The sequence below is a fragment of the Eriocheir sinensis genome, unplaced genomic scaffold, assembly GCF_024679095.1.
Source record: "Eriocheir sinensis breed Jianghai 21 unplaced genomic scaffold, ASM2467909v1 Scaffold81, whole genome shotgun sequence".
In the NCBI taxonomy this organism is placed as follows: domain Eukaryota; kingdom Metazoa; phylum Arthropoda; class Malacostraca; order Decapoda; family Varunidae; genus Eriocheir; species Eriocheir sinensis.
The window spans coordinates 429,147-570,000 of NW_026112176.1; the positions used below are offsets into that span (position 1 = coordinate 429,147).

The window sequence follows — 140,854 nt, forward strand, 5'->3', positions numbered from 1 at the left end:
TGCTGAGTCGCTGCTGACTACCTGCTGACTCCGTGTTGTATGATGCTTGACATGGCTCAGCAGCATTACTTTTTTTTTTTAATAGTAGTGCTAGTAATAATAGTAGTAGTAGTAGTAATGATACACACATAATAATAATAATAATAATAATAATAATACACACACACACACACTCTCTCTCTCTCTCTCTCTCTCGCTCTCTCTCTCTCCTCCCCCCCCCTTTTCTCCCTCCTTCCCCTGATCCCAGCCTGGCAAATTGAAGGATTATTCTGGACGAAGGAGAATAAGAATCGAGGCTTTGGACCCTTATTCTTTTTCGTCTCCAATCGAGGTAGACTCTTCTTGGTGCTCGATCCTTTGTGTTTGGGGCTCAGTCCTCTCCTCTTGGTGTTGAATCCTTTACTTCCGGTGTCCAGTTCTTTTAAGAGTGTTGTTACGTGTGTTTCTTTTTGTTCTTCGTTCATTTTGTAATCTCTTAATCCTCCTCGTTCTGGTGATTAGGATTAGTTAATTTTTGGCTTCGAAGATTAGCGGTGCTCTTTGATGTAATGTTTTGTTCGTGCATGTGTGTGTGTGTGTGTGTGTGTGTGTGTGTGTGTGTGTGTGTGTGTGTGTGTGTGTGTGTGTGTGTCGCCGTTACATTAATCAACATTTCTTTCTCGTTTCATTAAATATTAACCTTAAAATCTCTTTCGACAGTGCTGCAGTCTTCTCATAAAATAATTAACGAGTATCTGCAGTGTGTATTTCTTTTTGCTTCTGTTACTTAATACGTCGTTAATCTATATATATTTTTCTCTCTTGTTGAATATTGAACAAAGAATTTCATCAATGCAGTCGTGTCTTATAAATGATTAACGTTGATTTGTCGTGTAATATTTTCATCAACATTTTTTTTTATCTTTTTATCTTCCCTTCCCTTCCTTCCTTGCTTCCTTCCCTGCATCCATCCCTTCCCTTCCTTCCCTGCATTCATCTGTTCCCTTCCCTTCCCTTCCCTTCCTTCCCTGCATTCATCTGTTCCCTTCCCTTCCCTTCCCTTCCTTCCCTGCATTCATCTGTTCCCTTCCCTTCCCTTCCCTTCCTTCCCTGCATTCATCTGTTCCCTTCCCTTCCCTTCCTTCCCTGCATTCATCTGTTCCCTTCCCTTCCCTTCCCTTCCCTTCCTTCCCTGCATTCATCTGTTCCCTTCCCTTCCCTTCCCTTCCCTTCCCTTCCTTCCCTGCATTCATCTGTTCCCTTCCCTTCCCTTCCCTTCCATCCCTGCATTCATCTGTTTGTTTTTATCTTTTTATCTTCCCTTCCCTACCTTTCCTGCATTCATCTGCTCCCTTCCCTTCCCTTCCCGTCCTTCCCTTCCATTCACTTCCTAGCCTGCATTCATTTGTTTGTTTTTTTCATATTATCTTCCCTTCCCTTCCTTCCCTGCATTCATCTGTTTGTTTTTATCTTTTTATCTTCCCTTCCTTCCCTGCATTCATCTGTTCCCTTACCTTCCCTTCCCTTCCTTCCCTGCATTCATCTGTAACCTTCCATTCCCTTCCCTTCCTTCCCTGCATTGATCTGTTCCCTTCCCTTCCCTTCCCTTCCTTCCCTGCATTCATCTGTTCCCTTCCCTTCCCTTCCTTCCCTGCATTCATCTGTTCCCTTCCCTTCCCTTCCTTCCCTTCCTTCCCTGCATTCATCTGTTCCCTTCCCTTCCCTTCCCTTCCTTCCCTGCATTCATCTGTTCCCTTCCCTTCCCTTCCCTTCCCTGCATTCATCTGGTCCCTTCCTCTCTTCCTTCCTTCCGTGCATTCATCTGTTCCCTTCCCTTCCCTTCCCTTCCCTTCCCTGCATTCATCTGTTCCCTTCCCTTCCCTTCCCTTCCTTCCCTTCCTTCCCTTCATTCATCTGTTCCCTTCCCTTCCCTTCCCTTCCCTTCCCTATCTTCCCTGCATTCATCTGTTTGTTTTTATATTTTTATCTTCCCTTCCATTCCATCCCTGCATTCATCTGTTCCTTCCCTTCCTTCCTTCCTTCCTGCATTCATCTGTTCCCTTCCCTTCCCTTCCCTTCCTTCCCTGCATTAATCTGTTCCCTTCCCTTCCCTTCCCTTCCTTCCCTGCATTCATCTGTTCCCTTCCCTTCCTCGCTGCGATCGAGGACCCGACAGAGAGAGAGAGAGAGAGAGAGAGAGAGAGAGAGAGAGAGAGAGAGAGAGAGAGAGAGAGAGAGAGAGAGAGAGAGAGAGAGAGAGAGAGAGAGAGAGAGAGAGAGAGAGAGATAACAGAAGAAAGGAGGGAGAAAGAGAAAGAAAAGGAAGAATGAGACAGGAACGGACATGAGAGGAAGAAGGAAAGAATACAGAGAGAGAGAGAGAGAGAGAGAGAGAGAGAGAGAGAGAGAGAGAGAGAGAGAGAGAGAGAGAGAGAGAGAGAGAGAGAGAGAGAGAGAGAGAGAGAGAGAGAGAGAGAGAGAGAGAGAGAGAGAGAGAGACTGTCACTGTGCCTCGCCTCGTGTACTCTCTCCCATTAAACTTTCGTCGTAAGAGAGAATTCTGAGAAACTCCTCCACCTTTGAGTCCCTCCCTGCGCCGCATTTTGCTGCTCTTGAGGCGCCTGACGTTGACTAAAGACGCCCGTGTAAATAGACACCATACACCGCAACAAACTCGTAACATTGAACCCGCCAGTACCACCACCTCTATTACCAAGCCTCAAGATAACCTAAGAGTCCTTAGTTCCAATGCACGTAGCCTAAGAAACAAGTTTGATGAACTGCGATGTCTTGCTTTTACAGAAAACTTTGACGTAATTGCTATAACCGAAACATTTATCGACACCACAAATATTGATTTAAGTTCCGAATACAACATAGATGGATACAGATTCTTCAACAAGGATCGTGTAAACCGTAGAGGTGGTGGTGTCGCCCTTTATGGCAAAAGCTATTTGCAACCCACTGACAAAACACCAAGAAACAGTAACGTTGAACATTTGTGCGTGCGAGTAAACATTGCAAAAGTCAATTTAAATATATCTGTCACTTACAGGCCTCCGGGGCAATCACTCGATGCCGATCTTGAAATGTACAGCGTCATAAGGCAGTCACTTAATAACAGCGACTCACTGATATTAGGAGACTTTAACCTCCCCCATATCGACTGGGCGACACTGTCGGGTACAGAAGGTGAGTCACATAGAATGATCGAATTTTTAGAGGAAAATTATCTAAGCCAAATGGTTTCTGAACCAACTCGTCAAAATAACTTACTTGACCTTGTTATAGCGACCCAAGATAACCTAGTCAGTAATGTCACGGTAGGAGAACACCTCGGTTCCTGCGATCATAAACTAGTGCGCGTTGACATTAGAGCTCAAACATCAGTGACTGAAAATAAAGTAAAGGTGCCCAATTTCAAAAGAGCCAACTTCGTAGAAATCCGACGAAAACTAATAGATATGCAACTATCATATGACGGCAATGTAGCGGACGCCTGGCTAAGCTTTAAAAATCACTTACTCACTCAGCAGGACACATTTGTCCCATTGTGCGAGAATCGAATTAACACTAATAAAAGCCCACCTTGGTTTAATAGCGAAATTAAACACTCAGTCAAGGAGAGAAAATTGTTTTACAGGTTAAAGAAAGAACAAAGCACGCCCGGAAACATTAGACTCTACAATGATACCAGGCGACGAATAAACAGATTAGTGCGTCAGACAAAGTGTAGATATGAAGAAAATATTGCAGCCAACTGTAAAAATAATCCGAAATCCTTCTTCAGTTACATAAACAACAGAAAGGCAATCAGAAGTGGAATTGGACCCTTAACAAACAGCGACGGTGCACTAGTGACTGACAGCCAACACGTTGCAAACCTATTAAACAATTACTTTTCCTCGGTGTTTAATACTAACAGTCCTCCCACCACTACCACCAACACCAGTACTAATGTAAATCCCGAGCATGCATTGCCTAACTTTGAAATAAAACCCGATGAAGTCCTTAAAGCCCTCAAATCACTTAAAACAAATAAAAGTCCTGGACCTGACAAAGTATATCCAACTCTGCTGAAAGAAACAAAGACCGAAATACTCTCCTCCCTCACAACCGTATTCAATATGTTCTTGCGACAAGGCATCGTCCCCTCAGATTGGAAAAAGGCTAACGTGACACCGATTTTTAAGAAAGGAGACAAAAAAAGTACCAGGTAATTACAGGCCCATCAGTCTAACTTCGATTGTAGGTAAGCTACTTGAGGGCATAATTAGAGACAAAATTGTGAGTTACCTTGAAAGCCACTCATTAATTGGGGACTCACAACATGGCTTCCGAAACAAAAGATCCTGCCTATCAAACCTATTAACCTTTTATAACGACCTCTTCACTGTTTATGACGTAACCAAATCACTGGACGTAGTCTATCTTGATTTCCAGAAAGCGTTTGATAATGTCCCGCATCATAAATTACTTTACAAATTAAAGCAAATAGGTATTGATGGTCAAGTAAGCCAATGGATCGCGAATTGGTTGAGCAACAGACAACAAAGAGTAGTGATTGACGGATTTAACTCAGAGTGGGCGCCTGTCACTAGTGGCGTCCCTCATGGCTCGGTTCTTGGCCCAGTGCTCTTCATTATTTACATCAACGACGTGGATGTTGGACTCAATAACCGCATTAGTAAATTTGCAGACGACACAAAGATTGGCAACTCGGTTCTCACTGACGAAGACAGGCAAAGCCTCCAAGAGGATTTCCACAAAATTTCAGCTTGGTCGGATAGATGGGAGATGCCCTTTAACGTAGATAAGTGCCAGGACCTTCAAGTTGGAACGAGGAATAAGAAGTTCGATTACGAAATGCGCGGCGTTAAACTCAAAAGTGTTCAATGCGTCAAGGACTTGGGGATCAAAATCGCGTCAAACCTCAAATTCTCACAGCAATGCATCGATGCAGCAAATAAAGCGAACAGAATGTTGGGCTTCATTAAAAGAAACTTTTTATTCAAGAATAAAGATGTAATACTCCCGCTCTACAATAGTTAGTCAGACCCCACTTAGAATATGCGGTACAGTTTTGGTCTCCCCACCATGCAAAGTATATTGCTAAATTAGAAGGTGTTCAGCGTCGGGCAACGAAAATGATCCCTTCCTTGCGCAACAAATCCTACGAAGAAAGGCTTTCTACCCTTAACATGTTCTATCTTGAGAAACGTCGCCTCCGAGGAAAACTGATCGAATGTTTTAAAATACTTAATGGTTTCACGAATGTAGACAGATCAACATTGTTTATGATCGATGACACTTTGCGCACGAGGAACAATGGCGTAAAACTCAGATGTAGACAAGTAAATTCAGACTGCACCAAATTTTTCTTCACCAACGTTGTAGTGCGAGAATGGAATAAGCTTCCACCATCAGTGGTCCAGTGTAACACGATTGACTCCTTCAAAAATAAGCTCGACCGTCACTTCCTTCAACTTAATATCAACTAGAGTAGAAATGCAACGTTTTGGAACCTTCTGATTAATGTAAAATCACTTAGGTTTAAGGACAGACCACCAAATCTGGACCATGGGGTCTGTGTGGTCTGATTTTCTGTGTAATTCTATGTAATTTCACGGAGGCTGGCGAGGTGGGGGCAGGATGGACGGCGCAGGGATGGGAAGGGAAGGCAGGGATGGGCTCAACGCAAGTCTAAACATTTTATCATCCTGCGCCTATTGTCCCAGGGCCCAGATTCACTAACGCCTCGCAGATACGACAATCTTAAGTGGATCCAATATGGCGGGAATAAGAATGTCGTGATGTCATTTCAGTATTTTCATAGAGGTGAGGCCATTTACTGAGCAGCAGAGCTTAGCAAACTTATCAGTCATTAAGATTTGCCACTTCTGCCACCAGGGCACTGCCCAGTAATGTGGCTAGGATTGGGAGTGGAGCTCAGACATTGTCAGCTGCTCAGATATGGGGAAGTAGATAAAACGGCATACTTTCCAAAGAGCAGCTTGCTGTATTATGGCTTAAAACACTGTCGCTCTACTATAAGTGCAATAACAATAAGTAAAAAGCTCTTTCATAGTGCTTGAGATAAACTAACTTCCTAATAAAACATAGATACTTTAAATTCACTATTATAACTTAGTCGTTGTATTTCTTTGTTTTCTTCATTTCCACAGATTAAGTTTATTAATTATGTAAACTTTCTACTTCATTGCTTCTTAACCTTTAACTACTAGCCAGTCACTTTTACCTCTCTCTCTCTCTCTCTCTCTCTCATGACCCTGGGTCACACCATCAGAATGCCTCAACATCGACTACCAAGGCAAATGCTACATGGCCAACTTAGTGAAGGAGGTAGAACTGCAGGAGGTCCATATAGAAGCGTTATAAAGATCAATGCAAAACCCTTCTAAAGAGGTGCAACATCCAACCCAAAGACCTAGAGACACTGGCGACGGACAGGCAAGCCTGCCAGGGACCATATTCTCAAACGCTTCGCTGCTTATACACTCGCATTTGGCAGGGTTTTTGAAGGGGTATTGGGCATTTCCAGAGGTACATTTATAACCCTGGTGGTAGTTTTGTAATGCGGGAAAACCAGAACAATCGATCATCTTAAATAATTAAGGTATTAACTGTGAATTATGTGATGGCGTCTAGTGCGGCGACTATGCCTGATGAACGAGCCTCCCATAACTCACTATACCCGTCACGCTGCTCGCGGGTTCAATCCCAGGCAGCGGGCGAATACCCTCTTCTGGTCTTGATTAATTTCTCGTGTGTTTCAATAGGCGCAGAGGTCGTGTAGGAAAATAGAGGAAAAAAAGTAAAGTAAGCTCTCGGGGCATGACAGTTTGACCCCTCCTCTAAACGTGAAAAAACACCCAAGAAAACCCGATTAAACTCCATTTTAGCCGTTGGAAATAATGAGAGGTGGAAGCGTCTGAGAATACCGATCGGAGGGCTGCACGTGTAAAAGGATCCACGCACCAGAAACCAACAAAAGTACTCAAGAAAAAGAGCAGCAGGGGCCATATTCTGAAAACAGTTCGGCGCCAACCACACATATTTGACACGGAAGGAGTTTGGGGCATTTTCAGGGGTAGTTTAATGACCCTGGCAGTAGTTCGACTCTTCCTCTGTACCATGAACCTAAAAAATTCTCATGAGAACCAGAATGATCTCCTTTTTGGCCTTTGAAAATAGTTGGTGTAGGAGGCGGAAATACCAACCCAGAGCAACGTATCCAACGACACCACCGCAGCCTAGGAGCCGCACCTATGGCACAACATCCCTGCCACAGGTGACGTGGTAAAGGTGTGGCTCCCGCATAGGACTCAACAGCCATCTCCTTGATCATCGTCTTCATCATCATCATCATCATCATCATCATCATCATCATCTGCAAGCAAGCACGTGTGTGTGTGTGTGTGTGTGTGTGTGTGTGTGTGTGTGTGTGTGTGTGTGTGTGTGTGTGTGTGTGTGTGTGTGTGTGTGTGACCTGAGTTATCGAATGACTTTATTATTATTATTATTATTTTTATTATTTTTATTATTTTTAAACTTTCCTATATAGTGCATTTCTAGCGCATTTCATCCTTCAATCTAGCGCCCGACTCATTGGCACCGCCACCGTTGCCAGATTATCGTACTCAGAGCCTCATATTTACCGGTTTCTGAGCCATAGTTATTGCCAGAAAACACCAATAATAAACCATTTTAACGCTAACTATATATGAAGGCAGTTATTGGGGTCGAGGAGGCAGTTTTGGGGTCGGAAATCGGTAAATATAAGAGGCTGAGTACGACAATCTGGGTCCCATTGGCAACACCACTATCAGTCAGCTGATCGAGGCAGGAGGCACGTGACTTTACCAACGGGGAGCTGCCTGCCCTGCTGCTTCATACCACTAACTGCTCCCACCACACAGCACCGAGGGACCAGAGAGTGCCACGAGAGCCACACAGAGCCACCAGAGGACCAGTGAGTGCCACGAGAGCCACACAGAGCCACCAGAGGACCAGTGAGTGCCACGAGAGCCACACAGAGCCACCAGAGGACCAGTGAGTGCCACGAGAGCCACACAGAGCCACCAGAGGACCAGTGAGTGCCACGAGAGCCACACAGAGCCACTAGAGGACCGTCGGAGGCTACACGCACCAAATAATTGCGGAGTGCCAGTAGAGCCCAGTGTGTAGGGGCGGTGTAGGGGCAAGGCTCGGCGAAGAGGAAGTAGAAGAAATTAAGAAAAAGAGGAAGAGGAAGAAGAAGAAAAAACAAGAAGAGCAAAAGAAGAAGAACAGGAAAAATAAAAAAAGGACCTGTCACAAACAAGTAAATTACAAGTCCAAGACACACTGCTGCTATTTTGCCCCCCCCCGTGAGTCCGTCTAGAGGGTCAGGTCAGAGGTCATCATGGTGCCGACGTTGTGCCCATAGCGGTGATGACTGGCTCGCGGTGGTGGGTGCGGTGATGCCCTTCATCGTGGCCAAGGGTCCGAATAAGGGGTGAGTGATGACTGGACTCACCACCATCATCACCATCACCACCACCACAGTCATCATTACCATTATCATCACCACCACCACCACCACAGTCATCATCACCATTATCATCATCACCACCATTATCATCACCATTATCATCATCACCACCATTATTATCACCATTATCATCACTTTCATCATCACCATCATCACTACCATTATCATCATTACCACCACCATCACCACCATCAGTATCACCACTATTATCATCACTTTCATCATTTCCATTGTCATTACCACAATCATTATTACCATTATCATCACCACCACTATGACTATCATCACATTATTATTATTGTTATATTACTATGTATGGGTGTTCGGCCTTTTTAGCAGTATTTATCTTGTCTTACACCCGCTGCCTCCCCAGACTCACCAATAAGTCTGCAGGATAGATGGGCTCATTTACGTTTCCTCAGTTTATCATTATACATTTGCTAGATGAGTTTAGGTGACGGTGGGGGCTTCGTGGTGCAGTGGTTAGCACACTCGGCTCACAACCGAGAGAGCTCGGGTTTGATTCCTGGGCGGAGTGGAAAAATTTGGGGATTGTGTCCCGTCTCCTGGGATCTGTTCCCTTATATAATTCCTTCCCCTTTTGTCTCTCTCCGGCATATGACCACAGATGTTGTGCCGACTAAACCAAACTTTCCAAACGTTTCCATATTGTACACTTGCAGAGATATATAGCACACGCGTGCTCATGCCTGTTTAAGTATGTGCTCAAGTATGTGATCTTTGTGTTTTCAGCACTACAGTAATCCCTCGTTTATCGCGGGGGCTAGGTTCCAGAACCCCCCGCGATAGGCGAAAATCCGCGAAGTAGCGACCTTATATTTATTTTATTATTTATATAATTTATATATTATATTTTATATATATTACTTATATAATCACGCATATCTCTGTGAATCTCACCTCAGCCCGTGTGAACAAGGTCACCCAACCACTAGTTTCTCGAGAGTCAAAGTCGGCTACATTTCACTAGAAACTCATCAAAATTCTAGTCAGAAACTCGTCACCAACATATCAGTTACTCGTGTGGTCGGTAAGTTGTGGTCACAAGAAGAAGAAGAGCGTATCAGTTGTTCGGTTCAGTAGCTCTCCATGTGTTTATTCCAGCACCGCAAAGAGTTCCACGAAACTAGATAAGCGTGGAATACTTATTTTGAGCAAGTTAGTCTTGTTCAAGTGCAGTCATTGCCTCATCATGTTTGGGTCCTCACTGCCAATTTCTCAAGCATTTAACGGTAGCAAGCTGTAACACACTCTCCATTTGTCTCCGAGCTAACCACTGACGAACCAACAAATGCTACGGTTGCTGAGCCAATCAGCACCCAGGATACAGAACTCAGTGCTCTGGTTGGTCGCCTCCCATCCATCAGCCATTAGTGTGCCGTGTACAATCACACGTGGGCAAACTAGCTCAAGCGGAAGCGGCCGTAGCTGCGTTTTACATACATGCGAATCTTTGTCTATGCATCTGCTGTGCGCTACGTATTTTATTTCAATTTAGTATTATTTTAACCCAGTAGCAGCGGGGATCATGATTCTTAATGGTCCCTCTAAGCAAGGAAAGTGAGAAAAAATCACCCCTCACACAAACCATTTCATAATATATATCAAAGTATTTGTGATCAGTTTATGCATCATCTATTTTGGGGGTTAAAATCATGGGACAAATTTGGCCCATCGCTGCTTGCTACATTAGCTGCTTTCACAGATTTGGCCCGTCGCTGCTACACAGCAAAGCCACAAATTTGGCCCGTCGCTGCTACACAGCAAAGCCACAAATTTGGCCCGTCGCTGCTACACAGCAAAGCCACAAATTTGGCCCGTCGCTGCTACACAGCAAAGCCACAAATTTGGCCCGTCGCTGCTACACAGCAAAGCCACAAACTTGGCCCGTCACTGCTACCGGGTTAATATGTTCTTATTAATACTTTCTATTTTTTTTTATATTGTTTACAATTTTTTTTAGGCTAGAAAATGCTTCTTTTACTGCAAAATAAGTTAAATAATAAATATATTAAAATACCTCTATACCGCAAAATCCCGCGATATAGCAAAAAATCCGCGAAACGATACTAAATATTTACAGTCTTAAAATCCACGATACAGCGAGACCGCGACAAGTGAACCGCGATATGGCGAGGGATTACTGTATATTATTACTATATTATTTATACAGTCATACCTCGGTTTACGAGTTCAATTCGTTCCGGAATTTTGCTTGCAAACCAAAATGTAGTGCTGACTTGCCTGATGGGTGAGCCTCCCATAACTCACTCTGCCAGGGGGGCACCTCTTTGGCCGACTGGTTAAGGAGTGGCTCTTCCGTCTCGCTGGTCGTGGGTTCGATCCCCGGTCCCGGCAAACCTTTCCTTGTCTGGATTAATTTCTCGTGTGTTTCGTTACACACGGTGGCCGTGTGGGAGTGTAGTAAAGAGAAAATTCTGGCATTTCAAAAACACTCATCAACCGAAACGAATTTCCCCATTGAAATTAACCCGGTGGTGGTAGCAGCAGGGATCATGATTCTTAATGGTCCCTCTAAGCGAGAAAAATGAGAAAAAATCACCCCTCACACAAACCATTTCATAATATATATATCAAAGCATTTCTGATCAATTTATGTATCATCTATTTTGGGGGGTTAAAATCATGGCACAAATTTGGCCCGTCGCTGCTACACGGTTAAAGTGAATCCAATTGATGCGTCCCATATCCCAAAAAATATTAACATAAAATCATATTACTTGTTATTCAATACATAATAAATGTAATTTTACTTACAAACAGCAATGATAAATAATATAAATGATATAGTATGATAATATGAATATAAATGATATAGTATAATATATAAATAATATAGTAATAATATACTGCTGAAAACACAAAGATCACACACTAGACTGCCGAGTAGCTTAAAACTACCCACATGCTGTCCAGAAGACCACCTATCAACCCGGACTCTAGATTCTAGGATTAAAATGAGCTCCGGGGGGCAGCATGAGCCAGTGCATGATGGCGCCACTATAAACACTTGCCTGCGTCACAGCAGGCTGGGCCATACCATCAGACCCCTCCAAACAAGCCTACCGGCGTGGGGTGCTACCTTTGCGAGTGTACAATGCAGACTGAAAGGAACGCCACTGAGGCTTGCCCCCCCATTCCTGTTGTGAGCATAGTATCCGCCGTTCCTGTTTTCTCCTTTGCAGCACCATCCCTTTTAACCATCTTTCTGGGGGACATTGTTAACCTGGTAGCAGCGGGGATCATGTTTCTTAATGGTCCCTCTAAGTGAGAAAAATGAGAAAAAATCATCACTCACACAAACCATTTCATAATATATATCAATGCATTTGTGATCAGTTTATGCATCATCTATTTTTGGGGGGTTTATATCATGGCACAAATTTGGCCCGTCGCTGCTACACGGTAAAGCCACAAATTTGGCCCGTCGCTGCTACTGGGTCAAAGCACAAAGACCGCACACTGTAGGGCTGAAAACATTAAGATCGCACGCCAAAGCACAAATGCAATCGGACACGAGTGCACGGATATTATCTTTACGAGTTTACAGCGCGGACTGAGACTAGGGTTGCCAACTTGCCACCCTTTCCTTAAAATACAGAATGCCATTTGTTCCATATTTGGCTGTCTGAATGGTTAAGCAGATAAAATTCACTATTTTAAAACTAGTGAGTGCATTTTGGGGGGAACCACAAAACCAGTCCATAAAATTATGTCATGTGTCATCGGGGGGCTTCATGGTGCAGTGGTTAGCACACTCGGCTCACAACCGAGAGAGCCCGGGTTCGATTCCCGGGCGGAGTGGAAAAATTTGGGCGGCTTTTCCGATACCCTATGCCCCTGTCCACCCAGCAGTGAATGGGTACCAGGTATTAATCCGGGGTTGTGTCCCGTCTCCTTGGATCTGTTTCCTTCTCCTATAATTCCTTCCCCTTCTGTCTCTGGCATGTGACCACGGATGTTGCGCCAAATAAACCAAACTTTCCAACTTTCAAGTGTCGTCCTGAAATACGTGTAAAATACACTTCATAACGTCCCTCCCCCTCTCCTCCTGCCTTCACCAGCAGCGGCTGTCAGTCATGGCAGGCTATAGAAATTTTAGGGTTGCCACGCGTGCCTTAAAACATGGATTCGTTCTGCATTTGAGACTTGGATGTTGTGTTCCTCATTTTTCTGAGCTCAAGGTGGCAGCCCTGACTGAGACTATTCCCATTGTTCTCCTCTTTGAGCACTCTCGTCTTGCAGCGAGCAAAGGGAACACAAGCTCACGTCTTCGACTTGTACAAAAAACCACGCCAGTCCTCGTTGAAAGACTGACTTAGTCGGTTAGGCTGACGTCACCAGATAGTCAGTCAATCGGCGTCCTCCCCTCCCCTTCATGAGCCGTCCACCGCCAAGGGTCTGTGGTACCCCCTCAGAGGGACGTAAGCTCTTGACCCCAGCGGCCTCCATATAGCCTGTGTCTTCCAACACTTTCTAGCTTATTCTGGTCCTAAAATTTGGAATTCTGTGCCAAATCACATTCAACTATTACCAACATTGCATACATTTAAGAAACAGTATAAACAGTATATTCTTGGTCAGTATTGATAATCTAATCTAATAGCTAATGTATATAAGTGGATTATTATGTTCTATGAGGGGTGAATATGTATTATGTAATGATTTTTTTTTACAAACATGCTGCCCAAAAAGCAAGATCTGCTTTAAATGGGCTGCTTACAAATTAATAAATTCATTTATCCTTATTAAAAACCATATTTTGTAGGCATAGTAAAGTGTTTCAAGTGTTTTGCCACCCTTGAGGTGGCGACAAATTAAAAAAAAAAAAAAAAAAAAAACGTACTAACAGGCTCCTCATATACCAAGTCACCGCCAAGTCAAGGCATGTTTTGTGATCTTTTTTACCCATAAATCAACACTCGTTAAACCAAGGACTATTATTATTATTATTATTATTATTATTATTATTATTATTATTATTATTATTATTATTATTATTATTGTTGTTCAATGTTTGTTGACCGTTCTGTTTTGTTCCAGGGTGATCCAGGTGGTCTTGGTGATAACGGCCATCTCCTGCTGGCTATTGTAAGTGTGTGTGTGTGTGTGTGTGTGTATTTACCTAGTTGTAGTTTTATAGGCCTGGGGTTTACGCTGGTGTGGTCCCGTCTCCGTATCTACATTTATCCACCTTTTCCTTAAAGCTTTGCACACTCCTCACCGATACTACATCCTCACTTAGTCTGTTCCAAACCTCAATATTTCTTTGCGGGAAGTGATATTTCTTTATGTCTCTCTAGCATCTTCCCTTCCTCAATTTTTTACTATGTCCTTTTGTGTTCCTGGTCGTAATTTCTTCTTTTAGTAGTAACTCCTCGTTGTCTACTTCTTCCATTTTGCTCAGTAATTTGTAGATTTGTATTAGGTCTCCCCTTTCTCTTCTTTGTTCTAGTGTTGGTAAGTCCATTTCCTTTAGTCTCTCCTCGTATGTTAATCCCACTAGCTCTGGAACCATTTTTGTTGCCATCCTTTGTATTCTTTCTAGCTTCTTTATGTGTTTCTTCTTATGGGGAGACCACACTGCCTCTGTATATTCCACCTTTGGTCTGATCATAGTGGTAATTAATTTTTTCATCATATCCTTATCCATCTAATGAAATGCTAGTCCTATATTTCTCACCATGTTATACGTATCACCAAATATCCGGTTTACATGACTCTCTGGCTGTTTGTTATCTTGCATAATTATGTGTGTGTGTGTATACTTACCTAGTGTTATTTACCTAGTTGTGACATACGGGAAAAGAGCTACGCTGGTGCTGTCCCGTCTCCATATCCTCTCTTATCCAACTTTTCCTTAAAATCATGAATGTTTCTTGCACAAACCACCTCCTCCTCCAGTCCATTCCACAGCTCAATGCTTCTGTTTGGGAAGCTAAACTTTTTCACATCTCACCTACACGTGGTCGCCCTCAACTTATTTCCATGTCCTCTCGTTTCTCTCTCGCTCCTCACACGCAGGTCCTCTCTGTCCAGATTCTCCACCCCGCTCGTCACCCTGTACACCGCTATCAGGTCTCCTCTTTCTCTTCTTCTCTCCAGGGTTGTGAGCCCCATGCTATTGAGTCTGTGTGTCTGTGTCTGAGTGTGTGTGTGTGTGGCTGTGTTTACCTGGCTGTACTTACCAAGTTGTATTGACCTAGTGTTAGTATGCATGGCCTGAGTCTCTCTAGACCTCCCTTCATTTCTCTTCACTGTGATAAGTGTTTGTTCACACAGCTATGTTATACCAGGGGGGCTTCGTGGTGCAGTGGTTAGCACACTCGGCTCACAACCGACAGAGCCCAAGTTCGATTCCCGGGCGGAGTAGAAAAATTTGGCCGGCTTTTCCGATACCCTACGCCCCTGTCCACCCAGCAGTGAATGGTACCAGGTATTAATTGGGGGTTGTGTCCTGTCTCTTCGGGTCTGTTCCCTTCTCCTATAATTCCTTCCCCTTCTGTCTCTCTCCGACATTTGACCACAGATGTTGCGCCCACTAAACAAAACTTTCTAACTTTCTGTGTTGTACCAGCCAGCAATGGACACAAAACTACGAACAAGTTGCTTCAAATTGGAAACTGCTCTGGTTTCAATAATTTATAAAACTCAGATTTCCTTCTCTACATTTGTCTTTGAATCTGTCAGCTGCCTGGAGGTTGTGCCGACTAAACCAAACTTTACAACTTTCCCCATTTCGCTCTTCTTCTTTTCCTTCTTGCGTACTCTCTCCTCCCTGATGTCGGTGATTGTAATGAAAAAATAACAAAACACCTTCACTTTCAATCACACCATTCATCGACAGCCCCAAAACCTGCCCTCCTTGCCCTTTTCACCTTTACTCTCTATCACACCATTATATCGACAGCCCCAAAACCTGCCCTCCTTGACCCCTTCCCTGCTTCCTGCTCACCCCTGTCTCTGCCCCTCAGTTGGATGCTGGCGTATATGCACCAAATGAACCCGCTCATCGGGCCCCAACTCCACAACACAACCATCCTCACCATACAGTACATTTCGGTAAGTGACTGGATACCTGCCTTAGTCTGGTAACACTGGATGATGTAATTCACCTCTTGGTTTGCTGCAGGAGTTTTGGGCATTTCCAGGAGTAGTTTAATGGCCCTGCTGGTAGTTTGACCCTTCCTCTGTACCATGAACCTAAGAAACACTCATTTGACAAGGCTTTCGTAGGAGTTCTGGGCATTTCCAGGAGTAGTTTTATGGCCCTGCTGGTAGTTTGACCCTTCCTCTGTACCATGAACCTAAGAAACACTCATTTGACAAGGCTTTCGTAGGAGTTCTGGGCATTTCCAGGAGTAGTTTAATGGCCCTGCTGGTAGTTTGACCCTTCCTCTGTACCATGAACCTAAGAAACACTCATTTGACAAGGCTTTCGTAGGAGTTCTGGGCATTTCCAGGAGTAGTTTTATGGCCCTGGTGGTAGTTTGACCCTTCCTCTGTACCATGAACCTAAGAAGCACTCTTTTGACAAGGCTTTCGTAGGAGTTCTGGGCATTTCCAGGAGTAGTTTTATGGCCCTGCTGGTAGTTTGACCCTTCCTCTGTACCATGAACCTAAGAAACACTCATTTGACAAGGCTTTCGTAGGAGTTCTGGGCATTTCCAGGAGTAGTTTCATGGCCCTGGTGGTAGTTTGACCCTTCCTCTGTACCATGAACCTAAGAAACACTCATTTGACAAGGTTTTCGTAGGAGTTCTGGGCATTTCCATGAGTAGTTTTATGGCCCTGCTGGTAGATTGACCCTTCCTCTGTACCATGAACCTAAGAAACACTCATTTGACAAGGCTTTCGTAGGAGTTCTGGGCATTTCCAGGAGTAGTTTCATGGCCCTGCTGGTAGTTTGACCCTTCCTCTGTACCATGAACCTAAGAAACGCTCATTTGACAAGGCTTTCGTAGGAGTTCTGGGCATTTCCAGGAGTAGTTTCATGGCCCTGCTGGTAGTTTGACCCTTCCTCTGTGCCATGAACCTAAGAAACACTCATTAGAACCCAATTGAGCCCCTCTTTAACCTTTAGAAATAGCTGGTGTGAGAACCAAAAGTGTCTTATAATACTGACCTTAGAGTGTAAAGTTAACTGTTGTGTGCTGTTATGTGTGTTAAGGCGGCTTTGCACCTGGCAATTCCTGGCCGGCAATACAGCTGCCACGATCTAGCAGCTAGACCGGCTGTGTGCTCTCGGGAACAAGTACGTTCACACGTGGGAGGAGCCGCCATCAAGACGTAAACTGCTAGTAAATGCAAGGGCATGAATTCATCCCAGACACCCCAAAAGGCTACTACCATATCTTAAAACCACAATGAGTTTGGTCCATTAGCCTAATATTGTAGAAATGCTTTAAGTAAATGAGTTTTATCATGAGTAGTATCGATTGATTGATTGAATGCTTATTGTTGCATTTAACAACAAAGGAGAAGGGAGGAACATGCCATCCCAGGCATTACATAGTGTGATTATATAATACACGGAAATAGTCGTTCCTTAATTACCTCCTTCGATATCTCGCAAAGAGACAAACATTTCTCGGATGTTGCTGCCACTCTCTCAAAAGTTGTTTTACGTAGACTCAGCTTCTCGTACAGCTTATCTTGTGGCTCCCACAAGTACCTATGCTGCCTCACTTCTTCTAGTAATGCCACCTCGGCCTCCCGGCTCCAAATCTTGTTGTCTGTATCTGTCATTTCTTGTTTTATTGGCGCCGACATGTTGTACTCAGCCGCCAGTCGGCAATACAAGACGGATGCGCTCAGCTGCAGAAACCTTGCCGCGAGAAGGGCTCCCAGACCCAGACCCAGACCCAGACCCAGACCAAAAATGCAGCCGCGCCCGTATTGCCGACTAGGAATTGGCAGGTGTAAAGCCGCCTTTAGAGGAGGAGGATGTTCTAGATGGCCGAGAAAAAAAAATAGATAAAAATAATGCTTCAGAATTCATGAGTACATTTGGATGATACAAAAAATAAAGTCCATATTAATTAACACCAATGTGAAAGAAAAAAAAATCATTAAAAAGAATAACTAACTAACTAAATAAATAAATAAACAACAACACTACTCTATTTAGGAGCAGTAAGTAGCGGGCTTTTTTTCATTATTTTCTTTTTCTTTTTATGCCCTTGCACTGTCTCCTCTGCTGTAAATATATATATATATATATATATATATATATATATATATATATATATGTATATATATATGTATATATATCTATATATATATGTCTGGAGTAGGTAGGAATACACCTACCGAACGGGCGCACGCCACTCCCGGTGAGGTATATAGTGGAGGTGAGAAGGAGCTGAAGCCTCCAAAGACCCTTCCCATGTCCTCACTAACCGTTTCCCTATTGTCTCACCAACACCGGAGAGTAGTTCAGCATGCTCTCTAAAGACAGATCCTCTCTTTATCCACACCACACTACATTCTCACAACATCTACACCTTTTCCCAAAATTAAAATTTCAAAATGGCGCACATACACCAAGCCTCGAGTCCCTGCCTGGGGACCACAAATTCCCCAGGAGGACTCCCTTCTGGCTGCCGACCTGAGAGGTGTCTTGATAACTCCTCGAACCTCTTTCTTCTCAATTTCTGCAACATTCGCGGTCTTCGCTCTAATTTTCATTCTGTGGAACATCATCTCCTCCTCTAAACCTCACCTTCTCTTCCTTACTGAAACACAGGTTTCTGAGGCTACTGACAGCAATCTCTACTCTGTTCCTCCTACTATCTCTTTCCTAAATTTCAATCCAAATCTGTATGTTTTGCATACGTGCGCAACGACATCACTTGCTCTCGTACCCACGACCTTGACTCTTCTGAATTTTCCACCATCTGGTTAAGACTTCACTGTCATTCTATTACTAAATACATCTGTGCTGTTTATCTCTCACCTAACTCTACCAACTATGTAAAATTCTTTGACTATCTGAATTCTAAAGTGGAGCACATCTTGACCCACTCTCCCTTCGCTGAAATCTCCATCCTAGGAGATTTCAATGTTCACCACCAGCTTTGGCTTTCATCCTCTTTCACTGACCATCCTGGTGAACAAGCCTACAACTTTGCTATCCTCAACGACCTAGAGCAGTTGGTCCAGCACCCTACACGTATTCCTGACTGTCTTGGAGATCGGCCCAACATTCTAGACCTCTTCCTTACCTCAAACCCTTCTGCTTATTCTGTCAAACTGTTCTCTCCGTTGGGCTCCTCCGATCACAATCTTATTTCTGCATCCTGTCCTATCGCTCCTGTACACCCTCTGGACCCACCGAAGAGGCGATGCTTCTGGCATTTTGCTTCAGCTCGGTGGGACGACCTGAGGATGTACTTTTCCGATTTCCCGTGGAATGATTATTGCTTCCAGGATAGAGACCCCTCTCTGTGTGCTAATCGCATCACAGAGGTGATTGTCTCTGGAATGGAGGCATACATTCCTCGTTCTTTCTCTACTCCTCACGCTAAAAAGCCTTGGTTTAATCACGCTTGTTCTCGTGCTGTCAATGATAGAGAGGTAGCTCACAAAAGATACCAGAGCCTTCAAACTAATGCTAATTATGAACTTTACATTTCTGCCCGAAATCGTGCCAAATCTATTCTCCGACTAACCAAAAATTCTTTCATTAATAGAAAATGTCAAAACCTTGCTTTCTCTAACTCTTCCCGTGACTTCTGGCATCTAGCCAAAAACATCTACTCCAACTTCACTTCTTCATCTTTCCCTCCACTCCTTAGTCCTGACGGCAACACTGCCGTCTCATCTATCTCTAAGGCTGAACTCTTCTCTCAAACTTTTTCTAAAAACTCCACTCTGGACGATTCTGGGCATATTCCTCCTACTCATCCCACCTCTGACTCCTTTATTCCTGTTATAAAGATTCTTCAAACTGATGTTTTCTATGCCCTCTCTGGCCTCTATCCTCAGTAGGCTTATGGACCTGATGGAGTGCCTCCTATTGTCCTTAAAAACTGTGCCTCCGTGCTGTCACCCTGCCTGGTCAAACTCTTTCGCCTCTGCCTGTCAACATCTACCTTTCCTTCTTGCTGGAAGTATGCCTTCATACAGCCTGTACCTAAGAAGGGTGACTGCTCCAATCCCTCAAACTACCGTCCTATTGCTTTACTTTCTTGTTCATCTAAAGCTTTTGAATCAATCCTTAACCGGAAGATTCAAAAGCACCTTTCCACTTCTGACCTTCTATCTGATCGCCAGTATGGGTTCCGCAAGGGCGTTCTACTGGTGATCTCCTAGCCTTCTTAACTGACTCGTGGTCATCCTCTCGGTGAAACTTTTGCTATTGCGCTGGACATATCAAAAGCTTTTGATAGGGTCTGGCACAAATCTTTGCTTTCTAAACTACCCTCCTACGGTTTCTATCCTTCTCTGTACCTTTATCTCCAGTTTCCTTTCTGACTGTTCTATTTCTGCCGTGGTAGACGGTCACTGTTCTTCCCTAAATCTATTAACAGTGGTGTCCCACAGGGTTCTGTCCTATCTCCCACTCTTTTTCTGTTGTTCATTGATGATCTTCTTTCCAAAACGAACTGTCCTATCCATTCCTACGCCGATGATTCCACTCTGCATTATTCAACTTCTTTTAATAGAAGACCCACCCTTCAGGAACTTAACGACTCAAGGCTGGAGGCTGCAGAACGCTTAGCCTCAGACCTTACTATTATTTCCGATTGGGGCAAGAAGAACCTGGTGTCCTTCAACGCCTCAAAAACACAGTTTCTCCACCTATCCACTCGACACAATCTTCCAAACAACTATCCCCTATTCTTTGACAACACCCAGCTATCACCTTCCTCAACACTAAACATCCTCTGTCTATCCTTAACTCAAAATCTCAAATGTAAACTTCATATCTCATCTATTAATAAATCAGATTCCTATAGGATGGGAGTTCTGTACCGTATCCTCCCGTTCTTCTCCCTGCACAGTTGCTGTCCATATACAGGGCCTTGTCCGCCCTCGTATGGAGTATGCATCTCATGTGGGGGCTCCACTCACACAGCTCTTCTGGACAGAGTGGAGGCAAAGGCTCTCGTCACATCAGCTCTCCTCCTCCTCCTGATAGTCGTCGACCTCTTACAGTCCGCCGTAATGTTGCCTCTCGTTCTAGCTTCTATCGCGATGTCCACGCTGACTGCTCTTCTGAACTTGCTAACTGCATGCCTTCCCCCATCCCGCGGCCCAGCTTCTATCGACTTTCTTCTCATGCTCATCCCTATACTGTCCAAACCCCTTATGCAAGAGTTAACCAGCATCTTCACTCTTTCATCCCTCACGCTGGTAAACTCTGGAACAATCTTCCTTCATCTGTATTTCCTCCTGCCTACGACTTGAACTCTTTCAAGAGGAGGGTATCAGGACACCTCTCCTCCCGAAACTGACCTATCTTTCGGCCACCTCTTTGGATTCTTTTTAGGAGCAGCGAGTAGCGCTTTTTTTATTAATGTTTACTTTTTGTGCCCTTGAGCTGTCTCCTTTGCTGTAAAAAAAAAAATAAAAAAAATATATATATATATTTATATATATATATATATTTATAAATATATTTATATATATATATATTTTTATATATATTTATATATATACCTCGTCAAAGTTCACAGGCCAAGATAGTTTGCTGTCAAGAAGCCATGACATCCTCCTCAGGGATGCCAGCTTCCCCGAGCCCTCTCTGGCGAGTCGCTCGATGTGGGATTTGAAGGTTAGCTTCCTGTCGTAAGTAACCCCCAAAATATCCACCTCTTCCTGGGACGCCAGTGCCTTTCCTTCGAAGGCCAGGGGCAGGGGCTCACTCGACCTGGAGACAGTGAGCAGCTGAGTTTTGTTGGAGGCGAATTTCACCTGCCCCAGGCCACGATGCGGCTCAGAGTGTAGTTGAGCTCAGCTGTGGTGCGAGCCTTCTCTGGATCGTAGCTGTGGGTCAGGGTGATGTCATCTGCATAGGCCTGTGTACTGGGTATTAAGTTTAATAGTTCATTTATATAAATGTTCCAGAGCAGAGGGCCTAGGCAGCTTCCCTGGGGAACACCTGCTCGGATTGGATGCACCTCCGACTCTGCCGTTGAGTACCACTCTCCCTCAGGTAGTCGGTGAAGAGTTGGAGGAGAGGCCCCTCAACACCTGCAGCGCGGAGTCTTTCGATGATGGCTTCATGCCACAAAGGCAGTGGCCCTTCCATGATCCAGGGCAGCACTCCACTTTGAGGTCAGCAGCAGGTGCAGGTCAGAGGTCGACTTACCCTTTCTAAACCCGTATTCTCTCTCTCATCCCATAGTTAGTAGGTTAGTCAAGACCCATTTCCTATCACTATTATTACTTTCCCTTGCCTTGCCTTAAAGTCTCTCCCTTTTTCTATCTCCCTCTTTTATCAGTAAATTTCTTCTGTCTTTATTTCTTTCCTCCATCTCTCTCCTCTCTCTTCTCCTCTCTCTCTCTTTCTCTCTCATAGGAATATAACTCACACATTACAAATTAACTTTTTATTAATAGAAAAACACACACATATACATACATACACATAGTAACATTGATAAGGCTATGTGGGCAGTATGTTAGCTAGGGGGGGCGGGGGGTCCTTCATGTGGCTGGGGGGGGTATGCGTCTGTGGGGGCTTGTCAACATACCATGGGGGGTACATCCGTGGGGTCCTGTGAGCTGTGGAGAGAGAGAGAGAGAGAGAGAGAGAGAGAGAGAGAGAGAGAGAGAGAGAGAGAGAGAGAGAGAGAGAGAGAGAGATGGGCTCTCTTTCTCAAGTCTCTCACTCTCTGTGATCAAATGTATAGAATTATGCATATGTTGTATAATATGATTGTATGTATATGTATATAATGTATGTTATATGGACTAATAAAAATGGATAATATAAAAAAAATAGGCGTTTGTCTTATGTGCCTGTGTGTGTGTTTGTTTCTTCTTCTCTTCTTCCTCCTCCTCCTCTTGTTCTTCTTCTTCCATTCTTCCTCCTCCTCCTCCTCTTCTTCTTTTCTTCATGTTGCCTCTATCATCATCATCTTCCTCCTCCTCCTCTTCTTCTTCTTGTCTTCATGTTGCCTCTATCATCATCATCTTCCTCCTCCTCCTCTTATTCTTCTTTTCTTCATGTTGCCTCTATCATCATCATCTTCCTCCTCCTCCTCTTCTTCTTCTTTTATTCATGTTGCCTCTATCATCATCATCTTCCTCCTCCTCCTCTTCTTCTTCTTTTCTTCATGTTGCCTCTATCATCATCATCTTCCTCCTCCTCCTCTTCTTCTTCTTGTCTTCATGTTGCCTCTATCATCATCATCTTCCTCCTCCTCCTCCTCTTCTTCGTCCCAGCATCAACACACACCTGAGGAAAATAACTTTATTAATGGGGAGAGAGAGACCAAATGAGGAACAAGATACAATAACAGGAGGAGGAGAAACTATGCTAAAGAAGAGAATTATGAAAGACAGAGGAAGAAGGAAGAGAAAGAAGAGGAGGATGTAGAGTGAGGAAGGAAGGAAGGGAGAGAACCAAATGGAGGGAGGAAGGAGGTAAGTGGAGGAAAAGGGAGAAGAAATTGGAAGGAGAGAGAGAGAGAGAGAATGCTGAAGTTATGGAAGGAAGAAAGAGACAGACAGACAGAGAAAGAGAGAGAGAAAAGTTATGGAAGAGAGAGAGAGAGAGAATAATATTACATAGAAAAACAACACACACACACACGGAACTGAGATTTGCCTGCCTGCCTATATATTGACAATGTATTATAGTGGTCTGGTGCTGGGCCAGTCCACAACACCACGGGCTGCCAGGCCTGGTAAGACTCACCGCTGTTATCATGCACTACACTACCAAGGTACAGCAGACCCTGGATATAATTGGCTAATTGGGGGGGGGGGGGGGGGACTTAGTGTGGTATAAGCGGAGGAAATTTAAAGATACAGGGCCGGTCTTACAGTCACCCGTTTTCGTTCGCTAGCCAGCGAACGAAAGCCTTCCGCGTGCGATCAGGTCTTACAGTCTCTCTCAACGGCTGCTTTTCAGTCATTCGCGAACGAAAAGTCAGCATTTTGGTAAGAAGATTTTGGGGTGCGGTTGAGGTGACAAAAACGCGATTTGTATCCAATAAATTCAAAGTAAATGAGTAAATCTGCAGTGATACATATCATTGCAGATTTACTCATTTACTTTGAATTTATTGGATACAAATCTCGTTTTCATACGCTGCCCAATAAAACGCTTGTGCAATAAAAATAAAGGTGTTTTGAATAATTATTTGCCTTATATATGCTTTCTGCATGCTAGGTATGTCATATGACATACCTAGCATGCAGAAAGCATATATGAGGCAAATAATTATTCAAAACACCTTCATTTTTATTGTACAAGCGTTTTATTGGGCAGCGTATCGTACACTGCCAGCACAACAGAGTCTGTCTTCTCAGCCAACGCAATGGATATTTTTGCTAAGTATATTTAGTGTTTTATTTATCTATTGACATTTCTATTTGAAAAAGTTGTGTAGTTGTCTTCGTGGCTCATATGGGTGTGCTAATTTGGTTTACAAACCATTGCATATACCTGTGGATTAGTGGCACTCAGTCAACATGAACTATATTATGAGATATTAAGAATACTTAAGCCAGCCACCCAAAAAGCATTCAAGGTATAATGGAACTATTCATAATAGCTGCTCCCAGGCAGAGGGGGAGAAACAACACAGAACTATAGAATTACACCCATCACGGGTGGTCACCAGTTTACTTCTGATATATTTTTATGTACTAATCAGTACGACTGTCTGTGTTATGAATAACTAGATAAGAGGTGATAGGCTACTGTCTTTCAGTGAAAGGTAACTATTTTAATTCTGATAGATTATTAGTTAAAGGGCATTAGGTTACTAATTATGTACCTATTGTCATTGAGTGTAACAAGGCAGGGAGATGCTGAGGAGGGTGTGGGCCCCAGGCAGGCAGCACCGGGCTCCTCCAGCGTCCCTGCGGTGGTCACACGGACCCAGCAGCTTGGCCAGGCACCTCATTTTTACTTCAAGGGAGTTCAGTCTGTAGAAAGGAATGTGCTTTTGAGTCGTATTTTAACCTGGTAGCAGTGGGGATCATGTTTATTAATGGTCCCTTCAAGCAAGAAAAAAAAAAGAGAAAAAATCATCATCCACTCAAACCATTTCATAATATATATCAGAGCATTTGTGATCAGTTTATGTATCATCTTTCATGGCACAAATTTGGCCCGTCGCTGTTACCGGGTTAAAACATTTCAGGTTCCCATTACGACTATTTCCCAAGGCTACAGAGAAGATTAACCAGGTTTTTGGGGTTGATTTTCCAGTCCAGTGTGCAGACCTGGGTGTGTAAAACCATCACCAGAATCACAAAACAGCCCAGGACAAGCCCAGGAACTTTTACTGTCATGCCCCGAGAGCTTATTTTCTCTTTTTTATTTCCTCCACATGACGTCTGTGTGTATCGAAACACACGAGAAATTAATCAAGCCAAGGAGAGGGTATTCGCCGGCTGCCTGGGATTGAACCCACGACCAGCATGACGGGAGAGCCACTCCCTACCGAGTCAGCCAAAGAGGTACACCCCGCTCGCCAAGTGGGTTATGGGAGGCTCCCTTATCAGGCCTTGTCACTGCACTACACTACGAGAGGCTTTTTAAACAGTGAATTGAGAACCTGAAAGAAATACCGGCTTTTGTTATGACTGAACCTTTTAATGGAAGAATATCACTTGGTATTTATCATTCTTGGCCTTGGTTGAAGACTAAAATATATACTGCCTTTTCTTATTTCTTTATAATTGGATTTAGTTCATGGTAACATCCACAAACTCCATGATTCAAACTTTCCTTGGGTTTCCATCTCACACAGAAGTCTGATCCGGCAGATGTGGACTTACAAATGCTGACATGAACAATATTTCCCGTGTCCGTCAATGAAGATAGAAAGCAGTACTCATCATCACCATCATCACCATTGTTTAACATCCATTTATTCCCTATAGTGAGGTTGGACGGGATATGAGCCTCCTCCACTGTTGCCGGTCCATAGCCATTTCTTCCGTGATGTTCAGCCTCTTCATATCTTCCTCCACCACCTTTCTCCATGTCTTCCTTGGCCTTCCTGGCGGTCTTCTGCCCTCTACCTCAAGTTCAGTGCACGTCTCAGTACCCACTCCTTTAATTTATCTGCTTTGATGGCGAAGAATTCCTCGGTGCAGTGACACGACCTCCACGACCTTCACCTTCACCTCGATCTTGGTCGAGTGTCAGCTTCTCTTGGCACAGTGCCGGGCCAGACTGAGAACTTTTGATACAGGTTTTCTTTTCACAGGAAGTTGTGTTAATCATCAGATTGTTTTCATTGTACATAAATTATACAAAAAAAATCTGTGTATATTTACGAAATGGAAAATAAAGTAAACTTCACTTCTAAGAAAACAGAATAATTAGGCTTTCAAAATGATAAACTCTTATTTAGCGACTGAAAAATTAAGTTACAAATAACATGGTCATATAGAAAGCTTCCCTCATTAAATTTTGTTTATGATCAATTAACTTTTTCTTTATCTGCAAATGATGTTTATATTTCACTTGATGAGATACTTGCTGCTGACTGCTAGCAATGATGTTATCAATGCGTGGGGGTAGGCGGTGGCTGAGTGGTAGCGTGCTGGCCCCACATTCACCGTGTGATAGACGACGCGGGTTCGGATCCCCACGCTATCATCTCGGATTTTTCAGCCACCGCCGAGTGGCTTAAAACTACCCACATGCTGTCCTGAAGACCACTCATCAACCTGGACTCATGAGGAAACCGTCAAAGTGAATCAAGAACAAGTTCCGGGGGGTAACATGAGCCAAGAGAAGACGGCGCCACTATAAACACTTGCCTGCGCCGTGACGGGCTGGGGCCGACTACCATCCAGGCCCCCCAAGAGAGCCTACCAGCGCAATAGGCGCACACGTAAAAAAAAAAAAAAAAAAAAAAAAAAAAAACGATAAACTGACACGCATGTCATCTTCAATTCTTAATCTTGACCTGTATTTAATTTTCAGTACTGTCATGGCTGAAAAGGTTGACTCACATAGGTAGGTGGTGGTGAAAGGTAACAACCCTTTCATAGCTGCTCCATGAGAAATCGTGAACTCATGAAGACAATGAGCCCAGAAGGTTTCAAGTGGCATTGCACTGAATCGAGTCTTCATGGTACCATCAGATGATAGGCCAATGAGCTCCTCTAATAATTTTGACTGTGAGGCTTCTGGGAGCTTCATCTCAATATCTTCAATGAAGGGCTTTTCGATCCACTGGTAAGAAGCAGCCTGCTCCTCAGTTAGCTCAGGGAAATAGCTGTTGAAATTCCCCAACAACTTTGACAGGTGCAATGTTACCTGTGCTCTGACTACATTGAAACTAATGCCTCTGTCTTGAATGAATGCCTGCATATTTTCAAACATATCAGTGATTCCTGACGAGGTACGAACACCCCACAGCTTGAGCTTTCTTTTGAAAGCCTCAAATTTTTGGTACTGAAAAATGTTGTTTGTGTTTGCACCTTGCATTGCTTTGTTCAGCTTATTTACTTTGCTGAGTATGTCTGCCAGGTAGCTCAGCTGAAGAAGCCACTTATCATCGTTAGAAGGAATCTGCAAGCTCAGGCTTCTTTTCTGAGAGGAATGTACACACCTCCTCCCTTAGGTTGAGTAAGTGTGTGAGCATCCGCCCGTGGGACAACCATCTCACCTCTGTATGCATAAGTAGCGATATATAGTCTGCACCTACTTCGTTCCAGAGTGCAGCAAACAGTCTGGAATTTGTGGCCCTTGCTTTAACAAAGTTTACAATTTCTACAGCAGTGTTCATAACTGCCCAGGCTCCAAGTCCTTTCCAGCCAGCATTTCTCTGTGCACAAAACAGTGAGTTGCAATGGCACAGGGAGCAACTTCTGATATTCTGGTCACGACTCCTTTATGCCTGCCATTCATGGCTGCAGCACCATCAGTACATATTCCGATGCCTGGACATCTCGATTAAGACACATTGTGTAATCATGAAATATAAAAAAAACTGAGTCATGACAGGATTAACCCTGTAGCAGCGACGGGCCAAATTTGTGCCATGATATAACCTCCCCAAAACAGATGATGCATAAACTGATCACAAATGCTTTGATATATATAATGAAATGGTTTGTGTGAGTGATGATTTTTTTCTCATTTTTCTCGCTTGGAGGGACCATTAAGAAACATGATCCCCGCTGCTACCGTGTTAACTGTAATGTGTTGAATTCACCGTTCTGCAGACCCCTTGATAGGTTTCTGCGGCCCCCTGGTTGAGAAACACTGCTATAGAGGACTTTGGTCAAACACTCTAAGCCAGTCTGCAAACTTCCAATGCTGTTTAGGTTATTCTCTCTCTCTCTCCTCCTGATGCTGTGGGCACAAGACTTCCCACCCTTGGCCAGTGTTATAGAGGAATCTAATTAAACACTCTAAACTAGTCTGCAAACTTCCAATGCTGTTTAGGTTACTCTCTTTCTCCTCCTGATGCTGTGGGCACAAGGCTGAGTGCATTGGTTTCAGACTCCACAGCTCTCCTTGTCAAGTGTTCCATCTCCTGGGCTTCTTTTTCTTCCCTTGAGGAGCCTCCACACCCAGCACAAGGATCTGTTACACTGGCTTGTCGTCCTTGCCTGCCCGCCCTCCAGCTTGGCAAGGGCTTCAGTTACTGCCGTCCTCCAGCCGCTGTCACGCACTGCTGCTGCCTCCAGGGACACCCCAGCCTGGGCACAAAGCTCTTCCAGATTTTTTATACGAATTGTATTATCCATTCCAAACTTTTCTTTCCCTCAGTGTTTTCTTCTGTACAAATTTCTTGTCTATTTTAATGAACTCTGCAGCTCATAGTGTACATCCCAAAGCAAGAACAATCTTACCAGTGAATCTGCTGTTCTTCTTTTGAGCAAAAATGGCCTGAACAAAGTGTGTGATATATAAAGATGGGCGTTATGTTATGAATTTTTAGTCAAGTGTTGCAGTGTCTCAAACTTGGAAACATTGGAAGCATTGACAGCACTAAATATTGCATAAAACAACAACAAAAATTAAATAGCACTGTGAACGATTTAAAAAGAAGAGTGTTGTGTTGTGAATGCCAAAATAAGAATTGCATCATTGTTGCTCGGAGCGTCCAGCTGTGGTCGCCATCCATGGGCTGAACACCACACAGCAGCAGCCAACTGTGGAACTGCTGCCAGACAGCGAGGAAGAACCTTGGCTGACTCCAGGCTCACAGTGACCTGCTTCCCTCCATCATTAGGGAAAACATTTATCATGGAGGAACTTGGTCTGTCATTCACTGAAATGATCCGTGCCCTCACCCTGGCATTGTTACCCTGGATGGCACACAGCACCCCGGGCACGGCACCCCCCAAAGACTCACAGCGGCCTGCAGCCATATAGTGGCTGTGCAGGGCAGGGTAGGTGTTGGCGAGGTTAGTGCACGGGGCCCCAGCCTTGTCTCTGTACTGGGTGAGATGCACTATGTACCTTGAGGCACTGAAGCTCCTTTTGACCTTGAAAGTCACTTCCCAAAATCTTGGAATACGTTGAGGTACATCAGAGGTTTTTACCACATTTCCGTCCACCTGGCACTCACTAACACAACCTGCAGCTCCAGGTCTCGGTGGCCACATTTCCTTCGTGCCTTCTCCAGCACTATGAGGATTTCCTTAACTTCAGAGGGAACTGCTGCAGTGTGACATCTATATCATCAAACATTAGACGGCAGCACCTCTTCAGGGTGGTAGCTGCCCCCTGCGGGCTGCCCGTCAACAAGCGCAGGAGGCAGGGTGCTGTGGTGACCAAGACGTCACAACCACTGCAGAGTTGCCTGCCTGTGCTGACCTCCTCCTCGTGTCCACAGCCTCCTCAAGCTGTCATGATCTTGAAGGGTGCACTGGTTGGCAGGAGGGTGACCACATACTCTGCCACACACATGCCACTGCCAACCACTGCACACCACCGCCATCACTGGGCCAATCCCTGGGCTGAATCGCTCACTGATGAGCTTCCGTATATCCAGAATGGTGGACAACAGAGGCACAACACAGCCCATTGTCTTCCCACAAGACTCCTCACCAACAACGACAGCCGAGCGCCCCTTGGCAATGACTGGCCAGGTGTGGGCCTGGAGACCAATGGCTTTCATTCCCCTCTTGAGGAGTGCACTGACAATTTGATCATTAAGAGCTGTGGACACCATGTGTTTGTTTTTGACGACCTCTTCCTCTGAGACACTGTGCTCGCCAGCCATGAACACTTGGTACAGCTTGGTAATGTTGGGTGCCTCAGGGGGAGTGTCCTGCCTGACAAGGGCTAGGCTGGAGGAACACTGCTCAGTCTCAAAGCCCTCGTCAATCACCAGGAAGGATGTAAATAAAGGCTCACATACTGTATCACTGTTGACGGTAACTTCCCAAGGGTGACTTTCCTCTGGGAGGTCTTCTTCATGGTCCAACTCTTCCATTAAGTTCTTTGTGGCATCAGGTCCTGGTACTTTAAATTCATCACAGAGACCTGCAGCCACTGCTGCTTTAATTTCTGCATATCTAACAAAGTCATTCATATAATCAAGTGGCTTCAAGTGGACTTTCTTGGGTCTGCTGCTTGATCCAGAATACGCTTTGCAAAGAGGCCTGGAGGACAACACTGAAGTCTTCTCCCCTGTACAAGCAGCATGACTGGTGAAGCTTTCCTCACCAGACAAACTACTAATGGTGTGTCTCTTCTCCAAGGAGTCGTGCTAACTACATTTTCACCTTTCAGCTCACCCCTGCAGGAAGGTTTGCATAGATATCACGCTTTCTCTTGAGCGTTTAGAAATTTAGTACGGAAATGTAAATTAGGGAGGAAAAGTAGTGTTAAGTATTATAAGTAGATATAAACTCCACCCAGCAACAGTCCTGGTGACACTTATATCTACTTATAATACTTAACACTACTTTTCTTCCCTAATTTACATTTTCCCGTACTTAACTAAATTTTGGCATTACACATTCCCCTCGGCTGCTGAAGTGTTTTCAAAATCACACAAAGAAGTAAAGAGAGCACCTTGCTGGAAGCCTGCTGAAGCCTGATCTCCATTCTGGCCAGCAGCAGCAGTATTCTGTAGCCAGTTTTAAGTAAAATGTCTCCTGGTGAGTGTAGTGCTGCTTGTGTACATGACTCACTGTTAACCCGGTGGTGGTGGTAGCAGCGGGATCATGTTTCTTAATGGTCCCTCTAAGCGAGAAAAATGAGAAAAAATCACCCCTCACACAAACCATTTCATAATATATATCAAAGCATTTGTGATCAGATTATGTATCATCTATTTTTGGGGGTTTATATCGTGGCACAAATTTGGCCCGGCGCTGCTAAACGGTACAGCCACAAATTTGGCCCGGTGCTGCTAAACGGTACAGCCACAAATTTGGCCCGGCGCTGCTAAACGGTACAGCCACAAATTTGGCCCGGCGCTGCTAAACGGTACAGCCTCAAATTTGGCCCGGCGCTGCTAAACGGTACAGCCTCAAATTTGGCCCATCGCTGCTACCGGGTTAAACATACCTCTTGGGAGATGGTCCAGGGGGGAGCATCAGTGTCAAAAACTGGTCCTGTCATTTCATCAAATCAGCAAAAAACTATCAATCCATCAAATTTTCCAGATGTTTTCATTTTGTCAAAAACAGCTTTTTACCCTTATCCCATCAGTGTGTCAACAGTTTCCTATCATTTCAGTGCATCAAAAGTGAGAAGTCATCAATACATCAATAAATCCAGATGTTATCAAAGCATCAAATTGTCAAAAGTCATCAAAAAATACAAAAAATTAAAAAATTTCAGAAGTTATCAAAGCATCAAAAGTCTAGTCCATGATGATACTATGCGGTATTATGACTTTGACAACAAGACACCATCACAACGTTGATAGGCTGACACCCTTGGAATAGTCTGTTTTGTTTATGTTCCCTGCATCAGTAATCTGTCAGCAGCAACACTAACCAGTCTCAGAGCCTTAATTAATTGGTTCTTCATTCCAGTTCTTGATTCTTGGTCCAGGCTGCTCTCCTCACCCACAATATAAGGCACGGGTGAATGGTCTTTTCTGGTGAGTCTCCTGAGTTTGGCCGCCAAGAAACATCTCCTTCATCCAGGGGTGAAGAGGTGAGGCTGAACCCGGTGGTGGTAGCAGCGGGATCATGTTTCTTAATGGTCCCTCTAAGCGAGAAAAATGAGAAAAAATCACCCCTCACACAAACCATTTTATAATATATATCAAAACATTTGTGATCAGTTTATGTATCATCCATTTTTGGGGGTTTATATCATGGCACAAATTTGGCCCGGCGCTGCAACACGGTAAAGGCACAAATTTGGCCCGTCGCTGCTACCGGGTTAAGGGTTTTGTTTCACCTCCACCTGCTGTCTTGGCCCTAGCAGCCACTTCCCTCCTGGCTTGTGGTGGCTTGACATCCTCACACCTGCAACAGTCATCATCATCATCATCATCAGCCCAAGCTTCACCTCCTGCCAAAGTGTTGCCTCTCACTAACAAGGATTGGAACTTACAAAGAGTCTGTTGGAGAAAATCCTGAGCTGCTTTTGCCTATTCGAGAATGCAAGAGGATTTTCAATAGTAGTTTTGATGAAAAATATGCATCTTTAACCCCTTGACTGCAAATTTCCTACCAGAAGACCTCACCAAGCCACAGGAATGGAACAAAAAGTGGCTGCTACAATTCAATGAAGAAAAATGTAAAGTCCTGCACCTTGGGAGGGGGTATCCAGCACACCAATACCACATGGGAAACACTCCACTATCCACCACAGAAGCAGAGAGAGACCTGGGAGTACATGTTTTCATGGTACCAGTGAAAGCCAAATCCGTGCCCATCGCAGCAGACAGGTTAAAGATGCTTTATATTATAAGTTTTCCCAAGGATAATTTCCAAAAAAGCTCAAGGCTTCTCACCTGGATAAGTTGGAAAGTTTGGTTTAGTGGGCGCAACATCTGTGGTCATATGCCGGAGAGAGACAGAAGGGGAAAGAATTATAGGAGAAGGGAACAGATTCCAGGAGATGGCTGGGACACAACCCCCGATTAATACCTGGTACCCATTCACTGCTGGGTGGACAGGGGCGTAGGGTATCGGAAAAGCCGCCCAAATTTTTCCACTCCGCCCGGGAATCGAACCTGGGCTCTATCGGTTGTGAGCCTAGTTTTCTAACCACTGCACCACGAAGCCCCGCTTCTCACCTGGACATTGAAGTGTTCCTCGGGATACTCTCGGTGCTCCCGATGACAAGGGCGACGGTGGCCTGCTGCTGTGCCTTGAGGGAGAGCTTTCAGGGAGACTCCTCGTCACTGCTGAGGGCGCCGGCCTCTGTGAGTCTGCTCCCAGACAGGCGGCAACCTTGGAAACATTTATAGAAAATAAGAAGATGCAGAAGAGGCACTACTGGCCACACTTACAAGTACCATGTCTGTTTTGTTTATATTCCCTGCCTGTTCCCTTATCAGTAATCTGTCAGCAGCAACACTCACCAGCATCAGAGCCTTGCTCCACCTGGGCACTCTGAGCCTGTGCCTGCACCACTGCACAGCCTTCAGACACCAGTACCAGCACAAGACCTTCTGTCAGCCAGTCTTTGGGTGTCTCAGAGAGGCCGCTTGCCTTCAGCCGGGGCACCAGGCCGCCCAGCACTCCCTGGCAAGGCTCACGGCCAGCCTGTCGCTCACACAGCCCGAGAATAAGGAAATAATCAGAATAAAAATATAATAACATGGAAACAAATACCTCAAATACACAGTTTCTTAGTTTGCTCACTAACTAAGAGTGAATTTTCATATTCTTGTCAAAACATTCAATCATCATACTTTAGGAACACTTTGTGGATATCCATGTCATGCACAATGATGTAAAATGATACAACTAAATATTTACTGCAATATCATAGTGAGACGTCAACCAAACATGAATCAATCAAGAGGTTATCAACGGAACATGACAATGGATCTGTAGTGACCCTCTAAATCTTCCCGTTTTCTTCACCTTCATTTCTTCAGTCTGCCCTTTAACTCACCACGTTCTCTTTCTCTTCCGACTTCTATTACACACACGCCTATCTCATCCTCCACATTTCATCGGGTCGTGGGTTACTACATCATACACATATACCAAATCATCACCTATATTATAACAAACTCACCGATGTACATAATTACACCAGGCTGCCGCTACAGATCCATGCGCACCCTCATGGTTGAGGCCGACCGGCTCAAGCTCCATCTCGGTGACTTCCCACATGCTGACCCAACAAGGCTTGCAGCGGCCGGGCCCAGCGCTGGAAGTCTCTGCAGAAGAAAGTCGAAAACAGTGTTTGTAGAAAGAAGAAAAATATGCTGCAACAACCACAAGCTTACCTCTTTATGTTTCCATGAATATACTGGAAACAAGAATGGAAACTAATTCAGTCTTGCTAAATAACTGTTGAGCAAGCCCTTCAGTTCGGCAGAGAATGCTTCAACAACCACAAGCTTACCTCTTTATGTGTCCTTGAATATACTGGAAACAAGAATGGAAACTAATTCAGTCTTGCTAAATAACTGTTGAGCAAGCCCTTCAGTTCGGCAGAGAATGCTTCAACAACCACAAGCTTCACCGCTTTATGTGTCCATGAATATACTGGAAACAAGAATGGAAACTAATTCAGTCTTGCTAAATAACTACTGATCAAGCCCTACGATCGGCAAAGAATTGGAAAAAAGAAAAAATACACTCCCAAACCCCAGTGCTTGGTCTGCTGGAGGATCCTGCTGATCACTGTACTGCTGAACAACAACCAAACATGACAACCTTTCATTCCTCTCAAATGACAAATTTCACATCAGGGTCACACACTAATGCACATCCCATGCAAGAAAATGCCATTACATTACTATGTTTAACTCTTGACCTCACCAAGCTACAGGAATGGAACAAAGTGTCTGCTATAATTAAATGAATAAAAATGTTAAGTCCTGCACCTTTGGAGGGGATATTCAGCATACCAATACCACATGGCAAACACTCCACTATCCACCACAGAGGCAGAGAAAGCCTTGGGAGTGTATGTTACCAGGCTACCAGTGAAGGGATATCCAGCATACCAATACCACATGGGAAACACTCCACTATCCACCACAGAGGCAGAGAAAGACCTGGGAGTGTATGTTATCAGGCTACCAGTGAAGGGATATCCAGCACACCAATACCACATGGAAACACTCCACTATCCACCACAGAGGCAGAGAAAGACCTGGGAGTATATGTTACCAGGCTACCAGCGAAGGGATATCCAGCACACCAATACCACATGGGAAACACTCCACTATCCACCACAGAGCCAAAGAAACACCTGGGAGTATATGTTACCAGACTATCAGTGAAGGGATATCCAGCACACTAATACCACATGGGAAACACTCCACTATCCACCACAGAGGCAGAGAAAGACCTGGGAGTATATGTTACCAGGCTACCAGTGAAGGATATCCAGCACACTAATACCACATGGGAAACACTCCACTATCCACCACAGAGGCAGAGAAAGACCTGGGAGTATATGTTGCCAGGCTACCAGTGCAGGGATATCCAGCACACCAATACCACATGGGAAACAGTCCACTATCCACCACAGAGGCAGAGAAAGACCTGGGAGTATATTTTACCAGGCTACCAGCGAAGGATATCCAGCACACCAATACCACATGGGAAACACTCCACTATCCACCACAGAGCCAAAGAAACACCTGGGAGTATATGTTACCAGACTATCAGTGAAGGGATATCCAGCACACTAATACCACATGGGAAACACTCCACTATCCACCACAGAGGCAGAGAAAGACCTGGGAGTATATGTTACCAGGCTACCAGTGAAAGGATATCCAGCACACTAATACCACATGGGAAACACTCCACTATCCACCACAGAGGCAGAGAAAGACCTGGGAGTATATGTTACCAGGCTACCAGTGCAGGGATATCCAGCACACCAATACCACATGGGAAACACTCCACTATCCACCACAGAGGCAGAGAAAGACCTGGGAGTATATGTTACCAGGCTACTAATGAAGGGATATCCAGCACACCAATACCACATGGGAAACACTCCACTATCCACCAAAGAGGCAGAGGAAACCTGGGACTATATGTTACCAGGCTACCAGTGAAGGGATATCCAGCACACCAATACCACATGGGAAACACTCCACTATCCACCACAGAGCCAGAGAAACACCTGGGAGTATATGTTACCAGACTATCAGTGAAGGGATACCCAGCACACCAATACCACATGGGAAACACTCCACTATCCACCATAGAGGCAGAGAAAGACCTGGGAGTATATGTTACCAGGCTACCAGTGAAGGGATATCCAGCACACCAATACCACATGGGAAACAGTCCACTATCCACCACAGAGGCAGAGAAAGACCTGGGAGTATGTTACCAGGCTACCAGTGAAGGGATATCCAGCACACCAATACCACATGGGAAACACTCCACTATCCACCACAGAGCCAGAGAAACACCTGGGAGTATATGTTACCAGACTATCAGTGAAGGGATATCCAGCACACCAATACCACATGGGAAACACTCCACTATCCACCACAGAGGCAGAGAAAGACCTGGGAGTATATGTTACCAGGCTACCAGTGAAGGGATATCCAGCACACCAATACCACATGGGAAACAGTCCACTATCCACCACAGAGGCAGAGAAAGACCTGGGACTATATATTACCAGGCTACCAGAGAAGGACAAATCCCTGACAATTGCAGAGGACAGGTTAACCATCAACAGTCCACTACAGGATTATGGCCTTTCCTAGGATGCTCTAACTCTCCTGCCATGTTAGTATATTCCTCCTTGTTCAGGCTAATGCTCTGATTCCACCTCTCCACCTAGCTCTCTGTCTGGTGTTAGTGTGCTCCATCCTGCCCCGACAAAAGTTATAATTCCACCTCTCCACCTGGTTCTCTGTCTGGTGTTAGTGTGCTCCATCCTGCCCCGACAAAAGTTATAATTCCACTTCTCCACCTGGTTCTCTGTCTGGTGTTAGTGTGCTCCATCCTGCCCCGACAAAGGTTATAATTCCACCTCTCCAAATGGTTCTCTGTCTGGTGTTAGTGTGCTCCATCCTGCCCCAACAAAGGTTATAACTCCACCTCTCCACCTGGTTCTCTGTCTGGTGTTAAGTGTGCTCCATCCCGCCCGGTAAAGGTTATAAAAAAAACTTATAATTTCACCTCACACCCTGGTTCTGTTGGCCCTGACATCTATTATAATTCCTAGCAAGTCATTCTCTTAGAGTCAACAACAACAAATGGTACAACACACACAAAAAAGTATGGGGTGAGGGGAACAATCCATGGTGTGCTGCATATAATATCAATTAAAAGCAGCCATAAACATGTACACTTCCAGATTTGTAAATTTTGGGTGCGAAATTTGCTAAGCATAAATGCAGGGTGCAATAAATCCTTCCCTTGCTCCAGACCATGTTGCACTGACTTGTTTTTTTTCTTTGAATAATGAATATGTAGGAGTTACTGTGGCCACTGTTGGTGGACTGCAACAAATACCGTGATTTTACACCGCTCACTGTGCCCGGCAACGGGCTTGCCCACCTATTGCTGACGCGGATTAGGAGCCAGCTACTAAAGCTGCAGATACCAGAGCAATCTGTGTTCACGTCTGGTAAGTCAACAACTGGCCGTATCCTAGCGTACTGGTGGAGCACCAACGTGAGTTTGGACAGGGGATGCTTGCAGCTTATGTCCATCTCAAGAAGGCGTTTGCAGTCTGGGATCTTATGCGGGGGGGGGGCTTATACATTGGCAATACCAGGGTCACTGACCTTGTTTTTGTTGATGATGCAGTAATCCTGGCGGAGTCGCTGGAGGTTTTGGTGGTGGCTCGAGGCACTTCACGAGGAGGCAAAGCCCATGGGACTTCAGGTCTCCTGGGCCAAGACCAAGGTACAAGTGTTTGGAAGCTTGCTGGATGACACAGTACAGTCTGTTCATGCGTGTGGCGAGGACGTTGAGATCTCAGAAAGTTTCACGTATCTTGGTAGCGTAGTTTGTAACAACGGTGAGTCTCGCCAGGAAGTCTAACGGCGGATTGGTCTGGCCCACGGTGTTATGGACTCGCTCAGCACGAGTATATGGCGTTGTCGGTACCTGTGCAGAAGGACAAAGATCCGGACCTTCAAGTCCCTTGTGCTCCCTGTCTTACTCTATGGTTGTGAGACATGGACAATAAATGGGGACTTGGAGAGGCAGCTTGATGCCTTTGGTAATAAGTGTCTACGCAGAATCACGGGATATCGCTGGAATGACTTTGTGTCAAACCGGCAACTACTCCGCGAGACTGATTTGACATATATTACCTTACCTGCATAGCTATAGTCCGTCAATGCCAACTCCGGCTATATGGGCACGTGGCACGTTACCCTGAAGCTGATCCTGCTCATCGGGTTGTCTCTGTAAGAAACAATCTTGAGTGGAGGAGGCCAAGGGGACGCCCACGGAGTTCGTGGCTTGAGCAAGTCAATAGATCTTTCCAGGAGGTACCCATTTTTTTTTTTTTTTACAGCAAAGGAGACAGATCAAAGGCTTAAAAAAAAAAACCAAAAAAACACGCAACTAACTGCCCCTAAAAAGATTGGAGAGGAGTGGCTGGAAGAGAAATCAACTTCAGGAGGAGAGGTGTCCTGATACCCTCCTCTTGAAAGAGTTCAAGTCGTAGGCAGGAGGAAATACAGATGAAGGAAGATTGTTCCAGAGTTTACCAGCATTAGGAATGAAAGAATGAAGATGCTGGTTAACTCTTGCATAAGGGGTTTGGACAGTGTAGGGATGAGCTTGAGTAGAAAGTCGTGTGTGGCAAGGCCGCGGGAGAGGGGGGGGGCATGCAGTTAGCAAGTTCAGAGGAGCAGTCAGCATGAAAATATTGATAGAAGATAGAAAGAGAGGCAACATTGCGGCGGAATTTAAGAGGTAGAAGACTATCAGTAAGAGGAGGAGAGCTGATGAGACGAAGAGCCTTTGACTCAACTCCAGAAAAGCTGTTGGAGTGGAGCCCCCCCACATGTGAGATGCATACTCCATACGAGGGCGGAGAATGCCCTTGTATATGGATAGCACCTGTGGGGGAGAAGAACTGGCGGAGACGATACAGAACGCCCAACCTCGAGGAAGCTGATTTAGTGAGAGAGATGTGAAGTTTCCAGTTAAGATTTTGAGTTAAGGATAGACCGAAGATATTTAATGTTGAAGAAGGTGACAGCTGAGTGTTGTTGAAGAATAGGGGATATTTTTTTTTTTTTTTTTTTTTTTTTTTTACGTTGTTGCCTATTGCGCCGGTAGGCATCTTCCCGGTGGGGCCTGATGGTCGGCCCAAGGCTTCTTCCAGGTGGGGCCTGATGGTCGGCCCAGCCCGTTCTGGCGCAGGCGAGTGTTTATAGTGGCGGCATCTTGCATTGGCTCATGCTGCCCCCCGGAACTCGTTCTTGATTCGCTTGGACGGCTTCCTCTAGAGTCCGGGTTGATGGGTGGTCTTCAGGACAGCATGTGGGTAGTTTTAAGCCACTCGGCGGTGACTGAAAAATCCGAGTGGTAGCGTGAGGATTCGAACCCGCGTCGTCCATCACGCGGCGAATGTGGGTCCAGTACGCTATCACTTCGGCCACCGCCTACCCAAGACTACTGGAAGATTGTGTCGAGTTGATAGGGAAGGGGGCCTGCACGGAGACTCGCCAGGGGGGACCTGGGCTTGGCGTCATAAGGTGGGCGCGGCGACGTGCCCCCCGGCGTATGCCCCCACTGATTGATTGATTATAGTTACAGCAAGCGTGTAGCATTGGGAAGATGAACCTTATGCAGGGGTTCCAATCCCCAATACCCGCCCATGAAATTTCAAGTGGCCGTTGGGGTCAGTAGGTATAGTCTTTTGACTCTTCTCGGGCTTGGATGGCAAGAGGGGGCTCCCTCACCCCCCTTCTCAGAACGCATGGGATTGGCTTTGGGTGGGTGCGGCTTGGCCAATGGGAACACCATAAGAAAGGAAGTCACTTTTCCTACCCCGGCTACCTTATTCCTTTTCCCACTGGTATTGTGCTTTCCTTGCTCATCTCTCTCTCTCTCTCTCTCTCTCTCTCTCTCTCTCTCTCTCTCTCTCTCTCTCTCTCTCTCTCTCTCTCTCTCTCTCTCTCTCTCTCTCTCTCTCTCTCTCTCTCTCTCTCTCTCTCTCTCTCTCTCTCTCTCTCTCTCTCTCCCCTTGGTTTCAGTACAGACCTGCACAAGTGTACATGTATTTACAGTCTGAGTCTGCGTGAGGAATCGCCTGATGACCGATGACACAAATCACGAGGCCACGCGCCCCGCCTCCAGCCTCCTGTAGCTGGCTCTCCTCCTGCTCCGTGTCTACCAAGCATGGCGGTCACCTCAACCAAAGTCCCCCAGCTGTTGCCACCCACAACAGCCAGAGCTTCGCCCACACACGGTGGTGCCACACAGAGCTTGTGTTGCAACATGTGCATTTCTTTCATTTCTGCTTTAAAAAATTGATCATATTTTGATAAAAAAATGTTCAGAAAAATTCATTGAATAAAGGTTACACTTCCTAATCTGGTGTTTGCAATAGCCTGAACAGGCAATAACAGGGCCCTGAAAGGTATGGGAATGTCCTGAAAGGTAGCACACACACTGCAATGAGGCAGCAAGAAGGTCCTGCTAAGGTCACAGGTACATTGCTCCACAACCTCTCTGGGAGTGGACAAAAATCTGCTCCCACAACGCTTCACAGAGTCCCAAACAACGTACTGGAACCATTCATAACGTTCTGACAACGCTGCAGCAACGTGATGTTGTTTGCCGGGTGTTCTCAGACGCTTTTGGCCCACAGCAACCATTTCTGAAGGCCACAAAGGAGATCCGTCGGGTCTTCACGTTCATGGAGCAGAAGCCTTGTCAAACTATCACTGGGCTCATAAAGCTGCCCATGGCAATACAAACACAACCTCTACGAAAGCCTTTTGTCAGTGGGAATGGGAGCCCCAAATGTTTGAGAATGTGGAACCCCCCCTGGCAGTCCCTCCCAGCAGGCCTTCCTGCAGGCCCCTTCCCAACAAATACCTTGCGGCAGGGTCCATGGAGACGCGGAATCTGTGAGCTTCGTGGGCATTCCCTCAGCCTCCTCCACTCTGAAACAGCCCGGTGAGCAGGGTGGGCAGCGTGCCACATGCCCGTACAGCTGGAGTTGGCACTGCCTGACCATGCAGGAGATATCTGAGGAAAGACAACCTGTAAGGAGGAGGAACTTGGAAGCTGCCACATGTCTGAATAACTACGTCTTGGTCTGAAGTGGCATTGCTTGGTGAGGAGAGCTTGGAATACAGATGAAAAACACAGGTCTCAAATTCTCCACCAGACAACGAGGAGAGGACAGGAGAGGATGAGTCAGATGGACAGATGAGAAAGGTGAAAAACAGTTTAGAAGCTGCCATAGATCTGAACTGACGTGAGGGAGAGCTTGGAAAGGAGAGAGGAAGAGGTGAAGGAGGAGGAAGAAGGTAAGTACAAAGTTGAGGAATAGTAATAACATGGAGAGAGAAAGGAGGACAATAATGGAAATAGAGTAAAAAAGAAATACATACGATAGATGAAAGCAAAGATATAATAAGGAAAGAGTAAAACATTTATGAGAGAGAGAGAGAGAGAGAGAGAGAGAGAGAGAGGCATAAACCACAACACAATACCTGATACACTACCAATAAATCACTGTATAATCTATTCTAAGGTGAGAGTAATCAAAGAGTCATCGGTTACTAATCCGCATAGCTGGGCGTTATCGCGATAAGTTATCGCGATACTTTATCGCTGATAACAAAATCGGATTATCGATCATCCGCTACTTATTTAAATATATATCGGTATCTTCGTTACTTTTGTAACCAAACTAGCGATAATCGCTACTTTTTTTCCGCCTTTCAGAAAAAAACGTTGTCTCCCTACTGCGCATGCGTGGCCCGGTGTTGTATGAAAAAACTTCGGGGTATGAAATAGCTTCGGTGATGAGATTTCATACTTAGATCATGAAAATTAAAACACTAGGTTATTTTTTTATGATACTCAAAAATCAATATATCATAGAGAAAAATCATTTAACTTTGCCCCCAAAAATGATTATTCACTGCCTCAAATTTGATATTCCATATTCGTTTGTGACCATGCCATGACACTGAAGGTACCCGGTGTTGTGTTATTTGGTGTCTCACCGTCAAAAGCTGGCGCTTTTGTTTACAAACACTGGTCTCTCGTGAACTGCGCATGATCAGACCATTAAGTGTAGACCTGTACAGTCTCACAATGCTTTTTTAACACATTAAGAGTTGCTGGAAAGCTGAATCAAACATACAGTACCACCATCCTCGCTGTTTCTAGAACGACACTCTGTACATATAAATACAACTCGTACAGAGTGTCGTTCTAGAAACAGCGAAGATTAATGGTACTATGTCTGATTCAGCCTTCCAGCAACTCTTAATTACAGTTTAAAAGCTTTGTGAGACTGCACAGGTCTACGCTTACTGGTCTGAGCATGCACCGTTCTGAGACCAGTGTTTATAAACAATTTTGACGGTGGAGACGCCAAATAACACAACACCAGTTCAGGCATTCTAGTATTACCGTCCATATGTACGTGTCAACGTGTGGTTTTAAGTTTGTAAGTTTCCTAAAATACAGATAATGAAAATTTGAGTTCATCAATGTTCGATCTGAAATATCAATATAGTATCGTTTTCGCCTATCGAACTTATCGCTAGCTAGTGTCGGAATTGTGGATTTATATCGGTTATCGGTTATCGGTTATCGCCTATATTTGTGTCTCTAGTTAACGAATATCGGTTATCGCCGTTAAGGCTTTTCATTATCAGCTATCGGTTATCGGGAATAAGGTTTTCTGTTATCGTGCCCAGCTATGCTAATCCGTTACTGGCCACAATAGTAATGGAAATAATCGATTACTGAAGAAAAATTATCGCCCATCACTAGTTATCACTGCATCAGTTTTCACCCCGGAGATGAGCACTGAGGCCGCGCACCTCTAGACTACTCCCCCTAATCAACACAGGCTATACACGTGAACAAGGTAACCACTATCTATTATTACCCCGGAGATGAGCACTGAGGCCTCGCGCACCTAATCAACACAGGCTATACACGTGAACAAGGTAACCACTATCTATTATTACCCCGGAGATGAGCACTGAGGCCACGCGCACCTAATCAACACAGGCTATACACGTGAACAAGGTAACCACTATCTATTATTACCCCGGAGATGAGCACTGAGGCCACGCGCACCTAATCAACACAGGCTATACACGTGAACAAGGTAACCACTATCTATTATTACCCCGGAGATGAGCACTGAGGCCTCGCGCACCTAATCAACACAGGCTATACACGTAAACAAGGTAACCACTATCTATTATTACCCCGGAGATGAGCACTGAGGCCTCGCGCACCTAATCAACACAGGCTATACACGTAAACAAGGTAACCACTATCTATTATTACCCCGGAGATGAGCACTGAGGCTTCGCGCACCTAATCAACACAGGCCATACATGTGAATAAGGTAACCACGTGTAACTATTTTCCCCTCAAGTCAACTATTTCCAAAGGGCAAAATAGAGCCCAATCGGGTTTTCGTTAGTGACTTTTTAGGCTCAAAGTACAGAGGAAGGGTCACACTGCCACCAGGGTCACGAAACTACCCCTGGAAATGCCCATGACTCCTACGAAAGCCTTGTCAATATTTTTTTTTTTTCGGTTCACGGTACAGAGGAAGGGTCAAACTGCCACAAGGGTCACAAAACTAACCCTGGAAATGCCCATGACTCTTACGAAAGCCTTGTCAATATCTTTTTAGGTCCACGGTACAGAGGAGGGGTCAAACTACCACCGAGGTCACAACACTACCCCTGGAAATGCCCATGGCTCCTAGGAAAGTCTTGTCAAATTTTTTTTTTCTTTTAGGTTCACGGTACAGAGGAGTCAAACTGCCACCAGGGTCACAAAACTACACCCTACCTTAATGTTCCAATACTTACTACTGACAGGTACTCCTTACGTCTTCCCTCACACGACTCCTAAGGCAACCAATACGTTCTTAATGACACAAAGACTGACAGGTGATTCAATTTTACCTCAAACCACTAAAAAGATCATTGCACTGTTCATTAACTTCATACTGACAGGTGTTGAAATCTTAATTACCTCACACGACTATCACACACACACACACACACACACACACACACACACACACGTACCTTCCCTCCTCCTCTCTTTACGTCCAGATAGCAAATAGCCAGTCCTTCTTCCTCTCTCTTCCTCCTCCCCCTCCCTTCCTCCTCTTCCTCCCTCCTTTCCTTCTCCTCTTCCTCCCTCCCTTCCTCCTCCTCCCCCTTCCTCCATTCCCTTGTTTCCTCCCCTTTTTATCCGTTCATAGTTAATTAGTTAGGTAGTTAGAGAGTTAAGTAGTTAAGTAGTAGTAGTAGTAATGGAGGTGGTAGTCTGTATGTGTGTGTGTGTGTGTGTGTGTGTGTGTGTGTGTGTGTGTGTGTGTGTGTGTGTGTGTGTGTGTGTAATTCACCTCTTGGTCTGCTGCGAGTCTCTCTCGAGACAGCCAAACTAAAGCCGTTCCCCTACGGAAGAGCACAGAGCTCATAGTACCGATCTTTGGGTAGGACTGAGACCACTCACACACAACACACCGTGACAAGGAGGTCACAACTCCTTGCCTGACGTCGCGTACCTACTCACTGCTAGGTGAACAGGGGCTACACGTGAAAGATAAACCCAACTTATCTTAACCCGGCCGGGGAATCGTACCCCGGTCCTTATGGTTGTGAGCCAGACGCTCTACCCCTGAGGTACCGGGCCGTGTGTGTGTGTGTGTGTGCGTGTGTGTATGCACATGCGTAAATTGTTATGTGCGTAAGTGTATGTGCGTATATTTTCATGTGCATGAATTTAATGTCCGTTAATATTAAATATTTTATGGGCGTAAGAGAGAGAGAGAGAGAGAGTGCGTGCGTGCGTGCGTGCGTGAGTGTGTGTGTGTGTGTGTGTGTGTGTGTGTGTGTGTGTGTGTGTGTGTGTGTGTGTGTGTGCTGAATTAGTCTTTTCTCTTGAAATTATTTTTCGCATATTTTATTTAGGCCTTCATATAAATCCCTCTTTCCTTTAAATTTGAGTTATTTATCTTTTTATCTTGTTATATTTCCCCCTAAGGTCCATATAATTAATTCTTTCCTCTTTGTCTGATGCAAAGATTTCTGAGGTTCTTTCTCAGACATTTGCAGGAAGCACAAATGATTTCCCTTCCAAATATTCTTCTATTACCTACATTTTTTTTCTAATTTTGCGTTGGTTTTCATGTCTTCTTTTTCATCTTAAATTTCACTTGATCTTTTTTTCTTTTAATCAAGCTTTTTTTTGTCTTAGATTGGACTCTCTCTCTCTCTCTCTCTCTCTCTCTCTCTCTCTCTCTCTCTCTCTCTCTCTCTCTCTCTCTCTCTCTCTCTCTCTCTCTCTCTCTCTCTCTCTCTCTCTCTCTCTCTCTCTCTCTCTCTCTCTCTCTCTCTCTCTCTCTTTTTACAATGAAATCCAGATTCCTCTTTCCACTGAATTTAAATTACGGACATTTTTCCTCATATATTTAATTCATCACTTTTTCCTCCACTTTTCCTCCTGCTCAGACGGTCTCAACACCCTCCCCGCGTCTCGTCCGTCCTTCTTTGCATTGAATTTAAATTACGGACATTTTTTCCTCATATATCTATCATCACTCTGTTCTTTCCACTGTTCCTACTGATCAGATTGTCGCAAACCCCCCGAACCCGCGTTCCGCCCTTCCCGCGCTTGTCCCGTTACAACACCGCGGGGTGGGACATTCTGTATGTGATAAGTATGCCGGGATGAGTGTCAGGCCTCTTAATTATTCTTACCTTTACAGTTCAAGTATGTTTAATAACGATACGAGCCACGCGATCCACGTTAGTGACCGCTACCACGGACCACGATGGGAAGTCAGGGTGGGTCCAGCTAATATGTTTATGAACGCTACGAATCATGCGTTAGTGGCCGCTACCACGGGGCACGACGGGAAGTCAGGGGTGGGTCCAGCTAATATGTTTATGAACGCTACGAATCATGCGTTAGTGGCCGCTACCACGGGCACGATGGGAAGTCAGGGTGGGTCCAGCTAATATTATTATGCACGCTACGATTCATGCGTTAGTGGCCGCTACCACGGTGCACGATGGGAAGTCAGGGGTGGGTCCAGCTAATATGTTTATGAACGCTACGAATCATGCGTTAGTGACCGCTACCACGGGGCACGACGGGAAGTCAGGGGTGGGTCCAGCTAATATGTTTATGAACGCTACGAATCATGCGTTAGTGTCCGCTACCACAGGGCACGACAGGAAGTCAGGTGGGTCCAGCTAATATGTTTATGAACGCTACGAATCATGCGTTAGTGACCGCTACCACGGGGCACGACAGGAAGTCAGGGTGGGTCCAGCTAATATGTTTATGAACGCTACGAATCATGCGTTAGTGACCACTACCACGGGGCACGATGGGAGGTCAGGGGTGGGTCCAGCTAATATGTTTATGAACGCTACGAATCATGCGTTAGTGGTCGCTACCACGGGGCACGCTGGGAAGTCAGGGGTGGGTCCAGCTAATATGTTTATGAACGCTACGAAGCATGCGTTAGTGGCCGCTACCACGGGGCACGACGGGAAGTCAGGGGTGGGTCCAGCTAATATGTTTATGAACGCTACGAATCATGCGTTAGTGACCGCTACCACGGGGCACGACGGGAAGTCAGGGGTGGGTCCAGCTAATATGTTTATGAACGCTACGAATCATGCGTTAGTGACCGCTACCACGGAGCATGATGGGAAGTCAGGGGTGGGTCCAGCTAATATGTTTATGAACGCTACGAATCATTTTTTTAAATTTTTTTTTTACAGCAAAGGAGACAGTTCAAGGGCACAAAAAAAGCAAACATTAATAAAAAAAAAGCCCGCTACTCACTGCTCCTAAAAAGAATCCAAAGAGGTGGCCGAAAGATAGGTCAGTTTCGGGAGGAGAGGTGTCCTGATACCCTCCTCTTGAAAAAGTTCAAGTCGTAGGCAGGAGGAAATACAGATGAAGGAAGATTGTTCCAGAGTTTACCAGCGTGAGGGATGAAAGAGTGAAGATGCTGGTTAACTCTTGCATAAGGGGTTTGGACAGTATAGGGATGAGCATGAGTAGAAAGTCGAGTGCAGCGGGGCCGCGGGAGGGGGGGAGGCATGCAGTAAGCAAGTTCAGAAGAGCAGTCAGCGTGGAAATATCGATAGAAGATAGAAAGAGAGGCAACATTGCGGCGGAATTTAAAAGGTAGAAGACTATCAGTATGAGGAGGAGAGCTGATGAGACGAAGAACCTTAGCCTCCACTCTGTCCAGAAGAGCTGTGTGAGTGGAGCCCCCCACATGAGATGCATACTCCATACGAGGGCGGACAAGGCCCTGTATATGGACAGCATCTGTGCAGGGGAGAAGAACTGGCGTTAGTAACCGCTACCACGGACCACGATGGGAAGTCAGGGGTGGGTCCAGCTAATATGTTTATGAACGCTACGAATCATGCGTTAGTGACCACTACCACGGGGCACGATGGGAAGTCAGGGGTGGGTCCAGCTAATATGTTTATGAACGCTACGAATCATGCGTTAGTGACCGCTACCACGGGGCACGATGGGAAGTCAGGGGTGGGTCCAGCTAATATGTTTATGAACGCTACGAATCATGCGTTAGTGACCGCTACCACGGAGCATGATGGGAAGTCAGGGGTGGGTCCAGCTAATATGTTTATGAACGCTACGAATCATGCGTTAGTGGCCGCTACCACGGGGCACGATGGGAAGTCAGGGGTGGGTCCAGCTAATATGTTTATGAACGCTACGAATCATGCGTTAGTGACCGCTACCACGGGGCACGATGGGAAGTCAGGGGTGGGTCCAGCTAATATGTTTATGAACGCTACGAATCATGCGTTAGTGACCGCTACCACGGGGCACGATGGGAAGTCAGGGGTGGGTCCAGCTAATATGTTTATGAACGCTACGAATCATGCGTTAGTGGCCGCTACCACGGGGCACGACGGGATGTCAGGGGCGGGTCCAGCTAATATGTTTATGAACGCTACGAATCATGCGTTAGTGACCGCTACCACGGAGCACGATGGGAAGTCAGGGGTGGGTCCAGCTAATATGTTTATGAACGCTACGAATCATGCGTTAGTGACCGCTACCACGGGGCACGACGGGAAGTCAGGGGTGGGTCCAGCTAATATGTTTATGAACGCTACGAATCATGCGTTAGTGACCGCTACCACGGGGCACGATGGGAAGTCAGGGGTGGGTCCAGCTAATATGTTTATGAACGCTACGAATCATGCGTTAGTGACCGCTACCACGGGGCACGATGGGAAGTCAGGGGTGGGTCCAGCTAATATGTTTATGAACGCTACGAATCATGCGTTAGTGGCCACGGAGCACGATGGGAAGTCAACAAACAGTGTCGCGGGACCATGCTGGCGAGTGGCGCTATCAGTATCAATGGAGGAGAGACTGTTTCACGCCTCAACTTCCTGTGTGATGGAAGCCGCAGCCCAGTTATGCTCTTGGAGGAAGAATGGTTAATGATAAGCCGGAGTTACTTATAATAATGATAATGATAATAATAATAATAATAAAACTAATAATATTAATCTTAATATTAATAAATATAATAATAATAATAATCAGTGTGTGTGTGTGTGTGTGTGTGTGTGTGTGTGTGTGTGTGTGTGTGTGTGTGTGTGTGTGTGTGTACATGCTTAAATTGTTACGTGCGTAAGTGAATGTGCGTATATTTTCATTCATTCTGGAGAGAGAGAGAGAGAGAGAGACTAATATTGGAGAACTCTTATCATTTGTTCTCTCTCTCTCTCTCTCTCTCTCTCTCTCTCTCTCTCTCTCTCTCTCTCTCTCTTTAATGGGTATATTAATTTTCATTTTTTTTCTCGTTATTTTAATTTTTTGTTTTCTTTCTTCTTTTAGTTTCCTCCTTTCCTCTCTTCCTTCTCTCCCCCTTTCCCTCCGTCTCTTCTCTCTTCACCTCTTCCCTATTTCTTTCCTCCTTCTCCCTTCTTCATATTATTCCTTCCTTTCTCTTCCCTTAATATTTCTCCCTCCTCTCTCTTCACTTTTCTCTTAATATTTATACTTCCTCACTAATCTTTTCACACACATACACACACACACACACACACACACACACACACACACACACACACACACACACAGTCACCCTTTCAATCTCAGCGGCATTTTTTCCCTTCTCTGAATATGCCGATTTTCATTTTCTGCCCTGATGACCTCTAGTATTGACCTGACCTGTTCATGATTGCGCCAAGAGTAATGGGGACTGGAAGGCGACGCGTTCTACTGGGGATCTAATTTTTTTTTTTTTTTTTTTTTTTTTTGCTTCTTCAGTGAGTCCAAAGGTTAGATTATGAGATTGATGGCCGACTCGTTTCAGCTTCCTCTTCTTCTTTAGCTTCTTCTCTTTCCTCTTTATATTTATTTCTTTATTTCTTCTTTTTCATCTTCTAATCTTCTTCTTCTTCATCTTCTGCTTCTTCTTCTTCCTCTCCTTTTCCTTTTTATTTTATTTTCGTTTCTTCTTCTTCTTCTTTTCTTCTTCTGCTTCCTCTTCGTTTTCTTTTTATCTTATTCTCATTTCTTCTTCTCCTTCTCCTTCTTTTCTTCTTCCTCTCTTCTTCTTCTCTTTCCTCTTATTTTCCTCTTTTTATTTTATTTTCCTTTTTCTTTTTTTTCGTCTTATTTGTTTTTCACTTTGATCATTTTCTTTTCTTTTCTTTTTCGTTTTCATCTTTCTCTTTTATTTTGCTTTCTTCTTCTCTTTCCTCTTTTTTCCTTTCCTTCTTTTTCTTCCTCTTTCTTTTCCTTTTCCTTCTTTTTTTTTTCCTTTTTTTTTCTCTTCCTCTCTTTCTTTTCATTTTTCTTCTTTCTTCCTCTTAATTCCTCTAATGTGCTCTTTCTATTCCTTTCTTCTATTTCTTCACCTTCTTCATCTTCATCTTCTTCTCCTTCTTGTCGTAGGCTGGAGTAGGTAGGAAGACACCTACCGAACGGGCGCAAGCCACTCCCGGTGAGGTATATATGGGAGGTGAGAAGGGAGCTGAAGCCCTCCAAAGACCCTTCCCATGTCCTCACTAACCGTTTCCCTATTGTCTCACCAACACCGGAGAGTAGTTCAGCATGCTCTCTAAAGACAGATCCTCTCTTTATCCACACCACACTACATTCACATAATATATACACCTTTTTTCCAAAATTCAAAATTCAAAATGGCTCAATTAAGCAATGCCTCGGAGTCCCCGCCTGGGGGGGGGACCACAAATTCCCCCAGGGAGGACTCCCCTTCTGGCTGCCGACCCGAGAGGTGTCTTGATAACTCCTCGAACCTCTTTCTTCTCAATTTCTGCAACATTCGCGGTCTTCGCTCTAATTTTCATTCTGTGGAACATCATCTCTCCTCCTCTAAACCTCACCTTCTCTTCCTTACCGAAACACAGGTTTCTGAGGCTACTGACAGCAATCTCTACTCTGGTCCCTCCTACTATCTCTATCCTAAATTTCAATCCAAAGCTGGATGTTGCGCCTACGTGCGCAACGACATCACTTGCTCCCGTGCCCACGACCTTGACTCTTCTGAATTTTCCACCATCTGGTTAAGACTTCACTGTCATTCTATTACTAAATACATCTGTGCTGTTTATCTCTCACCTAACTCTACCAACTATGTAAAATTCTTTGACTATTTGAATTCTAAAGTGGAGCACATCTTGACCCACTCTCCTTCGCTGAAATCTCCATCCTAGGAGATTTCAATGTTCCTACCAGCTTTGGCTTTCATCCTCTTTCACTGACCATCCTGGTGAACAAGCCTACAACTTTGCTATCCTCAACGACCTAGAGCAGTTGGTCCAGCACCCTACACGTATTCCTGACCGTCTTGGAGATCGGCCCAACATTCTAGACCTCTTCCTTACCTCAAACCCTTCTGCTTATTCTGTCAAACTGTTCTCTCCGTTGGGCTCCTCCGATCACAATCTTATTTCTGCATCCTGTCCTATCGCTCCTGTACATCCTCTGGACCCACCGAAGAGGCGATGCTTTTGGCATGTTGCTTCAGCTCGGTGGGACGACCTGAGGATGTGCTCATTCCGTGGAATGATTATTGCTTCAGGATAGAGACCCTCTGTGTGTGCTCAGCGCATCACAGAGGTGATTATCTCTGGAATGGAGGCATACATTCCTCGTTCTTTCTCTACTCCTCACGCTAAAAAGCCTTGGTTTAATCACGCTTGTTCTCGTGCTGTCAATGATAGAGAGGTAGCTCACAAAAGATACCAGAGCCTTCAAACTAATGCTAATTATGAACTTTACATTTCTGCCGAAATCGTGCCAAATCTATTCTCCGACTAACCAAAATTCTTTCATTAATAGAAAATGTCAAAACCTTGCTTTCTCTAACTCTTCCCGTGACTTCTGGCATCTAGCCAAAACATCTCCTCAACTTCACTTCTTCATCTTTCCCTCCACTCCTCAGTCCTGACAGCAACACTGCCGTCTCATCTATCTCTAAGGCTGAACTCTTCTCTCAAACTTTTCTAAAAACTCCACTCTGGACGATTCTGGGCATATTCCTCCTACTCATCCCCCTCTGACTCCTTTATGCCTGTTATAAAGATTCTTCAAAATGATGTTTTCTTTGCCTCTCTGGCCTCAATCCTCAGAAGGCTTATGGACCTGATGGAGTGCCTCCTATTGTCCTTAAAACTGTGCCTCCGTGCTGTCACCCTGCCTGGTCAAACTCTTTCGCCTCTGCCTGTCAACATCTACCTTTCCTTCTTGCTGGAAGTATGCCTTCACACAGCCTGTACCTAAGAAGGGTGACCGTTCCAATCCCTCAAACTACCGTCCTATTGCTTTACTTTCTTGTCTATCTAAAGCTTTTGAATCAATCCTTAACCGTAAGATTCAAAAGCACCTTTCCACTTCTGACCTTCTATCTGATCGCCAGTATGGGTTCCGCAAGGGGCGTTCTACTGGTGATCTCCTATATCTTAACTGACTCTTGGTCATCCTCTCTTAGCCGTTTCGGTGAAACTTTTGCTATTGCGCTGGACATATCAAAAGCTTTTGATAGGGTCTGGCACAAATCTTGCTTTCTAAACTACCCTCCTACGGTTTCTATCCTTCTCTCTGTACCTTTATCTCCAGTTTCCTTTCTGACCGTTCTATTTCTGCCGTGGTAGACGGTCACTGTTCTTCCTAAATCTATTAACAGTGGTGTCCCACAGGTTCTGTCCTATCTCCCACTCTTTTCTGTTGTTCATTGATGATCTTCTTTCCAAAACGAACTGTCCTATCCATTCCTACGCCGATGATTCCACTCTGCATTATTCAACTTCTTTTAATAGAAGACCCACCCTTCAGGAACTTAACGACTCAAGGCTGGAGGCTGCAGAACGCTTAGCCTCAGACCTTACTATTATTTCCGATTGGGGCAAGAAGAACCTGGTGTCCTTCAACGCCTCAAAACACAGTTTCTCCACCTATCCACTCGACACAATCTTCCAAACAACTATCCCTATTCATTGACAACACCCAGCTATCACCTTCCTCAACACTAAACATCCTCAGTCTATCCTTAACTCAAAATCTCAACTGGAAACTTCATATCTCATCTCTTACTAAATCAGCTTCCTCGAGGCTGGGCGTTCTGTACCGTCTCCGCCAGTTCTTCTCCCTGCACAGTTGCTGTCCATATACAGGGGCCTTGTCCGCCCTCGTATGGAGTATGCATCTCATGTGGGGGCTCCTCACACAGCTCTTCTGGACAGAGTGGAGGCAAAGGCTCTTCGTCTCATCAGCTCTCCTCCTCATACTGATAGTCTTCTACCTCTTAAATTCCGTCGCGATGTTGCCTCTCTTTCTATCTTCTATCGATATTTCCACGCTGACTGCTCTTCTGAACTTGCTAACAGCGTGCCTCCCCCCGTTCCGCGGCCCCGCTGCACACGACTTTCTACTCATGCTCATCCCTATACTATCCCTTATGCAAAAGTTAACCAGCATCTTCACTCTTTCATCCCTCACGCTGGTATACTCTGGAATAATCTTCCTTCATCTGTATTTCCTCCTGCCTACGACTTGAACTCTTTCAAGAGAAGGGTATCAGGACACCTCTCCTCCGGAAACTGACTTATCTTTCAGCCACCTCTTTGGATTCTTTTTAGGAGCAGCAGTAGCAGGCTTTTTTTATTAATGTTTACTTTTTGTGCCCTTGAGCTGTCTCCTTTGCTGTAAAAAAAAAAAAAAAAAGGTGTCACGTGTACTCATGTTATCAGCAGCGGAAACGATATCCTGTCACCAGCAAGCCTTTGTTGTCTCCAGACTCTCTCTCTCTCACACACACACACACACACACACTTCTCATGTCAACTATTTGCAAGAGTTGAAAAGGATATCACTCGGGTTTTCATGAGGTTTTTTTTCACTTTCAGGGTACAGAAGAAGGGTCCAACCATCACCAGGGTCTTTCAACTAGCCCTGAAAATGACCCAAACTCCTACGAAAACGGTATCAAATATGGGTTCCCTGGGCGCCGCATCGCTTGAGTGTATGGCCTGCAGGAAAGGTTACCCGACCCTTCCTGGGAGTTCACGAATACACACTGAAGCAGATTAACCGAACGAAGATTAAAGGGATTGGGACGTGAAATTAATCATAAGAGAACCGAAAGGGAGTTCACGAAGAGACTGAAGCAGATTAACCGAACGAAGATTAAAGGGATTGGGACGTGAAATTAATCATAAGAGAACCGAAAGGGAGTTCACGAATACACACTGAAGCAGATTAACCGAACGAAACTTAAAGGGAATGGGACGTGAAATTAGTCATGGGAAAACCGAAAGGGAGTTTAAGAATGATACCTGCTGATGCAACCTGGACGAAGACAAACTGACCACTGAGGCACAAAAATATGGGACACACAAACGAGAGAAGAGAAAAAAATAAACATAAAGAAACACGATCAACAAACTTACTGAACGAAAGCATAAGGGAATAACACGGGTTATTAATTATATGAAGACGGAAAAGGCGAGAGAGAGAGATAATTGATTAGCTTGACAAGTGTTAGTAAAGTCTCCGGAACTGATATCCAAATTTCACTATTCCATTATATACAATTAAAGGAGGAGCAGGAGGAGAAGGAGGAGGAGGAAAAGAAGGAGGAGGAAAAGAAGGAGGAGGAGGAGGTGGAGGAGGGAGAGTCATAACTTCGTATCACATACACTCAGACTCAGCCTGCCTTTCTCTCTCTCTCTCTCTCTCTCTCTCTCTCTCTCTCTCTCTCTCTCTCTCTCTCTCTCTCTCTCTCTCTCTCTCTCTCTCTCTCTCTCTCTCTCTCTCTCTCTGCTTTCTTTCTTCTCTTTGGTATTTTCTATTTTTTCCCTTCTTTTGTTAACCTTTTATTCTTCTTCTTTAATTTAATCTTGTTATTGTTGTTGTTCTTGGTCCCTTGTTCTTCTTTTTTTTCCTTTGTATTCCTTTTCTTCTTTCTTCCCTTTCGTGTCTATCCTTCTCTGATCATTTCCCTTCCTTTCGTGTCCATTCTTCTCTGATCATTTCCCTTCCATTCGTGTCCATTCTTCTCTGATCATTTCCCTTCCTTTCGTGTCCATCCTTCTCTGATCATTTCCCTTCATTTCGTGTCCATTCTTCCCTGATCATTTCCCTTCCTTTCGTGTCCATCCTTCTCTGGTTATTTCCCTTCCTTTCGTGTCCATTCTTCTCTGATCATTTCCCTTCCTTTCGTGTCCATCCTTCTCTGATCATTTCCCTTCCTTTCGTGTCCATTCTTCTCTGATCATTTCCCTTCCTTTCGTGTCCATTCTTCTCTGGTTATTTCCCTTCCTTTCGTGTCCATCCTTCTCTGATCATTTCCCTTCCTTTCGTGTCCATTCTTCTCTGATCATTTCCCTTCCTTTCGTGTCCATCCTTCCCTGATCATTTCCCTTCCTTTCGTGTCCATCCTTCTCTGATCATTTCCCTTCCTTTCGTGTCCATTCTTCTCTGATCATTTCCCTTCCTTTTGTGTCCATTCTTCTCTGATTATTTCCCTTCCTTTTGTGTCCATTCTTCTCTGATCATTTCCCTTCCTTTCGTGTCCATTCTTCGCTGATCATTTCCTTCCTTTCGTGTCCATTCTTCCTGATCATTTCCCTTCCTTTCGTGTCCATTCTTCCCTGATCATTTCCATTCCTTTTGTCCATTCTTCTCTGATCATTTCCCTTCCTTTCGTGTCCATTCTTCTCTGATCATTTCCCTTCCTTTCGTGTCCATTCTTCCCTGATCATTTCCCTTCCTTTCGTGTCCATTCTTCCCTGATCATTTCCCTTCCTTTCGTGTCCATTCTTCCCTGATCATTTCCCTTCCTTTCGTGTCCATCCTTCCCTGATCATTTCCCTTCCTTTCGTGTCCATTCTTCCCTGATCATTTCCCTTCCTTTTGTGTCCATTCTTCTCTGATCATTTCCCTTCCTTTCGTGTCCATTCTTCTCTGATCATTTCCCTTCCTTTTGTGTCCATTCTTCTCTGATCATTTCCCTTCCTTTCGTGTCCATCCTTCTCTGATCATTTCCCTTCCTTTCGTGTCCATTCTTCCCTGATCATTTCCCTTCCTTTCGTGTCCATTCTTCTCTGATCATTTCCCTTCCTTTCGTGTCCATTCTTCTCTGATCATTTCCCTTCCTTTCGTGTCCATTCTTCTCTGATCATTTCCCTTCCTTTCGTGTCCATTCTTCTCTGATCATTTCCCTTCCTTCCGTCGGCTGCAAGGGAGACAAAAAGCCGCATTTTCAAGCGTCTCGGCGCCTCAGTTCGCCTGTTTGAAAAGCCTCTATTGAAAGGTGCTGAGACTTTCCAGCATGGACTGTTCTGTGATCCTCGCGATAGTTTTACTCAGCTTCTGCACCTTGAACAGAGAAAGTCACCCGTGAGCTCCCGCTTGATGTTCTCTGTGGCGCTGAGTAACAGTCGTACTTTGAGCCCGGAGTAAGTTGTGTCGAGGCGTCAAGTAGTACACGGCAAGTCACGCACGAAACATCCTGTCCCAGATCTGTAAACTGTAGGAAAATTATCTACAAGGCGCCCAGTATATAATCACAGGCACAGACATTTCTCCCCAGTGTCTCTCGTCCTGCCGGGAGTGGTCGCTGCACGCTGAACTGCCTCTCCAAGGAAAGGGAGACCAAGAGTCGCTGCGAAGATACGAAAGTGAACGCCTCAGCAGTCTTTAGAAGCTCAACACTCAAGACTCAACACTCTTCCCCTGATTACACACACACACACACGGTGAGCCACGATGAAGGCCAGGCTGCCCTTACTCTTGGTGTTTATTGAGTCATCGTTGCTTGCGGCCAGAAATTCCTTCAGACCCTACTGGAACCACACTGCCCTGCCCAAATTACCATCTCGGGGGATGAGGAATGGAAGAACTTTACCACCAGGGAACATAACAGGGGCGCCTGGAGCACCACCTTATACGTGCACCCCGATCCAGGGTTCAAAGGCATCAGGCTCGTGGCGGCGGGCGATGGCTTGCTGAGTGACGCCTGGTTCACGCTGGACGCCACTTGCTTCCCTGGGGACGCACAGTGGTGGAGGTTGTGGGCACGTGTGTTAAACTATGGCGGCATCAATGGCCACGGTCTTCAGTTTGAAGTACAGGCTGGTGACTGTGCTCTTGGGTGCCTCAGAACAGGCTACTTCCCTGATTACCGGGCTGTTACTGTTGAGGCTCACGGGCCCTCAAGGTGGAGATCAAAGTACCCGAGTCGACAATGCACTGTAAAAGGATACACAAGACCAAGCCTCTCATGGAAAAACTGCACCTACATCCCCATCACCACCACCACCACCACCACCCCTCCCACCCACACCACCACCCCTACCACCACCATCACCACAACCCCCATCCCCATCCTCGTTGTGTCGGCAATGATAGGTGTTGGTGTTCTTGATGTTCTTGTGGTAGTGATGTGGCGTTCCGGCAAGAATGATATACAAAGAATGTAAAACTCTCTCTCTCTCTCTCTCTCTCTCTCTCTCTCTCTCTCTCTCTCTCTCTCTCTCTCTCTCTCTCTCTCTCTCTCTCTCTCTCTCTCTCTCGCGCGCGCGCGCAAATTGTGTGTGTGTGTGTGTGTGTGTGTGTGTGTGAGAGAGAGAGAGAGAGAGACAAAGGAAAGGGTTTGATGAAGGGAGGAAAAGGAGGAGGAGGAAGGGTGGGAGGAGACGAGAAGAGAGAACAGAGGAGATGGAGAGAAAAGCAGGAGGAAGGGAGACGTGGGATGAAGGAGAGAAGAGAACGAGCCATTAACACAGGAGAGGAGAATGGAAGACAGGAGGGAAGGGAAGGAAGGAGAGATGCAGAGAAAGGAAAGGGAAGGAGCAAAGAGTGGAGAAGAAGAGGAGAAGAAAATAAGAGAAATGAAGAGAGGATGAAGGAGAGGAGAGAGACGAACGACTGGGACGGATGAAGAGAAAGGAGAAGGGAGGAAGGTGGGAGGAGATGAAGGGGAGAGGAGGAAACAGCGATCAAGGAGGGACAGACAAGTGAGGGAGAGGAAAACAAAAGTGACGGGACGAAGAGCGAGAAGACAGAGAGGAAAAGAAGAAGATAGGAAGACGGGGAGGAGGGAGGGAGGCAAGAACAGAAGAAGGGAAGAAGGAAGGGAAAGGAGAACAGGGAAGAAAAGAGGAAAAATAGGCTGAAAATAGGAAGACAAGAAGACGGAGGAGGAAAACATGAACAGGAGGGAGTGGAAGGAGGAGGAGAGTGGGAGGGAAGGAGGGAGAGGTGAAGAGAGAGAGAGAGGCGAGGGGAAGGAAGGGACGAGAGGGGAAAGGGAGGAAGGGGGAAAGGGAGAAGGGAGAAAGGAAAATAGGTTCATTAGGGAGTTTATGGTAAGGAGAAGTAAGGCGGGGAGGGAGGGAGGGAAAGAGGGAAGATAGGAAGGGGGGAAGGAAGGAGGGAAGGAGGGAGGGAGGGAAGGAGAGATAGGGAGGGAAGGAAGGAGAAAAGATAGGGAGGAGGGAAGGAAGGAGGGAAGGAGGGAGGGAGGGAAGGAGAGATAAGGAGGGAAGGAAGGAGAAAAGATAGGGAGGAGGGAAGGAAAGAGGGAAGGAGGGAGGGAGGGAAGGAGGGAGGGAGGGAAAGCGGGAAGATAAGGAGGAGGGAAGGTAAGAGGGAAGGAGGGAGGGAGGGAAGGAGAGATAGGGAGGGAAAGTAGAAAAGATAGAGAGGAGCGAAGGAAGGAGGGAAGGAGGGAGGGAGGGAAGGAGGAGAGATAGGGAGGGAAGGAAGGAGCAAAGATAGGGAGGAGGGAGGGAAGGAGGGAAGAAGGGAGGGAGGGAAGGAGGAGAGATAGGAACACAAAGGAAGAACAAACAACAGCAGACCTGCTGGTCCTTACGAGGCTGTTTGTGACAAGCTACACTAACTATCTAATCAAAGGTGGAAGATGAAGGACAGCAAAGGCGAAGGCTCCTCCCCACCCCCCCATCCCTCCAGACAAAGCTGGCAGGAAAGGAAAAAGAACCATGCAGCATGGAAAAACTGCATGGAATTTATGTAAGAAAGAGGAAAGAACTACCATTACTGCTACCACTAACCAGGCGATAAAAGCGGACAAGGACACCAGTATTCGAAAGAACTTAACGTTATTACGACAATGAGTAATATCTTAGTTGCTGGTTGGATTCAAAATACTTGTCTAATCTATTCTTGAAGGCCGTAACTGTTGTACCATCAACGACATCACAGGGTAGAGAGTTCCAAACATTAACAACTCGATTGAAGAAGAAGTGTTTAGCTTCGTGCGACGAGAATCTTTTACCACTTATCTTCAAATTGTGATTTCTTCTTGTTTTATTTGATCGATCAATTGTAAAGTAATCTTCCGCATTAATATCACTGAATCCATTAAACATTTTAAACACTTCTATTAGATCGCCTCGCATTCTTCGTTTTGATAGGCTGAATAAATTTACTTCTTTAAGCCTTTGTTCATATGATAAATTACTCAACCTAGGAATCATCTTTGTTACTCTTCGTTGAGCCTGTTCAAACTTTTCTATGTCTTTTCTGTAATAGGAAGACCAAAACTGTACACAGTACTCTAGACGGGGTCGAACCAACGAATTATACAGTTTTAATATTACTTTTTCCAATTTATTATTAAAGACTCGTCCGATGAAGCCAACCAATTTGTTTGCAGTTTTAACTACCTCTGAACAATGCTGACCGGGCTTTAAATCGCTTGATATAGTGATTCCAAGATCCTTTTCTTTACTTACTGCAGAAAGTTGTTGGCCATTCATTACGTACCGAACGCGATTGTTATTTTTTCCGATGTGCAACACTTTACATTTGTCAACGTTAAATTTCATTTGCCATTGATTGGCCCAACGTGCAAGTCGATCTAGATCTGATTGCAAAGCTTCTTCGTCGAGTGTCGCAGTTACTTTACTAACAATTTTTGTGTCATCAGCAAATTTTGATACTTTGCAAGTGAGACCATCATCGATATCATTAGCATAAATTAAGAAGAGCATGGGGCCAAGCACTGATCCTTGAGGTACGCCGCTTCTGACATCAAGCCAGTTTGATGTAACACCGTTTAGAACTACTCTCTGTTTCCGCTCAGAGAGCCAGTCCGCAAGCCAATTGTGAATGCTACCCGAGATACCGTGCGCCAATAGTTTGCAGAGCAATCGTTGGTGGGGGACCATATCAAATGCCTTTTGAAAATCCAGATATATGATATCTACTGATCTGCTTTCATCAAACACCTCAAAAATATAATGAAAAAAAATCAAGTAAGTTAGACAAACACGAACGTTTATTACGGAAGCCATGTTGCGAATTATTATATTATTTTCTTCGAAGAATTTCACCATATTGTCGCGAATGATAGTCTCCATTAACTTACAAACAATCGATGTCAGGCTAATTGGTCGATAGTTTCCTGGATGAGACTTGTCCCCCTTTTTGAAAATTGGTGTGACATTTGCAAGTTTCCAATCCGACGGAACTTTTCCAGCTGTTAAAGATTTATTGAATATGATGGAGAGCGGTTTACAAATTTGATGTTTGATTTCTTTTAAGACCCTAGGGGTAATTTTGTCTGGACCAGGAGCTTTGCTTACTTTAATCTTTTCAATTGTGCGTAAAATGTCACTTTCTACGATGAGCACGCCACTTAACATCTTTTCGGTCCTTCTAACCTCCGGCGGTTGAGGTGATAAACAATCTTCGTCGGTAAATACGGATGCGAAAAAGTTATTTAGGATTGTGGCCATTTCATGTTCATCGTTCGTGTGCTTACCATCTTCATTAGCAAGCGGTCCGATACGGAGGGAAAGAAGGAGAAAAGATAGGGAGGAAGGGAGGGAAGGAGGAGAGATAGGGAGGGAAGGAAGGAGCAAAGATAGGGAGGAGGGAGGGAGGGAAGGAGGGAAGATAGGGAGGAGGGAGGGAAGGAGGGAAGATAGGGAGGGGGAGGGAGGGAGGGAAGGAGGGAAGTAGAGGGCGGGAGGGAGGGAGGGAAGGAGGGAAGTAGAGGGCGGGAGGGAGGGAAGGAGGGAAGATAGGGGAGGAGGGGGGGAAGATAGGGAGGGGGAGGGAGGGACGGAGGGAAGATAGGGAGGGGGGAGGGAGGGACGGAGGGATGATAGGGAGGAAGGAGGGAGGGAGAGAGGGAAGGAGGGACGGAGGGAAGGAGGGAGGGAGGGAAGGAGGGAAGGAGGGAAGGAGGGAAGGAGGGAAGGAGGGAATATAGGGAGGGAGGGAGGGAAGGAGGGAAGATAGGGAGGAGGGAGGGAGGGAAGGAGGGAAGATAGGGAGGAGGAGGAGGGAGGAAGGAGGGAAGATAGGGAGGAGGGAGGGAGGGAAGAAGGGAAGATAGGGAGGAGGGAGGGACGGAAGGAGGGAAGATAGGGAGGAGGGAGGGAGGGAATGAAGGAGGGAAGATAGGTAGGAGGGAGGGAGGGAAGGAGGAAGATAGGGAGGAGGGAGGGAGGGAAGGAGGGAAGATAGGGAGGGGAGGAGGGAGGGAAGGAGGGAAGATAGGGAGGAAGGAGGGAGGGAAGGAGGGAAGATAGGGAGGAGGGAGGGAGGGAAGGAGGGAAGATAGGGAGGAGGGAGGGAGGAAGGGAAGGAGGGAAGATAGGGAGGGAAGGAGGGAAGATAGGGAGGGAAGGAGGGAAGATAGGGAGGAGGGAGGGAGGGAAGGAGGGAAGATAGGGAGGGAGGGAAGGAGGAGGAGGAAGATAGGGAGGAGGGAGGGAGGAAGATAGGGAGGAGGGAGGGAGGAAGGAGGGAAGATAGGGAGGAGGGAGGGAGGAAGGAGGGAAGATAGGGAGGGAGGAGGAGGAGGGAGGAAGGAGGGAAGATAGGGAGGAGGGAGGGAGGGAAAGAGGGAAGATAGGGAGGGGGGAGGGAGGGAGGGAAGGAGGGAAGATAGGGAGGGAGGAGGAGGGAGGGAAGGAGGGAGATAGGGAGGAGGGAGGGAGGGAAGGAGGGAAGATAGGGAGGAGGGAGGGAGGGAAGGAGGGAAGATAGGGAGGAGGGAGGGAGGGAAGGAGGGAAGATAGGGAGGAGGGAGGGAGGGAAGGAGGGAAGATAGGGAGGAGGGAGGGAGGGAAGGAGGGAAGATAGGGAGGAGGGAGGGAGGGAAGGAGGGAAGACAGGGAGGGAGGAGGGAGGGAGGGAAGGAGGGAAGATAGGGAGGGAGGAGGGAGGGAGGGAAGGAGGGAAGATAGGGAGGAGGGAGGGAGAGAGGGAAGGAGGGAAGATAGGGAGGAGGGAGGGAGGGAAGGAGGGAAGATAGGGAGGAGGGAGGGAGAGAGGGAAGGAGGGAAGATAGGGAGGAGGGAGGGAGGGAAGGAGGGAAGATAGGGAGGGGGGATTGTAATTTTCATTCTTCCTATCTTTTTCTTTCTTTTTTCTTCTTCTTTGTATGTCTCTCTCTCTCTCTCTCTCTCTCTCTCTCTCTCCTTCGTGACGGTCGTCGTCGTCAAGGTGGTAATGGTCACGCATTCTTCCCGCAGTGCCCCGCGTGCCGCTGCGGCGTGGACTGGCCGCCTCCTGGCGCGTCGGTGGCGAGGCAGCGATCGGCGACAGCCGCGTGTAGCCGCCCATGGGCCCCACCGTGCGCCCGCGTGTGGCGCCGCGGCAGCAGGAGCCCGACTACCTGTACTTCGGCGACGACGAGGAGCACATCTACGACAGGTTCCCGACCCTCTAATCCACCAGGAGATCCCTGGGCCTCCAATCTACGAGGAGATCCCCGGGCCTCCTATTTACGAGGACATCCCCGGGCCTCCAATCTACGAGAATATCTCCGAGCATCCACGCAGCCACGAGGCCGAAAACTTAGACTCCGATGATAGTGCTTACCTCACCTCGAGGCGAGCACCCCCGGGCACACCCTCAGGGCATCCACCCAGCCAAGAGGCCGAATACTTAGACTCCGATGATGTTGCTTACCTCACCCCGAGGCGAGCCCCCCCGGGCACACCCTCAGGGATCACAGAGGGCTGAGGGCGTGCGTGAGACCCCGCTCCCGACGCACGGGGACACGGCTGCTGCCGCTCCCAGGCCACCACGCCACACAGGGGTAAGCACTGCAGGATGAGGGCAACTAGGCGGCAGCACCGTGCCCTCCAGAAGAGCAGGGGGCAGCACCGTGCCCTCCAGACGAGCAGGGGGCAGCGCCGTGCCCTCCAGACGAGCAGGGGGCAGCGCCGTGCCCTCCAGACGAGCAGGGGGCAGCACCGTGCCATCCAGACGAGCAGGGGGCAGCGCCGTGCCCTCCAGACGAGCAGGGGGCAGCACCGTGCCCTCCAGACGAGCAGGGGGCAGCACCGTGCCCTCCAGAAGAGCAGGGGGCAGCACCGTGCCCTCCAGACGAGCAGGGGACAGCACCGTGCCCTCCAGACGAGCAGGGGGCAGCACCGTGCCCTCCAGACAAGCAGGGGGCAGCACCGTGTCACACACACACACACACACACACACACACACACACACAAGTACATTTTCCTGGACCGTAAATTTTCCAAACGGCTCCAATCACTAATTCACATTTTATTCTTTTGTTCTTTATTTGTTTGTTGTTTATAGTGATGGCGCGAAGGAGGAGGAAGAGGAGGAGGAGGAGAAGGAAGAGGAAGAACAAGAGGAGGAGGAGGAGGAAGAGGAAGGGACGGGGGAGGAGGAGGAAAGGAGGAGTGACCATGCATTATAATTATTTCTAAGCGAGTTTTGTTGTTTCAATAATTTCTTTTATTTTTTTTATTTTTTTACTTTACCTTTTCACTTTTTTTGCTTCATATTTGTGCTGCCACTGTCCACTTTCAGCCTGCTGCATGTTTCCCTCCATGATCGTTCCTGCCAAGTGTTCGTCTTCTTAGTGGATCTTTTCTTAATTCAGTCAGCTTTATTTTTTTTTGTTTGTTTGAGTGCGTTGATTTTCTTTTGGGTTACACCCGTCCTACGTGTGTCACGATGTTAAACCTTCACGACAGCATTGTTCGCCACACACTCCAGTGAGCCTGTTACACGTTTCCTACAGATGTCACGATATTAATATTTAATTATAAATAAATTTGTTATATACTCTAGCTTGTATGTTATTTGATTATCCTATGTTAAAACTTCGCTATAAATAAGTTCGCTATACACTCTATCTAGTTCAGCACTTCCCAACCTGGGGGAAATTTCATGATTCTAGAGGGGAATTTTAACACGAAGGAAATATAAATTACTGGCAATTAGACGGCGGAAACTATTGCCTTTTTTTTTACAGCAGAGGAGTCAGTTCAAGGACATAAAAAAGGTAAAAAATGTTAAAAAAAAAACGCTACTCACTGCTCCTAAAAAGAGTTAGAGTGGCCGAAAGATAGATCAATTTTGTGAGGAGAGGTATCCTGATACTCTCCTCTTGAAAGAGTTCAAGTCGTAAGCAGGAGGAAATACAGATGAAGGAAGATTATTCCAGAGTTTAGCAGCGTGAGAGATGAAAGAGTGAAGACGCTCGTCAATTCGTGGTAAAAGGCTTGGGAGAGTAAAGAGATGAGCTTGAATAGAAAGTCGTGTGCAGCGAGGCCGCGGGAGGAGGGGAGACATGCAGTTAGCAAGTTCAGAAGAGCAGTCAGCGTGAAAGTATCGATAGAAGATAGAAAGAGAGGCAACATGGCGGCGGAATTTAAGAGGTGATACCTGATGAGACGAAGAGCTTTAGACTCCACTCTGTCCAAGAGAGCTGTGTGTGTGTGTGGAGGCCCCCCCCATGAGATGCATACTCCATACGAGGCGGACAAGGCCCGTGCGGGGGAGAAGAACTGGCGGAGACGGTACAGAACTGATTGATTTGTGTTATTAAGTAAATATTGTGTTTGGCTACTATTTATTTACTATATTACTTGCGTTATTAAGCACGTAAATTTCGTGTTTTGGCTACTTTTTTCCTCGTCCACATGAGCGGGGAAATCCGGGGGTTGAAGTTGATGAAGGGGAAACGACAGAAAAAGGGTTGGGAACCACTGCTTCAGTTAGTCTGTTACATCTTTCCTACATATGTCACTAAGATTAAAACTTCGCTATAATAATGTTCGCCATACTCTCTAGTTAGTAGTAGTAGTAGTAGTAGTAGTAGTAGTAGTAGTAGTAGTAGTAGTAGTAGTAGTAGTAGTAGTAGTAGTAGTAGTAGTAGTAGTAGTAGTAGTAGTAGTAGTAATGATAGTAGTAGTAATGATAGTAGTAGTAGTAGTAGTAGTAGTAGTAGTAGTAGTAGTAGCAGTAGTAGTAGTAGCAGTAGTAGTAGTAGTAGTAGTAGTAGTAGTAGTAGTGGTAGTAGTAGTAGTAATGATAGTAGCAGTAATGATATTTAATAGTGCATGTGTTAAGGAGAAAAGACGCTGTACGAACTGTAAGAAGAGAGGTGCCAAAATCCCTGGGCAGGCATCAGAGCAGGAGGATAACGATGAAGCGCGACACCGCAGGGACAATGAGGGCCGCCAGGGAAGGAGTGAGCAGGGGAGGGTGTCGGAGGGAGCTGCTGCACCCCACCTCCATATCCCCTCAACCAGTACCACCTTCCATTGGCACCTCAATGTTGCCACTACCAACACCACCACCCCTCATCACTCTTCCTCTTCGACTGGACAGGGCGCGGCGGAGGTCAGGGAAGCTTTGCTTGGAAGGGCTAGCGGAGGGGAAGCAACGAGGTGGGTGGATGACACATACCACAGAAGTTGTTGGGTGGTCTGCAAGCAATCTTTTTGAACCACCCAGATGTGGAGCCACGACATTTATCATCAAAGAAATTGTCACCCTGTTAAATAACTACATTAAAGAACACACCACTGGCGCCCTGTCCCTGAAAATTGTATTCACTCTCCCCATCTCTTCCTCCAAAAGCACACCCAAAACCAAACAAGCCGAAAATATCGAGGCATTAAGAAGGCGAGTTGCCTTGTGGCAAACTAACGAGTTAGATGCCCTCCTTGGAGAAGCCAGAGCCATACAGGAGAGGCTCCCGGACTAACAAAACAACACCTCCACAGAAGACAGGCCCGGAAGTTTGCAGACAAAAAGCAACAAGGCAATGTTGCGTCTGCAACACGAGCCTTGTCAGAAAATTCCACACGGGGTGTGCTTCCACTCACCAGGGACACGATCAATCAACTCAAGGAAAAACATCCTCCACCGAGTGACCTGAAGGAACTGAGACTGGCAGGATGTCACCAACCACCGAATCCAGTTATATACGAAAGGATAACAGGAGATGGTGTGGAAGAAAACCCTCAGACTCGTGGCAGCGCAGGGCCCTCAGGACTTGATGCAGGCATGGCGAAGCTTGCTGAGCAGCGCCAACTGGCAATGCAGCTGGTGACTTGCGCAACACCATTGCAGCACTGGCAAGAAAACTCGCCTCCTCCAGCTGCCACTATGTGGACGCCCTGAGGGCATGCCGCCTCATTCCCCTGGACAAGAGGCCGGGATGCAGGCCTATAGAGTCGGAGAAGTCCTGCGGCGCATCGTGAGCAAATGCATCATGGCTGTCGTCAAAGAAGATGTGAGAATGGCAGCAGGAGCCTCCAAGTTTGTGCGGGCAGCAGGCAGGAGGAGAAGCAGCAGTCCATGCCATGCAGGAGATATTCGACAACGTGGAGTGCGAATCAGTGCTTCTTGTTGACGCCAGAAATGCCTTCAACACAATAAATAGAAAGACTATGATACACAACATTAAAACCAAGTGCCTAAGCAGCTATGTATGTCGAAAATACCTCTACCTACCCGACCTACGTATACATAAATAGCCACAGTGGAAAAGTGAACGTGTTAAAATCATCTGAGGGAACAACACAAGGTGACCCAATAGCCATGGCTATGTACGCCCTGGGCCTATCAGTCCTCCAAAATGAAATCGCGTTCGCAGAAACACGGGTGAAACAGGTGGCTTATGTGGATGACCTCTCAGGTGCTGGTAAAATCTCAGACTTAAAAGGGTGGTGGGACACTGTGAACACCGCCGGCCCTGAGATAGGATACATCCCTAACGCCACAAAGTCTGTCCTTATTGTCAAACCTGAACATTATGACCGTGCCGCAGAAACTTTTAGAGGAAGTGGCGTCATTGTGACAAAAGACGGACAACGACACTTAGGTGCATTGATCAGGACAGAGGTATATAAGAAGGAGTACGTGGGAGACAAAGTAAGCAATTGGTTAGGGAAATAGAATCTTTGTCTGCCATTGCCAAGACTGAGCCACACGCTGCCTATTCAGCGTACACCCACGGCATCCAGCATCGGTGGACGTTCCTGATGCGCACCATCCCCGGCATCAGTCCACTCCTCCGACCACTGGAAAATGCCGTCAAGAATGTATTTTTGCCGGCGCTAGTGAAATCTCATGCTTTGGGGAGGAGGAGAGGGATATGCTAGCACTTCCCCAAGACTGGGTGGGATGGGGATCACCAACCCTGAGAAGCTGGCTGATAAGGAGAACAAAACTCCATCAGCCTTACCAGGTCACTCATCAACAGGATCATCGCTCAGGAGGCAGAGGAGAGATAGACCAAACAGAAATAAGAGATATTAAAGAAGAATCTCAGAAGAAAGGCAACAGGCCCAAAAGACGAGCTGGACCGTCTTACACACCACCTGTCCACAGAAATGGGTAGAAAAATACACACAGCACAGGAGGCAGGCGCCTCTAACTGGCTAACGTCATTACCAATCAGAGCAAAGGGCTTCAGCCTCAACAAACAAGAATTTGTCGACGCCATTGCTCTGAGATATGGCTGGCCGATTGAGGGACTGCCTGATCTCTGTGCATGTGGATCACCAAATGATGTCACCCACACCATGACATGTAAAAAGGAGGCTTCGTCTGTATTCGACACGATGAAGTGAGGATCTGACAGCCAGCATGCTCAGGAGGTATGCCAAGACGTCACTACCGAGCCAGCACTGCTTCCCTGGACAGCGAACACCTTCGGTACAGGACAGCCAATACCTCACAGGAGGCACAGGTTGATGTAAGTGCCCGCGGATTCTGGGTGCGCGGACAACAGGCGTTCATGGACATCCGCATATTCGACCCGATGGCTGCCTGTCACCGTGAGCTGCCTGCAAGCTGCCCACTACAGGAACGAGCAGGAGAAGACAAGGGCATACGGTGAAATAATCCAACATGTGGATCAGGGCAGCTTCACCCCTTCGTCTTCACCACATCCGGCAGGATGGGTCCCACAGCCCAATGCTTCTACGCACGCCTCGCGGAACTAATCTCAGAAAAGAAGCATCAGCCAAGGAGTCACGTTGTCGCCTGGATGAGGTGTCGCCTCTCGTTCTCCTGCTCAGGTCAGCCATCCTATGTCTCAGGGCACCAGACACTCTGGCCCAAAGCCACCAACATCTCAATATGGACTATGAAGCCACAGTGGTGGAAGTGACATTAGGGTGGGTCGGGAGTGACTGGAGTAGGGAAGGAAAGGGGAATCTAGACGTAATAGATGATAGGTGATTTAGTGTCAGGTAGTATTAGTGATATGGTTGGATGCCACAGTCATTAGCGAACAGAGTTGGGGCTAATGACCTCCAAGCTATGGAGCCCTCCATGATTATGTGTCGGGAAAATAAACATGGGTGGAGGTATCATTTATGTAGTAGAAAAAAAGTAGTAGTAGTAGTAGTAGTAGTAGTAAAAAATGTAGTAGTAGTAGTAGTAGTAGTAGTAGTAGTAGTAGTAGTAGTAGTAGTAGTAGTAGTAGTAGAAAATGTAGTAGTAGTAGTAGTAGTAGTAGTAGTAGTAGTAGTAGTAGTAGTAGTAGTAGTAGTAGTAGTAGTAGTAGTAGTAGTAGTAGTAGTAGTAGTAGTAGTAGTAGTAGTAGTAGTAGTAGTAGTAGTAGTAGTAGTAGTAGTAAAAAATGTAGTAGTAGTAGTAGTAGTAGTAGTAGTAGTTGTAGTAGTCTGTTAGCTTAAAAATAAAATGTTTAGTAAGGTTTGTAATACTAAATAAAGATGGTTGTCGGCCACAGTCATTGGCGGGGTGGGGCCAATGAATTGCTTTGTGAAAGGATATGAGAGAATATACCGCTCACAACGCAACTCTAATAGATGGAGGCCCGTAGTAGTAGTAGTATTAGAAAAAAAAAAGTAGTAGTAGTAGTAGTAGTAATAACAGAAGTAGTAGCAATAGTAGTACCAGTAGTAGTAGTAGTAGTAGTAGTAGTGGTAGTAGTAGTAGTAGTAGTAGTAGTAGTAGTGGTAGTAGTAGTAGTAGTAGTAGTAGTAGTAGTAGTGGCAGCAGTAGTACCTTCTGTTATCGGTCCCAGCATGTCCTCGACACACCCGCAGATGTGAGGATGCGATTCCAAGGCGAGACCGAGGTGGTCGAGAACAGCCTGTACGAGACCGTGGAGAACATTCGCGGGACCGAGGTGGTCGAGAACAGCCTGTACGAGACCTTGGACAACACCCGCAGGACCGAGGTGGTCGAGAACAGCCTGTACGAGCCCTTGGACAACACTCGCAGGACCGAGGTGGTCGAGAACAGCCTGTACGAGCCCTTTGAAAACGTGAGGAAGCCGCGGTGAGGAAGAAGGAAATGGAAGAGGAGGAGGAAGATGAGGAGCAAGCGTGAAAACATGGGAGGGCAGGCAACAAAAAGCCTGCTGGTTCATCACGAGGCTGCCTGCTTTAGCGACATGTGAATCAGCTCGTCAGCCAATTGAGAGACCTGCGCCACAGACTGAAGCACTTTTGTACGCACGCGCGGGCACTTCGAGCTCGCCCTGACGCAGCAAAGTGACGACCAGTGCGATCTTGGAAGGAAATTATCGCTTTCGAGCAAACAACTTCTGCTGGAAAGCTGTTCCAGTGGCGGACGGGTCTTCGAAAAATAACTCCTGCCGATATCTGTGGGGTGGGCGTGGCAACGCACCCCCGGCGCATGCCCCCATTGATTGGCAGACTGCTGCATCGTTTGAAGGAAGGAAGGAAGGAAGGAAGAAGAAGAAGAAGAAGAAGAAGAAGAAGAAGAAGAAGAAGAAGAAGAAGAAGAAGAAGAAGAAGAAGAAGAAGAAGAAGAAGAAAAAAAAGAAGAAGAAGAAGAAGAAGAAGAAGAAGAAGAAGAAGAGGAGAAAAAGAAGATGAAGAAGAAGTATACGAAGAAGGGGGGGGGGCGAGGAGGAGGAGAAAGGGGAGATTTATAACGACGTTGCTTGCCTTGCTGGTTCAAAACGTTAGGCGGGGACTGGAGGGAACACGAAACAGATTGACACGTGTGTACGCGGCCATGGGGACGATGAGGGGCTGACGCGTGCTGAGAATGATGGCGAGAAGGGAAGATAATAATAATAAGAAGAAGAAAAGACCAAGTAGCCACGGTTAGTACAGCCAGTGGGTTTAAATCCATGACGGGTGTATTAAATAAAGGAAGATGAGGGTTTGGCCGGCATTATAACAGCCAATGATATAGTTTATAAAATAGCCTGTTTGACATATGTATTATATGTGAATATTCTTTGATGTGAATATATGAGTATGATGCCCTATGACAGGGATGTGACTATGTGACATGAATATGTATATGGTATGATTAATTAATTAAGAACATAATATGAATATGACGTGATTTTTTAAATATGCCATGAATATAATATATGATGTGGATATGGATACGAATAACATATATAACTATGAATATAAACATGTAACATGGATATGAAGATAGATGGAAAAGATATGAATAAATTATATGAATAAAAATAAGATAGGGTGATATGATGTGAGTAAGGAATGAATGTGAATACCACCCTATGACTGGGGTGTGGCAGGCTGTTATCAATATGAATGTGATGTGGCTATAATGAGGATATGACATGACATGAACACGATGAAAAACATATTACATGATGTGACTATGAATGTGTTATGCTGTGTGAAGATGAATTTGAATATGATGGGACAATTGTGATATCTATCTGTATGTAATACATGATATGACATAATATTGCAACAGCCTTCAAGAAACGGCAAAGGACTATTTCCCGTGTTTCTTTACCTCTCTCTCTCAGCCACTTGACTTGTAAATCACACTTGAATGATATAAAATGAAAGCTTCCAGATTTATAGACGTGGTCTGTGGTGTCAAGAGATATTTTGGATACTGACTCAACCATATTTATTTTCCATCAGTGATTCCTTACTTTTCAAGAGGAGAGTATCCAGACACCTCTCCTCTTGAAACTGACCTCTCTTTTGGCCACTCCTCTTAACTCTTTTAATAGGATCAGTAATTGGCGGGCTTTTTTTTTCATTATTGTTTTATCTTTTTTTTTGCCCTTGGGTTGTTTCCTTTACCGTTGAAAAAAAAATATTAAGGGGCAAGGCACTGATAACAAAGGTCGGTTTTATAAGACTTTTTCGGTTCTCACATCAGCAGGGCACTGATAACAAAGGTTGGTTTTATAAGATTTTTTCGGTTCTCACATCAGCAGGGCACTGATAACAAAGGTTGGTTTTATAAGACTTTTTCGGTTCTTAAATCAGCAGGGCACTGATAACAAAGGCTGGTTTTATAAGACTTTTTCGGTTCTCACATCAGCAGGGCACTGATAACAAAGGTTGGTTTTATAAGAATTTTTCGGTTCTCACATCAGCAAGGCACTGATAACAAAGATTGGTTTTATAAGACTTTCGGTTTTCATATCAGCTATTTCTAAAGGTCAAAAAGGGATCAGACGGGTTCTAATGAGCGTTTTGGGGGGGTTCATAGTACAGAGGAAGGATCAAACTACCACCAAGGTCATAAAACTACTCCTGGAAATGCCCAAAACTCCCACGAAAGGCTTATCAAATAGGTGTTTCTTTAGGTTCAGGGTACATGCAGAAGAACGGTCAAACTACCACCAGGCTCATAAAACTACTTCTGGAAATGCCCAAAACTCCCACGAAAGGCTTGTCAAATATGTAGCATACTTTGGTGATGATATATGTTTTAAATGCGGCCCCAAAGAGTGATAGATATATTGCGCATGTTTTGCTCTGAAAAAGGGGCGCGGCACATTTTCTGCGACGCATTTCCTGACGAGTTGCGTGAGCTGCTGTGAAGGGCGGGGCGGGGCATTGATAACAAACACCGAGATATTTTGCGCTTACGTATTGCTCCAAAAAAGGGCTCGGCATGTTTCCTACGACGCAATTCCTGACAAGCTGCGTGGGACTGTTGCACACACACACACACACACACACACACACACACACACACACACACACATTTAGATGAAGAAATGGTGAAGAAACTAATAACATCGATGATACTTCCAAGACTGGAATATGCAGCATTAGTGTGGTCACCTAGATTGAAGAAAAAAATTAGAAAGTTGGAAAGAATACAAAGAGCAGCGACTAAATTACCGGAAACTCTGAGAGAACATACTTATGAAGAAAGACTGGAGAAATTGGGACTAACAACACTGGAGAGCAGAAGAGAGAGAGGGGACCTAATAGCATTGTACAGGATACAAGAGGGATTGGAGTAATTGGACAGGGAAGACCTAGTGGTACGTGACGGAAGTGTGACAAGAGGCAATGGTAAGAAATTGAAGAAGAGCGACTGTAGGAGAGACATCAAAAAATACAGTTTTCCATACAGAAGCATAACAACTTGGAACGGACTTGACGAGGAGACTGTGTGTAAAAACGATTCATGAATTTAAAGCCAAACTGGATAATAAGCGTTATGGAGACGGGACAGCACGAGCCTAGTACGGCTCTTTTCCTGTATTTCACAACTAGGTAAATACAACTAGGTAAATACACACACACACACACACACACACACACACACACACACACACACACACACACACACACAGGTAAATTCTAATCCATCATAAAATAGTTGTCAGGTAGAACGTCTGGTTTACTAAGACATGTCTATTATTATTTTCGTGGTTTATTCAGTTCATAGGAAAGATTGCTGCGAAGGTTACCACGCGTGCTGTGTGTGTGTGTGTGTGTCAGAGAGAGAGAGAGAGAGAGAGAGAGGATTTGTGAATATTACTCATAGTCTCTCTCTCTCTCTCTCTCTCTCTAAGGTGCCACGTCATCTGTCGATTCTTTTCATAATGAGTCTTTGTTATAAGGAAGTTCATGGGATTGTTCTTAGAAGGAGTTTCCTAGGACTGTCTCAACAAGGATGGTCATAGGAATGTCTCAGAAGGATATCATTGGATTTTTGCCAAAGGATTTTGTAGGATTCTTTTCCTAAAATTTCATAGGATTTTTTAAATAAGGATTTTCATAGGATGCTTTTCATAAGGCTTCCGTGGGTATTTTTCATGAGTATTTTCACAAAATATTTTCTGAAGGATTTTCATAGGATTCGTTTTGATAAATATTTCATGGGATTTTTCATAAAGATTTTCATAGGATTCTTTTTATAAGGATTTCATGGGATTTTTCATAAAGATTTTCATAGGATTTGTCGTATATTGTTGGTTCTTGGTGACGTAAAGAACTGATCAAGGGAGAAGATACGGAAAATACGTGAAATACAGCGAAGACGAGAACTACGAGAGGCAGTCATGTACGAAATACCACACTCCTTGAGAGAGAGAGAGAGAGAGAGAGAGAGAAATAGGACTCTCTCTAGCCAAAGCTGTCTGTATGTTAACCAATGTGTGGCTGAGGAGAAAGTGGAGGAGAGAGCTGTAGACGAGGAGATAATTCAAAAGGAGGATGAGGAGGAGGAATAGGAAGAAGAGGAGACAGAGACGTGTAAAAGGAAGGTAAAAAGAAAGGAGGTTGTTATGAAGAACTTAGAGGAGGAGGAGGAGGAGGAGGAGGAGGCCAATATTCACGACAAAAAAATACAAACTGTGACAACTCTGATACGTTTAAGAGCTCTCCCTCCCTCCCTCCTTTGGCCATTTCCTTAAGACGAAAATATTGCTGTAGGGAAGAATTCTAGACCAGGCACAGTGACTTAGATATTACGAGATTACTTAGAAGGATGTCAAGTATCAGATTCCCATTACGACTGTCTTCCAAGGCCCCAGAACAGATTAACAGTGTTGCACAGTGATCTTCCCAGTGAAGGTGCAGAAGTCAGGTAAAACTATCACCAGGATCACCAAACAGTCCTTTAAACCCCGACTACTTCCACGAGAGGCCAGGATACATTTAGGGATACGGGCCGAAGTCTAGCAGAGTCACTTTACATCCTCTATTTCTATTTCCGTACACCTGCCACACCCTTTTGTCTAGTGAGGACACGGATGCGGGCGTCGGTACATCTCTAAAGTCTGTATTGCCCGACTCACCAACTATTTCCAGTGGCCAGAAAGAGATCAGTGGAGTTCTACTGAGTGTTTTTCCAGGTTCATGGCATAGAAGAAGGCTCAAACAACTGGAAGGGCCATAAAACTACCTCTGGAAATGCCCCAAACTCCTACGAAAGGCCAACATGTCTTAGATTATGCCCCAAAGTTTTACTCAGCGATGTCCGGAGAGTTTGTAGAGTGGGGGGCATGACGCGTGAACACCGGGGTAAAAATAGTCGTAGGAAAATCACAGGAACCGACTGCGGATATTATGTGACAATAAGGGTGAGATTCGTCTGTTCTGTGTGTGTGTACAGGAAAAGGAGACGGATTAGAAAAGAAAGAGAAAGAAGGTGAAAAAAATGAAAGAAAAGTACCAGTAAATGATGTTTCCAAGAAGTGCGCTGAGCAAAAAAAAACTATTCCCATTATAGAAAAAACAAAACAAAAAGAAACAGAAAAACAGAAGAAAAAAAAAACGATAAAAGGGCAAGAGTCGTCTGGTGTGTGTGTGTGTGTGTGTGTGTGTGTGTGTGTGTGTGTGTGTGTGTGGTGTGTGTGTGTGTGTACAGGAAAAGGAGACAGATTAGAGAACAAAGAGAAAGAAGGAAAAAGAATAAAAGAAAAGTTAAAGTACGTTCCAGTAAATTATGTTTCCAAGAAGTGCGCTAAACAAAAACAAAAAAAATCCCATTATAGAAAAAAAAAGTCAGCTTGATATAGACTCCCCTCTTGTGCTTTTTTTTAATGGAATGAAGATGAGAAAGCGCCAGAAGGGAGATTGTGCTGGCTTAAAAATGAACGTGACTTCCTCTTCTTATCTTCCTCGGGATCGGTTCTCGTCAACTTTGGGTGACATGAACGTAAAGTATCAAATATTGAATCAAATGAACGTAGAGGGTTAAGTGAACGTGTTGCAACTCTCCTTCTTGAGCTCGATTGTAGGAAATATTTGATTATATGAACGTAGACGATCACATGCTGCATCAAACGAACTTTAGGGCCAAAAGAACGTGGTCTTGTGTTCGATTCTAGGGAACATTGGGTTATATGAACTTAGAGATAGTAGGGGCTCCAGGACATCGCTGAAAAAAGATTAAACTGGATTGATTAAAAGCTGTGTGTGTGTGTGTGTGTGTGTGTGTGTGTGTGTGTGTGTGTGTGTGTGTGTGTGTGTTTTCAGGGAATGGAGACGGATTAGAGCACAAAAAGAAAAAAAAGAAAACATAGAAGGAAGAAACAAATGACCATTGTATTATTTAGAAGAGAGTGCAAAAAAAAAAATCACCAACCAAAGTGAACTTCATTTAGATTTTAGACTCCCCCCTCGGGATTATTAATTACTCAATATACCACGGAGAGAAGATTACATAGGACTGAGTGAAGGCGGTTGTCGTAATCTCCTGCCCGTGCAGATATGATGAAGCGAATAGTGCTTTCCTCTTTTCTTCGCGCTGAGTAACAGAAAATGGCAGGAAGAAAAGGAATATACTTGAAAAATTGCTTGAAACAGTGACTCACAACCTTCTTTGTCGCGTTCCCTTCGCCAGTCACTCCTTCACCTATGGACCCTTTTTTTTACAGCAAAGGAGACAGTTCAAGGGCATAAAAAAGGAAACAATAATGAAGAAAAAAAAAGCCCGCTATTCACTGTTCCTAAAAAGAGTTAAGAGGAACGAAGCAGGTTAATCAGGGAATATCACGGGCCACTCACGACCATCCCCGGGGCCAAATTTGTGACGTGAGCCGTGAGTTTGACACCCTGGCACCCTTAGCTAGTGCAGAGACATTCTAGCACTTAAGTATTAAGCTTTAAGGACTGTGTACAGTAGTATGAATATCGTCACCCTCATAAAATAATCGCCTGAGTCATTTTTCATAGATTTCCAGGTCAATGTCTACATCAATTTTTCATCATGTGACGCCCTTTTCTTTTTAGCGCGGTGTTTTTCTGTCTGTTTTCTTTTTTTTTTCTTTTTAGCGCGGAGTTTTTCTGTCTTTTCTATTTTTTTCTTTTTAGCGCGGAGTTTTTCTGTCTTTTCTATTTTTTTCTTTTTAGCGCGGAGTTTTTCTGTCTTTTCTCTTTTTTTCTTTTTAGCGCGGAGTTTTTGTCTTTTTTTCTTTTTTCTTTTTAGCGCAGTTTTCTGTCTTTTCTATTTTATTTTTTGCGGGGAGTTTTTCTGTATTTTTTCTTTTTTTCTTTTTAGCGCGTTTTTTTTCTGTCTTCTATTTTTTTTTTTTTTTTTTTGCGCGGAGTCTTTCAGTCTGTTTTCTTCTTTTTTCTTTTTAGCGCGGAGTTTTTCTGTCTGTTTTCTTCTTTTTTTCTTTTTAGCGCGGTGTTTTTCAGTCTTTCTATTTTTTTTTTTTTTTTTGCGCGGAGTTTTTGTCTGTTTTCTTCTTTTTTTCTTTTTAGCGCGGTGTTTTTCTGTCTGTTTTCTTCTATTTTCTTTTTAGCGCGGTGGTTTTCTCTTTCAATTTTTTTTATTTTTTTTTGCGCGGAGTTTTTCTGTCTGTTTTCATCTTTTTTCTTTTTAGCGCGGTGTTTTTCTCTTTCAATTTTTTTTTTCTTTTTAGCGCGGTGTTTTTCTGTCTGTTTTCATCTTTTTTCTTTTTAGCGCGGTGTTTTTCTGTCTGTTTTCTTCTTTTTTCTTTTTAGCGCGGTGTTTTTCTGTCTGTTTTCTTCTTTTTTCTTTTTAGCGCGGTGTTTTTCTGTCTGTTTTCTTTTTTTCTTTTTAGCGCGTTGTTTTTCTGTCTGGTGTCATCTTTTTTCTTTTTAGCGCGGAGTTTTTCTGTCTGTTTTCTCCTTTTTTCTTTTTAGCGCGGTGTTTTTCTGTCTTTTCTTTTTTTTTCTTTTTAGCGCGGTGTTTTTCTGTCTTTTTTTTTTTTAGCGCGGTGTTTTTCTGTCTTTTCTATTTTTTTTCTTTTTAGCGCGGAGTTTTTCTGTCTGTTTTATTCTTTTTTTCTTTTTAGCGCGGAGTTTTTCTGTCTTTTCTTTTTTTTTCTTTTTTAGCGCGGTGTTTTTCCGTCTTTTCTTTTTTTCCTTTTTTTCAGTGCGGCGTTTTTTCATCTTTCATTTTTCTTTTTTTTTTCCTTCTGCCTTCGTCATTCAGGGTTTGAGATTTGGCCTTTTCATTTCTGCCTAAATCTTAAGCCAAATGAAATAATGAGTTCTTTTGCGATTTCCTGAACAATAGAAAACAATGACTTGGGCGGTTTGTTTACGAAGGTGACGATATTATTTTGAGCTGCATGTCTCCTAATTCCAGTATAGTAAATTTGAAAATAATTAGAATCTCTATGGACCCCTGCTTGGGAACCACGGGCTTAGGAGGACTGAGGGAAAGCGTCTCTCTCTCTCTCTCTCTCTCTCTCTCTCTCTCTCTCTCTCTCTCTCTCTCTCTCTCTCTGGCACACCAAAAAAATTGTATAAATGGGAATAACGTACAAAAAAACGCGTTAAAACAAAAACAGAAAAACACATCGCTAAAAAAAAGAAAAAAAAGAAAAAGAAAAAAAACGATCAAAAAAGAAAAAGAAAAAGAAAAAGAAAGAAGAAAGAAACGCCAAGAAGAGAAACAGAAACAGAAAGCAAAGAGTAAAACACTGCACTAAAAAAAGACAAAAACAACAGAAAAAAGAAACAAGAAAAAGAAAACACCAAGAAGAAATAGAGAAAAAAACAGAAAACAAACAAATATACCGCACTAAAAAAAGAAAAAAAAATGAAAAAAGAAGGACGAAAAAACGGCCGAGATGAAATACAGAAAAAAAACAAAAAACAGAAACAGAAAACACCGCGCTAAAAAAGAAAAAAGAAAAAAAGACAGATGAAATAGAAAAGAAAAAACAAAACAAACAGAAAAACACCGCTCAAAAAAAATGGCCGAGAAGAAATAGAAACAAAACAAAACAAACAGAAAAACACCGCGCTAAAAAGAAAAAAAAAACAGAAGCAAAAAGATAAAAACCGCTAAAAAAATGCCAAGAATAGAGAAAAAAACAGAAAACAAACAGAAAAACACGGCTCAAAAAAAATGGCCGAGAAGAGAAAAAAACAAAACAAACACCGCGCTAAAAAGAAAAAAACAGAAGCAAAAACAAAATACACCGCTAAAAACAGCGCACTAAAAAAAAAAACGAAAAAAGAAAGAGGGAAACAACTGACGAGAAGAAATAGAGAAAAACAAACAAAAAAAAAACAGAGAAAAACGACATGCAAAAAAAAAACCAGCGCTAAACAGAAAAAAACAGAAAAACACCGCGCTAAAAAAAGTGATAGAAGAAAAAAACACCGAGAATAGAGAAAAAAACGGAAAGCAAACAGAAAAACACCGCGCTAAAAAAAGTGATAGAAGAAAAAAACACCGAGAATAGAGAAAAAAACGGAAAACAAACAGAAAAACACCGCGCTAAATAAAGAAAAAACAAAAATGTAAGAAGAAAAAAACGCTGTGATCAGAAAACGGAAATAGAAAAACAACGCGCTAAAAAGAAAAAAATGAAAGAAAAAAAAACACCGAAAAGAAAGAAAGAAAAAAAACAGAAAACAGAAACAGAAAAACACCGCACTGAAAAAGAAAAACAAACAGACACAAAAAACACTGCAATAAAATAGAAAAGAATAGAAAAACAGAAAAAAAACGCTATGAAAAAGAGAAAAAAACAGATGAACAAAAATCACCGCAGAAAAATAGAAAAAAATGAAAAACAGAAAAAAACGCAAAAAAGGGAAAAAACGAAAAAACTGCAGAAAAATAGGAAAAAAAAACGCAAAAAAAAACAGATAAAAGATGAACCAAAAACATCGCGATAAAAGAGAAAAAACAGAAAAAAAACAGCTGTTTGTTTTTTTCTGTTTTTCTTTATCTGATGAACAAAAACACCGCGATAAAACAACGGAAAATTAAAAAAAAAAATACAAAAATGACTAAAAACATTTACAGTTCAGTAGAAAAACAGATGAAGGAAGGAGCAGGAGGAGGAGGAGGAGGAGGAGGGACGGGGAGCTCTGACCCTGTGATAAAGGTTCAGATTCATTATAAAAAGATGCAGGATTTCCGTCCTTATGACAGTTTGACCTTATTCTCTCCTCCTCCTCCTCTGTCTGCTGGCCTGTTAGTAATCTCTCTCTCTCTCTCTCTCTCTCTCTCTCTCTCTCTCTCTCTCTCTCTCTCTCTCTCTCTCTCTCTCTCTCTCTCTCTCTCTCTCTCTCTGTCTGTCTGTCTGTCTGTCTGTCTGTCTGTGTGTCTTTCTGTGTGTCTTTCTGTCTGTCAGTATGTCTGTCTGTCTGTCTTTCTGTGTCTGTCTGTCTGTCTGTCTGTCTGTCTGTGTGTCTGTCTATCTCTCTGTCTGTCTGTCTGTCTGTCTGTCTGTCTGTCTGTCTGTCTGTCTGTGTCTGTCTTTCTGTGCCTGTCTGTCTTTCTGTGTCTGTCTGTCTGTCTGTCTGTCTGTGTGTCTGTCTATTTCTCTGTCTGTCTGTCTGTCTATCTGTCTGTCTGCCCATGGTCGCAGCAGGAGGGGATGTGTAGTGACGCAACAACAACAATGATAAGTGTTTCGAGTTGTCAACAATTGAAGGAAAAAAGTTATCAGCAAACGAACAGCGCATTAAGGACTATCAGAGCCACTTCCGTCACTACCAAGAATAGTTCAGCTGGATCGATCCCCTTCCTGTCAATCTCTCTCTCTCTCTCTCTCTCTCTCTCTCTCTCTCTCTCTCTCTCTCTCTCTCTCTCTCTCTCTCTCTCTCTCTCTCTCTCTCTCTCTCTCTCTCTCTCTCTTCTCTCAATCTTTCGTGCTTTCTTTTATCTTTTCTTGCGTTCTAAGGCCTTTCTTTTATTTCTTTACTTCATCCTTGATTCTCTCTCTCTCTCTCTCTCTCTCTCTCTCTCTCTCTCTCTCTCTCTCTCTCTCTCTCTCTCTCTCTCTCTCTCTCTCTCTCTCTCTCTCTCTCTCTCTCTCTCTTTCCTGCCTTCCCCAGACGCGTGTTCATTTATCTCAGCTTTCTTATGCTTCAAGTAGATAAAAGTGTCGTAAACGGATGTTGTCCCCGCTTTGAGGTTGATAACGACTTCTTGCTTGTGTTTGAAAGCGTGGAAAACCCGCTGTTAGGCAAGTGTGCGATAAATATAGCATGTGCTCGCTGATTTCCACAGTGATTAATAAGGAAAATTGTAAGACGCAGAGAATGGAGAGGCGTTAGTGTGTGTGTATGTGTGTGTGTGTGTGTGTGTGTGTGTGTGTAATACTGATAAACAGGACGTATGATAAATCTAGCATGTGCTCGCTCACTCCCAGCAAGGCAAACGGGGAGAGTTGTAATAGGCAGGGTGGGAGACAGCATCAGTGTAAGTGTGTAGAGTGATAAGGCAAATAGGGAGAGTTGTAATAGGCAGGGTGGGAGACAGCATCAGTGTGAGTGTGTAGAGTGATAAGGCAAATAGGGAGTTGTAATAGGTAGGGTGGGAGACAGCATCAGTGTGAGTATATAGAGTGGTGAGTCTTTGCCACTCCCTTCCCACTGATCTCACGGAAGTACATTAGGAAATACATCAACGCCTGGAGCCCTTTCAACCTCTCCTAGGCGTTCGTCTCTTATGGTATCTCGGGAACGCGGACCCCCAGTTTGTACGCTTTGGCTAACCTCTCTCTGCTGTCTCTCGCGTGCTGGTTTTTCTTCCCTTTGATTTTCTTGGAAGGAAAAGAAAACAACAAAAAATATCAGCTTCCATAAAACAGTGTGATTAGCCGCTCTTCCGTAAAACAAGATGGGGAGAAGTATTAGGTAGGCACGCGAGATAACGAAAACAAAAAATAACAAAAGAACAAAACAAGAAATAACAAAATAATAGAATAAGAAAACAAAACAGAACAAAAAAAACAATAAATAACATCACAAAACAACAAGATCAAAAATAACAAAAATAAAAAATAAGAAAATAGCAAAACAAAAAGTATAAAAATAGGGAAAGTATAATCAACGTGCAACAACAACAACAACAACAACAACAACAACAACAACAACAACAATCAAAATCAGGGTCCTCAGTGTGCTGTAAACAATAGGAAAATGTATTACAAACGTGATATTACAACAACAAAAAAAAACGGAGGAGGAGAGTCACTGAAGGAGGGATGGGAATGAAGGAGAGGAGGAGGAGTCACTGAAGGAGGGATGGGAATGAAGGAGAGGAGGAGTCACTGAAGGAGGGATGGGAGTGAAGGAGAGGAGGAGTCACTGAAGGAGGGATGGGAGTGAAGGAGAGGAGGAGTCACTGAAGGAGGGATGGGAGTGAAGGAGAGGAGGAGGAGTCACTGAAGGAGGGATGGGAATGAAGGAGAGGAGGAGGAGTCACTGAAGGAGGGATGGGAGTGAAGGAGAGGGGGGGTCACTGAAGGAGGGATGGGAGTGAAGGAGAGTAGGACTCACTGAAGGAGGGATGGGAGTGAAGGAGAGGAGGGTCACTGAAGGAGATGGGAGTGAAGGAGAGGAGGAGTCACTGAAGGAGGGATAGGAGTGAAGGAGAGGAGGAGTCACTGAAGGAGGGATGGGAGTGAAGGAGAGGAGGAGTCACTGAAGGAGGGATGGGAGTGAAGGAGAGGAGGAGTCACTGAAGGAGGGATGGGAGTGAAGGAGAGGAGGAGGAGTCACTGAAGGAGGGATGGGAGTGAAGGAGTCACTGAAGGAGGGATGGGATTGAAGGAGTTGAGGAGGAGTCACTGAAGGAGGGATGGGAGTGAAGGAGAGGAGGGAGTCACTGAAAGAAGGATGGGAGTGAAGGAGAGGAGGAGTCACTGAAGGAGGGATGGGAGTGAAGGAGAGGAGGAGTCACTGAAGGAGGGATATAAGTGAAGGAGAGGAGGAGTCACTGAAGGAGGGATATGAGTGAAGGAGAGGAGGAGTCACTGAAGGAGGGATAGGAGTGAAGGAGAGGAGGAGTCACTGAAGGAGGGATGGGAGTGAAGGAGAGGAGAGGAGTCACTGAAGGAGGAATGGGAGTGAAGGAGAGGAGGAGTCACTGAAGGAGGGATGGGAGTGAAGGAGAGGAGGAGTCACTGAAGGAGGGATGGGAGTGAAGGAGAGGAGGAGTCAATGAAGGAGGAATGGGAGTGAAGGAGAGGAGGGGTCACTGAAGGAGGGATGGGAGTGAAGGAGAGGAGGAGTCACTGAAGGAGGGATGGGAGTGAAGGAGAGGAGGGGTCACTGAAGGTGGGATGGGAGTGAAGGAGAGGAGGAGTCACTGAAGGAGGGATGGGAGTGAAGGAGAGGAGGAGTCACTGAAGGAGGGATGGGAGTGAAGGAGAGGAAGAGTCACTGAAGGAGGGATGGGAGTGAAGGAGAGGAGGGGAGTTACTGAAGGAGGGATGGGAGTGAAGGAGAGGAGGAGTCACTGAAGGAGGGATGGGAGTGAAGGAGAGGAAGAGTCACTGAAGGAGGGATGGGAGTGAAGGAGAGGAGGGGAGTTACTGAAGGAGGGATGGGAGTGAAGGAGAGGAGGAGTCACTGAAAGAGGGATGGGAGTGAAGGAGAGGAAGAGTCACTGAAGGAGGGATGGGAGTGAAGGAGAGGAGGGGAGTTACTGAAGGAGGGATGGGAGTGAAGGAGAGGAGTCACTGAAGGAGGGATGGGAGTTAACGGAGAGGAAGAGTCACTGAAGGAGGGATGGGAGTGAAGGAGAGGAGGAGTCACTGAAGGAGGGATGGGAGTGAAGGAGAGGAGGAGTCACTGAAGGAGGGATGGGAGTGAAGGAGAGGAGGAGTCACTGAAGGAGGGATGGGAGTGAAGGAGAGGAGGAGTCACTGAAGGAGGGATGGGAGTGAAGGAGAGGAGGAGTCACTGAAGGAGGGATGGGAGTGAAGGAGAGGAGGAGGAGTCACTGAAGGAGGGATGGGAGTGAAGGAGAGGAGGAGTCACTGAAGGAGGGATGGGAGTGAAGGAGAGGAGGAGGAGTCACTGAAGGAGGGATGGGAGTGAAGGAGAGGAGGAGTCACTGAAGGAGGGATGGGAGTGAAGGAGAGGAGGGGTCACTGAAGGAGGAATGGGAATGAAGGAGAGGAGGGGAGTCACTGAAGGAGGGATGGGAGTGAAGGAGAGGAGGGGAATCACTGAAGGAGGGATGGGAGTGAAGTAAAGGAGGAGTCACTGAAGGAGGGATGGGAGTGAAGGAGAGGAGGAGTCACTGAAGGAGGGATGGGAGTGAAGGAAAAGAGGAGTCACTGAAGGAGGGATGGGAGTGAAGGAGAGGAGGAGTCACTGAAGGAGGGATGGGAGTGAAGGAGAGGAGGAGTCACTGAAGGAGGGATGGGAGTGAAGGAGAGGAGGAGTCACTGAAGGAGAGATGGGAGTGAAGGAGAGGAGGAGTCACTGAAGGAGGGATGGGAGTGAAGGAGAGGAGGAGTCACTGAAGGAGGGATGGGAGTGAAGGAGGCGGAGGAGTCACTGAAGGAGGGATGGGAGTGAAGGAGAGGAGGAGTCACTGAAGGAGGGTTGGGAGTGAAGGAGAGGAGGAGTCACTGAAGGAGGGATGGGAGTGAAGGAGAGGAGGAGTCACTGAAGGAGGGATGGGAATGAAGGAGAGGAGGAGGAGTCACTGAAGAAGGGATGGGAGTGAAGGAGAGGAGGAGTCACTGAAGGAGGGATGGGAGTGAAGGAGAGGAGGAGTCACTGAAGGAGGGATGGGAGTGAAGGAGAGGAGGAGTCACTGAAGGAGGGATGGGAGTGAAGGACAGGAGGAGTCACTGAAGGAGGGATGGGAGTGAAGGAGAGGAGGAGTCACTGAAGGAGGGATGGGAGTGAAGGAGAGGAGGAGTCACTGAAGGAGGGATGGGAGTGAAGGAGAGGAGGAGTCACTGAAGGAAGGATGGGAGTGAAGGAGAGGAGGAGTCACTGAAGGAGGGATGGGAGTGAAGGAGAGGAGGAGTCACTGAAGGAGGGATGGGAGTGAAGGAGAGGAGGAGTCACTGAAGGAGGGATGGGAGTGAAGGAGAGGAGGAGGAGTCACTGAAGGAGGGATGGGAATGAAGGAGAGGAGGAGGAGTCACTGAAGGAGGGATGGGAGTCAAGGAGAGGAGGGGAGTCACTGAAGGAGGGATGGGAGTGAAGGAGAGGAGGGGAGTCACTGAAGGAGGGATGGGAGTGAAGGAGAGGAGGAGTCACTGAAACATGGAAACATGGAAATGCAGGCAATAGAAAGCCTATTGGCTCATTACGAGGTCGCCCGCTTGGGTGATTTAGTCTGCTCGACCGCCACTTGGGGCTTGGTGAGCAGATGAAAGCACCTCGATATTGAGGAGCAGATGGAAGCCCCTCGTTATTCAGTTTACTCCCGACGCAGCGAAATGACGGTCGATTCTATATTTGAAGGAGTTGATGGTATTCGCATTTACTACTTCTGAGGGAAGGTTGTTCCAGTGGCGGATGACTCGGTTTGAAAAGAAACTCCTTCCAATGTCTGTGTTACATCGACTCGACTGAATGGGTAAACCGTTATTTCTAGTTCTTGAGTTGGTTTGCAGTTCAAAGAATTTGGAGTAATCGACGTCATGGAACTTTTTTAGATACTTGAAGACTTGAATCATATCCCCTCGTAGGCGTCTTTTCTCCAATGTAAAGAGATTGAGTCGCTTGAGTTGTTCCTCGTACGGTTGAGCCCTGAAGGTTGGAATCATCTTTGTGGCGCGTCGCTGAATCCTTTCCAGTAGAGCAATGTCCTTTCTGTAATTGGGAGACCAGAACTGCACTGCATACTCGAGGTGCGGTCTTACCATGGAATTATACAAGGATAGCATCACGTCTGGTGTTTTACACTCGAAGTTCCTCGCTATGAACCCGAGCATAATGTTGGCCTTGTTGTATGTTTTTTTACAGTGATTCGCGTGTTTCAGGTCACTGCTGATAGTGACTCAAGATCCTTTTCCTCCTGCACCGCTTGCAGAGGTCTCCCATTCATGATGTATGTATGGTTACTATTTTGGGACCCAATGTGCATGACTTTGCATTTGTCAACATTAAAAGACATTTGCCATTTTTCCGACCATTCGATAATGTGATTGAGGTCTTTCTGAATGATTTCGCAGTCGATCTTTGTGAGGCATCTCCACCCACCTTGGTGTCATCTGCAAATTTCGATATTGTGGATTTCAGTCCTGATTCTAGGTCACTGATATATATGATAAAGAGGATGGGTCCCAGCACTGACCCTGAGGCACTCCACTAGTGACTGGTAGCCAATCGGAAGGCTGTCCGTTGAGTAGGACTCGTTGTTTTCTGTCGGTGAGCCAATCTCTTATCCACGCGATCAGATTGGCTCCGATGCCCGCCAGTGCAATTTCTTCAGGATTCGATCGTGCGTTACCTTGTAGAAGGCGTTCTGAAAGTACAGTTATATAACATCACTGGGAATGTGGGCATCCCAGTTCTTATATAGACCTTGGAAGAAGTCTAATAAATTCGTTAGGCAGGAGCGCTTGTTTCTGAAGCCATGCTGGGTGTCGGAGATTATATTATTGTTTTCTAGAAACTTAACAAGTTTATCTCTAATAATCTTTTCGAGTATTTTTCCTGCCACTGATGTCAAACTTATGGGCCTGTAGTTTAATGCAACGCTTTTGTCTCCTTTTTGAAAATCGGTGTCACGTTCGCCATCTTCCAATCTTCCAGGACCTTGTTTAGTTGAACTGACCGGTTGAATATGTTAGTGAGTGGTTGAAGTATTTGTTGTCTAAGCTCTTTTAATAACCGCGGGGACAAACTGTCGGGTCCCGTTGACTTGTTCGTGTCGAGTTTGTCCAAGTACTTTTTACTTCTTGGTCGCATATTGAGTCAATTTCCAGGGGCGTGATCTCACACGGCAGGTCAGGGCCCTCGGGAATGGTTTCGATGTCCTCGACTGTGAATACGGATGCGAAGTTACTGTTGAGGATTCTGGACATCCGTTTACTGTCCTAAGTTACAGATCCAGTCTCGTCTGTCAGGGGACCAATATTGGATTTTACTTTCTTTTTCGATCTTATGTACGTGAAGAATTTCTTGGAGTTAGTTTTGATTTCGCACGATATTTGCTTTTCATAGTTGCGTTTGCTACTCCGAATAAGGCTGCGACAAGCTCTGAGGCTGTTGTGGTACTGTGTGCGGGCTTTGGCTGTGGCATTCTCTTTCATCAAATTATAATTCTTTTTTTTAGGTTTACTGCCCTTTTTATTTCTCTGGTCATCCACGGTGGATCTACGGCCCCATTTACTCGCTTGGATTTCGTAGGCACTGTAGCCTTCTCTACTTGCAACAGCTTATCTTTCAAGACGTTCCACGCGTTGTCGATTGTATTGTCGGTGATGCCAAGTTGGTCCCAGGTCGTAGGGGGAAGCAGGAGGAGGAGACGGAGGCGGAGGAGGATAAATCAGAGAGAAAGAAAGACGGGAAAACCCAAACCCTAAGGAAGGGCAAGGAAGGGAAGGGAAGGGAAGGGTAAGGGAGGGAGGGGCAAGGAAGGGATGGGAAGGGAAGGGAAGGGTAAGGAGGGAAAGGGAGGGGTAGGGAAGGGAAGAGGAAGGAATGTTTGGAAAGAAAAGGGTGAGGAAGGGAAGAGAAGGATAGGGAAGGGAAGGGAAGGGAAGGGAAGGGAAGGGTAGGGTAGGGAAGGGAAGGGAGGGGAAGGGTAAGGAAGGAAAGGGAAGGGTAGGGAAGGGAAGGGAAGGAAGGGAAAGGAAAGGGAAGGAGAGGGAAGGGAAGGGTAAGGAGGGAAAGGGAGGGGTTGGGAAGGGAAGAGGAAGGAATGTTTGGAATGAAAAGGGTGAGGAAGGGAAGAGAAGGGTAAGGAAGGGAAGGGAAGGGAAGGGTAAGGAAGGGAAGGGCAAGGAAGGGAAGGGAAGGGAAGGGGAGGGTAAGGAGGGGAAGGGAGGGGTAGGGAAGGGAAGAGGAAGGAATGTTTGGAAAGAAAAGGGTAAGGAAGGGAAGGGAAGGGAAGGAAGAGGAAGGAAGTCTAGTGAAGGGAAGAGGAGGGTAAGTTAGGGAAGGGAAGGGAGGGATGGCTTTGGGGAGGGAAAGGAAGGGAGGGCAAAAGGAGAGATGGGTAAGGAAGGAAAGGGAAAAAAATAACCTTGGAAATGTCGGGTTCTAATGAGTGTTTTTTCAGGTTCATGGTACAGATGAAGGGTCAGACTACCACAAGGGTCATAAAACCACCCCTGGAAATATTGGGTTCTAATGAGTGTTTTTTCAGGTTCACGGTACAGATGAAGGGTCAGACTACCACAGGGTCATAAAACTACCCCTTGAAATATCGGGTTCTAATGAGTGTTTTTTTTCAGGTTCTACGCACAAAAGAAGGGTCAGACTACCACCAGGGTCATAAAACTACCCCTGGAAATGTCGGGTTCTAATGAGTGTTTTTTTCAGGTTCATGGTACAGATGAAGGGTCAGACTACCACCAGGGTCATAAAACTACCCCTGGATATCCCAGTACCTCCTTCGAAAGCCTTGCTGTATACGTGTGCCTTGAGCATTGTGGCGCTTAAGAATACGGGCCATTTTCCCCCGCCAGTTCCCCATCCTCGCTCAAACAGTAACCCAGCGCTGCAGAATAGTGACCCTTCACCACTAAGGACATTAAGGCCAAAATGGTAAGCGTCCAAGGGTTAGGGGAATGGTAAGGCAATTTAGCTCCAGTGATATCGCAATCGCATTCCGGTGATAAAGCTTGTCTTCACGCGACCAAGGAGTGATAGATGTTCCACGTGTTCTCCGAGAAAGGGAGCACCGCTTTCATACGACGCATTTCCTATTCCCTCGTGTGTGCGTGGCATTTACAACAAACACTGATAGATATTTCACGCATAAATATTGCTCCGTATAAGGGGGCTCCACATTCCTACGACGCATTTCCTGAATTGTGTGGATCTGCTGCACGGGCGGGGCATTCATAACTGATCTCCACAGTCTTTATTGGTGTAGTCTATAAAGTCAGAGATTATCCCAATCTAAGAATGATGTCACACAACGGTTGTTTTGCTCACCGAGGTTAAAAACTATTAGCGTCACCAGATGTTGCACAGCTGCAGACGGGTAAATTTGTGTACAATGCCTTAAATTCATAATAGGATGATTGTGGATTTCGATGTTACTCGGAATTTTCCTAACAGAAGACCTCATAATCTTAAAACCCCATTTTGTGGGATGTCTCTTGCACGAAAACGAGTTATTTATAGAAGCACGAGGTCTTGACACCATGGCATGAGAACGGCAAATACTGTGTCGCTTTTAGGTAAGAGTTAAGTAAGGGAAGGGAAGAGAAAGGAATGTGTGGTGAGAAAAGAGTGGGAAAGGCAAGAGAAGGGTAGGAAGGGAAAGGAAGGGAATGGTAAGGAGAGGAAGCAGAAAGAAGGTTAGTGAAGGGAAGAGGAGGGTAGGCTAGGGAAGGGAAGGGCAGGGAGGCTTACAGGGGAAGGAAAAAAAGGGAAGACAGAGGGAGAGATGGGTAGGGAAGGGAAGGGAAAAAAAACTACCCTTGGAAATTGTTGGCTTGTTTGCTTCAATTGTGAGCGTGTATGTGAATTCTTATATGCATGTATATGCATGCATGCTTATATGCACGTGCTTGCATATATCTCGTGAGGTGCTCTGCCATGAGGTATGTATACGTGTGCCTGCAAGGCTTTGTATGCTGATGTGGACAGGTCGATTTATGAAAGGCAATTACAAGTGTATATATAATTACTGTTGTAGTCTCTCTCTCTCTCTCTCTCTCTCTCTCTCTCTCTCTCTCTCTCTCTCTCTCTCTCTCTCTCTCTCTCTCTCTCTCTCTAAGTCAAAGGCAGTCAGTCAAAGGCAGTCAAATTCATTCAAAGTCAGTCAGTCAGTCGTTAAAGTTTGTCAGTCAAAGTTTGTCAGCCATAGTATGTCAGTCATAATCTCTCAGTCAATCAGTCAATCATTCAAGGTCAGTCAAATCAGTCAAAGTCAATCGTTCAGTAAAAATTAGTCAGTCAATCAAAGTCAGTCACTCAGTCAAAGCTATTCATTCATTCAGTCAGTTAGAGTCAGTCAAAGTCAATCACTCAGTGAAAGTCAGTCAGTCAGTCAGAGCCAGTCAGCCAAAGTCAGTCAGTCATTCAGTAAATCAAAGTCAGTAGGTCAGTTACTCATTCAAAGTTTCAAAGTCAGTCAGTTAGTCAGTTATAGTCAGTTAGTAAGTCGAAGTCAGTCTCAGTTAGTCAGTCGGATTCAGTCAGTTGGATTCAATCAGTCAGTCAGTCAGTCGAAGTTAGTCAGTCAATCAGTCAGTTAAAGTCACTCAGTCAAAGTCAGTCAGTTAGTCAGTCAGTCATTCAATCAGTCAGTTAAAATCAGTCAGTTAGTTAAAGTCAGTCAGTTAATCACAGTGAGTCAAAGTCAATCAGTAAGTCAGTCCATCAAAGTCAGTCAGTCAGTCACAGTCAGTCAGTCCAGTCAGTCAAAGTCAGTCAGTTAATCAAAGTCAATCAGTCAGTCAAAGTCAATCAGTCAGTCAGTTACTCAGTCGGATTCAGTCAGTCAATCAGTCAGTCAGTCAGTCAGTCAGTCAGTCAGATTCAGTCAGTCAGTCAGATTCAGTCAGTTGAAGTCAGTCAGTCAATCAGTCAATTAAAGTCACTCACTCAAAGGTAGTCAGTCAGTCGAAGTCAGTCTGTCATTCAGTCAGTCAGTTAGTCGGATTCAATCAGTCACTCAGTCAGTCGAAGTCAGTCAGTCAATCAGTCATTAAAGTCAGTCAGTCAAAGTCAATCAGTCAGTCAGTTAAAGTCAGTCAGTTTAAGTCAGTCAGTCAGTCACAGTTAATCAGTAAGTCAGTCAAAGTCAGTCAGTCTGTCAGTCAAAGTCAGTCAGTCATCCAAAGCCAGTCAGACAGTCAAAATCAGTCAGCCAGTCAATGTCAGTCAGTCAGTCAGTAAGTCAGTCAAAGTTAGTCAGTCAATCAGTCTATCAAAGTCATCAGTCAGCCAGTTAAAGTCAGTCAGTCAGTCTATCAAAGTCATCAGTCAGTCAGAGTCAATCAGTCAAAGTCAGTCAATCAGTCAACGTCAGTCATTCAGTCAAAGTCAGTCATTCAGTCAGTCAGTCGGATTCTGTCAGTCAATCAATCAGTCAGTCAGTCAGTCGGATTCAGTCAGTCAGTCCGTCGAAGTCAGTCAGTCAATAAGTTAAAGTCAGTCACTCAAAGTCAGTCAGTCAGTCGAAGTCAGTCAGTCACTCAGTCAGTTAAAGTCAGTCAGTCAATCAATCAAAGTCAGTCAGTCAAAGTCAGTCAGTCAGTCAGTCAGTCAGTCAGCCAGTCAGTCGACCAGTTAAAGTCAGTCAGTCTGTCAAAGTCATCAGTCAGTCAGTCAGTCAGTCAAAGTTAGTCAATCAGTCAAAGTCAGTCAATATGTCAGTCAGTCGGTCAGTCAGTCAGTCAGTCATTCAAAGTTAGTCAGTCAATATCAGTCTGTTTGTCGGTCAGTCAATCAGTCTCTCTCTCTCTCTCTCTCTCTCTCTCTCTCTCTCTCTCTCTCTCTCTCTCTCTCTCTCTCTCTCTCTCTCTCTCAGCTGATAACAATGCTGTCCCCATTCCTTACTCATCATTATAGTTGCAGTTATTTGAACCAAAAATATGGACATTTAATTTCTGTGTGCTGTCTACGCCAAGAAAAATAATGCACACGGTATCACAACACTTTTTTCTTCTTCTTTTGTTCCCTCTAAATACTATACATTACTTTTATTGGTGTGGGAACATCGTACATCTGAAAAGGCACAGCTTCCCGCAACCTTTAGAATTCTTAATTGGTTTCAGCGGGCATTACTTATTTGTTTATTTATTTTTGTGGAGGCTCGTCTGTGTGGCAGAATGTGACACACCTCGCCCCGGTCCATTAACCTACTACCACTGGCAATGGTCATTCTCATGTTGTGATTAAAAAAAACGGAGCGGTTAATAAAGAAGGGAACATCATGCAGCTAACGGTTCCTCCATTGGAAAAAAATATTATTATTATCATAATTAGTAGTACTAGTAGTAGTAGTAGTAGTTGTAGTAGTAGTAGTAGTAGTAGTACTAGTAGTATTGAAACAACTAATATTGTTATTATCGTTGGTATTGCTAATTAATGGTCTGACGTGAGTAGCCTAAAGGAGATTCTCTCTCTCTCTCTCTCTCTCTCTCTCTCTCTCTCTCTCTCTCTCTCTCTCTCTCTCTCTCTCTTCAATATTATCTCAGCTAAAATTAAGTCCTAACTCTACAAAAAACAGAATGCGAGAAAAAGAGCAATGTCCATAGATATGCATACTAGGCTATATCCTAGGCTATGAACTATGCAGACTACGAGCTAGGCTACCTTATTCTTTTACACACATCCCAGAACAATGTTTTGATTTCCTTCATTTACTCATTTTAGTCCATAAGTTTATTACATTGAACAAAAAAAATAATAGTTTTATGTTAACCTGGTGGTAGTTGCACTTCTGTAGCCATCGCCTCTGTTGCGTTTCTTCCTCGCCAGTACTCGCTTCCATTCATCTTCTTTTCGACTTCTTTTCCTTCCTCTTGAATGAGCGGCTTTCTGACCAACATAATTTTCTTCTCCGGAGTTCATAACAGAAAAAAAGAATCACCCAACCTCGTGAAAAATTGTATCAACGTGAATCTGACGGACGCCAGGGTGGTGTCGTGCGCTGACTGGAGAGCTGAGGCGATAACCTGCGCGTTATTGGCTGGGAGCTTGCCATGTTCTTCCACGCATTTACGATAGTGCGAGGCAAACCAGCCGTGACGCGGAAAGCCATTCATAAAGAGTGCTTTAACTCTAAGCTGACTTCCCTAAACCAAATATCCTTCTGACTTCATAAAAAGCAGAAAACTGAGGAATATTATGATTTTGAAAACTCGCCACAGTCCGAGATGGCGCTTACCAAGTTCTGCTGTCCAGCTCCTCATATATATATATATATATATATATATATATATATATATATATATATATATATATATATATATATATATATATATATATATATACGGGTAGGCGGTGGCGTAGGTGGTAGCGTACTGGGTTCACATTCACCGCGTGATGGACGACGCGGGTTCGAATCCCCACGCTACCACTCGGATTTTTCAGTCACCGCCGAGTGGCTTAAAACTACCCACATGCTGTCCTGAAGACCACCCATCAATCCGGACTCTAGAGGAAGCCGTCCAAGCGAATCAAGAACGAGTTCCGGGGGGCAGCATGAGCCAATGCAAGATGGCGCCACTATAAACACTCGCCTGCGCCAGAACGGGCTGGGCCGACCATCAGGCCCCACCTGAAAGAAGCCTTGGGCCGACCATCAGGCCCCACCGGGAAGATGCCTACCGGCGCAATAGGCAACAACGTAAAAAAAAAAAAAATAAAAAAAAAAAAAAAATATATATATATATATATATATATATATATATATATATATATATATATATATATATATATATATATATATATAAAGGCGGTGGCCGAACTGGTAGCGTACTGGACCCACATTCGCCGCGTGATGGACGACGCGGGTTCGAATACTCACGCTACCACTCGGATTTTACAGTCACCGCCGAGTGGCTTAAAACTACCCACCTGCTGTCCTGAAGACCACCCATCACCCCGGACTCTAGAGAAGCCGTCCAAGCGAATCAAGAACGAGTTCCGGGGGCAGCATAAGCCAATGCAAGATGGCGCCACTATAAACACTCGCCTGCGCCAGAACGGGCTGGGCCGACCATCACGCCCCACCTGGAAGAAGCCTTGGGCCGACCATCAGGCCCCACCGGGAAGATTCCTACCGGCGCAATAGGCAACAACGTAAACAAAAAAAAAATATATATATATATATATATATATATATATATATATATATATATATATATATATATATATATATATATATATATATATATATATATATATATATATATATCTAACTCTCTCTCTCTCTCTCTCTCTCACTCTGTCTCTCTCTCTCTCTCTCTCTCTTTATATATATATATATATATATATATATATATATATATATAATATATATATATATATATATATATATATATATATATATATATATAAGGGTATATAAACTACATAATTTTGCGGCAGAGATATGTATTGGGGGAGCGAGGAGGCGTGACCACGCCACCCCCTTTAAAACACAATTGAACTGGCTGAAAATGGACAAGAAGATAATTTTTGATGTTGCCGTCACTGTATACGTATAAGATAAAATGTCAGATGTCTCCAGAGTGGTTCCTGCACTTGCCTTCCACAACTGAGGTGACACAGAGTAGGTACACAGCAGAACACCCTACATGTTCCCCGCACCAACACCCTGCATGAGGGACACGTCTTTTTCTTGTGTAGAGCCCAGGCTATGGAACGCTCTCCCACACCATGTAACACAATCAAATACTATACAAGTGTTCAGAAAAAGACTAAAGAACTTACTTAATAATGACAAATATCAACTAGGATTCTACTGATGCCACGCTCACGCTATTTTGATACTGATTTTTATATAGTTTAGTAAACTTTTAGTTCAAGTCTTACTTTGATATATATGTTATCTGTGATACCTGTAATGTACAGAAAAGCCTCTCTCTCTCTCTCTCTCTCTCTCTCTCTCTCTCTCTCTCTCTCTCTCTCTCTCTCTCTCTCTCTCTCTCTCTCTCTCTCTCTCTCTCTCTTTTAACCCCTTGACTGCAGATTTCCTACCAGAAGACCTCCTCAACCTACAGGAATGGAACAAAAAGTGGCTGCTACAATTCAATGAAGAAAAATGTTAAGTCCTGCACCTTGGGAGGGGATATCCAGCACACCAATACCACATGGGAAACACTCCACTATCCACCACAGAGGCAGAGAAGGGCCTGGGTCTATATGTTACCAAGCTACCAGTGAAAGCCAAATCCGTGCCTATCACAGTGGACGGGTTAACTTAATTTGTAGTACGCATCAAACTTTTGTTTTAGCAGACAGACGGGCGATTGAACCTGAACGAGAAACATGTGTCTCATTGTGTACTTTTCAAGGCTTGCAATGACACTTTACCTCGTGCATTATTTCAAAAGCCTATTACATACGTTCACTATATATTTATCATCACCAGTGGTGTGGGGCACGTTCCTCCCCACCTGAGTGCTGCCACTTTCAGCTGATGGGTGGACATTTCCCTCACTCTCTCTCGCTCTACATTTATATATATATATATATATATATATATATATATATATATATATATATATATATATATATATATATATATATATATATATATATATATATATATATATATAATGTGTTCTCGTGCAGTCAATGATAGAGGTAGCTCACAAAGGTACCAGAGCCTTCAAACTAATGCTAATTATGAACTTTACATTTGTGCCCGAAATCGTGCCAAATCTATTCTCCGACTAACCTAAAATTCTTTCATTAATAGAAAATGCCAAAACCTTGCTTTCTCTAACTCTTCCCGTGACTTCTGGCATCTAGCGTAAAACATCTCCTCCAACTTCACTTCTTTATCTTTCACTCCACTCCTCAGTCCTGACGGTAACACTGCCGTCTCATCTATCTCTAAGGCTGAACTCTTCTCTCAAACTTTTTCTAAAAACTTCACTCTGGACGATTCTGGGCATATTCCTCCTACTCATCCCCCCTCTGACTCCTTTATGCCTGTTATAAAGATTCTTCAAAATGATGTTTTCTATACCCTCTCTGGCCTCAATCCTCAGAAGGCTTATGGACCTGATGGAGTGCCTCCTATTGTCCTTAAAAACTGTGCCTTCGTGCTGTCACCCTGCCTGGTCAAACTCTTTCGCCTCTGCCTGTCAACATCTACCTTTCCTTCTTGCTGGAAGTATGCCTTCATACAGCCTGTACCTAAGAAGGGTGACCGCTCCAATCCCTCAAACTACCGTCCTATTGCTTTACTTTCTTGTCTATCTAAAGCTTTTGAATCAATCCTTAACCGGAAGATTCAAAAGCACCTTTCCACTTCTGACCTTCTATCTGATCGCCAGTATGGGTTCCGCAAGGGGCGTTCTACTGGTGATCTCCTAACCTCTTAACTGACTCTTGGTCATCCTCTCTTAGCCGTTTCAGTGAAACTTTTGCTATTGCGCTGGACATATCAAAAGCTTTTGATAGGGTCTGGCACAAATCTTTGCTTTCTAAACTACCCTCCTACGGTTTCTATCCTTCTCTCTGTACCTTTATCTCCAGTTTCCTTTCTGACCGTTCTATTTCTGCCGTGGTAGACGGTCACTGTTCTTCCCTAAATCTATTAACAGTGGTGTCCCACAGGGTTCTGTCCTATCTCCCACTCTTTTTCTGTTGTTCATTGATGATCTTCTTTCCAAAACGAACTGTCCTATCCATTCCTACGCCGATGACATTATACAACTTCTTTTAATAGAAGACCCACCCTTCAGGAACTTAACGACTCAAGGCTGGAGGCTGCAGAACGCTTAGCCTCAGACCTTACTATTATTTCCGATTGGGGCAAGAAGAACCTGGTGTCCTTCAACGCCTCAAAAACACAGTTTCTCCACCTATCCACTCGACACAATCTTCCAAACAACTATCCCCTATTCTTTGACAACACCAAGCTATCACCTTCCTCAACACTAAACATCCTCGGTCTATCCTTAACTCAAAATCTTAACTGGAAACTTCATATCTCATCTCTTACTAAATCAGCTTCCTCGAGGCTGGGCGTTCTGTACCGTCTCCGCCAGTTCTTCTCCCCTGCACAGTTGCTGTCCATATACATGGGCCTTGTCCGCCCTCGTATGGAGTATGCATCTCATGTGTGGGGGGGCTCCACTCACACAGCTCTTCTGGACAGAGTGGAGGCTAAGGCTCTTCGTCTCATCAGCTCTCCTCCTCATACTGATAGTCTTCTACCTCTTAAATTCCGCCGCAATGTTGCCTCTCTTTCTATCTTCTATCGATATTTCAACGCTGACTGCTCTTTTGAACTTGCTAACTGCATGCCTCCCCCCTCCCGCGGCCCCGCTGCACTCGACTTTCTACTCATGCTCATCCCTCTACTGTCCAAACCCCTTATGCAAGAGTTAACCAGCATCTTCACTCTTTCATCCCTCACGCTGGTAAATTCTGGAACAATCTTCCTTCATCTGTATTTCCTCCTGCCTACGACTTGAACTCTTTCAAGAGGAGGGTATCAGGACACCTCTCCTCCCGAAATTAACCTCTGATTTTGGACACTCCTTTAACCTCTGTTCGGGGGCAGTGAGTAGCAGGCCTTTTTTCTTTTTTTCTTTGCGCCCTTGAGCTGTCTCCTTAGCTGTAAAAAAAAAAAAAAAAAAAAAAAAAGTCCACAACTTGGGAAATGGCAGCACAAGCCGTGACAGCCCTTACTCTAACAGACGACGCCTTGTCGATACAAGGCAAGTGCTTTGTTTATGTTGTGGATGTGGATACGGGCAACCGACCTTGGCCGTATGTGACGCACACCTGGAAAAGTTGGAGTTAACGGTTGCCCTAGCTGCCTCCAACGCGGTGGGAGAAAAAGGACCAGTGTGACACCAGGTTACGGACAACCGACAATTCGCTCCTGGTTGGGCGTATGGGCGTTGCCTGTAACCCCAATGGTTGGAGGAAAACGGCCAGTGTGACACCGCCTTACGGCAGTGATCCCGCTGATTGGGTGAGCGCCAGCGATGATGTCATCGGACTCACAGCGAATCACAAGCGTGTTTCCAGAACTGTCAGCCAGTCATAAGGCAGCCGTCTTCAACTGCGGCTTCAAAACGACTTATTCTCTCTTCCCATTTCCTTTCTTTTTCCAAGGTACATATTTTGAGATAAAAAGGGAGGAAAGGCGGAAAAACATGTCAGCTTCACAGGTAAGAACAAATAAGTGCTTTTCCAGTGTTCTCAAGACACAGAGTTTTGCAATCCTCGAGTTTAGCGCTAAACCCTCGGAACAAAGCAAGCGCGAAACTCGGGAGGAACTAGTATTTTCTGGAGCACAACTTTAGCATAGCGATTCCACCACTCATCCCGTCTTGTGCGTTTCTTTTTTTACAGTGAGGGAGGCAGCTCAAGGGTGGAAATAAATAAATAAAAAAGCCTGCTCACCACTGCTCCTGTACAAGAAAGAGATGAGTGGCCAGAAGACAGGCTGAAAGGAAACAAGTGAACAGTTTATTTTCCCTACTCATAAACCCATGTCTTGGCCTACATTTTAGCTCCTTGTTAAGCAAACCCACGTCTTGGCCTACATTTTAGCTCCTTGTTAAGCAAACCCACGTCATGGCCTACATTTTAGCTCCTTGTTAAGCAAACCCACGTCATGGCCTACATTTTAGCTCCTTGTTAAGCAAACCCACGTCTTGGCCTACATTTTAGCTCCTTGTTAAGCAAACCCACGTCATGGCCTACATTTTAGCTCCTTGTTAAGCAAACCCACATCATGGCCTACATTTTAGCTCCTTGTTAAGCAAACCCACGTCTTGGCCTACATTTTAGCTCCTTGTTAAGCAAACCCACGTCTTGGCTTACATTTTAGCTCCTTGTTAAGCAAACCCACGTCTTGGCTTACATTTTAGCTCCTTGTTAAGCAAACCCACGTCTTGGCTTACATTTTAGCTCCTTGTTAAGCAAACCCATGTCCTGGCCTACATTTTAGCTCCTTGTTAAGCAAACCCACGTCTTGGCCTACATTTTAGCTCCTTGTTAAGCATCAGCATAACCTTGTGTCACTCATGTATTTTTTTTTTTTTACAAGAAGACGGCTCAAGGGCAACAAAAAGTGTAGAAAAAAAGCCCGCTACTCACCGCTCCCACAACAGATAAAAGTAAAGAGTGGCCAAAAGAGAGGTCAGTTTTGGGTGTCTTGCAAACTTCCTTACACACGAGCACAACAAAGGTACAGAACAAGACCGGGTGGAGTACTCACCGGCGCGGCAGCAGAGGCACCAGGAGGGTGTGGGTGTGGCCCTGACCACCAACTTGCCTGGAAAGAATGTGTCTTGTTGTTGATAACTACAATAAATGTAATTATGAATTTTAATGAACATAATTGCTTTGTGAAAGCACAGGAACACGACTGAGTCGACTATCTCATTATTAGGATACAAATTTGACCCCATGGTGATTGCAGTCCCTCCTCTGTTCCTCTGTGCTGGCTGCCTTAACTTGCCTGGGCTGAGTCATCTGTCAGGGTTGTCCACTTGTGACTTCCCCGTGACAACTCACCCTGGCCAAGGTGACACACTGAGCCGTGCCTTCACTTGGCACTGCCAAAGTTTATCACAAAAAAATGTACTCACAAAAGTAAAACAATAATCAACAAAAAAAGAATTTAAGAAAAAAAGTCATTTGAATAAAAAAAATATTTGAATAAAAAAATTGATTTAAATCAAATAAATCATTTTTTTATTAACAAGTGTTAATAGCACAAAAACTGTGCTAGATTGCCGTCGCATGACCCTCCAACACACCCCAACAATTTACATTATGCAACTAGGGGTCTAAAATGGAAAATGCTGAATAGTAAAGATGGCGCCACTATAAACACTTGCCTGCACCACAACGGGCTGGGGCCGACCATCAGGCCCTGCTATGAAGGCCTACCGGCGCCACAGGCCAAGACGGAAAAAAAAAAGAAAAAAAACTATAATGCCATGTTGTAGGGTTCATCAGGGCTAACAAATGTTATTATACAATGTCATGTCTACAATGCTTGGGTAGGCCAGGAAAACAACTTGAAGAGAACAACAAGAAGATGGACAATCTGTATATAAAAATCATGATTTTTCTACCCTGGAAGTGTGTGCTGATGACTGGAAACTGACTCAATGCACTTACTAAAGCTTATAAGTGTGTTTTGGAAGCCTACTAGTGTTTGTATAAAGCTGAACACTAACTTAGCATACTTATTATTCCGGTGACAGCGACGGGCCAAATTTGTGGCTTTACCACGCACCAGCGACGGGCCAAATTTGTGGCTTTACCACGTACCAGCGACTGGCCAAATTTGTGGCTTTACCACGTACCAGCGACGGGCCAAATTTGTGGCTTTACCACGTACCAGCGACGGGCCAAATTTGTGGCTTTACCACGTACCAGCGACGGGCCAAATTTGTGGCTTTACCACGTACCAGCGACGGGCCAAATTTGTGGCTTTACCACGTACCAGCGACGGGCCAAATTTGTGGCTTTACCACGTACCAGCGAAGGGCCAAATTTGTGGCTTTACCACGTACCAGCGACGGGCCAAATTTGTGGCTTTGCCACGTACCAGCGAAGGGCCAAATTTGTGGCTCTACCACGTACCAGCGACGGGCCAATCTTTTGCCATAATATAAACTCCTCAAAATAGATGATGCATAAACTGATCACAAATGCGTTGATATGTATTATGAAATGGTTTGCGTGAGTGATGATTTTTTCTCATTGATTCCCTTAGAGGGGCCTTTAAGAAACATGATCCCCCCCCAGCTGCCGGGTTAAGGCCTGTAACTGTGTATTGGTGACTGAACACTGACTTAGCAAACTTATTAAAACCTATTAGTATGTGTTTGAGGCCCAAGTGTGTATTAATGACTGAAAACAGATTTAATACACTTTTTAAGGTGTATGTGTGTGTGTTTGAAGAGTGTAAGTGTGTGTTTATGGCTGAACACTGACTGCACACTTATTAAAGCCTATTAGTATGCGTTTGAGGTCTGGAAGTGTATATTTAAGGCTGGAAACTGGCATAACACACTTTTTAAGGCATGTAAGTGTGTGTTTGATGCCTGGAAGTGTGTGTTTATGGCTGAGCACTGACTGCACACTTACTGAAGCCTGTAAGTGTGTGTTTGAGGCCAGAAAGTGTGTATATATGACTGAAAAGACTTAACACACTTTTTAAGGCATGTAAGTGTGTGATTGATGCCTGGAAGTGTGTGTTTATGGCTGAGCACTGACTGCACACTTACTGAAGCCTGTAAGTGTGTTTGAGGCCAGAAAGTGTGTATATATGACTGAAAAGACTTAACACACTTTTTAAGGCATGTAAGTGTGTGTTTAAGGAATGTAAGTGTGTGTTTATAGCTTGACACTAATTTTGCACACTTATTGAAGCCTGTGAGTGTGTGTTCGAGGCCAGGAAGTGTGTGTTTAACCCGGTAGCAGCGACGGACCAAATTTGTGGCTTTACCGTGTAGCAGCGACGGGCCAAATTTGTGCCTTGATATAAACTCCCTAAAATAGATGATACATAATCTGATCACAAATGCTTTGATAAATGTTATGAAACTGGTTGTGTGTAGGGTGATTTTTTTCTCATTTTTCTCGCTTAGAGGGACCATTAAGAAACATGATCCCCGCTGCTACCGGGTTAAGGCTGACAGGCTCTCCCTTCCGTTACTAACACACCCAGGTCTGCCGCATCACCCTCCCCCAACCCTACTCTTCCACTTTCCCCGGTCCCTGCTTCCTTTTCCTCCCTTTGCTCATTGCCTCCCGCTCCACCTCCCTCCTCCACTTCTTCACTCTCTCCCATTTCTTCTCCTCCATCATCACCATCTTCGCCGAGCTCTTTACTTCCACATCCACCGCGTCACAGCCACACTTCCCTCCCACTATTAACAATTAATTTCCGTAGTATTAAAAACAAAATAGCCCAATTACACCATCCAATCACTACACATAACTAGGGATTGTCGTTTTGGACCTTTTTCTTTGTCCTGGGATTCCGGGATAAAATTAGCTCTAATCCCGGGAATTCCCGGGATTTTCAATTGTCTAAAATTGCACATTATACCGAGTCTCCCTTTCAGGTTTTTGATGTGCTTAACATTAATAGATATGCAGAAATATTACTGAAGATTGAGTGTCTTACTAATTCCACTTCATGTTTAATTCCAGACTTCCAGCAAACACTTTGTTCCTCAACAAAGTAAAAGGAACAAGAATAAGAGCTAACTGCTTCCTTTACTGCTTTATTTTTGTTCTGCTTCCGAATTCCAATGCGAGTGACAATGTAAATTATAGTTCATTATCGATGATAAAAAAAATACATTTGTTTCCATTTATACTCAGTGAAATGAAGAGAGTACTTAATGACAGAAAATGTAGTAAACATTCTTTATTTATAACATGAATTAAATGTTATTATTTACTATGTTATTATCTATCTTAAAATATGTTATTTTTCTTTATCTTTTTGGCATGTGATTACCCAAAGATGATTGTTAGACATTTGTAACATTTCATGTCCAAAATAAAAAAAAACATTATGTACCATCGTAGCAACCAGTAGCTAAAGCGTTGGGAACTATGGCAACAGCCATCAGCTGTGGGGGCAGGCGAACAGGCAGGCAGACAGTTTGCTGTCAACCGTCACTGGTCGGTCACTCACGCGAGGAGGGAAAGTGTGATGCTTTTCTTGTAATTTTGTTAAGTTGTCACGCTCATCTCAATGTCGTATACATACAGCAACGTGGAATATGCAGACATGGTGTTCATTATACGAGCTCTGCTACGGGTAACGGGAGTGCCGTGGCTGCTTTATAATACTCAAGACAATACCTAAACAGTAAGTCCTTCATTCAGACACACAAAACATTCCTCACAGGACACCCTGTATAATATAAATATAAATAGAACCACAAGTCCACAATCATCCTGCAATCAAATTTGCCCCTATTTTTGTACTTAATTTCATCCCGGGAATTGTCGGGATGTGCAAAAATATCACGGGATTACTAAACCTTGAAAATTGTCCGGGATCCCGGGAAACAAACCTTACACATAACCCTGACATAATAGTATAGGGACTGAGATTTGGTTAACTCCTGATGTTGACAGTAGTGAGCTTTTCCCTCCCCCCTTTAGCATGACAGTATTCCGTAAAGACCCGACAGACCTCGGCAAAGGTGGCGGTGTTATCATTGCCACCAAGCCTGGTCTTAGTGTTAAGCATAGGCCTGACCTTGACACAGACTGCGAAATCACCTGGGTCCAGTTACAAACCTTCAACTGTGAATCTCTTCTTATTGCTGCTTTTTACAGACCGCCGTCTACTAATGCAGACTATTTACACAATCTTCAAATTTCTCTTTCACGCATACAGGCAGACAAACGTGTCTGGATCACAGGTGACTTCAACCTCCCTGACACTGACTGGACTGCAATATCCCCATTTGACCCTCCCGATGCTGACGCCCCAAGCCCATTATTCCCCCACAAACAGACGCCAACTACACGACACATTCGTTGACATCATAAATACATTTTCACTCTCACAAGCAGTACTCCAGCCAACACAAACACACACTGTAACGCGCCCTGCCGGCCACGGTGGCCCTTTGACCACAGCACACACACTTGACCTTTTTCTCACCAACAACATTCTTAACACAACAAACACTCAGGTTGTTCCAGGACTTAGTGACCACGACATACTCATCGTTGACGCTGACCATCAACCGATTAGACACAAACAGAGACCCAGACAGATATTCCTTTATTCAAGGGCTGACTTAGACATGATCAAACAAGACCTAACTGCCTCCAGCACTGACTTTTTTGCGACTGACCCAAACACAAGACTTCCTTCCACCGACTGGAACAACCTGAAACACACCATACACGCCTCAATGAACAGACACATACCACAAAAAACACTTTCTAGCAGGTACACACTCCCCTGGTTTTCTGGGGATCTACGCAGACAACATCGCAAGAAACAAAAACTGTACAGACGCATGCATACATACAACACAAGAGATAATTGGACCGCCTACAAAAACCACCAAAAGACATTTGCCAAAAACATAAGATTAGCGGAACCCAAACACATTGCAACTTACCTCGCAGACAACGTAAGAAATAACAACAGAAACTTTTTCAGGTTCTTTAAGATGCGCAAACATGACACTAACACGATTACATCACTTAAAGACAACACTAACACATTAGTAACCAGCCCGCAACACAAAGCACAAATACTCAACACACAGTTCCAATCGGTGTACACACAAGAGCACAACCTGACACCAAACATGCCACACAGCCCCTTCCCCCCCATAGCCCCCCTTGACATCACGACTGACGGAATACATAAATTACTGGAAGGACTTGACACAACTAAATCCACTGGCCCCGACAACATTCCCGCCTTCATCCTTAAATCCTTTGCCCCCATCCTTGCCCCCATCCTTCAGGCCATATTCGCCCAGTCCCTATCATCCACCTCATTACCCTCTGACTGGCTTTTGGCAAACATTAATCCTTTATTCAAGACAGGTGACAGGACTGACCCTGCCAATTATCGCCCCATCTCACTAACATCGATTCCATGTAAAATTTTCGAACACACAATACACAAACACATAATGAATCACCTTGATGCAAGCAACATCCTTACTGACTCACAACACGGCTTTCGACCCAAACGCTCATGTGAATCGCAACTCATTACTACATATCACGACATCACGAGGCTACTTGACCGACGTGACATTAAACAAGTTGACACTATTATTTTAGATTTTGCCAAAGCCTTCGACAAAGTCCCGCACAAAAGACTGACATTAAAATTAAAATACTATGGTATTTCGGGACCTATTCTTCACTGGATCACTGCATTTCTTACTAACCGGAATCAACGTGTTCTTCTTGATGGATCTTCATCTGACACTGTCCCTGTTTCTTCAGGTGTGCCACAAGGCACAGTTCTAGGCCCCTTCTTTCCACCTGTACATTAACGATCTTCCACTGTCAACGCCTAACTCTTCCACTAGACTATTTGCCGACGATAGTTTACTGTTTAGAGCAGTAAAGACTACTGATGACTGCAGACTACTACAAAACGACTTGGACGCCCTGGAGCGGTGGGAACGCACCTGGCAGATGCACTTCCGACCAGACAAATGCAAACTATTAAGATTCACCAGAGCGCACAACCCCATCCATCACACCTACACTCTCCACAATTCAAATTTAGAATCAGTTCACACACACAAGTACCTTGGCATCCATCTCTCAACTAACTTGAAATTCAACACCCACATAGACCATATCAGTACCACAGCCAACAGAACACTGGGGGGGGAGGAATTTGCATAACTGCACACCTGACATTAAACACATAGCTTATGACACACTTGTGAGACCAACACTGGAATACTGCTCCACGGTGTGGGATCCTCACACACACAGAAACATTGATAGGCTAGAACAAATCAACACCAAGGCGGCTAGGTTCATTACAAACAATTACACTTGAGCGCCTGGCATCACAACACGGATCAAACAACAGATAAACATGGACCCTCTTCACATACGCAGACAAGCACACAGACTTACACTTATGTACAAGATCACAAACACTCACACTGACATTGACCCACACACATACCTACACAAGGCAAACAGTCAACGTACTCGTAACACACACACCCAAAAATACCAAACATATCACACTAACACTGACGCATACAAGCACTCATACTTTCCATGCACCATACATGACTGGAACAGCCTCCCTCAACAGATTTTAGACTGCGGTACAATAGACTCATTCAGAAAGCAAATACACACTCACTTGTCACCACAACACACCAACACTAACAATTACACTTGATTCACACGGTTTTGATTTTGTTTTCTCTTTCAGGCTGACTGAGTAAGTTTACATGGTTTCAGTTTGTGTTCTCTTTCAGGCTGACTGAGTAATTGAGTTTTTGCATGTGGTATCCATTATAGCAAAGATGGTTAGGAAGTATGTAAAAAAGGACTTTAAGCTCTCTGACCCAGTTGAGCAAGTAATTGAAGATGTGAAGGGAGGCATGACAGCAAACAATTAGAGTGACTCCCAGCTCTGGAAGGCAGAATATAACTGTATTAGCAATTATCTGTGCTGATGGCTCTGCTTTGACTCCCTGCATTGTTTTTAGGCTAAAACGGCTCATACAGCAGTGGATTGGGGATTCAGGAACAACCCCAAATCAAACTATTTACTCTGTAAATAAATAATAATAATAATAATAATAATAATAAACATTATTTCATGAAGTACCAGGCAGCCCTAGAGCTGAAAATATACATCAATGGAAGATTAAATGAGATGAATGAGACAAATGAACAAAGTAGTATGATTGAAAATAAAAAGGAAAAATAGAAATAACAATAATAGCAATAATCATAGTAAAGATAATAATAATAATAAAATAATCACGATAATAATAATGATAATAATAATAGTAATCATAAGCATTTCACAAGTTTTTTGTCAAATTTATAGAACTGACAAAGGACAAAACGCCGATTCTCATGATTCTTGACGGTCACGTTAGCCACACAGATCTTGAAACCATCAAGCTGGCAAAAGATGAGCATATCAGTATTGTTCTCCTGCCTCCTCACTACACTGATGTGCTACAGCCCTTAGCCAAAGTGTGTTCTGCACCTCTGAAGACCTATTATGACCAGGCACTCGCATTGTATGAGCATACATCACGTGAGCCAGTCTCTAGAGCGAAATATGTTCAACTCCTTACCTCTGTGTGAAACAAAGGTTTGTCTGAATAGAATGTACGCAAAAGTTTTTCTTCTACTGGAGTCTTCCCAATTGACAGGACCAAATTTGATGAATCACGACTCAGTAGGTCAAAGGTGGAAGCATACAATCAAAGATCCGTGCCGGCAGCCCTGAGAATGAGGAGGGCATTCCTATTGTACCAGCTGCTCAGGAAGAGGACACAGAGATGGCCATCATGCCCATTAATCCAAAGCCAAGTGTCAGTAGACCCCTCATGAGGACAAGTACACCTTTGGCCACTGTAACAAATCCCTCCCCTTGTTCATCCAAAAAGTCTGATTAAACAGTTTCATCTGAAGATCCTCCAAAAGTGTTTCAGCATAGTCATTCATTCTGTCTGCACCTTCACAGTCTTCAAGAACTTGCAGAGGCACTTGGCGAAGTTATACAGACCAACAAGTCCATGGAAAAAATCTTATCTGACCGACAACGTCCCCATCAGGCCAAGAAACCTGGTGCTCGCAGAGTGTTAGGAGAAGGAGCCACAGTTCTAACACATGAGGAAGTCATAAGCAGCATTGAGGAAAGAGAGAAGGCACAGAAGGAAAAAGAAGATCAGAAGAAACAGAAAGCAGAGAAGCAGATAAGAAGAAACAGGGAAAAAAAGAAGGCCACAGTTCAGAAAAGGGGCAGAAAGAATGCTGCTGCTGATTATAATGATTCATCAAGCATATCAGGTGGGAGCTATTGTTCAGTAGATTCTCGTGGCTCATCTCTGGATGTGAGCTTGGACGGGATCTCGCCAGTGAGTGACAATGAAGATGGAGATGAGGCTCCTAGAGAGACAGAGGTAGAAAGGTCAAAATCCACTGAAGACAGAGATGTAGCAACATCAGTGAAAATTGATGATGATTCCATAAATAAATATTTTGCTGTGATTTATACTGAACAAAACAAACAATAGCTATTACTGGAGAAAAGTAACGAAAGTTTTCAGTGATAATGAAGAATTGCCAGTAAACAAAGTTGAAATTAAGTTTCTACATTGCAAGACCCTCTCCTCCATGCCAGAAAGATAACATGGCAGTGGCCACCAGTGGAGGATAAACACATGATAGACACTGAGTACATCTTCATGGGGCCTGGTTCCCCTAACTTGTTGAAGAATGCTGCCGACAAATTTGACGATGTAAAGACAAATGAACTCATGAAGAAGGTGTAGATATGACGTAAGAAAATTGAATCTGTATAGCATTAGTGTTTACTGCTGAATCATGTTTATTGATGTATGACTGCTGAATGATGCTTACTGCTGAATGATGCTTACTGCTCAATGATGCTGACTGCTGAATGATGCTTACTGCTCAATGATGCTTACTGGTGAATGATGTTTACTGCTGAATGATGCTTACTGCTGAATGATGTTTACTGCTGAATGATGCTTACTGCTGAATGATGCTTACTGCTGAATGATGCTTACTGCTGAATGATGCTTACTGCTGAATGATGCTTACTGCTTAATGATGCTTACTGCTGAATGATACTTACTGCTCAATGATGCTTACTGCTCAATGATGCTTACTGCTCAATGATGATTACTGCTGAATGATGCTTACTGCTGAATGATGCTTACTGCTCAATGATGCTGACTGTTGAATGATGCTTACTGCTCAATGATGCTTACTGCTGAATGATGTTTACTGCTGAATGATGTTTACTGCTGAATGATGCTTACTGCTGAATGATGTTTACTGCTGAATGATGTTTACTGCTGAATGATGCTTACTGCTGAATGATGTTTACTGGTGAATGATGCTTACTGCTGAATGATGCTTACTGCTGAATGATGCTTACTGGTGAATGATGTTTACTGGTGAATGATGCTTACTGGTGAATGATGCTTACTGCTGAATGATGCTTACTGCTGAATGATGCTTACTGGTGAATGATGCTTACTGCTGAATGATGCTTACTGGTGAATGATGCTTCCTGGTGAATGATGCTTACTGGTGAATGATGTTTACTGCTGAATGATGCTTACTGCTGAATGATGTTTACTGCTGAATGACGCTTACTGCTGAATGATGTTTACTGCTGAATGATGTTTACTGCTGAATCATGCTTACTGCTGAATGATGTTTACTGCTGAATGATGTTTACTGCTGAATGATGTTTACTGCTGAATGATGTTTACTGCTGGATGATGTTTACTGCTGAATGATGTTTACTGCCAAATGATGTTTACTGCTGAATGATGTTTACTGCCGAATGATGTTTACTGCTGAATGATGTTTACTGCTGAATGATGTTTACTGCCGAATGATGTTTACTGCTGAATGATCCTTACTGCTGAATGATGTTTACTGCTGAATGATGCTTACCGCTGAATCATGCTTACTGCTGAATGATGCTTATTGCTGAATAATGCATACACTGCTGAATGCTGTTTACTGCTGATTGATGCTTTCTGCTGATATTCGTGTACTTTTCATTGACTTGATAAAAAAAAGAATGAAGGAAACTTTTTGTTAGTATAAGTTTGATTAGTTATAAAAGGTCACCTTTATATTTATGTATGTCACAACAGGCCTAGCTATTTTCTAGAATGCATTTAAGGAGTGGAAAAGTTTTCCCCCTTATAGGGAAATATCTTCCCCAGAGTTTGGGGCATAAATTTTTACAATTTGGGGCAATAAGTTTGCATGGAAGTGTATTACCCAGTGTGGGCAAACTTCTTCCCCAAAAATACGGGTAAAAATTTTTCCCTATTTTCTTTATATAACTTTCTCTGTTATGAATTAGATGAAATATTATGTTATCATGGAGTGTAGAAGATGTCTAAGTATCACACTGATGTATCCAAAACTTTCTGAATAAAATATCATGTACAGCAGATCTCTCTTTTAATTGAGCAAATTTCTTCCCCCAGTCGACTCTACTCTCCTCCCTCACAACCGTATTCAATATATCCTTGCGACAAGGCATCGTCCCTTCGGATTGGAAAAAGGCTAACGTGACACCGATTTTTAAGAAAGGAAACAAAAAATACCAGGTAACTACCGACCCATTAGTCTAACTTCAATTGTAGGTAAGCTACTTGAGAGCATAATTAGAGATAAAATTGTGAGTTACCTCGAAAGCCACTCATTAATTGGGGATTCACAACATGGCTTCCGTAACAAAAGATCCTGCCTGTCAAACCTATTGACCTTTTATAACGACCTCTTCTCAGTTTATGACGTAACCAAATCATTGGACGTAGTCTATCTTGATTTCCAGAAAGCGTTTGATAAAGTCCCACATCATAAATTACTTTATAAATTAAAGCAAATAGGCATTGACGGTCAAGTAAACCAATGGATCGCGAATTGGTTGAGCAACAGACAACAAAGAGTTGTGATTGACGGATTTAACTCAGAGTGGGTGCCGGTCACTAGTGGCGTCCTCAGGGCTCGGTTCTTGGCCCAGTGCTCTTCATTATTTACATCAACGATGTGGATGTTGGACTCAATAATTGCATTAGTAAATTTGCAGACGACACAATGATTGGTAACTCGGTTCTCACTGACGAAGACAGGCAAAGCCTCCAAGAGAATTTGCACAAAATTTCAGCTTGGTCAGATAAATGGGAGATGCAATTTAATGTAGACAAGTGCCAGGTACTGCAAGTTGGAACAAAAAATAAGAAGTTCGATTACGAAATGCGCGGCGTAAAACTCACAAGCATTCAATGCTTTAAGGACCTGGGGGTCAAAATTGCGTCAAACCTCAAATTCTCACATCAATACATCGATGCAGCAAATAAAGCGAAATGAATGTTGGGCTTCATTAAAAGAAACTTTTTATTCAAGAATAAAGATGTAATACTTCCTCTCTACAATAGTTTAGTCAGACCCCACTTGGAATATGCGGTACGGTTTTGGTCTCCCCACCATGCAAAGGACATTGCTAAATTAGAAGGTGTTCAGCGTCGGGCAACAAAATTATCCCTTCCTTGTGCAACAAATCCTACGAAGAAAGGCTTTCCATCCTTAACATGTTCTCTTGAGAAACGTCGCCTCCGAGGAAAACTGATCGAATGTTTTAAAATACTTAATGGTTTCACGAATTTAGACAGAACAAAATTGTTTATGATTGATGACACTTTGCGAATGAGGAACAATGGCGTAAAACTCAAACGTAGACAAGTAAATTCAGACTGCACCAAATATTTCTTCACCAACGTTGTAGTGCGAGAATGGAAAAGTCTCCCACCGTCAGTGGCCCAGTGTAACACGATTGACTCCTTTAAAAACAAGCTCAACCGTCACTTCCTTGAACTTAATATTAACTAGAGTAGAAAAGCAATGTTTTGGAGCCATCTGATTAATGTAGAATCACTTAGGTTTAAGGACAGATCACCTAGTCTGGACCATGGGGTTTGTGTGGTCTGATTTTCTATGTAATTCTATGTAATTATCTCTCTCTCTCTCTCTCTCTCTCTCTCTCTCTCTCTCTCTCTCTCTCTCTCTCTCTCTCTCTCTCTTATCCATCATAATCTCATCATCCCTCTCCCTTGCCTATAATCTCTCTCTCCCTCTGCTGAGAGAAGGTCGTGACCTCACCCCGCTGCGCCCCACAACATCGCTTGCCCTGTGTTTTAGTCGTGCTCTTGGGCGTGTGTTCTCGCTTGTGGACCTTGTGTGTTGCCTGTGATTTCCCGACACGTGTTTGGTGTGTGTTCGCTTGTGGTTTCTGCCTGTGGTTGCCTCTGTGATTTGTGTTTCCGGTGTTTTTGCGTGTGATCTGGCTGTTTCCGGGTGTTCTGCGTGGGTTTCAGAGTGATTCAAGTGTGTTGTGTTTCCGGTGTTTTTGCGTGTGATCTGGCTGTTTCCGGGTGTTCTGCGTGGGTTTCAGAGTGATTCAAGTGTGTTGTGTTTCCGGTGTTTTTGCGTGTGATCTGGCTGTTTCCGGGTGTTCTGCGTGGGTTTCAGAGTGATTCAAGTGTGTTGTGTTTCCGGTGTTTTTGCGTGTGATTTGGCTGCTTCTAAGTGTACTGCGTGCGTTTCAGAGCGTTTTGAGTGTGCTGTTTTGTTTCCGGTGTTTTTGCGTGTGATTTGGCTGTTTTCGAGTGTTCTGCGTTTCGAGTGTGTTGTGTTTCCAGTGCTTTTACGTGTGATTTGGATGTTTATAGTGCTCTGCGTGGGTTTCAGAGTGTTTTGAGTGTGCTGTTGTACTTCCGGTGTTTTTGCGAGTGACTTGAGGGTGTTTAGTCGTGCTTGTGCTTGGGTTTCTGAGTGTTTCGTGTGTCCCGAGTGTGACTTTGTGTTCCCGAGTGTCTCACGCGTGATTTGGGTGTGTCGACAACCCACCCTTTGAATTCCATGAGGATTCAATCTGCTCCTCCTCATTACACCCTCTTTAAATCCCCTAGAGGATTAACACTTCCTACACCCCTTTCCCTCACCTCACCTGAGCCCCCCCCCCACCCTCGCTCACCTCACATCCCTTTTGCTCCTCCTCATCCCCTAGAGGATTAGCCCTTCCTACTCCTCCCTCACCTCCACATATTTCTAAGCCCTCCCCCCCTCACTCACCTTACCTCACATCCTATTTACCCATCCCTTCACCCACCTTACCTCGCCTCTTTCTTAACCTTTCTTGTTCTCACACACCTCACTCACCTCACATCCCTTCCTACTCCTCTCTCCCACTTACCTCCTTTCCCAAACTCCCTCTCACTCACCTCACCTATTTCCTAACCCTCCTTGATCTCACACACCTCACTCACCGCCTCCCTTTCCCCCTCTTTACTCACCTCACATCCCTTCCTACTCCTCCTCTCTCCCACCTCACCTATTTCCTAACCCTCCTTGATCTCACACACCTCACTCATCGCCTCTCTTTCCCCCTCTTTACTCACCTCACATCTCTTCCTACTCCTCCTCTCTCCCACCTCACCTATTTCCTAACCCTCCTTGATCTCACACACCTCACTCACCGCCTCCCTTTCCCCCTCTTTACTCACCTCACATCCCTTCCTACTCCTCCTCTCTCCCACCTCACCTATTTCCTAACCCTCCTTGATCTCACACACCTCTTTTCCCTCTTTACTCACCTCACATCCCTTCCTACTCCTCCTCTCTCTCACTTTTCCTCCATTACTAAACTACCTCTCACACACCTCACCCCCTTTCCTAATCCCCTTCACTCTGTGTTTTTATCTCTTTCATTTCAGCTAAGATGGCGCCTAAGAAGTGCAGTACTTGTAACGGTAGCTTCTCAGCTCACTTTTTTACAGGGCGTTCTGCTGTCTGTCGACTGTGTCTCTCCAGGCAGCATCTCGAGACAAGCCTGCAGGAGCAGGAAGAGAAGATGGAAGAAGGCCAGAATAAAATAATAGAGCTTTCTCTCACCAGGCAGCATCTCAAGAAGAGAAGATGGAAGCAGGTCAGAATAAAATAATAGAGCTTTCTCGCACTGTTGCCTTCTTGCAGGAATTCATCCAGGCTAACGTTGCTGTAGTGCCAAACCCTTCTCCAACCGCCCCCTTGCCCTCAGCGGTACCGTCGACACCAGCGGACAACACCACGCTACGGGAGGATGCTAGTGGCACCGACCATGATGGCTTCACCGTCGTGAATGGAGGAGCCAAACCAGCCAGACAAGCGATTTATCCTGTTCATTGCTTCAACAGGTTTGCCATTCTGGAGGAGGAGGACGAGCAGGAGAGCACCTTCCTGGTGGGTGACTCCATGATTCGCCAGCAGGTCGTTGAGTTCTGCGGCAGAGTTCCTCGTCGAAGACAGAACTATTGCTATCCTGGTGCTGGGATCGACGACATAACTGCTGCTCTTAAGGAGATCTCCCCCAAGGCTACTAATGATTCACTGTTTGTTATTCACACAGGTACGAACGACGTCACCACGACCCGGTCTGAGGAACTCCTGGAGAAGTACCGTAGGCTCATCCAGCAGTATAAGACTAAATCCCCTAACATTTTCATTTCAGGAGTTCTACCACGGACTTGGGCGGAGAGCGACTTTTTCAGTAAGGCCTTCAGCCTAAACAACCGCTTACAGACTCTTTGTAGGGAGCTTGACGTGGAGTTCCTAAACGCATGGGACAATTTCTATGGACAAAATGAGCTCTTCCACAGGGACGGATTGCACCTTTCTCCCATCGGGGCAGCCAGACTCGGAAGGCTCCTCAACGAAGCAGTGTCATCCGAGCAAAAACGAGTCACGGCCACGTCCCTCCACCCCACCCGTGTAAATAGACGCCGTGCATCGCAACAAACCCGTAACCGTGATCCCGCAAGTACCACCACCTCTATTACTAAGCCTCTAGATAACTTAAAAATCCTTAGTGTCAATGCGCGTAGCCTAAGAAACAAATTTGATGAGCTGAGATGTCTTGCTTTAACAGAAAATTTTGACATAATTGCTATAACCGAAACATTTATCGACACCACAAATATTGATTTAAGTTCCGAATACAACATAGATGGCTACAGACTCTTCAACAAAGATCGTGTAAACCGTAGAGGCGGTGGCGTCGCCCTTTATGTCAAAAGCTATTTGCAACCCACTGACAAAACACCGGGAAACAGTAACGTTGAACATTTGTGCGTGCGAGTAAACATTGCAAAAGTCAACTTAAATATATCTGTCACCTACAGACCTCCCGGGCAATCACTCGATGACGACCTTGATATGTACAGCGTCTTAAGGCAGTCACTTAATAACAGCGACTCACTGATATTAGGAGACTTTAACCTCCCCCCTATCGACTGGGCGACACTGTCAGGTACAGAAGGCGAGTCACATAGAATGATCGAATTTCTAGAAGAAAATTATCTAAGCCAAATGGTTTCTGAGCCAACTCGACAAAATAATATACTCGACCTTGTTATAACGACCCAAGATAACCTAATCAGTAGTGTCACGGTAGGAGAACACCTCGGTTCTTGCGATCATAAATTAGTGCGCGTCGACATTAAAGCTCAATCATCAGTGACTGAAAATAAAGTAAAGGTGCCCAATTTCAAAAGAGCTAACTTCGTAGAAACCCGACAAAAACTAACAGAAATACAACTATCAGATGACGGCAACGTAGAGGAAGCCTGGCTAAGCCTTAAAAATCACTTACTCACTCAGCAGAACACATTCGTCCCTTGTGCGAGAAGCGAATTAACACTAATAAAAACCCACCGTGGTTTAATAGCGAAATTAAACAATCAGTCAATGAGAGAAAATTGTTTTACAGGTTAAAGAAAGAACAAAGCACGCCCGAAAACATTAGACTTTATAATGATGCCAGGCGACGAGTAAAAAGACTAGTAGGTCAGGCAAAGCGTAGATACGAAGAAAATATTGCAGCCAACTGTAAAAATAATCCGAAATCTTTCTTCAGTTACATAAACAACAGAAAGGCGATCAAAAGTGGTATTGGACCTTTAACAAACAGCGACGGTGCACTAGTGACTGACAGCCAACACATTGCAAACCTCTTAAACAATTACTTTTCCTCGGTGTTTAATACTAACAGTCTTTCTCTCGCTACCACCAACACCAGTACTATTGTAAATCTCGAGCATGCATTGCCTAATTTTGAAATAACAACCGATGAAGTCCTTAAAGCTCTCCATTCACTTAAAACAAATAAAAGTCCTGGACCTGACAAAGTATATCCAACTCTGCTGAAAGAAACAAAGAGTGAAATACTCTCCTCCCTCACAACCGTATTCAATATGTCCTTGCGACAAGGCATCGTCCCTTCAGATTGGAAAAAGGCTAACGTGACACCGATTTTCAAGAAAGGAGACAAAAAAGTACCAGGTAATTACAGGCCCATTAGTCTAACTTCGGTTGTAGGTAAGCTACTTGAGGGCATAATTAGAGACAAAATTGTGAATTACCTTGAAAGCCACTCATTGATTGGGGACTCACAACATGGCTTCCGAAACAAAAGATCCTGCCTATCAAACCTATTAACCTTTTATAACGACCTCTTCACTGTTTATGACGTAACCAAATCACTGGACATAGTCTATCTTGATTTCCAGAAAGCGTTTGATAAAGTCCCGCATCATAAATTACTTTACAAATTAAAGCAAATAGGTATTGACGGTCAAGTAAACCAATGGATCGCGAATTGGTTGAGCAACAGACAACAAAGAGTAGTGATTGACGGATTTAACTCAGAGTGGGCGCCTGTCACTAGTGGCGTCCCTCAGGGCTCGGTCCTTGGCCCAGTGCTCTTCATTATTTACATCAACGACGTGGATGTTGGACTCAATAGCCGCATTAGTAAATTTGCAGACGACACAAAGATTGGCAACTCGGTTCTCACTGACGAAGACAGGCAAAGCCTTCAAGAGGATTTGCACAAAATTTCAGCTTGGTCGGATAGATGGGAGATGCCCTTTAACGTAGACAAGTGCCAGGTCCTTCAAGTTGGAACGAGGAATAAGAAGTTCGAATACGAAATGCGCGGCGTTAAACTCAAAAGCGTTCAATGCGTCAAGGACTTGGGGGTCAAAATCGCGTCAAACCTCAAATTCTCACAGCAATGCATCGATGCAGCAAATAAAGCGAACAGAATGTTGGGCTTCATTAAAAGAAACTTTGTATTCAAGAATAAAGATGTAATACTCCCGCTCTACAACAGTTTAGTCAGACCCCACTTGGAATATGCGGTACAGTTTTGGTCTCCCCACCATGCAAAGGATATTGCTAAATTAGAAGGTGTTCAGCGTCGGGCAACGAAAATTATCCCTTCCTTGCGCAACAAATCCTACGAAGAAAGGCTTTCTACCCTTAACATGTTCTCTTGAGAAACGTCGCCTCCGAGGAAAACTGATCGAATGTTTTAAAATACTTAATGGTTTCACGAATGTAGACAGATCAACATTGTTTATGATCGATGACACTTTGCGCACGAGGAACAATGGCGTAAAACTCAGATGTAGACAAGTAAATTCAGACTGCACCAAATTTTTCTTCACCAACGTTGTAGTGCGAGAATGGAATAAGCTTCCACCGTCATTGGTCCAGTGTAACACGATTGACTCCTTCAAAATAAGCTCGACCGTCACTTCCTTCAACTTAATATCAACTAGAGTAGAAATGCAACGTTTTGGAGTCTTCTGATTAATGTAAAATCACTTAGGTTTAAGGACAGACCACCAAGTCTGGACCATGGGGTCTGTGTGGTCTGATTTTCTATGTAAATCTCTCTCTCTCTCTCTCTCTCTCTCTCTCTCTCTCTCTCTCTCTCTCTTGCACACATCAGATATGCAAAATGATTATCCCTTGCCTGTGTGTGTGTGTATTTACCTAGTTGTATTTACCTAGTTGTGAAATACAGGAAAAGAGCTATACTAGGCCCGTGCTGTCCCGTCTCCATAACGCTTATTATCCAGTTTGGCTTTAGATTCATGAATCGTTTTTGCACACACAGTCTCCTTGTCAGTCCGTTCCATGTTGTTATGCTTCTGTATGGAAAACTGTATTTCTTGATGTCTCTCCTACAGTCGCTCTTCTTCAATTTTTTACCATTGCCTCTTGTCACACTTCTGTCACGTACCACTAGGTCTTCCCTGTCCAATTTTTCCAATCCCTCTTGTATCCTGTACAATGCTATTAGGTCCCCTCTCTCTCTTCTTCTCTCCAGTATTGTTAGTCCCAATTTTTCCAGTCTTTCTTCATAAGTATGTTCTATCAGAGTTTCCGGTAGTTTGGTCGCTGCTGTTTGTATTCTTTCCAGCTTTCTAATGTATTTCTTCAATCTAGATAATTTTTGATGTTGCCGTCACTGTATACGTATAAGATAAAATGTCAGCTGTCTCCAGAGTGGTTCCTGCACTTGCCTTCCACAACTGAGGTGACACAGAGTAGGTACACAGCAGAACACCCTACATGTTCCCCGCACCAACACCCTGCATGAGGGACACGTCTTTTTCTTGTGTAGAGCCCAGGCTATGGAACGCTCTCCCACACCATGTAACACAATCAAATACTATACAAGTGTTCAGAAAAAGACTAAAGAACTTACTTAATAATGACAAATATCAACTAGGATTCTACTGATGCCACGCTCACGCTATTTTGATACTGATTTTTATATAGTTTAGTAAACTTTTAGTTCAAGTCTTACTTTGATATATATGTTATCTGTGATACCTGTAATGTACAGAAAAGCCTCTCTCTCTCTCTCTCTCTCTCTCTCTCTCTCTCTCTCTCTCTCTCTCTCTCTCTCTCTCTCTCTCTCTCTCTCTCTCTCTCTCTCTCTCTCTCTCTTTAACCCCTAGACAGCAGATTTCCTACCAGAAGACCTCCTCAACCTACAGGAATGGAACAAAAGTGGCTGCTACAATTCAATGAAGAAAATGTTAAGTCCTGCACCTTGGGAGGGGATATCCAGCACACCAATACCACATGGGAAACACTCCACTATCCACCACAGAGGCAGAGAAGGGCCTGGGTCTATATGTTACCAAGCTACCAGTGAAAGCCAAATCCGTGCCTATCACAGTGGACGGGTTAACTTAATTTGTAGTACGCATCAAACTTTTGTTTTAGCAGACAGACGGGCGATTGAACCTGAACGAGAAACATGTGTCTCATTGTGTACTTTTCAAGGCTTGCAATGACACTTTACCTCGTGCATTATTTCAAAAGCCTATTACATACGTTCACTATATATTTATCATCACCAGTGGTGTGGGGCACGCTCCTCCCCACCTGAGAGCTGCCACTTTCAGCTGATGGGTGGACATTTCCCTCACTCTCTCGTTTATATATATATATATATATATATATATATATATATATATATATATATATATATATATATATATATATATATATATATATATATATATATATATATATATATCTATATACTTGTTCTCGTGCAGTCAATGATAGAGAGGTAGCTCACAAAAGGTACCAGAGCCTTCACACTAATGCTAATTATGAACTTTACATTTCTGCCCGAAATCGTGCCAAATCTATTCTCCGACTAACCAAAAATTCTTTCATTAATAGAAAATGCCAAAACCTTGCTTTCTCTAACTCTTCTCGTGACTTCTGGCATCTAGCCAAAAACATCTCCTCCAACTACACTTCTTCATCTTTCCCTCCACTCCTCAGTCCTGACGGCAACACTGCCGTCTCATCTATCTCTAAGGCTGAACTCTTCTCTCAAACTTTTTCTAAAAACTTCACTCTGGACGATTCTGGGCATATTCCTCCTACTCATCCCCCCTCTGACTCCTTTATGCCTGTTATAAAGATTCTTCAAAATGATGTTTTCTATACCCTCTCTGGCCTCAATCCTCAGAAGGCTTATGGACCTGATGGAGTGCCTCCTATTGTCCTTAAAAACTGTGCCTTCGTGCTGTCACCCTGCCTGGTCAAACTTATTCGCCTCTGCCTGTCAACATCTACCTTTCCTTCTTGCTGGAAGTATGCCTTCATACAGCCTGTACCTAAGAAGGGTGACCGCTCCAATCCCTCAAACTACCGTCCTATTGCTTTACTTTCTTGTCTATCTAAAGCTTTTGAATCAATCCTTAATTAACCGGAAGATTCAAAAGCACCTTTCCACTTCTGACCTTCTATCTGATCGCCAGTATGGGTTCCGCAAGGGGCGTTCTACTGGTGATCTCCTAGCCTTCTTAACTGACTCTTGGTCATCCTCTCTTAGCCGTTTCGGTGAAACTTTTGCTATTGCGCTGGACATATCAAAAGCTTTTGATAGGGTCTGGCACAAATCTTTGCTTTCTAAACTACCCTCCTACGGTTTCTATCCTTCTCTCTGTAACTTTATCTCCAGTTTCCTTTCTGACCGTTCTATTTCTGCCGTGGTAGACGGTCACTGTTCTTCCCCTAAATCTATTAACAGTGGTGTCCCACAGGGTTCTGTCCTATCTCCCACTCTTTTTCTGTTGTTCATTGATGATCTTCTTTCCAAAACGAACTGTCCTATCCATTCCTACGCCGATGATTCCACTCTGCATTATTCAACTTCTTTTAATAGAAGACCCACCCTTCAGGAACTTAACGACTCAAGGCTGGAGGCTGCAGAACGCTTAGCCTCAGACCTTACTATTATTTCCGATTGGGGCAAGAAGAACCTGGTGTCCTTCAACGCCTCAAAAACACAGTTTCTCCACCTATCCACTCGACACAATCTTCCAAACAACTATCCCCTATTCTTTGACAACACCAAGCTATCACCTTCCTCAACACTAAACATCCTCGGTCTATCCTTAACTCAAAATCTTAACTGGAAACTTCATATCTCATCTCTTACTAAATCAGCTTCCTCGAGGCTGGGCGTTCTGTACCGTCTCCGCCAGTTCTTCTCCCCTGCACAGTTGCTGTCCATATACATGGGCCTTGTCCGCCCTCGTATGGAGTATGCATCTCATGTGTGGGGGGGCTCCACTCACACAGCTCTTCTGGACAGAGTGGAGGCTAAGGCTCTTCGTCTCATCAGCTCTCCTCCTCATACTGATAGTCTTCTACCTCTTAAATTCCGCCGCAATGTTGCCTCTCTTTCTATCTTCTATCGATATTTCAACGCTGACTGCTCTTTTGAACTTGCTAACTGCATGCCTCCCCCCTCCCGCGGCCCCGCTGCACTCGACTTTCTACTCATGCTCATCCCTCTACTGTCCAAACCCCTTATGCAAGAGTTAACCAGCATCTTCACTCTTTCATCCCTCACGCTGGTAAATTCTGGAACAATCTTCCTTCATCTGTATTTCCTCCTGCCTACGACTTGAACTCTTTCAAGAGGAGGGTATCAGGACACCTCTCCTCCCGAAATTAACCTCTGATTTTGGACACTCCTTTAACCTCTGTTCGGGGGCAGTGAGTAGCGGGCCTTTTTTTTCTTTTTTTTTTCTTTGCGCCCTTGAGCTGTCTCCTTAGCTGTAAAAAAAAAAAAAAAAAAAAAAAAAAGTCCACAACTTGGGAAATGGCAGCACAAGCCGTGACAGCCCTTACTCTAACAGACGACGCCTTGTCGATACAAGGCAAGTGCTTTGTTTATGTTGTGGATGTGGATACGGGCAACCGACCTTGGCCGTATGTGACGCACACCTGGAAAAGTTGGAGTTAACGGTTGCCCTAGCTGCCTCCAACGCGGTGGGAGAAAAAGGACCAGTGTGACACCAGGTTACGGACAACCGACAATTCGCTCCTGGTTGGGCGTATGGGCGTTGCCTGTAACCCCAATGGTTGGAGGAAAACGGCCAGTGTGACACCGCCTTACGGCAGTGATCCCGCTGATTGGGTGAGCGCCAGCGATGATGTCATCGGACTCACAGCGAATCACAAGCGTGTTTCCAGAACTGTCAGCCAGTCATAAGGCAGCCGTCTTCAACTGCGGCTTCAAAACGACTTATTCTCTCTTCCCATTTCCTTTCTTTTTCCAAGGTACATATTTTGAGATAAAAAGGGAGGAAAGGCGGAAAAACATGTCAGCTTCACAGGTAAGAACAAATAAGTGCTTTTCCAGTGTTCTCAAGACACAGAGTTTTGCAATCCTCGAGTTTAGCGCTAAACCCTCGGAACAAAGCAAGCGCGAAACTCGGGAGGGAACTGTAGTATTTTCTGGAGCACAACTTTAGCATAGCGATTCCACCACTCATCCCGTCTTGTGCGTTTCTTTTTTTACAGTGAGGGAGGCAGCTCAAGGGTGGAAATAAATAAATAAAAAAGCCTGCTCACCACTGCTCCTGTACAAGAAAGAGATGAGTGGCCAGAAGACAGGCTGAAAGGAAACAAGTGAACAGTTTATTTTCCCTACTCATAAACCCATGTCTTGGCCTACATTTTAGCTCCTTGTTAAGCAAACCCACGTCTTGGCCTACATTTTAGCTCCTTGTTAAGCAAACCCACGTCATGGCCTACATTTTAGCTCCTTGTTAAGCAAACCCACGTCATGGCCTACATTTTAGCTCCTTGTTAAGCAAACCCACGTCTTGGCCTACATTTTAGCTCCTTGTTAAGCAAACCCACGTCATGGCCTACATTTTAGCTCCTTGTTAAGCAAACCCACATCATGGCCTACATTTTAGCTCCTTGTTAAGCAAACCCACGTCTTGGCCTACATTTTAGCTCCTTGTTAAGCAAACCCACGTCTTGGCTTACATTTTAGCTCCTTGTTAAGCAAACCCACGTCTTGGCTTACATTTTAGCTCCTTGTTAAGCAAACCCACGTCTTGGCTTACATTTTAGCTCCTTGTTAAGCAAACCCATGTCCTGGCCTACATTTTAGCTCCTTGTTAAGCAAACCCACGTCTTGGCCTACATTTTAGCTCCTTGTTAAGCATGAGCATAACCTTGTGTCACTCATGTATTTTTTTTTTTTTTTTTTACAAGAAGACGGCTCAAGGGCAACAAAAAGTGTAGAAAAAAAGCCCGCTACTCACCGCTCCCACAACAGATAAAAGTAAAGAGTGGCCAAAAGAGAGGTCAGTTTTGGGTGTCTTGCAAACTTCCTTACACACGAGCACAACAAAGGTACAGAACAAGACCGGGTGGAGTACTCACCGGCGCGGCAGCAGAGGCACCAGGAGGGTGTGGGTGTGTGGCCCTGACCACCAACTTGCCTGGAAAGAATGTGTCTTGTTGTTGATAACTACAATAAATGTAATTATGAATTTTAATGAACATAATTGCTTTTTGAAAGCACAGGAACACGACTGAGTCGACTATCTCATTATTAGGATACAAATTTGACCCCATGGTGATTGCAGTCCCTCCTCTGTTCCTCTGTGCTGGCTGCCTTAACTTGCCTGGGCTGAGTCATCTGTCAGGGTTGTCCACTTGTGACTTCCCCGTGACAACTCACCCTGGCCAAGGTGACACACTGAGCCGTGCCTTCACTTGGCACTGCCAAAGTTTATCACAAAAAAATGTACTCACAAAAGTAAAACAATAATCAACAAAAAAAGAATTTAAGAAAAAAAGTCATTTGAATAAAAAAAATATTTGAATAAAAAAATTGATTTAAATCAAATAAATCATTTTTTTATTAACAAGTGTTAATAGCACAAAAACTGTGCTAGATTGCCGTCGCATGACCCTCCAACACACCCCAACAATTTACATTATGCAACTAGGGGTCTAAAATGGAAAATGCTGAATAGTAAAGATGGCGCCACTATAAACACTTGCCTGCACCACAACGGGCTGGGGCCGACCATCAGGCCCTGCTATGAAGGCCTACCGGCGCCACAGGCCAAGACGCAAAAAAAAAAAAAAAAAAAACTATAATGCCATGTTGTAGGGTTCATCAGGGCTAACAAATGTTATTATACAATGTCATGTCTACAATGCTTGGGTAAGCCAGGAAAACAACTTGAAGAGAACAACAAGAAGATGGACAATCTGTATATAAAATCATGATTTTCTACCCTGGAATTGTGAGCTGATGACTGGAAACTGACTCAATGCACTTACTAAAGCTTATAAGTGTGTTTTGGAAGCCTACTAGTGTTTGTATAAAGCTGAACACTAACTTAGCATACTTATTATTCCGGTGACAGCGACGGGCCAAATTTGTGGCTTTACCACGCACCAGCGACGGGCCAAATTTGTGGCTTTACCACGTACCAGCGACGGGCCAAATTTGTGGCTTTACCACGTACCAGCGACGGGCCAAATTTGTGGCTTTACCACGTACCAGCGACGGGCCAAATTTGTGGCTTTACCACGTACCAGCGACAGGCCAAATTTGTGGCTTTACCACGTACCAGCGACGGGCCAAATTTGTGGCTTTACCACGTACCAGCGACGGGCCAAATTTGTGGCTTTACCACGTACCAGCGAAGGGCCAAATTTGTGGCTTTACCACGTACCAGCGACGGGCCAAATTTGTGGCTTTGCCACGTACCAGCGAAGGGCCAAATTTGTGGCTTTACCACGTACCAGCGACGGGCCAATCTTTTGCCATAATATAAACTCCTCAAAATAGATGATGCATAAACTGATCACAAATGCGTTGATATGTATTATGAAATGGTTTGCGTGAGTGATGATTTTTTTCTCATTGATTCCCTTAGAGGGGCCTTTAAGAAACATGATCCACCCCCAGCTGCCGGGTTAAGGCCTGTAACTGTGTATTGGTGACTGAACACTGACTTAGCAAACTTATTAAAACCTATTAGTATGTGTTTGAGGCCCAAGTGTGTATTTATGACTGAAAACAGATTTAATACACTTTTTAAGGCGTATATGTGTGTGCTTGAAGAGTGTAAGTGTGTGTTTATGGCTGAACACTGACTACACACTTATTAAAGCCTATTAGTATGCGTTTGAGGTCTGGAAGTGTATATTTAAGGCTGGAAACTGGCATAACACACTTTTTAAGGCATGTAAGTGTGTGTTTGATGCCTGGAAGTGTGTGTTTATGGCTGAGCACTGACTGCACACTTACTGAAGCCTGTAAGTGTGTGTTTGAGGCCAGAAAGTGTGTATATATGACTGAAAAGACTTAACACACTTTTTAAGGCATGTAAGTGTGTGCTTGATGCCTGGAAGTGTGTGTTTATGGCTGAGCACTGACTGCACACTATTGAAGCCTGTAAAGGTGTTTGAGGCCAGAAAGTGTGTATATATGACTGAAAAGACTTAACACACTTTTAAGGCATGTAAGTGTGTGTTTAAGGAATGTAAGTGTGTGCTTATGGGTGGACACTAATTTCCCACACTTATTAAAGCCTGTGAGTGTGTGTTCGAGGCCAGGATGTGTGTGTTTAACCCGGTAGCAGCGACGGACCAAATTTGTGGCTTTACCGTGTAGCAGCGACCGGCCAAATTTGTGCCTTGATATAAACTCCCCAAAATAGATGATACATAATCTGATCACAAATGCTTTGATAAATGTTATGAAACTGGTTGTGTGTAGGGTGATTTTTTTCTCATTTTTCTCGCTTAGAGGGACCATTAAGAAACATGATCCCCGCTGCTACCGGGTTAAGGCTGACAGGCTCTCCCTTCCGTTACTAACACACCCAGGTCTGCCGCATCACCCTCCCCCAACCCTACTCTTCCACTTTCCCCGGTCCCTGCTTCCTTTTCCTCCCTTTGCTCATTGCCTCCCGCTCCACCTCCCTCCTCCACTTCTTCACTCTCTCCCATTTCTTCTCCTCCATCATCACCATCTTCGCCGAGCTCTTTACTTCCACATCCACCGCGTCACAGCCACACTTCCCTCCCACTATTAACAATTAATTTCCGTAGTATTAAAAACAAAATAGCTCAATTACACCATCCAATCACTACACATAACTAGGGATTGTCGTTTTGGACCTTTTTCTTTGTCCTGGGATTCCGGGATAAAGTTTGCTCTAATCCCGGGAATTCCCGAGATTTTCAATTGTCTAAAATTCCACATCATACCTAGTCTCCCTTTCGGGTTTTTGATGTGCTTAACATTAATAGATATGCAGAAATATTACTGAAGATTGACTGTCTTACTAATTCCACTTAATGTTTAATTCCAGACTTCCAGCAAACACTTTGTTCCTCAACAAAGTAAAAGGAACGAGAATAAGAGCTAACTGCTTCGTTTACAGCTTTATTTTTGTTCTGCTTCCGAATTCCAATGCGAGTGACAATGTAAATTATAGTTCATTATCGATGATAAAAAAAATACATTTATTTCCATTTATACTCAGTGAAATGAAGAGAGCACTTAATGACAGAAAATGTAGTAAACATTCTTTATTTATAACATGAATTAAATGTTATTATTTACTATGTTATTATCTATCTTAAAATATGTTATTTTCTTACTCTTTTTGGTATGTGATTACCCAAAGATGATAGTTAGACATTTGTCACATTACATGTCCAACATAAAAAAAACCGTTATGTACCATCGTAGCAACCAGTAGCTAAAGCGCTGGGAACTATGGCAACAGCGATCAGCTGTGCCGGCAGGCAGACAGGCAGGCAGACAGTTTGCTGTCAACCGTCACTGGTCGGTCACTCACGCGAGGAGGGAAAGTGTGATGCTTTTCTTGTAATTTTGTTAAGTTGTCACGCTCATCTCAATGTCGTATACATACAGCAACGTGGAATATGCAGACATGGTGTTCATTATACGAGCTCTGCTACGGGTAACGGGAGTGCCGTGGCTGCTTTATAATACTCAAGACAATACCTAAACAGTAAGTCCTTCCTTCAGACACACACAAAACATTCCTCACGGGACACCCTGTATAATATAAATATAAATAGAACCACAAGTCCACAATCATCCTGCAATCAAATTTGCCCCTATTTTTGTACTTAATTTCATCCCGGGAATTGTCGGGATGTGCAAAAATATCACGGGATTACTAAACCTTGAAAATTGTCCGGGATCCCGGGAAACAAACCTTACACATAACCCTGACATAATAGTATAGGGACTGAGATTTGGTTAACGCCTGATGTTGACAGTAGTGAGCTTTTCCCTCCCCCCTTTAGCATGACAGTATTCCGTAAAGACCGCCCGACAGACCTCGGCAAAGGTGGCGGTGTTATCATCGCCACCAAGCCTGGTCTTAGTGTTAAGCATAGGCCTGACCTTGACACAGACTGCGAAATCACCTGGGTCCAGTTACAAACCTTCAACTGTGAATCTCTTCTTATTGCTGCTTTTTACAGACCGCCGTCTACTAATGCAGACTATTTACACAATCTTCAAATTTCTCTTTCACGCATACAGGCAGACAAACGTGTCTGGATCACAGGTGACTTCAACCTCCCTGACACTGACTGGACTGCAATATCCCCATTTGACCCTCCCGATGCTGACGCCCCCAAGCCCATTATTCCCCACACAAACAGACGCCAACTACACGACACATTCGTTGACATCATAAATACATTTTCACTCTCACAAGCAGTACTCCAGCCAACACAAACACACACTGTAACGCGCCCCGGCCACGGTGGCCCTTTGACCACAGCACACACACTTGACCTTTTTCTCACCAACAACATTCTTAACACAACAAACACTCAGGTTGTTCCAGGACTTAGTGACCACGACATACTCATCGTTGACGCTGACCATCAACCGATTAGACACAAACAGAGACCCAGACAGATATTCCTTTATTCAAGGGCTGACTTAGACATGATCAAACAAGACCTAACTGCCTCCAGCACTGACTTTTTTGCGACTGACCCAAACACAAGACTTCCTTCCACCGACTGGAACAACCTGAAACACACCATACACGCCTCAATGAACAGACACATACCACAAAAAACACTTTCTAGCAGGTACACACTCCCCTGGTTTTCTGGGGATCTACGCAGACAACATCGCAAGAAACAAAACTGTACAGACGCATGCATACATACAACACAAGAGATAATTGGACCGCCTACAAAAACCACCAAAAGACATTTGCCAAAAACATAAGATTAGCGGAACCCAAACACATTGCAACTTACCTCGCAGACAACGTAAGAAATAACAACAGAAACTTTTTCAGGTTCTTTAAGATGCGCAAACATGACACTAACACGATTACATCACTTAAAGACAACACTAACACATTAGTAACCAGCCCGCAACACAAAGCACAAATACTCAACACACAGTTCCAATCGGTGTACACACAAGAGCACAACCTGACACCAAACATGCCACACAGCCCCTTCCCCCCCATAGCCCCCCTTGACATCACGACTGACGGAATACATAAATTACTGGAAGGACTTGACACAACTAAATCCACTGGCCCCGACAACATTCCCGCCTTCATCCTTAAATCCTTTGCCCCCATCCTTGCCCCCATCCTTCAGGCCATATTCGCCCAGTCCCTATCATCCACCTCATTACCCTCTGACTGGCTTTTGGCAAACATTAATCCTTTATTCAAGACAGGTGACAGGACTGACCCTGCCAATTATCGCCCCATCTCACTAACATCGATTCCATGTAAAATTTTCGAACACACAATACACAAACACATAATGAATCACCTTGATGCAAGCAACATCCTTACTGACTCACAACACGGCTTTCGACCCAAACGCTCATGTGAATCGCAACTCATTACTACATATCACGACATCACGAGGCTACTTGACCGACGTGACATTAAACAAGTTGACACTATTATTTTAGATTTTGCCAAAGCCTTCGACAAAGTCCCGCACAAAAGACTGACATTAAAATTAAAATACTATGGTATTTCGGGACCTATTCTTCACTGGATCACTGCATTTCTTACTAACCGGAATCAACGTGTTCTTCTTGATGGATCTTCATCTGACACTGTCCCTGTTTCTTCAGGTGTGCCACAAGGCACAGTTCTAGGCCCCCTTCTTTTCCACCTGTACATTAACGATCTTCCACTGTCAACGCCTAACTCTTCCACTAGACTATTTGCCGACGATAGTTTACTGTTTAGAGCAGTAAAGACTACTGATGACTGCAGACTACTACAAAACGACTTGGACGCCCTGGAGCGGTGGGAACGCACCTGGCAGATGCACTTCCGACCAGACAAATGCAAACTATTAAGATTCACCAGAGCGCACAACCCCATCCATCACACCTACACTCTCCACAATTCAAATTTAGAATCAGTTCACACACACAAGTACCTTGGCATCCATCTCTCAACTAACTTGAAATTCAACACCCACATAGACCATATCAGTACCACAGCCAACAGAACACTGGGGGGGGAGGAATTTGCATAACTGCACACCTGACATTAAACACATAGCTTATGACACACTTGTGAGACCAACACTGGAATACTGCTCCACGGTGTGGGATCCTCACACACACAGAAACATTGATAGGCTAGAACAAATCAACACCAAGGCGGCTAGGTTCATTACAAACAATTACACTTGAGCGCCTGGCATCACAACACGGATCAAACAACAGATAAACATGGACCCTCTTCACATACGCAGACAAGCACACAGACTTACACTTATGTACAAGATCACAAACACTCACACTGACATTGACCCACACATACCTACACAAGGCAAACAGTCAACGTACTCGTAACACACACACCCAAAAATACCAAACATATCACACTAACACTGACGCATACAAGCACTCATACTTTCCATGCACCATACATGACTGGAACAGCCTCCCTCAACAGATTTTAGACTGCGGTACAATAGACTCATTCAGAAAGCAAATACACACTCACTTGTCACCACAACACACCAACACTAACAATTACACTTGATTCACACGGTTTTGATTTTGTTTTCTCTTTCAGGCTGACTGAGTAAGTTTACATGGTTTCAGTTTGTGTTCTCTTTCAGGCTGACTGAGTAATTGAGTTTTTGCATGTGGTATCCATTATAGCAAAGATGGTTAGGAAGTATGTAAAAAAGGACTTTAAGCTCTCTGACCCAGTTGAGCAAGTAATTGAAGATGTGAAGGGAGGCATGACAGCAAACAATTAGAGTGACTCCCAGCTCTGGAAGGCAGAATATAACTGTATTAGCAATTATCTGTGCTGATGGCTCTGCTTTGACTCCCTGCATTGTTTTTAGGCTAAAACGGCTCATACAGCAGTGGATTGGGGATTCAGGAACAACCCCAAATCAAACTATTTACTCTGTAAATAAATAATAATAATAATAATAATAATAATAATAAACATTATTTCATGAAGTACCAGGCAGCCCTAGAGCTGAAAATATACATCAATGGAAGATTAAATGAGATGAATGAGACAAATGAACAAAGTAGTATGATTGAAAATAAAAAGGAAAAATAGAAATAACAATAATAGCAATAATCATAGTAAAGATAATAATAATAATAAAATAATCACGATAATAATAATGATAATAATAATAGTAATCATAAGCATTTCACAAGTTTTTTGTCAAATTTATAGAACTGACAAAGGACAAAACGCCGATTCTCATGATTCTTGACGGTCACGTTAGCCACACAGATCTTGAAACCATCAAGCTGGCAAAAGATGAGCATATCAGTATTGTTCTCCTGCCTCCTCACTACACTGATGTGCTACAGCCCTTAGCCAAAGTGTGTTCTGCACCTCTGAAGACCTATTATGACCAGGCACTCGCATTGTATGAGCATACATCACGTGAGCCAGTCTCTAGAGCGAAATATGTTCAACTCCTTACCTCTGTGTGAAACAAAGGTTTGTCTGAATAGAATGTACGCAAAAGTTTTTCTTCTACTGAGTCTTCCCAATTGACAGGACCAAATTTGATGAATCACGACTCAGTAGGTCAAAGGTGGAAGCATACAATCAAAGATCCGTGCCGGCAGCCCTGAGAATGAGGAGGGCATTCCTATTGTACCAGCTGCTCAGGAAGAGGACACAGAGATGGCCATCATGCCCATTAATCCAAAGCCAAGTGTCAGTAGACCCCTCATGAGGACAAGTACACCTTTGGCCACTGTAACAAATCCCTCCCCTTGTTCATCCAAAAAGTCTGATTAAACAGTTTCATCTGAAGATCCTCCAAAGTGTGTCAGCATAGTCATTCATTCTGTCTGCACCTTCACAGTCTTCAAGAACTTGCAGAGGCACTTGGCGAAGTTATACAGACCAACAAGTCCATGGAAAAAATCTTATCTGACCGACAACGTCCCCATCAGGCCAAGAAACCTGGTGCTCGCAGAGTGTTAGGAGAAGGAGCCACAGTTCTAACACATGAGGAAGTCATAAGCAGCATTGAGGAAAGAGAGAAGACACAGAAGGAAAAAGAAGATCAGAAGAAACAGAAAGCAGAGAAGCAGATAAGAAGAAACAGGGAAAAAAAGAAGGCCACAGTTCAGAAAAGGGGCAGAAAGAATGCTGCTGCTGATTATAATGATTCATCAAGCATATCAGGTGGGAGCTATTGTTCAGTAGATTCTCGTGGCTCATCTCTGGATGTGAGCTTGGACGGGATCTCGCCAGTGAGTGACAATGAAGATGGAGATGAGGCTCCTAGAGAGACAGAGGTAGAAAGGTCAAAATCCACTGAAGACAGAGATGTAGCAACATCAGTGAAAATTGATGATGATTCCATAAATAAATATTTTGCTGTGATTTATACTGAACAAAACAAACAATAGCTATTACTGGAGAAAAGTAACGAAAGTTTTCAGTGATAATGAAGAATTGCCAGTAAACAAAGTTGAAATTAAGTTTCTACATTGCAAGACCCTCTCCTCCATGCCAGAAAGATAACATGGCAGTGGCCACCAGTGGAGGATAAACACATGATAGACACTGAGTACATCTTCATGGGGCCTGGTTCCCCTAACTTGTTGAAGAATGCTGCCGACAAATTTGACGATGTAAAGACAAATGAACTCATGAAGAAGGTGTAGATATGACGTAAGAAAATTGAATCTGTATAGCATTAGTGTTTACTGCTGAATCATGTTTATTGATGTATGACTGCTGAATGATGCTTACTGCTGAATGATGCTTACTGCTCAATGATGCTGACTGCTGAATGATGCTTACTGCTCAATGATGCTTACTGGTGAATGATGTTTACTGCTGAATGATGCTTACTGCTGAATGATGTTTACTGCTGAATGATGCTTACTGCTGAATGATGCTTACTGCTGAATGATGCTTACTGCTGAATGATGCTTACTGCTGAATGATGCTTACTGCTTAATGATGCTTACTGCTGAATGATACTTACTGCTCAATGATGCTTACTGCTCAATGATGCTTACTGCTCAATGATGATTACTGCTGAATGATGCTTACTGCTGAATGATGCTTACTGCTCAATGATGCTGACTGTTGAATGATGCTTACTGCTCAATGATGCTTACTGCTGAATGATGTTTACTGCTGAATGATGTTTACTGCTGAATGATGCTTACTGCTGAATGATGTTTACTGCTGAATGATGTTTACTGCTGAATGATGCTTACTGCTGAATGATGTTTACTGGTGAATGATGCTTACTGCTGAATGATGCTTACTGCTGAATGATGCTTACTGGTGAATGATGTTTACTGGTGAATGATGCTTACTGGTGAATGATGCTTACTGCTGAATGATGCTTACTGCTGAATGATGCTTACTGGTGAATGATGCTTACTGCTGAATGATGCTTACTGGTGAATGATGCTTCCTGGTGAATGATGCTTACTGGTGAATGATGTTTACTGCTGAATGATGCTTACTGCTGAATGATGTTTACTGCTGAATGACGCTTACTGCTGAATGATGTTTACTGCTGAATGATGTTTACTGCTGAATCATGCTTACTGCTGAATGATGTTTACTGCTGAATGATGTTTACTGCTGAATGATGTTTACTGCTGAATGATGTTTACTGCTGGATGATGTTTACTGCTGAATGATGTTTACTGCCAAATGATGTTTACTGCTGAATGATGTTTACTGCCGAATGATGTTTACTGCTGAATGATGTTTACTGCTGAATGATGTTTACTGCCGAATGATGTTTACTGCTGAATGATCCTTACTGCTGAATGATGTTTACTGCTGAATGATGCTTACCGCTGAATCATGCTTACTGCTGAATGATGCTTATTGCTGAATAATGCATACTGCTGAATGCTGTTTACTGCTGATTGATGCTTTCTGCTGATATTCGTGTACTTTTCATTGACTTGATAAAAAAAAGAATGAAGGAAACTTTTTGTTAGTATAAGTTTGATTAGTTATAAAAGGTCACCTTTATATTTATGTATGTCACAACAGGCCTAGCTATTTTCTAGAATGCATTTAAGGAGTGGAAAAGTTTTCCCCCTTATAGGGAAATATCTTCCCCAGAGTTTGGGGCATAAATTTTTACAATTTGGGGCAATAAGTTTGCATGGAAGTGTATTACCCAGTGTGGGCAAACTTCTTCCCCAAAAATACGGGTAAAATTTTCCCTATTTTCTTTATATAACTTTCTCTGTTATGAATTAGATGAAATATTATGTTATCATGGAGTGTAGAAGATGTCTAAGTATCACACTGATGTATCCAAAACTTTCTGAATAAAATATCATGTACAGCAGATCTCTCTTTTTAATTTAGCAAATTTCTTCCCCCAGTCGACTCTACTCTCCTCCCTCACAACCGTATTCAATATATCCTTGCGACAAGGCATCGTCCCTTCGGATTGGAAAAAGGCTAACGTGACACCGATTTTTAAGAACGGAAACAAAAAATACCAGGTAACTACCGACCCATTAGTCTAACTTCAATTGTAGGTAAGCTACTTGAGAGCATAATTAGAGATAAAATTGTGAGTTACCTCGAAAGCCACTCATTAATTGGGGATTCACAACATGGCTTCCGTAACAAAAGATCCTGCCTGTCAAACCTATTGACCTTTTATAACGACCTCTTCTCAGTTTATGACGTAACCAAATCATTGGACGTAGTCTATCTTGATTTCCAGAAAGCGTTTGATAAAGTCCCACATCATAAATTACTTTATAAATTAAAGCAAATAGGCATTGACGGTCAAGTAAACCAATGGATCGCGAATTGGTTGAGCAACAGACAACAAAGAGTTGTGATTGACGGATTTAACTCAGAGTGGGTGCCGGTCACTAGTGGCGTCCCTCAGGGCTCGGTTCTTGGCCCAGTGCTCTTCATTATTTACATCAACGATGTGGATGTTGGACTCAATAATTGCATTAGTAAATTTGCAGACGACACAATGATTGGTAATTCGGTTCTCACTGACGAAGACAGGCAAAGCCTCCAAGAGAATTTGCACAAAATTTCAGCTTGGTCAGATAAATGGGAGATGCAATTTAATGTAGACAAGTGCCAGGTACTGCAAGTTGGAACAAAAAATAAGAAGTTCGATTACGAAATGCGCGGCGTAAAACTCACAAGCATTCAATGCTTTAAGGACCTGGGGGTCAAAATTGCGTCAAACCTCAAATTCTCACATCAATACATCGATGCAGCAAATAAAGCGAAATGAATGTTGGGCTTCATTAAAAGAAACTTTTTATTCAAGAATAAAGATGTAATACTTCCTCTCTACAATAGTTTAGTCAGACCCCACTTGGAATATGCGGTACGGTTTTGGTCTCCCCACCATGCAAAGGACATTGCTAAATTAGAAGGTGTTCAGCGTCGGGCAACAAAAATTATCCCTTCCTTGTGCAACAAATCCTACGAAGAAAGGCTTTCCATCCTTAACATGTTCTCTCTTGAGAAACGTCGCCTCCGAGGAAAACTGATCGAATGTTTTAAAATACTTAATGGTTTCACGAATTTAGACAGAACAAAATTGTTTATGATTGATGACACTTTGCGAATGAGGAACAATGGCGTAAAACTCAAACGTAGACAAGTAAATTCAGACTGCACCAAATATTTCTTCACCAACGTTGTAGTGCGAGAATGGAAAAGTCTCCCACCGTCAGTGGCCCAGTGTAACACGATTGACTCCTTTAAAAACAAGCTCAACCGTCACTTCCTTGAACTTAATATTAACTAGAGTAGAAAAGCAATGTTTTGGAGCCATCTGATTAATGTAGAATCACTTAGGTTTAAGGACAGATCACCTAGTCTGGACCATGGGGTTTGTGTGGTCTGATTTTCTATGTAATTCTATGTAATTATCTCTCTCTCTCTCTCTCTCTCTCTCTCTCTCTCTCTCTCTCTCTCTCTCTCTCTCTCTCTCTCTCTCTCTCTCTCTCTCTCTCTCTCTCTCTCTTATCCATCATAATCTCATCATCCCTCTCCCTAGCCTATAATCTCTCTCCTCTGCTGAGAGAAGGTCGTGACCTCACCCCGCTGCGCCCCACAACATCGCTTGCCCTGTGTTTTAGTCGTGCTCTTGGGCGTGTGTTCTCGCTTGTGGACCTTGTGTGTTGCCTGTGATTTCCCGACACGTGTTTGGTGTGTGTTCGCTTGTGGTTTCTGCCTGTGGTTGCCTCTGTGATTTGTGTTTCCGGTGTTTTTGCGTGTGATCTGGCTGTTTCCGGGTGTTCTGCGTGGGTTTCAGAGTGATTCAAGTGTGTTGTGTTTCCGGTGTTTTTGCGTGTGATCTGGCTGTTTCGTGGTGTTCTGAGTGGGTTTCAGATTGATACAAGTGCGTAGTGTTGCCGCTGTGTTTGAGTGTGATCTGGCTGTTTCCGGGTGTTCTGCGTGGGTTTCAGAGTGATTCAAGTGTGTTGTGTTTCCGGTGTTTTTGCGTGTGATTTGGCTGCTTCTAAGTGTACTGCGTGCGTTTCAGAGCGTTTTGAGTGTGCTGTTTTGTTTCCGGTGTTTTTGCGTGTGATTTGGCTGTTTTCGAGTGTGTTGTGTTTCCAGTGCTTTTACGTGTGATTTGGATGTTTATAGTGCTCTGCGTGGGTTTCAGAGTGTTTTGAGTGTGCTGTTGTACTTCCGGTGTTTTTGCGAGTGACTTGAGGGTGTTTAGTCGTGCTTGTGCTTGGGTTTCTGAGTGTTTCGTGTGTCCCGAGTGTGACTTTGTGTTCCCGAGTGTCTCACGCGTGATTTGGGTGTGTCGACAACCCACCCTTTGAATTCCTTGAGGATTCAATCTGCTCCTCCTCACTACACCCTCTTTAAATCCCCTAGAGGATTAACACACTTCCACCCCTTTCCCTCACCTCACCTGAGCCCCCCACCCTCGCTCACCTCACATCCCTTTGCTCCTCCTCATCCCCTAGAGGATTAGCCCTTCCTCCTCCCTCACCTCCACATATTTCTAAGCCCTCCCTCACTCACCTTACCTCACATCCTATTTACCCATCCCTTCACCCACCTTACCTCGCCTCTTTCTTAACCTTTCTTGTTCTCACACACCTCACTCACCTCACATCCCTTCCTACTCCTCCTCTCTCCCACTTACCTCCTTTCCCAACCACCCTCTAACTCATCGCACCTAGTTACGCCTCCTCCTTGATCTCACACCCCTCACTCACCGCCTCCCTTTCCCCTCTTTACTCACCTCACATCCCTTCCTACTCCTCCTCTCTCCCATCTCACCTATTTCCTAACCCTCCTTGATCTCACACACCTCACTCACCGCCTCTCTTTCCCCCTCTTTACTCACCTCACATCTCTTCCTACTCCTCCTCTCTCACACCTCACCTATTTCCTAACCCTCCTTGATCTCACACACCTCACTCACCGCCTCCCTTTCCCCCTCTTTACTCACCTCACATCCCTTCCTACTCCTCCTCTCTCCCACCTCACCTATTTCCTAACCCTCCTTGATCTCACACACCTCTCTTTCCCCTCTTTACTCACCTCACATCCCTTCCTACTCCTCCTCTCTCTCACTTTTCCTCCATTACTAAACTACCTCTCACACACCTCACCCCCTTTCCTAATCCCCTTCACTCTGTGTTTTTATCTCTTTCATTTCAGCTAAGATGGCGCCTAAGAAGTGCAGTACTTGTAACGGTAGCTTCTCAGCTCACTTTTTTACAGGGCGTTCTGCTGTCTGTCGACTGTGTCTCTCCAGGCAGCATCTCGAGACAAGACTGCAGGAGCAGGAAGAGAAGATGGAAGAAGGCCAGAATAAAATAATAGAGCTTTCTCTCACCAGGCAGCATCTCCAAGAAGAGAAGATGGAAGCAGGTCAGAATAAAATAATAGAGCTTTCTCGCACTGTTGCCTCCTTGCAGGAATTCATCCAGGCTAACGTTGCTGTGGTGCCAAACCCTTCTCCAGCCGCCCCCTTGCCCTCAGCGGTACCGTCGACACCAGCGGACAACACCACGCAACGGGAGGATGCTAGTGGCACCGACCATGATGGCTTCACCGTCGTGAATGGAGGAGCCAAACCAGCCAGACAAGCGATTTATCCTGTTCATTGCTTCAACAGGTTTGCCATTCTGGAGGAGGAGGACGAGCAGGAGAGCACCTTCCTGGTGGGTGACTCCATGATTCGCCAGCAGGTCGTTGAGTTCTGCGGCAGAGTTCCTCGTCGAAGACCGAACTATTGCTATCCTGGTGCTGGGATCGACGACATAACTGCTGCTCTTGAGGAGATCTCCCCCCAGGCTACTAATGATTCACTGTTTGTTATTCACACAGGTACGAACGACGTCACCACGACCCGGTCTGAGGAACTCCTGGAGAAGTACCGTAGGCTCATCCAGCAGTATAAGACTAAATCCCCTAACATTTTTATTTCAGGAGTTCTACCACGGACTTGGGCGGAGAGCAACTTTTTCAGTAAGGCCTTCAGCCTAAACAACCGCTTACAGACTCTTTGTAGGGAGCTTGACGTGGAGTTCCTAAACGCATGGGACAATTTCTATGGACAAAATGAGCTCTTCCACAGGGACGGATTGCACCTTTCTTCCATCGGGGCAGCCAGACTCGGAAGGCTCCTCAACGAAGCAGTGCGTGTCATCCGAACAAAAAACGAGTCACGGCCACGTCCTCCACCCCACCCTTGTAAATAGACGCCGTGCATCACAACAAACCCGTAACCGTGATCCCGCAAGTACCACCACCTCTATTACCAAGCCTCTAGATAACTTAAAAATCCTTAGTTTCAATGCGCGTAGCCTAAGAAACAAATTTGATGAACTGAGATGTCTTGCTTTAACAGAAAATTTTGACATAATTGCTATAACTGAAACATTTATCGACACCACAAATATTGATTTAAGTTCCGAATACAACATAGATGGCTACAGACTCTTCAACAAAGATCGTAAACCGTAGAGGCGGTGGCGTCGCCCTTTATGTCAAAAGCTATTTGCAACCCACTGACAAAACACCGGGAAACAGTAACGTTGAACATTTGTGCGTGCGAGTAAACATTGCAAAAGTCAACTTAAATATATCTGTCACCTACAGACCTCCAAGCAATCACTCGATGACGACCTTGAAATGTACAGCGTCTTAAGGCAGTCACTTAATAACAGCGACTCACTGATATTAGGAGACTTTAACCTCCCCCATATCGACTGGGCGACACTGTCAGGTACAGAAGGCGAGTCACATAGAATGATCGAATTTCTAGAAGAAAATTATCTCAGCCAAATGGTTTCTGAGCCAACTCGACAAAATAATATACTCGACCTTGTTATAACAACCCAAGATAACCTAGTCAGTAGTGTCACGGTAGGAGAACACCTCGGTTCTTGCGATCATAAATTAGTGCGCGTCGACATTAAAGCTCAATCATCAGTGACTGAAAATAAAGTAAAGGTGCCCAATTTCAAAAGAGCTAACTTCGTAGAAATCCGACAAAAACTAACAGAAATACAACTATCAGATGACGGCAACGTAGAGGAAGCCTAGCTAAGCCTTAAAAATCACTTACTCACTCAGCAGAACACATTCATCCCCTTGTGCGAGAAGCGAATTAACACTAATAAAAGCCCACCGTGGTTTAATAGCGAAATTAAACAATCAGTCAATGAGAGAAAATTGTTTTACAGGTTAAAGAAAGAACAAAGCACGCCCGAAAACATTAGACTTTATAATGATGCCAGGCGACGAGTAAAAAGACTAGTAGGCCAGGCAAAGCGTAGATACGAAGAAAATATTGCAGCCAACTGTAAAAATAATCCGAAATCTTTCTTCAGTTACATAAACAACAGAAAGGCGATCAAAAGTGGTATTGGACCTTTAACAAACAGCGACGGTGCACTAGTGACTGACACCAACACATTGCAAACCTCTTAAACAATTACTTTTCCTCGGTGTTTAATACTAACAGTCTTCCTCTCGCTACCACCAACACCAGTACTATTGTAAATCTCGAGCATGCATTGCCTAATTTTGAAATAACAACCGATGAAGTCCTTAAAGCTCTCCATTCACTTAAAACTAATAAAAGTCCTGGACCTGACAAAGTATATCCAACTCTGCTGAAAGAAACAAAGAGCGAAATACTCTCCTCCCTCACAACCGTATTCAATATGTCCTTGCGACAAGGCATCGTCCTTCAGATTGGAAAAAGGCTAACGTGACACCGATTTTCAAGAAAGGAGACAAAAGTACCAGGTAATTACAGGCCCATTAGTCTAACTTCGGTTGTAGGTAAGCTACTTGAGGGCATAATTAGAGACAAAATTGTGAATTACCTTGAAAGCCACTCATTGATTGGGGACTCACAACATGGCTTCCGAAACAAAGATCCTGCCTATCAAACCTATTAACCTTTTATAACGACCTCTTCACTGTTTATGACGTAACCAAATCACTGGACGTAGTCTATCTTGATTTCCAGAAAGCGTTTGATAAAGTCCCGCATCATAAATTACTTTACAAATTAAAGCAAATAGGTATTGACGGTCAAGTAAACCAATGGATCGCGAATTGGTTGAGCAACAGACAACAAAGAGTAGTGATCGACGGATTTAACTCAGAGTGGGCGCCTGTCACTAGTGGCGTCCCTCAGGGCTCGGTCCTTGGCCCAGTGCTCTTCATTATTTACATCAACGACGTGGATGTTGTACTCAATAACCGCATTAGTAAATTTGCAGACGACACAAAGATTGGCAACTCGGTTCTCACTGACGAAGACAGGCAAAGCCTCCAAGAGGATTTGCACAAAATTTCAGCTTGGTCGGATAGATGGGAGATGCCCTTTAACGTAGACAAGTGCCAGGTCCTTCAAGTTGGAACGAGGAATAAGAAGTTCGAATACGAAATGCGCGGCGTTAAACTCAAAAGCGTTCAATGCGTCAAAGACTTGGGGGTCAAAATCGCGTCAAACCTCAAATTCTCACAGCAATGCATCGATGCAGCAAATAAAGCGAACAGAATGTTGGGCTTCATTAAAAGAAACTTTGTATTCAAGAATAAAGATGTAATACTCCCGCTCTACAACATTTTAGTCAGACCCCAATTGGAATATGCGGTACAGTTTTGGTCTCCCCACCATGCAAAGGATATTGCTAAATTAGAAGGTGTTCAGCGTCGGGCAACGAAAATGATCCCTTCCTTGCGCAACAAATCCTACGAAGAAAGGCTTTCTACCCTTAAGACAATATTTTGCCAGGTGAGCGGAGAGAAGACAATAATTAATAATAATGGTGGTGATGACAAAGGAGAGGAGAAAGAAACCGAAGGAAGGAAGGAAGAAAGGAATTGGATATAACACGGAAGTTTGAGAAAGACGCTGTCCAGTAATTATAAAGACGAAAAATACTAAAAGCGACGGTGGTGATTATGATAGTGAGAGGGAGAGAGAGGCGGAGGATGAGGGCAGGAAGAAACACACGACAATGTGGATGAGGAAGAGGTGGAGAAGAAGAAAGAAGAGGATGAGGAGGATGAAAAAGAGGGAGAAGAGGAGGATATTGATATACAGGAGAGAGATAAAGAGGGAGATGTGAAGATGAGGATTGCAAGAATGAAGATGAGAAAGAGAAATAGTAGTAGTTGGAGTCCAACTGAAACTGGCTGATTTTTCAAATCATTGCCGAGAGGCGGAAGATTACCCACATGCTGCCCAGATCTTCAGTCAACCCTAACTTCAGCGACTTCGTTCAAGAGAAGCACCAGGGAGCAGCATGGGTCAAGCAAAGAGTCGTATATCGTGACAGCTTCTTTAAATAAAATTCGCCTGCGCCACAAACGAGCTGAGGCGTCCAGGAGAAGGTGGGACATAAAAATAGGAGTAGCAAAATGAGAGGAAGAGGAAGAAGGTGAGAAAGAGGATGATGCCACGTTTAAAGATGCAAAACAGGAGGAAGGTGATAAAGAAGAAAATCATAAGGATGTAGAAAAAATAATGAAGATGAGTGAAAGACGAAGAGGAGGAAGACGAAAAAGAAAAGTATGACTTAGCTGCTGATGAAAAAGGGGAACAGGACTAAGTGAAGAAGAATATAATAAGATGAAAATAATACAGTGGAGAAAAGATGAATGTTATAAATGGAAATAAATCAGAAGTCTTCCATCAATTCATATTCTTTCACTCCTTCCCTTAAATACCAATCACTTTCCCATTTCCTCTTCCCCAACTTGAATCTCCCTCTGCCCTTTCTTCTCCTTCATCCCCTTCCTCTTCTGCATACCTTCTTCCTCTTCCCTCCCTCTCCTCTTCTGCAGTATGGAGTATGCATCTCACGAGTGGGGGGGGCTCCACTCACACAGCTCTCTTGGACAGAGTGGAGTCTAAGGCTCTTCGTCTCATCAGCTCTCTTTCTCTTACTGATAGTCTTTTACCTCATAAATTCCGCCGCCATGTTGCCTCTCTCTATCTTCTATCGATATTTTCACGCTGACTGCTCTTCTGAACCTGCTAACTGCACGCCTCCCCCCTCTCCCGCGGCCCCGCTGCACACGACTTTCTACTCTTGTTCATCCCTATTCTATCCAAACCCCTTATAAGAACATAAGAACATAAGAACGTAAGGAGTCTGCAAGAGGCCGGTTGACCTATACAAGGCAGCTCCTGTATACTCAACCCCACCTTACCTTCCTTCCTTCCTTAAAGATTTACCCCCATTTATAGGGGGACAGGGCCTTTGGCCAAAAGGCGGCCCTGCAAGGGGGAGCGAGCAATGCAAGCTCGTTGCGAGTGTGGGGATACCTCCGCCGCCGCCACAGCCACGGGTAACAGCCGGCGAGCAGCGACGGAGGCACGGGTTCTCCGGGCAGGCGCCCAGTAGACACCCGTTGCGGTGCACGTGCGAGCAGCCTACCAGTCGACTTGACTGCGGAGGGGTGGCCCAAAGCGAGGATGACCACGCGGGTTCACCGCGCCTCCGCAGAAGGGCCACCCGGCTGCTCGCCCGAAGAGTGCTGGCGTTCCACTGCCCCACCTTACCTCACCATCCATGGCTTTATCTAACCTCTTCTTGAATGTATCTATGGTATTGGCACCCACAACATGGCTCCCAAGCCTGTTCCATTCATCTACCACTTTATTGGTGAACCAATTCCTGCCTATGTCTTTGCTGAATCTGAATTTGTCTAACTTAAAACCATTGCCACGCGTCCTACCTGGCTCTTTTACTATAAAAATCTTATTGACATCCCCTTTATTAAAGCCCTTCATCCATTTATAGACTTCGATCAAGTCTCCTCGCAACCTTCGCCTTTCTAGAGAGTGTAGATTTAAATGCTTCAGCCTGTCTTCATAAGGCAGGTTTCTCACCCCCTGAATCATCTTCGTCATCCTCCTCTGTACAGATTCTAACATCTTGATATCCATTCTATAGTAGGGGGACCAGAACTGAACTGCTTAATCGAGATGAGGTCTAACTAGTGCTAAGTAAAGTTTGAGGATGACTTCAGCGCTCCTATTGCTTACACTCCTAGAGATGAAACCAAGTGCTCTGTTTGCCCGATTTTTAGCCTGAATGCATTGAGCCCTAGGACGGAGGTCAGCGCTCATTAGCACTCCTAAGTCTCTCTCACGCCCAGACCTACTTAGAAGAGTGTCATTTAAGGAGTAGTTGTGTGAGGGATTATTCCTACCTACACTCAGAATGCTACACTTCCCGAAATTGAATTCCATCTGCCATTTCCCCGCCCAATCATATAGTCTGTCAAGCTCATCCTGGAGAACGCTA

At 44.4% G+C, this 140,854-nt stretch overlaps 1 long non-coding RNA gene across 3 annotated transcripts; it reads right to left on the bottom strand.

The window, feature by feature from the left end:
• Positions 1–22,266: 22,266 nt before the first annotated feature.
• LOC126994510 (uncharacterized) lies at positions 22,267–97,867 on the bottom strand. Of its 3 annotated transcripts, none has more exons than XR_007749231.1 (9): positions 97,808–97,867; positions 40,883–41,035; positions 33,900–34,044; positions 33,235–33,418; positions 32,947–33,103; positions 32,103–32,170; positions 31,692–31,907; positions 24,535–24,685; positions 22,267–22,985 (listed from the first exon to the last, which is right to left on the bottom strand). It is a non-coding gene; the product is annotated as an uncharacterized LOC126994510 (long non-coding RNA). The 3 variants fall into 3 exon arrangements; XR_007749232.1 differs by lacking the exon at positions 97,808–97,867 and adding an exon at positions 44,089–44,135; XR_007749233.1 differs by lacking the exons at positions 40,883–41,035; positions 97,808–97,867 and adding an exon at positions 37,603–37,659.
• Between the last annotated feature and the right edge of the window lie 42,987 nt (positions 97,868–140,854).